This window comes from Crinia signifera, chromosome 3 (assembly GCF_055691185.1).
Source record: "Crinia signifera chromosome 3, ASM5569118v1, whole genome shotgun sequence".
In the NCBI taxonomy this organism is placed as follows: Eukaryota; Metazoa; Chordata; class Amphibia; order Anura; family Myobatrachidae; genus Crinia; species Crinia signifera.
Genome location: NC_139219.1, coordinates 236577948 through 236722126, shown reverse-complemented (window position 1 = coordinate 236722126; position 144179 = coordinate 236577948). Strand labels below are relative to the sequence as shown.

The following is a 144179-nucleotide window of genomic DNA, read 5'->3' as shown; positions in this document are numbered from 1 at the left end:
AAGCCATGATTTGGCTGAAATGGCTACTAAAGTATGGAATGGACTGACCATCGCTCAAAGTCTGTGATGTACTATTGAAATTATTTTTTCCTAATCACACTGGTGAGTGCCCTTACTGGGTCTATTGTGGATGCTATACACTACTCATAGATATATATCTGTGGATAGTTTTTTTCTGTTTTTTTTTGTAGTGGTGGTTAACCCTATTGCGGGTGAAGTAAGTATAGCAGCAGTGTCTTAGGAGCGCATGAGGATTTATTTTTTACTTATTTGTAGGGTACTTTTTACTTCAATCGCGGTCATTGAATGCACTAAAAAATCGGGTGCGACGCGACCGACGAGATGCCCGCGATTTCCCATAGGGAACAATGTTAAATGTCTCAATTGACCCGATTTTCCTGTTCAATGCCTCAATTGACCCGATTTTTCCATAGGAAACAATGTTAAATGTCCCACAGAGGCCAAATAGGCACCCTGAAGTGTGAAATGGCCCCCACAATTGTTAACGTATTTTAATTCCACCTTCACTTCCCTACATAGCACTTATGTGCCTCTTATTAACCCTTACTAATTTTCATTTGTGTGCTGCCCTGGAGTACTCAGCCTGTGTCGGCATGTTGGGGGCCCATACCCCAGACCCATACCCAGTATTAGGGACCCCCAGTGACAGAGAGGCCTTGACGTCCGGCCTGGGGGCTTAGCCCTATATCTGCAGATATATGCAACCAAGATCTCTGTATTATCTGACTAATATGTAGTTATTTTCTCATTCAGTGTGCAATTGGGATACAAAATGTTTTTTCCTAGACAGAATTACCCCTCCCTTTTGGCACCTGAATGACACACCTCTGATTGAGCAGCTTACCAACAAAAGTGTTGTGCCTGTAATATGTTTGAGTATAAAATAGAAACTAAGGGCCTGCCTGTACCATACATTTAACTGGAGAGTCTCTAAGTATTATGGGAACGGCAGCAAATTGTCCATTGATAGCATGCCATAGCTGGAGGTATCTATGAAAATAAGAGGTTGGTATAGTAGTCTTATGGAAGGTGCTGATAGGACTTAACCCCTTCCTGACACAGCATGTTTTTGCCTTCCTGACAGAGCCCTTTTTTTCAAATCTGACATGTATCACTTAAGTGGGGATAACTTTTTTTTGCTTTTACTTATCACAGTGATTTTGAGATTGTTTTTTTGTGACACATTGTACTTCAAGTTAGTGGTAAATTTTCGTCGATACAGTCTGTGTTTTTTTGTGAAAAATAACAAAATGTCGGGAAAAAATGGAAAATTTAGCAATTTGCAAAATGTTAAATTTTCTGCTTGTGAGACAAATAATCATACCACTCAAAATAGTTAATAACTAACATAGACCATATGTCTACTTTATGTTTCCATCATTATTTCAACTTCCTTTTAATTTTTTTGGACACTAGGAGGCTTACAATATGAATAGCAAATTTTCAAATTTTCAAGAAAATTTCAAACACTGATTTTTTTAGGGACCAGTTCAGTTCTGATGTGACTTTGAGGGACTTGTATGTGAGACACCCCCATAAATGATGCCATTTCAAAAACTGCACCCCTCACAGTATTCAAAACAGCATTTTGGAAGTTTGTTTACCCTTTAGGTGTTTCACAGGAATTAAAACAAAGTGTAGGTGAAATTTCAAAATTTCATTTTTTTTGCAGATTTGCAATTTTAATACATTTTTCTAAGGAACACAGTACATTTTACTAGAGAAATGTGACTAAAAATTGATTCCCCCAATTCTTTTGTTTTCATAAATATCCTATATGTGGCCCTAGTGTGCACGTTGACCAAACCACAGGCTTCATAATAGAAGGAGCACCTACTTGATTTTGGAGCCTCCTTTTTATGAGATTATTTTTTAGGCACCATGTAGGTTTCTAGGCACCATAAGATGCTAAAAGTTAGGAACCCCCCCACAAGTGACCCCATTTTGCAAACTACACCCCTCAGGGAATTCATCTAGGGGTATAGTGTACATTTCAAACCCCCAGGGGTTTCACCAATTGTGGTACAACTGGGCAGTGAAAATGAAAAATTAATTTTTTTACACAAAAATGCAGTTCTGACTCCAAATTTGTCATTTTCACAAGGAATGAAGGTGACAAAGCACCCCAAAATCTGTGCCCCAATTTCTCCCGAGTATGGCAATGCCTCACATGTGACCAAAAAATACCAGTTGGGTGCATGGCAGGACTCAGAAGGGAAGGAGTGATTTTTTGATTTTGCAGCTCAGATTCTGGTGGAATGTTGGTGGGTGCTATGTCGCATTAGCAAGACCCCCGAAGCACCAATACAGTGGAAGCACCAATACAGTGGAACCCCCCACAAGTGACCCCATTTTGCAAACTACACCCCTCAGGGAATTCATCTAGGGGTATAGTGTACATTTCAAACCCCCAGGGGTTTCACCAATTTTGATACAACTGGGCTGTGCAAATGAAAAATTACATTTTTTACACAAAAATGCAGTTCTGGCTCAAAATTTTTCATTTTCACAAGGAATGAAGGTGACAAAGCACCCCAAAATCTGTGCCCCAATTTCTCCCTAGTATGGCAATGCCTCACATGTGACCAAAAAATACCAGTTGGGTGCATGGCAGGACTCAGAAGGGAAGGAGTGATATTTGGATTTTGCAGCACAGATTCTGGTGGAATGTTGGTGGGTGCTATGTCGCATTAGCAAGACCCCCAAAGCACCAATACAGTGGAACCCCCCCACAAGTGACCCCATTTTGCAAACTACACCCCTCAGAGAATTCATCTAGGGGTATAGTGTACATTTCAAACCCCCAGGGGTTTCACCAATTTTGATACAACTGGGCAGTGAAAATGAAAAATTACATTTTTTTACACAAAAATGCAGTTCTGGCTCAAAATTTTTCATTTTCATAAGGTATGAAGGAGAAAAAGCACCCCAAAATCTGTGCCCCAATTTCTCCCTAGTATGGCAATGCCTCATATGTGACCAAAAAATACCAGTTGGGTGCATGGCAGGACTCAGAAGGGAAGGAGTGATTTTTGGTGGTGGAATGTTGGTGGGTGCTATGTCGCATTAGCAAGACCCCCAAAGCACCAATACAGTGGAACCCCCCCACAAGTGACCCCATTTTGCAAACTACACCCCTCAGGGAATTCATCTAGGGGTATAGTGTACATTTCAAACCCCCAGGGGTTTCACCAATTTTGATACAACTGGGCAGTGAAAATGAAAAATTACATTTTTTTACACAAAAATGCAGTTCTGGCTCAAAATTTTTCATTTTCATAAGGTATGAAGGAGAAAAAGCACCCCAAAATCTGTGCCCCAATTTCTCCCGAGTATGGCAATGCCTCATATGTGACCAAAAAATACCAGTTGGGTGCATGGCAGGACTCAGAAGGGAAGGAGTGATTTTTGGTGGTGGAATGTTGGTGGGTGCTATGTCGCATTAGCAAGACTCCCAAAGCACCAATACAGTGGAACCCCCCCACAAGTGACCCCATTTTGCAAACTACACCCCTCAGGGAATTCATCTAGGGGTATAGTGTACATTTCAAACCCCCAGGGGTTTCACCAATTTTGATACAACTGGGCAGTGAAAATGAAAAATTACATTTTTTTTACACAAAAATGCAGTTCTGGCTCAAAATTTGTCATTTTAACAAGGAATGAAGGAGAAAAAGCACCCCAAAATCTGTGCCCCAATTTCTCCCGAGTACGGCAATGCCTCACATGTGACCAAAAAATACCAGTTGGGTGCATGGCAGGACTCAGAAGGGAAGGAGTGATTTTTGGATTTTGCAGCTCAGATTCTGGTGGAATGTTGGTGGGTGCTATGTCGCATTAGCAAGACCCCCGAAGCACCAATACAGTGGAAGCCCCCCACAAGTGACCCCATTTTGCAAACTACACCCCTCTGGGAATTCATCTAGGGGTATAATGTACATTTCAAACCCCCAGGGGTTTCACCAATTGTGGTACAACTGGGCAGTGAAAATGAAAAATTAAATTTTTTACACAAAAATGCAGTTCTGGCTCAAAATTTTTCATTTTCAGAAGGTATGAAGGAGAAAAAGTACCCCAAAATCTGTGCCCCAATTTCTCCCGAGTACAGCAATGCTTCATGTGTGACCAAAAAATGGCAGGACTCAGAAGGGAAGGAGTGATATTTGGATTTTGCAGCTCAGATTCTGGTGGAATTTTGGTGGGTGCTATGTCGCATTAGCAAGACCCCCGAAGCACCAATACAGTGGAAGCCCCCCACAAGTGACCCCATTTTGCAAACTACACCCCTCTGGGAATTCATCTAGGGGTATAATGTACATTTCAAACCCCCAGGGGTTTCACCAATTGTGGTACAACTGGGCAGTGAAAATGAAAAATTAAATTTTTTACACAAAAATGCAGTTCTGGCTCAAAATTTTTCATTTTCAGAAGGTATGAAGGAGAAAAAGTACCCCAAAATCTGTGCCCCAATTTCTCCCGAGTACGGCAATGCTTCATGTGTGACCAAAAAATGGCAGGACTCAGAAGGGAAGGAGTGATATTTGGAATTTGCAGCTCAGATTCTGGTGGAATTTTGGTGGGTGCTATGTCGCATTAGCAAGACCCCCGAAGCACCAATACAGTGGAACCCCCCCACAAGTGACCCCATTTTGCAAACTACACCCCTCAGGGAATTCATCTAGGGGTATAGTGTACATTTCAAACCCCCAGGGGTTTCACCAATTTTGATACAACTGGGCAGTGAAAATGAAAAATTACATTTTTTTACACAAAAATGCAGTTCTGGCTCAAAAATTTTCATTTTCATAAGGTATGAAGGAAAAAAAGCCCCCCAAAATCTGTGCCCCAATTTCTCCCGAGTACGGCAATGCCTCACATGTGACCAAAAAATACCAGTTGGGTGCATGGCAGGACCCAGAAGGGAAGGAGTGATTTTTGGATTTTGCGGCTCAGATTCTGGTGGAATGAATGGTGGGTGCTATGTGGCATTAGCAAGACCCCCGAAGCATGGTGAAATGATGAACCTAAAAATCCATAGATGTGTGGTATATTTTAAAACACTCCTTTATACATAGGCCGGGTTTGTCGGGGCAAGTGTCACACTGGAAAATAGTTTGCTTTCTTATTCCCTTTTTATAGCAAACTTTGCACCTTTTTTGTGTCCTGCCCTTTTTTCCAGTGGAGGGGATTTCATCAGGAAAATGCTGCCCTGGTACAATACGGGGGCCAGTACTAGAAGTACTGGGGCCCTCTGCCTGCTGGTTCCCAAATATTAGGCCCTTTATGACTTCCTCTTGAAAGTGCATAAATGTCCCCCTCTGGCTGGTAGAACGGAATAGCACGTAAGCGTTATACAGTGCCATCTGGATGACATACACGGCCAGCTTCTTGTACCAGATTTTTGTTTTCCGCAGGGCACTGTACGGCTTCAGTACCTGATCTGAAAGATCCACTCCGCCCATGTACCTATTGTAATCCAGGATACAATTAGGTTTTGAGGTGTGGGTACTGGTACCTCGTACAGGGACGGAGGTGGTACTGTCTCCGTGAATTGTTGTCAGTATAAGGACATCCCTCTTGTCCTTATATTTGACCAACAACATATTTTCGGTGCATATTCCCCTGCTTTCACCCCTTCTCATTACTTGGGCAATGTGCGTTTTTGGGAGGCCTCTTTGGTTCTTGCGCACAGTACCGCAAGCTGCTGTACCTCTTGAACCAAGGGCCTTAAACAGGGGGATGCTGGTGTAAAAGTTATCCACATAGAGGAGATAACCTTTATCCAGGAAGGGGTGCACTAAATCCCAGACAATTTTTCCACTAACACCTACGAGGGAGGGGGGGCATTCTGGCGGTTCAATTCTTGAATCCTTCCCTTCATATACCCTAAACCTGTGGGTGTACCCTGAGGTGCTTTCACACAGCTTATACATTTTTATGCCATACCTTGCCCTCTTACTGGGAAGGTACTGGCGGATTTTAACCCTTCCTTTAACCCCTTCCTGAAACAGCATGTTTTTGCCTTCCTGACAGAGCCCTTTTTTTCAAATCTGACATGTATCACTTAAGTGGGGATAACTTTTTTTTGCTTTTACTTATCACAGTGATTTTGAGATTGTTTTTTCGTGACACATTGTACTTCAAGTTAGTGGTAAATTTTCGTCGATACAGTCTGTTTTTTTGTGAAAAATACCAAAATGTCGGAAAAAAATGGAAAATTTAGCAATTTGCAAAATGTTAAATTTTCTGCTTGTGAGACAAATAATCATACCACTCAAAATAGTTAATAACTAACATAGACCATATGTCTACTTTATGTTTCCATCATTATTTCAACTTCCTTTTAATTTTTTTGGACACTAGGAGGCTTACAATATGAATAGCAAATTTTCAAATTTTCAAGAAAATTTCAAACACTGATTTTTTTAGGGACCAGTTCAGTTCTGATGTGACTTTGAGGGACTTGTATGTGAGACACCCCCATAAATGATGCCATTTCAAAAACTGCACCCCTCACAATATTCAAAACAGCATTTTGGAAGTTTGTTAACCCTTTAGGTGTTTCACAGGAATTAAAACAAAGTGTAGGTGAAATTTCAAAATTTCATTTTTTTTGCAGATTTGCAATTTTAATACATTTTTCTAAGGAACACAGTACATTTTACTAGAGAAATGTGACTAAAAATTGATTCCCCCAATTCTTTTGTTTTCATAAATATCCTATATGTGGCCCTAGTGTGCACGTTGACCAAACCACAGGCTTCATAATAGAAGGAGCACCTACTTGATTTTGGAGCCTCCTTTTTATGAGATTATTTTTTAGGCACCATGTAGGTTTCTAGGCACCATAAGATGCTAAAAGTTAGGAACCCCCCCATAAGTGACCCTATTTTGCAAACTACACCCCTCAGGGAATTCATCTAGGGGTATAGTGTACATTTCAAACCCCCAGTGGTTTCACCAATTGTGGTACAACTGGGCAGTGAAAATGAAAAATTAATTTTTTTACACAAAAATGCAGTTCTGGCTCCAAATTTGTCATTTTCACAAGGAATGAAGGAGACAAAGCACCCCAAAATCTGTGCCCCAATTTCTCCCGAGTATGGCAATGCCTCACATGTGACCAAAAAATACCAGTTGGGTGCATGGCAGGACTCAGAAGGGAAGGAGTGATTTTTGGATTTTGCAGCTCAGATTCTGGTGGAATGTTGGTGGGTGCTATGTCGCATTAGCAAGACCCCCCAAGCACCAATACAGTGGAACCCCCCCACAAGTGACCCCATTTTGCAAACTACACCCCTCAGGGAATTCATCTAGGGGTATAGTGTACATTTCAAACCCCCAGGGGTTTCACCAATTTTGATACAACTGGGCTGTGCAACTGAAAAATTACATTTTTTACACAAAAATGCAGTTCTGGCTCAAAATTTTTCATTTTCACAAGGAATGAAGGAGACAAAGCACCCCAAAATCTGTGCCCCAATTTCTCCCGAGTATGGCAATGCCTCACATGTGACCAAAAAATACCAGTTGGGTGCATGGCAGGACTCAGAAGGGAAGGAGTGATTTTTGGATTTTGCAGCTCAGATTCTGGTGGAATGTTGGTGGGTGCTATGTCGCATTAGCAAGACCCCTGAAGCACCAATACAGTGGAACCCCCCCACAAGTGACCCCATTTTGCAAACTACACCCCTCAGGGAATTCATCTAGGGGTATAGTGTACATTTCAAACCCCCAGGGGTTTCACCAATTTTGATACAACTGGGCAGTGAAAATGAAAAATTACATTTTTTTACACAAAAATGCAGTTCTGGCTCCAAATTTTTCATTTTCCTAAGGTATGAAGGAGAAAAAGCACCCCAAAATCTGTGCCCCAATTTCTCCCGAGTATGGCAATGCCTCATATGTGACCAAAAAATACCAGTTGGGTGCATGGCAGGACTCAGAAGGGAAGGAGTGATTTTTGGTGGTGGAATGTTGGTGGGTGCTATGTCGCATTAGCAAGACCCCCAAAGCACCAATACAGTGGAACCCCCCCACAAGTGACCCCATTTTGCAAACTACACCCCTCAGGGAATTCATCTAGGGGTATAGTGTACATTTCAAACCCCCAGGGGTTTCACCAATTTTGATACAACTGGGCAGTGAAAATGAAAAATTACATTTTTTTACACAAAAATGCAGTTCTGGCTCAAAATTTGTCATTTTAACAAGGAATGAAGGAGAAAAAGCACCCCAAAATCTGTGCCCCAATTTCTCCCGAGTACGGCAATGCCTCACATGTGACCAAAAAATACCAGTTGGGTGCATGGCAGGACTCAGAAGGGAAGGAGTGATTTTTGGATTTTGCAGCTCAGATTCTGGTGGAATGTTGGTGGGTGCTATGTCGCATTAGCAAGACCCCCCAAGCACCAATACAGTGGAACCCCCCCCCCACAAGTGACCCCATTTTGCAAACTACACCCCTCAGGGAATTCATCTAGGGGTATAGTGTACATTTCAAACCCCCAGGGGTTTCACCAATTTTGATACAACTGGGCTGTGCAACTGAAAAATTACATTTTTTACACAAAAATGCAGTTCTGGCTCAAAATTTTTCATTTTCACAAGGAATGAAGGAGACAAAGCACCCCAAAATCTGTGCCCCAATTTCTCCCGAGTATGGCAATGCCTCACATGTGACCAAAAAATACCAGTTGGGTGCATGGCAGGACTCAGAAGGGAAGGAGTGATTTTTGGATTTTGCAGCTCAGATTCTGGTGGAATGTTGGTGGGTGCTATGTCGCATTAGCAAGACCCCCGAAGCACCAATACAGTGGAACCCCCCCACAAGTGACCCCATTTTGCAAACTACACCCCTCAGGGAATTCATCTAGGGGTATAGTGTACATTTCAAACCCCCAGGGGTTTCACCAATTTTGATACAACTGGGCTGTGCAACTGAAAAATTACATTTTTTACACAAAAATGCAGTTCTGGCTCCAAATTTTTCATTTTCATAAGGTATGAAGGAGAAAAAGCACCCCAAAATCTGTGCCCCAATTTCTCCCGAGTATGGCAATGCCTCATATGTGACCAAAAAATACCAGTTGGGTGCATGGCAGGACTCAGAAGGGAAGGAGTGATTTTTGGTGGTGGAATGTTGGTGGGTGCTATGTCGCATTAGCAAGACCCCCAAAGCACCAATACAGTGGAACCCCCCCACAAGTGACCCCATTTTGCAAACTACACCCCTCAGGGAATTCATCTAGGGGTATAGTGTACATTTCAAACCCCCAGGGGTTTCACCAATTTTGATACAACTGGGCAGTGAAAATGAAAAATTACATTTTTTTACACAAAAATGCAGTTCTGGCTCCAAATTTGTCATTTTAACAAGGAATGAAGGAGAAAAAGCACCCCAAAATCTGTGCCCCAATTTCTCCCGAGTACGGCAATGCCTCACATGTGACCAAAAAATACCAGTTGGGTGCATGGCAGGACTCAGAAGGGAAGGAGTGATTTTTGGATTTTGCAGCTCAGATTCTGGTGGAATGTTGGTGGGTGCTATGTCGCATTAGTAAGACCCCCCAAGCACCAATACAGTGGAACCCCCCCACAAGTGACCCCATTTTGCAAACTACACCCCTCAGAGAATTCATCTAGGGGTATAGTGTACATTTCAAACCCCCAGGGGTTTCACCAATTTTGATACAACTGGGCAGTGAAAATGAAAAATTACATTTTTTTACACAAAAATGCAGTTCTGGCTCAAAATTTTTCATTTTCATAAGGTATGAAGGAGAAAAAGCACCCCAAAATCTGTGCCCCAATTTCTCCCGAGTACGGCAATGCCTCACATGTGACCAAAAAATACCAGTTGGGTGCATGGCAGGACTCAGAAGGGAAGGAGTGATTTTTGGATTTTGCGGCTCAGATTCTGGTGGAATGAATGGTGGGTGCTATGTGGCATTAGCAAGACCCCCGAAGCACGGTGAAATGATGAACCTAATAATCCATAGTTGTGTGGTATATTTTAAAACACTCCTTTATACATAGGCCGGGTTTGTCGGGGCAAGTGTCACACTGGAAAATAGTTTGCTTTCTTATTCCCTTTTTATAGCAAACTTTGCACCTTTTTTGTGTCCTGCCCTTTTTTCCAGTGGAGGGGATTTCATCAGGAAAATGCTGCCCTGGTACAATACGGGGGCCAGTACTAGAAGTACTGGGGCCCTCTGCCTGCTGGTTCCCAAATATTAGCCCCTTTATGACTTCCTCTTGAAAGTGCATAAATGTCCCCCTCTGGCTGGTAGAACGGAATAGCACGTAAGCGTTATACAGTGCCATCTGGATGATATACACGGCCAGCTTCTTGTACCAGATTTTTGTTTTCCGCAGGGCACTGTACGGCTTCAGTACCTGATCTGAAAGATCCACTCCGCCCATGTACCTATTGTAATCCAGGATACAATTAGGTTTTGAGGTGTGGGTACTGGTACCTCGTACAGGGACGGAGGTGGTACTGTCTCCGTGAATTGTTGTCAGTATAAGGACATCCCTCTTGTCCTTATATTTGACCAACAACATATTTTCGGTGCATATTCCCCTGCTTTCACCCCTTCTCATTACTTGGGCAATGTGCGGTTTTGGGAGGCCTCTTTGGTTCTTGCGCACAGTACCGCAAGCTGCTGTACCTCTTGAACCAAGGGCCTTAAACAGGGGGATGCTGGTGTAAAAGTTATCCTCATAGAGGTGATAACCTTTATCCAGGAAGGGGTGCACTAAATCCCAGACAATTTTTTCACTAACACCTACGAGGGAGGGGGGGCATTCTGGCGGTTCAATTCTTGAATCCTTCCCTTCATATACCCTAAACCTGTGGGTGTACCCTGAGGTGCTTTCACACAGCTTATACATTTTTATGCCATACCTTGCCCTCTTACTGGGAAGGTACTGGCGGAATTTAACCCTTCCTTTAAAATGTATAAGGGACTCGTCTATGCAAATGAATTTATCTGGGATGTACATCTCTTCAAATTTGGCACTGAAGTGATCAATGACCGGCCTGACTTTGAATAGCCGGTCAAAGGTGGGATCATCTCTGGGTGGGCACTGTGCATTATCGTTGTAATGCAAAAATTTAAGGATTAACTCAAAACGATTCCGGGTCATGGCCATACGGTAAAGTGGGGTGCTGTACAGAACATCTGTACTCCAATATTGCCTAATTTCTGGCTTTTTTACTATGCCCATATGAAACACCAGACCCCAAAACGTCATCATCTCTACTGCATCTACAGGGGTCCACCTAGCAAATGATGACGTGGGGTTTTGAGCAATAAACTGCTGGGCATATAAATTAGTTTGGTCCACCATTAAATTTATAAAATCATCAGAGAAAAATAATTTGAAAAAGTCAATTTCTCTGAGACCTGTTGAATCAAATTGGATTCCTGGGATGGCCAAAAACTCAGGAACCTGGGGCTCAAAATTGTCTGGTGGTGGGGTCCATACGAGATCAATTATTGGGGGGGGGGTCTCAGCTGCTCTACGGGGGCGTCTTTGAGGGGGTCCCTCATCACTAGAGGAGGAAGAGGAGCTTAAGATGAATCCTTCAAATTCCCCGCTTGCCTCACTGGCTGTGTCAGAGTCAGAGGCAAGCATGGCATATGCCTCCTCCGCTGAATACATTCTTCTGGATGACATTTGGGATGACATTTGGGATGCCATTTTTATTTTTGTGTTTCTGGTAGTGAAATGTTTCAACACGTGTATAGTGTAGGGGGGGTACAAACTTTATTTCAATGTAGTATGTAGTGTGTAGTGTGTATGTAGTGCAGAAAAAAAAAAAAAAAAAAAAGGTCCTGCGCCAAAAATTGAGCACAGATGTTGGTCAGTAACGTCCGTCACTGAACAGCGCTCAAAGGCAACAGGAATTTGATCAAAAAAATTTGATAAAAAAAAATTAAAAAAAGACCCCACAGCACCCTCAAAAAAAAAAAAAAAAGGTGATCAGTGATGCGACACTGATTACCAGTGAGGGGCAGCAGGTGCACAACCTTTGGTGCAACTGACAGTGCAACTGGCAGGTATATATAAAAAAAAAAACCCTGCACCCCCAAAAAGTTGCTGATCAGCACAGATATACTGATCAGCACAAAAGGGGGGGGGGTAGCAGACACAAAATATAGCACTCTCTATCACTCTCTGTCACTATCTCTCTCTATCTATCTCTCTCTATCTATCTCTCTATCTCTCACTATCTATCACTCTATGACACAGCAGCACTGACAGTTATATATATATATAAAAAAAACCTGCAGCCCCAAAAAGGGGGGGTAGCAGACACAAAATATAGCACTCTCTATCACTATCTCTCTATCTCTCACTATCTATCACTATCTATCACTCTATGACACTGCAGCAGCAGCAGCACTGACAGTTATATATATATATAAAAAAAAAACCTGCACCCCCAAAAAGGGGGGGTAGCAGACACAAAATATAGCACTCTCTGTCACTATCTCTCTATCTCTCTCTATCTCTCTCTATCTCTCTATCACACTGCAGCAGCAGCAGGAAGTCACAAGAAGTCAGATCCAGGAAGCATCCAGCACGCTACAAGCAGTGATCAGGTGATCAGGTAAGGTATTTGCAAGGATCAGGTCAGTATCACGGCAGATAGGCACGGTGACCGCTCTGCACGCAATTCCAGACCGGAATGGCGTCTGCAGCGCAGTCACCGTTAGTTTAAATGTCGCGCCTTGGCTGTGATTGGTCCGTGGGTCCCACGGACCAATCACAGCCTTGGGGGCAGGTGGGGTGAGGTGTCGTCGTCACCGATGACCCCCTCATGTCCCCTGACGCCCGGCGGTGATTGACACCTGTGTTTCCGAGCGTCTGATTCGCTGGTAACACAGGAAAACGCTGTGAATGGCTGTTCACACTGAACAGCCAATCACAGCGATCGCCGACGGGGGGGCGGCATCGCAGCCCCCCCTGGGCATGCAGGGACATGTCTGCTGTCAGGGACAGCAGACATCGTCCCTCTGTCACTGCGTCTCTAGACGCAGTGACAGTTTAAAGTCATGACGTACATTTATGCCATGTGTCGGGAAGTACATCCCGACCATGACGTAAATGTACGTCAAATGTCGGGAAGGGGTTAAAATGTATAAGGGACTCGTCTATGCAAATGAATTTATCTGGGATGTACATCTCTTCAAATTTGGCACTGAAATGATCAATGACCGGCCTGACTTTGAATAGCCGGTCAAAGGTGGGATCATCTCTGGGTGGGCACTGTGCATTATCGTTGTAATGCAAAAATTTAAGGATCGTCTCAAATCGAGTCCGGGGCATGGCCATACGGTAAAGTGGGGTGCTGTACAGAACATCTGTACTCCAATATTGCCTAATTTCTGGCTTTTTTACTATGCCCATATGAAACACCAGACCCCAAAACGTCATCATCTCTACTGCATCTACAGGGGTCCACCTAGCAAATGATGACGTGGGGTTTTGAGCAATAAACTGCTGGGCATATAAATTAGTTTGGTCCACCATTAAATTTATAAAATCATCAGAGAAAAATAATTTGAAAAAGTCAATTTCTCTGAGACCTGTGGAATCAAATTGGATTCCTGGCATGGCCAAAAACTCAGGAACCTGGGGCTCAAAATTGTCTGGTGGTGGGGTCCATACGAGATCAATTATTGGGGGGGGGGGGGGGGTCTCAGCTGCTCTACGGGGGCGTCTTTGAGGGGGTCCCTCATCACCAGAGGAGGAAGAGGAGCTTAAGACGAATCCTTCAAATTCCCCGCTTGCATCACTGGCACCCACAAAAAAAAAAAAGGTGATCAGTGATGCGACACTGATTACCAGTGAGGGGCAGCAGGTGCACAACCTTTGGTGCAACTGACAGTGCAACTGGCAGCAACTGACAGGTATATATAAAAAAAAAAAACCTCTGCACCCCCAAAAAGTTGCTGATCACCTCAGATATAGTGATCAGCACAAAAGGCGGGGGCAGCAGACACAAAATTTAGCACTCTCTATCACTCTCTGTCACTATCTCTCTCTATCTCTCTATCTCTCACTATCTATCACTCTATGACACTGCAGCAGCAGCACTGACAGTTATATATATGAAAAATAACCCCTGCACCCCCAAAAAGTTGCTGGGGGTGCACAAAAGGGGGGCAGCAGACACAAAATATAGCAGTCTCTATCACTCTCTGTCACTATCTCTCTCTATCTCTCTATCTCTCACTATCTATCACTCTATGACACTGCAGCAGCAGCAGCACTGACAGGTATATATATATATAAAAAAAAACCTGCGCCCCCAAAAAGTTGCTGATCAGTTAATTTATACTGATCAGCACAAAAGGGGGGCAGCAGTCAGTTATATAAAAAATATATAGCACAATCTGTCACTATCTCTCTCTCTATCTCTCTATCTATAACTCTATTACACTGCAGCAGCACAAAATATAGCACTCTCTGTCACTAGGCCTCTCTATCTCTCTCTATCTCTCTATCTAATAACTCGCAGCAGCACAACACAGCACAGGATGTCACAAGAAGAAGCAAGATCCAGGCAGTGATCAGGTAAGTATTTAGCAAGGTTCTGGTCAGTATATGGCGGCAGCTGGGCACGGTGACCGCACTGCACGCAATTCCAGACCGGAATGGCGTCTGCAGTGCAGTCACCGTTAGTTTAAACCCCCCTCCATGGCTGTGATTGGTCCGTCGGTCCGACGAACCAATCACGGCCTTTGGGGGCGGGCGGGGTGAGGTGGAGTGACACCAGTGTCACCCTTACACCCCGCGGTGATTGGTGCTGTACTTTACAGCACCAATCACCTCCGATCCCGTGTCACCGGCGAACGTTATTCGCCGGTGACACAGAAAACGCTGTGAATGGCTGTTCACACTGAACAGCCAATCACAGCGATCGCCGACGGGGGGGCGGCATCGCAGCCCCCCCTGGGCATGCAGGGACATGTCTGCTGTCAGGGACAGTTTGAAGTCATGACGTACATTTACGCCATGTGTCGGGAAGTACTTCCCGACCATGACGTAAATGTACGTCAAATGTCGGGAAGGGGTTAAATACATCCAGAGATCTACAAATGTAGATCTCCCCCAGACCGTCCCTGCCCAGATCAAGGAGGACAAAGAGCTGACAATCTGTATAAGGTTTTAAATATAAAATATGTAATGTAAATGTTATGTATGTTTAAACTGTGTGATGTCTTACAAATGTATACTACATTTTTTAGAAAAAACCCTGATGAAGTATCCAAGAGAGACGAAAAGCGTTGGATACTTATCTAAAGCTTTTGAAAATAAAAAGAAAATCATTCTTCAAAAAATACAAGAAGCTACAAGTGTATTCATTTAATATTATATGTTTTATTTGTTTTATTGAATTGTTTTAGAAGACATCACATCACTAGGGCGCTGGAGACACTGTTGTGGGTATATATATATATTTTTTTTTTTTATTATTATTATTTTATATATTTTTTTAGTTTTATTTCTATTTTTATTTATTTATTTATTATTATTATTATTATTTTTCCATATTTTATTATTTTTTTTCTATTTATTTATTTATTTTTGTTTTCTTCCTTTTTTTCTTCTTTTCTTTCTTTTTATCTACTCTTCCATTTACTTACACTTCAGTTAGACGCACTTTTAGATGTTTGGGATTAGGAGAAAAGCGATAATTAAATATACCATGTAGTATCCAACTGAATAGAGGAGGAAGTGATGTCATCATTCACCTCCTATAAATAGAGATCCAGCCAGGTAGAAATTTCATTCTGCTGGTCTCTTCAGAAGGAAAAGGAAGCTCTCTGGAGGTGAGATTTAAAGACACAAGTCACTATGTGATTAGGCTTTTTTTTTTTTTTGTTTTTTTTTTTTGTATATTAGTGTATTCTATTTAAATGACTATTCTATTATCAGTATAGTAATGTATATATATGTATGTATATATGTATATATGTGTATATATATATATATTTTCCATTTTAGTGCATATTCTATTTCTATTCTTCTGGAAGATATTTTATCACAATCCGGTATGAATTAAACACATAATCTATTATCATCACAATGTAAACACCTATAAGGGTGTGTATTTGTAGGTGTGTGTGTATGTATGTAGGTACAGACACTTTTATATATATATATATAAAAAAAAAAAAAAAAAATGTATTCGTTTATTTATAGGTCACTATTTTCTGATCAACCTGGGAGGCCATCAGAATTTCCTTTTTTCAATGGACACTTAGGTATGTTGCACAGCCTTATACAGCCACTGTATAAGTATAGGTTCAATATGAACTCCTAAACCAACCAATAATATTCACTTTCAAATGTCACATGAGCCAATTGATTCCTTTATTGATTAAATTTTAAATATATAATATGTTTGATTCTCTATAGGCATTTCTAACTAAAAATTATCCGCAATATATATGGGAAATCCTTAAATTAAACAGGTATGTAGCTACAAATTAGATACCAGGCCTATTAAGACCCATGCAATACTAATTTACATTTTTTGATACCTAGGATCAAGGAGATTATCTCTTAAAACCATCGTTATCATATACTTTAATAGGAGTTACGCAGTTAAGCAGTAGAATTCACCTATAGAAGGTACTTCTTACAGTCCGTTCCTATTTTATACTTCTATTTTTATACCCACTCTTCTGTTCTCTTCCAGTCCACCACCTGGTTCTCTATTCCTTGTTTTCATTTCATTTATTTTCATCTTCCTTTTTTATAATAACTAAATGTGTATTTTATTTCAATAATTATTTTTTATTGAAACAAAGCTTTTTCATGTACATTTGTAGATTGATACAACATATACCCCTGATGAAGTCTCTGTGAGACGAAACGCGTTGGGATGTTATCTACTCGTTGTTTTATACTCTTATCCACTGAAGAATAATAAATGAATATTGGAAGAATTCCCTTCTTGCTTCTTTGGATCTGAAATTTGGATATTATATCAGGACTATCTTACATTTGTGTGAAAGGCGCCACTCCACTATTGTGTAGTATATATATATATATATATATATATATATATATATATATATATATATATATATATATATATATATATATATATATATATATGAAAGCACTTACCCCCTCTTACAGGAAAGGATTGGAACCAGCACACGGATATGAAGTGAAAGAAAAAACGTGTTTTATTGTACAAGCATTATTGCACAACAGACAGCTGTTCACCTGACAGCCGTTTCAACTGCATGGCAGCAGTTTTCATCAGAGGTGATTCATCGCGGTTGCCATGGTGCCTGGGGGTACACAAAGTTACACATTATAAACATTGTTAAAATACACATCTAAAATAACGTGATAATTAAGGGCTGATGCAGCCAAATGTTTATAATGTGTAACTTTGTGTACCCCCAGGCACCATGGCAACCGCGATCTCCCTGCACAATCCAGAGTGAGGCTTGGCTCTTGACCTGGACCGCAGCGTGAGGAGACGCCCGATGACGTCAGAGGGAGTGACTGAACACTGGGCAGAGTGACGGCCTCCCTAATGGCGCCGGGAACGGCAATACACGCTGTGTATAGGCAGAGCTGTAGACTGACAATGGAGGATGCAGGTATGAGGGGTGGGTGACCGCACAGCGTGGGGTGTGTGTTTTCTGCTTGGTTTTTGTATTTATATTGTGCACGTTTGTAATGTTGTTGATCCCTGAGGACGGGCTGACTTGGCCCGAAACATGTCGGATTAAACTCACTTTTTGCTTTCACCAAATCCGAGAGTGCCGCCTGCTTCCCACACCCTGCATTGGGGCCGCAAGGTCGGGATGCAGTTAAGATCCCGGCGGTCGGGATCCCGGCGTTCAGAATCCCGACGCCGGAATCCCGACCGCCGAAATGCCGACACTTTCTCCCTCCTGGGGTGTCCACGACACCCCTGGAGGGAGAATAAATTAGTGTGCCGAGCGTAGCGAGGCACCGGGCCCGCTGCGTGGCGAGCGCAGCGAGCCCGCAAGGGGGGGCGATCCACGTCCCCCCCTTGTCGGCATTTCGGCTGTCGGGATTCCGAACGCCGGGATCCCGACCGCCGGGATTCAATACTGAATCCCGCAAGGTCCACACTGGAAGGCACCGGGTCAGTAAACGACTGGACCTACTATTGGGAGTGCCGGCCACCACGCAAACTATATATATATATATATATATATATATATATATATATATATATATATATATATATATATATATATATATATATATAAATAATGTCCATAGACTGCACTCAAGGTTCCATACTGTGAAGGGGGGTGCTCCAGCAGATGAGCAAATATCAAGGCATAACATGGAAGGAAATGGGCTCTCACCAAGGTCTTATCAACATCGATTTATTATAGATCAATTGCCATATCCGACGTAACGTGACGTTTCGATCCAATGAAGATCGTCATCAGGAATACATGCAATAGGGTCAGCACAATCAAACAGGCAACCTGGTAGCCATCCTCCAAGCAGGATACAACTGTACTGCCTCACCGGGTCTGTTTAAATACCTAATCACAGGAAGTGATGTCATTGCCTCCTCTTCGCACAATTAACAATCAAATCACATACATCAGATAATGCAACTACATATACCTCACCTTATAACAGAAGTCAAGTGATGTATAAGGGTACTTGTTTCCTATCTGGGCGCCCATCGCGGGCATCGCGGGTACATCGCATGTCATTATAATGACTTGCGATGCGACCGACGCGATGCCCGCGATTTTCCCATAGAGAACAATGTTAAATGCCTCAATTTACCCGCGATGACCGCGATTTACCATAGGAAACAATGTTAAATGGATCAATTTCCCCAAATTATCATAGGGAACAATGGGAAATGTGGCAAAAACACCCCTGAACATAAAAATGTCCCCCCAAGAGTAGTTGACGCCACCCCGCCATCAACGTGAACCCGAAGCGTGGCGGTACGCGTCCTCCGACCTTTTCATGCCCTACTATCCACTAGGGCGTGGAGTGAGAATAGAATAGTGTGGCGAGCGCAGCGAGCCACCGAGCCCGAAGCGTGGCGAGGGGACGCGGATACCTTCACAGTTATACGCGTCCCCTCGCGGGCTTCCCAGGTGTCAAGCCCGCGAAGGGACGCGTTTACCTGTGAAGGTATCCGCGTCCGCTCGCCACGCTTCGGGCTCGGTGGCTCGCTGCGCTCGCCACACTATTCTATTCTCACTCCACGCCCTCGTGGATAGTAGGGCATGAAAAGGTCGGAGGACGCGTACCGCCGCCCCTCGCGGGCTCGCTGCGCTCGCCACGCTTCGGGTTCACGTTGATGGCGGGGTGGCGTCAACTACTTTTGGGGGGACATTTTTATGTTCAGGGGTGTTTTTGCCACATTTCCCATTGTTCCCTATGATAATTTGGGGAAATTGATCCATTTGACATTGTTTCCTATGGTAAATCGCGGTCATCGCGGGTAAATTGAGGCATTTAACATTGTTCTCTATGGGAAAATCGCGGGCATCGCGTCTGGCCCATCGCACCCGATTTTTTATCGGCCGCGATGCCCGCGATGGCCACGATTTTACCCCCGATGCCCGCGATTAAAATCGTGGGCGCCCAGATAGGAAACAAGTACCTGTATATGTCCAAATATCGAAATTCTCACTCACTAGGCTCCAAAACAACAGGAGCTCTTAGGAGAAACTTTAATTACTGACAGCGCCCCGCCGGACCGGAAGTGCATCATGCGGGTCACCGGTGGTGGCGGAAGTGGCATATGCGTTCCACTGTCTGCCCGCTTTCCAGCAGATGACTGCACTGTGTCTACAGTCTTCAGCAGTAGCTCTGATCATTTCAATGTAATGTCCTTCTCCACAGTATATAGTGGGTAGGGGGGGCACGAAGACATGTACTACTCGCAGACCGGAAGTGTACAAAACTCCACCCGGGAACAGTGGAGGGGATCTTCTGTTCCTCCTACCACTCATAACCCAGAGGATACATGTAAGCACTCCCTATCTCTGCAGAGACAGTCGTTTTTAACTCCGCCCACCTAGTTATACATCGTTTGTTAACAAGTGCAACTTAGACACAATTATTAAAGTCCAAAATCTAATAACCCATATATAACAGTAGACATATGGGCATAAATAGTACCGTGCATGTACATTAAACCATCCTGGGTGGCCTCACTAATATTGGCATAAATACAAAAAATTAAATATAAAAAATATATACAAAACAAAGGAGACTATACTATGTGCTACTAAACATAGAATTATTTTTTTTACACGATTTTTACTTTTTGTTATGTTTTTAAAAAAAATGCTTTTTTTAATTTGGCATTTGACAGTTCTAGAAAGTATTTAAACAGATGTAGTCTTCATTCTAGCACCCTGCCACTTGAAATATCCTTGCAGTTCCTCCTTCCTGCCTGGGGTGTCACTCTCTGCTGTGGTGTTTCTACAACAGCCTGGTTTCTATCTCAACATTGAGATAGAAACCAGACTGTTCTTGAAGTACCACAGCAGACAGCGACACCCCAGGCAGGAAGGAGGAACTGCAAGGATTTTACAAGGAGCAGGGTGCGAAAAGAAACACTACAGATGCTTAACATTCTTTTTTTTTTAGCTAAGCTTTTACAAACTGCTTCAGCAATTTTACTTTGATGTGATGAAGGGACAGGTGGTCTTTCAAAAGTTTAACCAAACTTTCCCTGATAACGTCTTTTAAGCAGTCTCTAAAACAGCCCTACATGGCCATTATGTTTTTGCCTTTCACTCACTCGTCCCATATGCACAAAATGCATGGGTACTTTGTATCCTCCTAGCTAGGGATGGCCATCGACCATCGATGATTCAAAATCATCAATGGTTAATGGCCGATGTTGAACACTTTTGCCATCGATGGGGGAGAACCAGATGGTTTCCCTCCATCGATGGAATAGCAAAACGATGTTTTGCTTTTTTCTTTTCTTCAAAGTGTCGGGACACGGAGCATATCTCCGCCCCCGACACCCACGAAGCCCCGCCCCCTGTGTTTTGATTGGCCTGCAGGCCAATCAATCAAATACAATGGATGACCATCGATATGTAAAAATATCGATGGTCATCCATTGCATAGTTAAGCACTATCGATGGCCAGTTGCAGAATTGCCATAGATGGCAACCATTGATGTCAATGGCAACGATGGCCATCCCTACTCCTAGCTGTCCAAGGATCATGGCTACTGTACAGTAAGATCATCACATATGTTCCATTCGTAGTCCATCTTTTTCCTGTGTTTTTCTGGAAGATTCTTTTTATGATGATTCAAGGCACAGGGGCCCAGGTCTTCTTTCTGTCCAAAAAATAATATGTTTACAGTAGATCCGTCACAATTTATACAAAAGTTTGTAAGCAAAAAGGCTAAAATTAAAATAATGGTTTCATACTGAAGAATAATACAATTTTAATAAAAAAAGCTAGTCCCTATTCAACTTCTGCACAGTTGGTGTAGTGGTTAGCATTACTGCTTCACAACACTGAGGTCATGAGTTCGGTTGAGAATCATAGCTGATCTGTATGGAGTTTGTAGATCCCGCCATACATTTTTAGGCTTCCTCCCACAGGGCGTGAAGTACTAACCTTGTAGTGTATATCCTACTACACATTACATCAATACTAATTGCATACTGTATGCACTAACATATGCAATTAGTATTGCAAAGGACAACTGTCCCAAAAGGAGCTGTCCTTTGCGATGCGCTACGGGCCCTGGATTTACAGTTTATGGCCTCGGAAGCCATCGGTGCATGCACAGAGGGACGTGGCCGCCATGGGGTTTGTTGGGAGGGATCCATTTGGGTTCTTCACACAAAGCATTGTGTAAAGAAGCACCCTCTCCCCAGTCATATTTCCTTCTTATAGTAATGCCCCTTACACATTATGCCACACACTGCAATGCCCATTACACATATTGCCGCACATCGTAATGCCCATTACACATTATGCCACACAACATAATGCCTCCTACACATGCCACATACACACTAGGGTTGCTTACACACGTAATTCCCACTGAAGTGCTGCTTAGCATAAAGAACAATAAAAAATATTTTGGGCACATTTCTGCCATAGTAAATCCTGCCCACATAAAAGGTCAACCCTGATGTGTGTGTGTTTGTGATAGTGAGTATAGATTGTAAACTCTCCAGAGCAGTGACTGACATAAATGGCTATATATTATCTGTAAAACTGGTCATACACTACTGCGAGACATTGCAGCAGTATACGGTCAGCCAATACCCCTTGAGCCTCCCAGAACCCTTCCATTACATGCGATATTGCTCCTGGGGGGGGGGGGGGGGGGCGCGGAGTCTGAGTTTGGATGTGCAGCAGCTCCGACCTCCGACTTAGACGCGAACGGGACCGTGCATCTGGTTAGATATCAAACACCTCATTTCAACACTTTTCACTGATTTCTCAGCCTGATCCCTCAGAATCGCATGAAAAGTGCCCATACTGCACTAGTGTAGGTCATATGTGCATGCTGTATAAATAACTTAACATTAGCATACCCTCCAACTGTACAGATTTAGCCGGTACAGTACCGTTTTTTAACAGTCTGTACCGGCTAAATCAGAGTGTACCGATTGTACCGGTTTTCTGATGGGTTCAGGCAGCTCCTCCTTCTCTCCTTGATCGGGCCTGGCAAGGAAGGAAAGAAGACTTATTCTGCCGATCCTGGCCCCCCTCCGGCAATCTCCGTTCCCAGTAGTGCATTGCGGCGGGTCCCGGCAGCATGCGCCATGATGTCACGCGTCCCGCGACCCCTCCCGCACTCAGGGGCTGGAGATGCTGCAGCTGAAGGCAGATGCAGCCTGAGATGAATATTTGTGACAAACTGTGCAGCAACCACGGCGAGAGGTGAGGGGAGCGTTAATTTGTATATATACAGTATGTAAGGGGAGTGTTCATTTCAAAATATATATATATATATATATACTCAGTAGAGTACACATTTGAAAATCGGGGCGTGAACACACCCCCTTAACCCATGGACATGCCCTGTTTACCATTGGACACACCCCTTTAAACCATGTGTACCGATTTCTAACTTTTATATGTTGGAGGGTATGCATTAGCTCCATATAATAGTTGAGTACCTAAATACTTAGGCCTGTGAGCAGCATGATTAAGATGGCGCCGCATATGGCTGCCTAGGAACTGTGCAACTCAGCCACATGTACCCCCGTGTCCCCCCCTGTCTCATACACTGCATAGCAACCTTACTGTACTGCCTCTGCTTAATTGTTACCTACCTGGCTGTTGCAGTGATGCCGCTGATGGCTGCCTAGGCACTGTGAAGCACGGTATGTGTTCCCTTGTGATAAGCTGTACTGTCTCTGCTTAATTGTTACCCACCTGGCTGCTGCAGTGACCAGTGGCGCCGCTGATGGCTGCATAGGCGCTGTGCAGCTCGGCGGGCATGTGTTCCCTGCATGTAATGTCTTAATGCTATGTATGTAATGCCCAAGGGCGTAACTACCATAGGTGCAGGGGGTGCAGCTGCTATGGGGCCCAGAGCTGAAAGGGGCCCACTTTGCCTGTCAAAGTATTATGTGCTCTTTACATTTTTCCGCATTAGGTGATAAATAGGGGCCCTTACAAACTTTTGCTATAAGGCCCACATGTATCTAGTTACGCCACTGGTAATGCCCCCTCTTCTTCCCCACTTGAGGCTGCACTGTAATCCACAAAAAATTCCTAGTGTGGGCAAGCATACATGGCCAATAAAGTTGATTCTATTCTACTTTAGAACACAGTTTAGGCAGCAACATAGCTTTGTACATATGGACAAATATACAGTCCTATTCAGTGCTATTTTTCAGCAGGAACTCAGTTCCTGAACCTCGAATTAAATATGACATCATCAGGAACTGAAAATCTACTTTTCATAAGATAAGTTTTATTTTAAAGTCAAATGTGAGTGCCTTTGTTTCTAAATACAATATATACATCTATCTCTCCCTCTATCTCTATTATTTATGTTTCTTTTTATTTAATTGATCCACCACCAGACCTGGAGTTTTTCCAGAAAAATAGTACTGGTCCTATTAAAAAAAACCTATAAGAGTTTGCCATCTATAAATAGGCATCCCTGGCAGCAGCTACCCCCTCCCTCTGCCTTTCAGCAGCAGGACCCAGCGAGCTGGTGTGATCTGCTATTGGATTAAAATAGCCTCATCTGTCCTGCCCTCCCATGCCTGGCCGCTGGCCGCAGAGTCCCAGCATTGTTTGGGAGCAGCAGGAATGTGAAGATGGCTGCAGACCTGGGAGAGCTGCTGGTCCCTTACATGCCCACCATCAGAGTGCCTAAGTCAGGGGACAGGGTCTACAAGACGGAGTGCGCCTTCTCCTATGATTCCCCTGTGAGTGACACCCCTATGGGTGATCTGTGCTCTCCGTTCCCCTCCTCCCCGCATGCGTTTGTTTTGCTTTTTCCACTGAAATCCCACGTGTAGGGCGATGTGCGGCTACTAATAGCAGGGTCCTCCCCTATCGCTGCTCTTACCTGCTGTGATCAGTGAATGACAGGCAGCACCGGCGGTGTGTATGTGCTGAGCTGTCTACACGTGGTAGCAGCACTGCAGTCACCTTCCCGCCGGTAATAACGCCCGACGTTACATATGGGCGATGTTGCCCCTTGTCACAGGTGTGTGCTGATCCGTTTGTTACTGCCCGGATCTCGTTAGGAGTCGGGTGGGAAAGCCTGGTCAATAGTGTGTATGCCCGAAAGAAAGTAATACTACTGTATGTTACATGCTGGTGGTGAAATGACATATGGCCAGAAAAAAGGCATGACTGCATTTAACATGATTATGTTTTAATGGACAACAGATATATTTTTGGTACTTCCTAATCTTTGTGGCCACCGCTTATGCTACAGAAGTTACATAGCACCATTGTCACCTCACGGGCTCGCCAAGCTTTGGGCTAGGTGGCTCGCTCCGCTCCACTTGCCCCAACTTTACTAAAGGTAATAGATGGTGGCATGGACACAGGAGGGTGGGGTACTTCCTTGCCGAAAATCCTTTGGTAGCGGCTAACGTAACTGCCGTAGCGGTGGTCGCAAAGATGAGAAAGTACCATTTTTTTTTTATTAACTTTTTTGTAATGGCACAATAAAAAAACCAAACTAACAAATGGGGTATCGAGGAGCATGACCAAAGGAGTGACTGCAAATCATTGTCAGCCACATCCAGCTCTGGCTTTGCAGGCTAACTTGTACTTTTTGGATGTGTTGATCATACACTTTCCTTTAGCAACAACACAAAAAGCGATTTGCTGTGGCCATTGTTAGCATTATGGAGTCTATTCATGAAGCAGTGGAGAAGCGTGCCAGTGAAGAAGTTGCCCAAGGCAACCAATTAGATGCTATGTATAATTTCAAAGAAATCACTTGATGAATGTTACCTCAAAAATGATTCTCCCCCGGCACACCTCCACTTGTTTCACTTCTTAAAGAATAGACCCAAATGTGTTCTCCAACGGTATTGCTTTATCAATCAGGAGCCCAACTTTATTGCCACTGAATTGTGCTAGATTTATGGCTGCGTAGGAACTGCAAAGGTGAGAGATATCGTTCAAAATATCAGCCAGTGTGTACACCAGGCATTCCCAACCACGGTCCTCAGGGCACACCAACAGTGCAGGTTTTGTAGATATCCAGGCTTGAGCACAGGTGACTTAATTAGTATATGAGGGATTCTGATTAAACCATCTGTGCTGAAGCCTGGATATCACTAAAACCTGCACTGTTGGTGTGCCTTGAGGACCGTGGTTGGGAATGCCTGGTGTACACAATGAACATTAAACAATGCTCACTCACGACGGTCGTTAACAAGGGTTTCTGTCATGTGTAGATTCGGCACATTTATGGCTGTGTTGTTCACAAAAAAGGTGCAAATTACTAGACTCTAGCTAGATCATTTGTCATTTGGCATATCGTTCAGTTTGTATGCAAAATGGGCCTAATGGACTGGATCGCAAAGGTAATTTTGTTTTCTCAAGTGGACAACACAATGTTGCACTGCAGGTGGGGCAAATGTAACGTGCAGAGAGCGTTACATTTCGCAAGTTGTTTGACAGCCAGGGGGTGTTTGTATTCGGCACCCGGCGTATTCTGGGAGTGCCACTTAATGTTTACAGTAATCTTTGGTCAATGGATATATTCCGACATCTGTTCCACAGCAAAACTTCACGAGTGTACACACGGTGAGATTTTGATTAGATGGCCAAAACCTCCTAGAAGGTTATCCAAAATCTCTCAGTTTTTCTCCTGCTTAGATACTGACGCTAAAGCCCCATACTCACTAAAACAAAGCCTGTTCTGAAAGATATCTTATATCTTTATCTTCTAGTGTGTACACTTGATGTAATTAATGATGCGTGCCCACCGCACGTGGTTACCGACACCCTCCCTCATCCAGCATGTCTAGATGAGGAGGGTCCTCGTTAATGACGGCCATTTGGCAGCATGACCATCATGCCACCCGGCCGCTCACCTCTGAGCCGGCATCGACAAGTGTTTATGTATTTGCCAATGCTGGCACCCCCACTGGGTCCCTGCCACCGATGATATTGGCATCGGCGTACCAGGCATCACCATGTGTACAAGGCCTTATTGGCTTTTTCAATTAAACCAAGAGCTCTGACCTAATCTATTTCAACCATAGCATGCGCCGAACCCCGTAGGATGCAAAAAATTTAGAATTTTTTTCCTCACAATCTCAGGAGCTGTGTGTAAAAATCTACATTAAATACACCTTAGGGTTACTGAATGGTGTAACCCATAGATTCTAGGCACGTTACCCAGAATCTGTGGGTTTACATGTGTTAGCCAAGTGTTTACCATGTGGGGGAATTGCCTGAATTGAATAGCTCAGGGCGTTAAACCCGAAATTTGAGTTTTGTGGTAAACACTGCGACTAAATTAATCTGGTCCTACTGGTATTGGAGACCAAAGCCATTTAAGACCATGATCTGTAGTGTTCCTATAATCTTCGCTGTATTCGTATACTTGTGTCCTTTCTAGTAGCGAATGCTAGGATCTAAATAAAACAGTTGTTCAAGTAACTATTTGGTCTTTTATAGGTCTGTGGTGTCCATCATAAATAGAAAATTTCTACTGAATTTAATTGCAGAAATATATTGAATTATTATGATATTTTAAAAAATGATGTGAGTTCTGTGTTAAACAACCCAAGTCCATTTTAAAAGTGACTCAGCTGCCTGGCGTTCATCACGATGCTGCAGAGGCTATTTATATCCATATTCTTCAGGTCTCAAGTGTCAGACAGCAGTTTACCCACCCAGTGAAATCCAGCAATGTGAAGAGGCCTGTAGGGTGAGCCAAATGAAAGGCCATTTATCTTAATTCAATATGAAGAAAAAGAGTGAATGATCTGACGGTGAACATGTTTGTGTACTATTTAAAGGGCACCTCTCGCCAACACACTAGTGAGGGCTTTTGGTGGCAGAACCATAATTACCTACTTTTGTTTTGTTTTTCATTTTAGAGGGATTGTCACAGTACAATAACATCTAGGGTGCATCTACTGTAAAGTCGTGTGCACACAGGGTGCAATGTACTAAGCAATGGCGGTACATCTGGCCGCTCATCGCATATGTACTATGTACTAAAGATAAGAGTTTCCCTTTGGCCAAATAGAGTGAACATGATAAAGCCATATTGCTGCAATGTTACCTTCATATGGCTTGAAGAAATATAAATAAAAATGAATGATGCAAACCTTTAGCTGCTGCTTGTAAGTGTGATCTATAGTATTGGCACCTACTGGCTAGGTCAGGACACCTACTGTATGCTGTGCTGGACTGGTACGGTCACATCACATATGTGCACTGGAAGCAATGTAGGGATCAGTGAGGTTCTCTCCAGGTAGTTAACTATGGGGCTGATTCACTCCCATTCGTTAGGGTCCAAATTCGTCCCCAATGTTCGGGGTTTGCTCATGCACTGGAAGGGAGGGCCCGGAGGTGGGCAGCAGGGGAAAGCCCAGCGTTTTATAGGCGTGCCCATAAAACGCTGGGTGTTCCCCTGAGAATACCGGCATGGTGATACCTGCTTGGGGCACATGACATCAGCGCCCATCCTGAATTTGGAGGATAGCGTCCGGAATAAAAGTCTGTCTAGATTCTCTTCCCTGCAGATGGCGATAGACTTTATTTAATAGTCACTCAGGGGTAGATTTATTAACTGACGATCAGGGGAATATGCGCTATCCCCGTGCCTTATGGCAGGGGATAGCGCTTCCCCTGATCTATGACACCCGCTGAGCGGGTGTCTAGCGTGCGGCAGTGTGGGGCGGGAGGCATAGCGCAGCTACGATATTTCGAGCTGCGTGCTCCTGACCGTTCCGCCGCCTGCAGCTATTGACTTTGACAGCTGCAGGCGGCTATGCCCTATGCCCACAGCAGGGACAGCGCTGTCCCTGCTGCTGGCTCTGAGCTGCGCTGGGAGTTATATCTTGTCGGTGTCCTCTCCTGCTTTGCCTCGCTGAGGAGGTGAAGCCGGAACTGTTATAGCGGCGGATTTAGCGCTGCTATAATAAATCTACACCTCATTTACTAAGATAGGGCCTGATTCAGACCTGTTCCCTAGCCTGTGTGTAATCGCAGCCTAGCGAATACGTAAACACCGCACAACGCCTGGCCGACCAACCCCCCGCGCTAGCATATGAGGGGATGTGTGCAAGAACACATCAACCTCACATACAGCCGAATGGGATAGCAATAATTTGATGGTCACTCATCAAATAATATTTCCCCCCTTCGGCAATAAAAGTCAGTCTATACAATATTCGTGTCCAGTATGTACGCTCAGTATCGTTAACGATGCTCTGTCAAACGGGTCGTTAATAATATCTACTGTCACCTGAACATGCAGCTTAATATTGACTATATTGCCAACGGCTGCATGTTCAGGGGGGTGTTGAATGACATCACTGAACGATATCATTAACAATATCGTTCAGTGTTTTAATGCTCAATCGCTGGTCTGGGAGTACCTCCAGTATCTTTAACAATATCGCCAGTGGCGTGAATTGTATTGTGTGTACCCAGATTAACAGCAGACACCTATTGTAGTGATTCGGTTGTTACCGGTCACATGCAAGTCATACTTAAAAGAGCTCTTTGGATTTTCCTCTAGATATGAGATCTTGTTATTCTTCCCTGAATCTAACCATCAAGGCTCAATCATCAGTCATGAAATGTGTGAGTCTCCCGGACAGTCATGGAGAGTGGGGGTCGTGCTCATCACACTGGGTTTTACCCAGTACCCGCGCCATACTGTATTCCTACAGTATTCCCACAGCTCAGCCCCCCAGCCACATTGTGGCAATGCATGCATATACCCCCATCTCATTACCCCTGAAAAAATATACGGAGGGAAGAAATTGTGTATGTGTCCCCTGATAAAAATCAAAACAAAATTTCTCTCCAAAACATATAGGTTCAATGGGCGGGATGTTGTAACATCCACGGCCCCCTTTGCTGGCTACCGCAATTTTAATAACGGCATATGCTGTAACATATGCCGTTATTAAAACAAGGGACAGCTCTTGTGATAAGAGCTGTCCCTTGCGATGCGGTGCCGGCACTGGACTTCCTGGTCTGTGACCCGGGAGTCCATCTGCGCATGCGCAGACCCCGGCGCCGGCCACAGGGCACGCTGGGAGGGATCCGTGACGGATCCCTCAAACAGCGCTGTGGTAAGAAGCCCATAGGCTTCTGCAGGGAATCGCCAGCTTTTGCTGGCGATTCCCTCCGCAGCGCTAACACTGCGGTGGGCTAATACAGCATACAGAAATGTGGTAAAAACCCAGATAACGGGGTTTTTACCGCATTTCTGTGTTACAGAATCGCCCCCAATGAAACCTGTGTGTTTTCATTTGGAGGCAGGTAGAACAAAATGCCTGATAAGCTGGCGCTAGTGCCAGGTTAATGGGGCAATTATCTGTGATTAGTGATTGCTGGTAATTGGATATTCTCCTCATGAGTAGTGGTTTGTCTAACCCTGCCACCACAAAAAATGTAATCACAGCAATGCTGTTACATGAAATTACATTTAAAATAAAAAAGTAATATAACTGAATTTGCTGCTGCCCCAAAATACATTTCTTTCTGTATTGTTTTTTATGTCCATTTAAATTAAGCTTGCCCAAGTCATCCCGATATTGACTTCAAAACACATTATTATTATTATTATTATTATTATTATTATTATTAGTGTTTAGCAGTGTAACATTTGTTAATACATATCTGTTGTAGATGCAGCTCTGACTTTATGATGGTCTATTGGTTAGGGGGCTTTGTGCAGGCCCTTTTTTCCAACCTAGCTGCCTGCCTAGAGCCTGCTGGGCCCCCACGAAATCTGGCCCTTCCATGATCCATAATAAAGGCTGGCTTCTCATTATATGGTTCACAGATACTCATTAACAGTACTTAGACCAGTATAAATATCACTGGCACCATTACTGGACCTCTGCAAAACGTTCCCAGAGGAGCACTGTGCGACCACGTGTGACATCATGACATCACGTTTATCTGTCCTGCACTCACAGAGGGCCAGATGCACTAAGCTTCAAAAAGTGATAAAATGGAGAGTGATAAACAGCCAGCCAATCAGCTCCTACCTGCCATGTAACAGACTGTGTTTGAAAAATGTCAGGCAGGAGCTGATTGTTTTGTTGTTTATCACTCTACATTTTATCACTTTTGAAGTTTAGTGCATCTGGCCCAGAGTCTCACTATCTGCAGTGTATTAAAGGGCCTCCTGGCAGCAGCCTCTTCTCAGTATCAGCTGCCACTGCCAGCATCATGGGCAGACTGGGCTGCAGGGAAAAGGGGACATTTCCTGGGGCCGGCATCCAAGCCCTGCCCACACCACGGTAAAATAATGCAGCTGGATGTTGTCAAGGTAATAAACTCTCCTCACAACTGCCATTTGGATCATTTCTGGGATATTTGTACCTTTTTATATATAGTCACCAACACACTTCTCCCGCTATGGCTGCAAGCTCTGGAACTTATTCTGATTGAATCGGAAGGCTGCGAATTTGGAATCCTTACGAGTCCATCAGACGCAACCTGCTGCCCACAGTGCCGGCCGCCCTAACTCGCACGCACGAAACCCCCCCCCCCCCCCCCCACACACACACGGCTGTGATTTACATAATCATCCATTCGCAGGCGGGGAGAAATCATTCGATGGTCGCAGTCCATCGAATTATTTCTCTATCGCTCGCAGTTCAGAGACATCTATATAGTGACTCTAAACAGCGGGCGCCCTGTGCGAGGACAGAGCGGGCAGCGACATCTGTCCATCAAATCCTCAATAGTCCTCATCATGTCCATCACGGCCTCATTAGCCTGAGAACGCCCAGCATTCTCATGGGAGCGCCCATGAAATGCTGAACATTCCCATATGAGGCTGCCCGGTGCTCCCCGCCCTTCTCCGCCCCCTGTCTGCTGTGTAGGGTGAGTGCACCCGGCAAACCGAATGTTTGCCATGGGTGCACGCACCCTGCATCTGCACATGCGCAAACGCGCAACATCAGTCCTCCATAAGAACGCACAGTGGATCAAATGGATCTGTATAAGGTCCTCAGTCTCTGGCTCCCCCGGAATGAGCATTAATAGCTTGTACACACTTCTCCCTTTGTGTCAGCTTTCCCACATTGGGCCTTATTCTAGTTCACTCTTTCTGACAAAATCCTTCTTAGATGGACAAAACCATGTGCACTGCAGGTGGGGCAGACGTAAAATGTGCAGAGAGAATTAGATTTGGGTGAGTTATTTTGTTTCTGTGCAGGGTAAATACTGACTGCTTTATTCTTACACTGCAATATAGATCTCACTTTGAAGTAAAACCCCACCCAAATTTAAATCTCTCTGCACAAGTAACATCTGCCCCGCTGCAGTGCTCATGGTTTTGTCCATCAAAGAAGGAATTTGCCAGAAGGAGTGAACTAGAATAAGGCCCACTATCCCAGGAGCTGCCACAATTAATTAATCACGTTATTTGGATCTGTAGTGAATACAAATCTACAGGCGGGATGTTCCAACTTTACAGGGTACATCCCTCCACACATTCTCCCGATACCAATCACATCTGTCCAAACATGTGCGAATAGCAGGGCAAATGGGCAGCTCTCTATAAGAGGTGCCCTTTACGATGACAGCCGGTCCATGGGTTTATGACCTGGAAGTCTGTATTTGTATAGACAGAAGGAAGCGGCAGCCATGGGGAGGTAGGGAGGAATCCGATTGGATCCCTCTGACAACACCCATACAGTAAGAAGCTAATAGGCTTCTAAAGGGTAATGTCTGGGTCTTCATTCAAACGGGAAATGTGATTACACCCTGAAAACAGGGTTTTTATCTGCATTTTCCCATTAATACATCCCGTCCCCTATATAATATAACATAAGTAGAATTATTTGATCTATTTTTATTAGAGGCAATGTTGATGTAAAGTAAAGGGCATCTTTGCTGCAAAATTTGCAAGTGACACCATTATTGGTATTTATAGGGTTGCACAGCCAATATAATGATGTGCACCCCTGGCAGGGTAATGTGTTAGGTTCCTTTACAGGTATTATATGTAGGTCATCACGGAAGCTGGAATAATATACAGTGTGCTTGTTTGATAGTTTTTTCCTGTTGGGCACCAAATATGGTGATTTTATTTATTAATGTGGGTTCATTGTACCTGTACCCAGTGTTTTTTTTTTTTTTTCCTTTGAGGGCTATTGGGTTTTATTTTTTCTTATTGAGGCCAATGTATTTTACTATAGAAAAGTAGGGATATGGTCATTAGGTCGAAATGCATTGGGTCGACCACTGAAGATCGATATGGCCACGGTTTACAGGGTCGGAATGTCGACAATGGGAATGTCAACAGTCAAAAGGTCGACATTAGTTTTTTCACTTTTTTTTTGAACCAACATTTGCCAACAGGCGGTATTTCTTGCCCTGCCATCCACTATGCCGTGGCGGGAGAATAAAATAGTGTGCCGAGCGCATTGTGCCACCATGCCCAAAGCATGGCAACCGCAGCGAGCCATGTGAGGGGGCGCTGTACACTTTGATGGTGTCCATGTTGACATTTGGGACAAAAATATCCTTCCTATTGTCAACATCCAACTCCGTCAACCTTAGCCATGTTGACCTATTACATGTGTCGACCTAAGCCACATTGACCTTCAGTGGTCGACCCAATGCATATCGACCTAATATGGGTTGACCCAATGATCCACACCCAAAAAGTATTTAGTAAGTCTCTGCGTTTCAAACGGGTGCAGCTGGGTAACTGCAGCGATCACCACCTTCCAATGGAAACAGTTAAAAAAGAAATGGCAGCCACACGCCCTAATAAAGTCAAGGGTGAAATGTAATAGGATGAGCGATTCAGAAAGTGAGAGATTTGGTAAGAAATCTCCCTTTTTTTCTCTTCTTCAATCATTTACACTGCAAAACCAGAGTGACGACGCCTTCCATCTAGATGCCCCTGTGGTTCTTCATGTAAGTGTAACTTCACTATAAAAGTATATAATAACATCTATAAAGCCACAATTTTAAATTGTATACCATCACATTGTATGCCATTGTATCGCATATACAATGGTATGCGATTTAAAATTAGGTACTTGTGTATTTTGGCGGCGCCCGATTTCAGCATCGTTCGATGAACCTATCGCATCGCATGCCATGTACCCGATGGCATGCGATGCGACGCGATTTTGACCCCGTATACGATGAAAAATTGTATAAGCACCCTAATGGGTGCTTACAATGTTAAATGCACCCCCACGCCACCCCCCACTATAAACGTGAACCTGAAGCGTGGTGAGTGCAGCGAGCCCGCGTGGGGCGGCGGTACGCGTCCTACGACCTTTTCATACCCCCACTATCCACGTTGGCGTGGAGTTGAGAATAGATTAGTATGGCGAGCGCAGCGAGCCACCGAGCCCGAAGCGTGGCGAGCGGACGCGGATACCTTCACAGGTAAACGCGTCCCTTTGCGGGCTTCACAGGTATCCGCGTCCCCTCGCGGGGCTCGCTACGCTCGCCACGCTTCGGGCTCGGTGGCTCGCTGCGCTCGCCACACTAATCTGTTCTCAACTCCACGCCGACGTGGATAGTGGGGGTATGAAAAGGTCGTAGGACGCGTACCGCCGCCCCTCGCGGGCTCGCTGCGCTCGCCACGCTTCGGGTTCACGTTTATAGTGGGGGGGTGGCGTGGGGGTGCATTTAACATTGTAAGCACCCATTAGGGTGCTTAACATTGTATAAGCACCCATTAGGGTGCTTATACAATGTTTAATCGCATTGCATCGCATCGTATGGCATTGTATGCCATGTACAATGGCATACAATTTGAAAATTGTATGCCATCGTACACTAACCAACGAAGTCGCATCGCATGCGTAATGGTATACGATGCGATGGGCGCCGCCAAAATACACAAGTACCTAAAATTATATAAGCACCCAAATGGGTTTTTAAATGTTAAATGTTAAATGTGCCCCCTATAAGATAATTAACCGTGATGGGTGCTTACTATGTTAAAAGCACCCCCAACTCCAGCCCCACTATCAACGCCAACCCGAAGCGTGGCAAGTGCAGCGAGCCCACGAGGGGCGGCGGTACGCATCCTCCGACATTTTCATACCCCCACTATCCACGTCGGCGTGGATGTGATTTTATATAGTGTGGCGAGTGCATCGAGGCGAGCGGACACGGAATACATGTAATACGCGTCCCCTCGCAGGGCTCGCTGCGCTTGCCAAACAATATAAAATCAGCTCCACTTCTACGTGGATAGTGGGGGTATGAAAAGGTCAGAGGACGCGTACCGCCGCCCCTCGTGGGCTCGCTGCGCTCGCCACGCTTCGGGTTGGCGTTCATAGTGGGGGTGGCGTGGAGGTGCATTTAACATTGTAAGCCCCCATTAGGGTGCTTATACAATTAAAAATCGTATAGGGGGCTTATACAATTTAAAATCGCATCGGGTGTATGGCATGCGATGGGATTATATGTCGTATGACTTAATATTGTGGGCGCCGTGCTAGGAAACAAGTACCCAATTGTTTTTATATTGTCAAGTGTATTAAAGGTGAGGGGATTGCCTAGGGCCCCATGAGGTCTAAATCCGTCTTTGTCTTTGTGCAGTGGCATAACTAAGTTTTGGGTGCCCCGCCCCGCCAAGCACCCCCAACCCCCCGCCGCCCATGCAAACCCCCCCCAATTACCTGCAGCCTTACCTATCGCGCTGGTCCCGGCGGCTCCGTTCTTCTTCTGCTGAGGACCACCACAAAATGGCCGCCCCCATACAGCAGACAGTTTCAGAGAACTGTGTGCTATATGGGGGTGGCCATTTTGTGGTGGTCCTCAGCAGAAGAACGGAGCCTCTGGGACCAGCCAGATAGGTAAGTCTGCCGGGGATTGGGGGGGGGGGGTGTGTAACTATAGCACCGCAGCCCCCGGCGCCCCCACATGCACAGCGCCCCCCCCCCGCGGTGGCGGGGGCTGCAGTGCTATAGTTAAGCCGCTGTCTTTGTGTGTGTTCCAAGTGTTTCTGCGAGCATAGTGGACATACATAGAAGGGTTCCTGTTTTCTATATACTATAGCAGTTACGCAACGAACTAGTCAACATTTTGATGTAGCAGTTACATAGTGAATTTATACATGGTGATTTACTCATATGCCTAGTGCACACCTGTCACGCTGCTTTCCATGTTGCCATGTTTAGTGGCTTATTATTAAGGAACAGACTGAGTCACACAAGTAAATATAACAAGATCTGTAAGAAATCACAGCTATAAACAGGATTCTCCAAACACCGATCTCCTGACAATAGGGCACGGGTGACTCGTCTCTAGCACACAGGAGTACCAAAAAAGGACATTGTAGTTAATGAGGGCCTAATTGGTGTTTTGAGTGATAACATTGATGAGTTGTGAAATACATTTACAAAAAGAAAAAATGAATATAGATAAATACAGGGTATTTGGCCAATTATGAAACGCACAATAAATATATGTATAACAAAATTGTGTTCCCTATTATCATTGATTTGTAATGTGTCACTGATCTGCCGCACTGGGTAGAGGAAAATAAAGCATGTTTAAAACAAGCGTGGATCGTTACAAGGATCAATCTTAAATCAACAGTCACTAGGTTGACCCCATATGATCAAAAGGTTGGATAGGTCAACAGTGAAAAGGTAGACTCCTGCAAAGGTCGACCAGTAGGAAAGGTGGACACAGTAAAAAAAAATCGGGTAAACAAATAATAGGATAACCAGCGCTAATTCCAGAACTTGCTTGTGAACTGGACACTCTAAGACAGGTGAAACTCTAAAAGATACCTTTTGGTGTACTCGAGAAGGGATTTTAAAGTAAGTGTCTGTCTTGGAAGGGGAGAATTATTTACCTGTTGAATTAAAGAAACTGCTATGTGAACTCGAGACAGGATTGAAAAGTAAGTGTGGTTCCACTGACCCACTAAGGAGTTTCACCTGTCTTAGAGTGTCCAGTTCACAAGCAAGTTCTGGAATTAGCGCTGGTTATCCTATTACTTGTTTAACCGATTGTCTGTCTATATTTTTGGAGAAGTGGATGGTCTCCAGAGGATTAACATAGCTGCTTCCCATTAGCGCCAGTTTTCTATCAAATATTGTTTTAGTACAGTAAAAAAAAATGCCAACATGGAAATTGACAACCTTTTAAGTGATTTTCGCCGTGTGTCACCGTGTAACAATCGCCATCTTTTTATAGTGAACTGGAATGTGAACTTTTAAAATAAAGTTTTTTTTTTTTTTTTTTTATTTGGTGTAAAAAAAAATCAGGAATTTTATTATGTGAAGGGGCATGCTATTTTTATTCATGTGCTTACAGCACATGAATATATACAGGTCGAGTATCCCGTATCCGAATATCCGTTATCCGAATTATTCCGAAAACCAGACATTCCAGAAAGTGAAAAAAAAAATTATTTTTGCTAAAAACTCACTGGGGACATTTGTAACAGCATCACTGGGGGCATGATATGTAACTGGCACTATATATGTGCAAGACAATGATTGCTTGGCATTCAAATTCACATTTTTTTTTTTGTTTCACGTTTTGAAACCTTGTTTTTTGAACAAATAAAATATATTTGTGTGTATTTTATGTGGTAATAAAATATATTTGTGTGTATATTATGTGTTTATACAGCATAAATGCAAGATACTTCAAAATACATCATTGAAATATTAAAATATTCCGAAATACGGAATAATCCGTTATCCAAACTTCTCCTGGTCCCGAGCATTTTGGATAAGGGATACTCAACCTGTATTTAATTTAAAACAAAATATATATATTTTTTACACATAACAACCAGCAGGGGGGCGAGAGCTGCAACAACCAGCAGGGGGCCGAGAGCCGCTCATTAGATATTCATATATTCATTGCTCCCGATCATTACATATGCACGATCAGGAGCACTGCAAGCGGCTCCCTACCCGGTCCCCTGCTAGCTCCCCCGGGGGGGGCAGCTTGTGCTGCCTGGGTCCCGGGGAGCCCCCCCACATACATTCTGGGGCAAGCAGGGAGACTTCTATCTACCTGCCTGCCGCCGTCCCCTCCGCAGGGGTTAAGAATCGCCTTTTTTGCTATAAGAATAAAAGCGCTTGAATTGTGTTATGTTATGTATAAAAATGTGCTTATCCGCTCAAAAGTAAAAAAAAATAAAAGGTAGAGAGTAAAGCAATGGAATTTACAATGTTTACAGCCCTCCGTGGGTATTTGGTGGGGTAATGCGGTCCGAGTGGTGGTTCCGATATGCGGCACTATGGTGGCGACCTTTGGCATCCCTATCTGTCCCTAAGCTTACCTAGGTCTTCTGGCCTTCTATCTTCTTCCACGCTGTTCTCGTTCCGGACCTCCGAGGGTGTGCCGTTCGTCACCGGAAGTTCGGATGTGGTGACTTCCGGTATCGGCAGTGTGCGGAGTTCTGTCTTCCCCAGGCTTCCAACGTGTTTCTATAGGTGAACTCTCTTTGTCAAAGAATCGCCGTCAGGGGCAGCGAGCCCCTGCGGCATTGAATACTGTGACAGCGAGGGCTGGCAGCGAAGGCTCCAGCCCTCCGAAACACGGCGACTGTTCAGCGAATCCTAAACAGGATTCGCTGCACATGCTGAGTACTGTCATTGAATACTGCCCCATGTCTTCTGTTACTGGAGACAATTAGCTGACAGTACATTGGAGTGTAGCAGAAGGTGCTGATTTTTTTAATTGAAGTAGGTGTCAGTGGGCAGAGAGACGGGCCTAGGATAGAAGGCTAGATGGCTATTACAGGTTTGATTGTGAAAGGACAGTTGGCAGATGAAAGCATACATTCTAGAGGAGTCTGTTTGCTTAGGAGCCAGCTTATAGTCAGTGGTGTAAAGTAGTTTAGCTGCAGCACTTTTGCTGTTGTAGAAACAGGTGCACTAGTTTGACACTGTGGGGCTTATGCAGTTCTAGCAGGAGCAAAGCAAACAACGTAACCATTTGCTATGCAAGGGGAGCACACTCCTTTTTTATTTTTGAATGCAGAGGCAATATGGGTGGCTTTTGCATGAAGCCCACAAATATTGGGTAACGTACACTGAAATATGAAAACCAAATTTGTCTGCATATGGCTAATACGGTACTGCATGGCTGATTACTTAATTTTGTTGTCCTGCTGTGGGGTAATGACAATAAAGTTGAATATAGTCTAATTAGACTGTGCAGGCAACTTCACCATGTTGCCTGTATAATGTATTTGGCCTAGGGCCAAATAGCAAGATAGTGTAAATCTTAAGTCCAGTTAGCCAAAATTTGCCATTAGCCTGAATTGCACAGTGTGTACACACCATTACTGTAGCAATAGGTAACCAGATCAGGACACGACAGTGCTAGGAAAGGATTGTTTTAGTGCACATGTATGGGTAAATAGCCTACCAACTACAAGCATTGACATATAAATGACTGCTAGTTTGAGACAATGGACAGACTCACCGGTAACCCACTGATGCTTGCAATTATTTAGAGGGATGGATACTACTAAAAGGTGGCAAACTTTTACAAAAATACTTTTACAAAAAAGCACTGATAAATTTATTCCTAGGGTAAACAAAAGAACAAATGTCAAAAAGAAACCTATGTGACTTAACAGCAAAGTCAAATTTGAAATGGCTAAAAAAAGGATGGCATTCAAAATATTTAACCCCTTCCTGACAGAGCTAGTTTTTGCGTTCCTGACAGAGCCATTTTTTTCAAATCTGACATGTCTCACTTAAGTGGGGATAACTTTTTTTTGCTTTTACTTATCCCAGTGATTTTGAGATTGTTTTTTCGTGACACATTGTACTTCAAGTTAGTGGTAAATTTTCGTCGATACGGTCTGTGTTTTTTTGTGAAAAATACCAAAATATCGTGAAAAAATGGAAAATTTAGCGATTTGCAAAATGTTAAATTTTCTGCTTGTGAGACAAATAATCTTACCACTCAAAATAGTGAATAACTAACATAGACCATATGTCTACTTTATGTTGACATCATTATTTCAACTTCCTTTTAATTTTTTTGGACACTAGGAGGCTTACAATATGAATAGCAAATTCTCAATTTTTCAAGAAAATTTCAAACACTGATTTTTTTAGGGACCAGTTCAGTTCTGATGTGACTTTGAGGGACTTGTATGTGAGACACCCCCATAAATGATGCCATTTCAAAAACTGCACCCCTCACAGTATTCAAAACAGCATTTTGGAAGTTTGTTAACCCTTTAGGTGTTTCACAGGAATTAAAACAAAGTGTAGGTGAAATTTCAAAATTTCTTTTTTTTTGCAGATTTGCAATTTTAATACATTTTTCTAAGGAACACAGTACATTTTACTAGAGAAATGTGACTAAAAATTGATTCCCCCAATTCTTTTGTTTTCATAAATATCCTATATGTGGCCCTAGTGTGCACGGTGACCAAACCACAGGCTTCATAATAGAAGGAGCACCTACTTGATTTTGGAGCCTCCTTTTTATGAGATTATTTTTTAGGCACCATGTAGGTTTCTAGGCACCATAACATGCTAAAAGTTAGGAACCCCCCCACAAGTGACCCCATTTTGCAAACTACACCCCTCAGGGAATTCATCTAGGGGTATAGTGTACATTTCAAACCCGCAGGGGTTTCACCAATTGTGGTACAACTGGGCAGTGAAAATGAAAAATTATTTTTTTTACACAAAAATGCAGTTCTGGCTCCAAATTTGTCATTTTCAGAAGGTATGAAGGAGACAAAGCACCCCAAAATCTGTGCCCCAATTTCTCCCGAGTACGGCAATGCCTCACATGTGACCAAAAAATACCAGTTGGGTGCATGGCAGGACTCAAAAGGGAAGGAGTGATTTTTGGATTTTGCAGCTCAGATTCTGGTGGAATTTTGGTGGGTGCTATGTCGCATTAGCAAGACCCCCCAAGCACCAATACAGTGGAACCCCCCCACAAGTCACCCCATTTTGAAAACTACACCCCTCAGGGAATTCATCTAGGGGTATAGTGTACATTTCAAACCCCCAGGGGTTTCACCAATTTTGATACAAGTGGGCAGTGAAAATGAAAAATTACATTTTTTTACACAAAAATGCAGTTCTGGCTCAAAATTTTTCATTTTCAGAAGGTATGAAGGAGAAAAAGCACCCCAAAATCTGTGCCCCAATTTCTCCCGAGTACGGCAATGCCTCACATGTGACCAAAAAATACCAGTTGGGTGCATGGCAGGACTCAGAAGGGAAGGAGTGATTTTTGGATTTTGCAGCACAGATTCTGGTGGAATGAATGGTGGGTGCTATGTTGCACCAATACAGTGGAACCCCCCCACAAGTCACCCCATTTTGCAAACTACACCCCTCAGGGAATTCATCTAGGGGTATAGTGTACATTTCAAACCCCCAGGGGTTTCACCAATTTTGATACAAGTGGGCAGTGAAAATGAAAAATTACATTTTTTTACACAAAAATGCAGTTCTGGCTCACAATTTTTCATTTTCAGAAGGTATGAAGGAGAAAAAGCACCCCAAAATATGTGCCCCAATTTCTTCCGAGTACGGCAATGCCTCACATGTGACCAAAAAATACCAGTTGGGTGCATGGCAGGACTCAGAACGGAAGGAGTGATTTTTGGATTTTGCGGCTCAGATTCTGGTGGAATTTTGGTGGGTGCTATGTCGCATTAGCAAGACCCCCCAAGCACCAATACAGTGGAACCCCCCCACAAGTCACCCCATTTTGCAAACTACACCCCTCAGGGAATTCATCTAGGGGTATAGTGTACATTTAAAACCCCCAGGGGTTTCACCAATTTTGATACAAGTGGGCAGTGAACATGAAAAATTACATTTTTTACACAAAAATGCAGTTCTGGCTCAAAATTTTTCATTTTCAGAAGATATGAAGGAGAAAAAGCACCCCAAAATCTGTGCCCCAATTTCTCCCGAGTACGGCAATGCCTCACATGTGACCAAAAAATACCAGTTGGGTGCATGGCAGGACTCAAAAGGGAAGGAGTGATTTTTGGATTTTGCAGCTCAGATTCTGGTGGAATTTTGGTGGGTGCTATGTCGCATTAGCAAGACCCCCCAAGCACCAATACAGTGGAACCCCCCCACAAGTCACCCCATTTTGCAAACTACACCCCTCAGGGAATTCATCTAGGGGTATAGTGTACATTTCAAACCCCCAGGGGTTTCACCAATTTTGATACAAGTGGGCAGTGAAAATGAAAAATTACATTTTTTTACACAAAAATGCAGTTCTGGCTCAAAATTTTTCATTTTCAGAAGGTATGAAGGAGAAAAAGCACCCCAAAATCTGTGCCCCAATTTCTCCCGAGTACGGCAATGCCTCACATGTGACCAAAAAATACCAGTTGGGTGCATGGCAGGACTCAGAACGGAAGGAGTGATTTTTGGATTTTGCGGCTCAGATTCTGGTGGAATTTTGGTGGGTGCTATGTCGCATTAGCAAGACCCCCCAAGCACCAATACAGTGGAACCCCCCCACAAGTCACCCCATTTTGCAAACTACACCCCTCAGGGAATTCATCTAGGGGTATAGTGTACATTTAAAACCCCCAGGGGTTTCACCAATTTTGATACAAGTGGGCAGTGAACATGAAAAATTACATTTTTTACACAAAAATGCAGTTCTGGCTCAAAATTTTTCATTTTCAGAAGATATGAAGGAGAAAAAGCACCCCAAAATCTGTGCCCCAATTTCTCCCGAGTACGGCAATGCCTCACATGTGACCAAAAAATACCAGTTGGGTGCATGGCAGGACTCAAAAGGGAAGGAGTGATTTTTGGATTTTGCAGCTCAGATTCTGGTGGAATTTTGGTGGGTGCTATGTCGCATTAGCAAGACCCCCCAAGCACCAATACAGTGGAACCCCCCCACAAGTCACCCCATTTTGCAAACTACACCCCTCAGGGAATTCATCTAGGGGTATAGTGTACATTTCAAACCCCCAGGGGTTTCACCAATTTTGATACAAGTGGGCAGTGAAAAAGAAAAATTACATTTTTTACACAAAAATGCAGTTCTGGCTCAAAATTTTTCATTTTCAGAAGGTATGAAGGAGAAAAAGCACCCCAAAATCTGTGCCCCAATTTCTCCCGAGTACGGCAATGCCTCACATGTGACCAAAAAATACCAGTTGGGTGCATGGCAGGACTCAGAAGGGAAGGAGTGATTTTTGGATTTTGCAGCACAGATTCTGGTGGAATGAATGGTGGGTGCTATGTTGCACCAATACAGTGGAACCCCCCCACAAGTCACCCCATTTTGCAAACTACACCCCTCAGGGAATTCATCTAGGGGTATAGTGTACATTTCAAACCCCCAGGGGTTTCACCAATTTTGATACAAGTGGGCAGTGAAAATGAAAAATTACATTTTTTTACACAAAAATGCAGTTCTGGCTCAAAATATTTCATTTTCAGAAGGTATGAAGGAGAAAAAGCACCCCAAAATCTGTGCCCCAATTTCTCCCGAGTACGGCAATGCCTCATGTGTGACCAAAAAGTGGCAGGACTCAGAAGGGAAGGAGTGATATTTGGAGTTTGCAGCACAAATTCTGGTGGAATGATGGTGGGTGCTATGTCGCATTAGCAAGACCCCCCAAGCACCAATACAGTGGACCCCCCCCACAAGTGACCCCATTTTGCAAACTACACCCCTCAGGGAATTCATCTAGGGGTATAGTGTACATTTCAAACCCCCAGGGGTTTCACCAATTTTGATAAAACTGGGCAGTGAACATGAAAAATTACATTTTTTTACACAAAAATGCAGTTCTGGCTCAAAATTTTTCATTTTCACAAGGAATGAAGGAGAAAAAGCACCCCAAAATCTGTGCCCCAATATCTCCCGAGTACGGCAATGCCTCACATGTGACCAAAAAATACCAGTTGGGTGCATGGCAGGACTCAGAAGGGAAGGAGTGATTTTTGGATTTTGCGGCTCAGATTCTGGTGGAATGAATGGTGGGTGCTATGTGGCATTAGCAAGACCCCCGAAGCACGGTGAAATGATGAACCTAATATTCCATAGATGTGTGGTATATTTTAAAACACTCCTTTATACATAGGCCGGGTTTGTCGGGGCAAGTGTCACACTGGAAAATAGTTTGCTTTCTTATTCCCTTTTTATAGCAAACTTTGCACCTTTTTTGTGTCCTGCCCTTTTTTCCAGTGGAGGGGATTTCATCAGGAAAATGCTGCCCTGGTACAATACGGGGGCCAGTACTAGAAGTACTGGGGCCCTCTGCCTGCTGGTTCCCAAATATTAGGCCCTTTATGACTTCCTCTTGAAAGTGCATAAATGTCCCCCTCTGGCCGGTAGAACGGAATAGCACGTAAGCGTTATACAGTGCCATCTGGATGATATACACGGCCACCTTCTTGTACCAGATTTTTGTTTTCCGCAGGGCACTGTACGGCTTCAGTACCTGATCTGAAAGATCCACTCCGCCCATGTACCTATTGTAATCCAGGATACAATTAGGTTTGGAGGTGTGGGTACTGGTACCTCGTACAGGGACGGAGGTGGTACTGTCTCCGTGAATTGTTGTCAGTATAAGGACATCCCTCTTGTCCTTATATTTGACCAACAACATATTTTCGGTGCATATTCCCCTGCTTTCACCCCTTCTCATTACTTGGGCAATGTGCGTTTTTGGGAGGCCTCTTTGGTTCTTGCGCACAGTACCGCAAGCTGCTGTACCTCTTGAACCAAGGGCCTTAAACAGGGGGATGCTGGTGTAAAAGTTATCCACATAGAGGTGATAACCTTTATCCAGGAAGGGGTGCACTAAATCCCAGACAATTTTCCCACTAACACCTACGAGGGAGGGGGGGCATTCTGGCGGTAGAATTCTTGAATCCTTCCCTTCATAAACCCTAAACCTGTGGGTGTACCCTGAGGTGCTTTCACACAGCTTATACATTTTTATGCCATACCTTGCCCTCTTACTGGGAAGGTACTGGCGGAATTTAACCCTTCCTTTAAAATGTATAAGGGACTCGTCGATACAAATAAATTTTTCAGGGATGTACACCTCTTCAAATTTGGCACTGAAATGATCAATGACCGGCCTGACTTTGAATAGCCGGTCAAAGGTGGGATCATCTCTGGGTGGGCACTGTGCATTATCGGTGTAATGTATAAATTTAAGAATTGTCTCAAATCGAGTCCGGGGCATGGCCATACGGTAAAATGGAGTACTGTACAGAACATCTGTACTCCAATATTGCCTAATTTCTGGCTTTTTTACTATGCCCATATGAAACACCAGACCCCAAAACGTCATCATCTCTACTGCATCTACAGGGGTCCACCTAGCAAATGATGACGTGGGGTTTTGAGCAATAAACTGCTGGGCATATAAATTAGTTTGGTCCACCATTAAATTTATAAAATCATCAGAGAAAAATAATTTGAAAAAGTCAATTTCTCTGAGACCTGTGGAATCAAATTGGATTCCTGGCATGGCCAAAAACTCAGGAACCTGGGGCTCAAAATTGTCTGGTGGTGGGGTCCATACTAGATCAATTATTGGGGGGGGAATCTCAGCTGATCTACGGGGGCGTCTTTGAGGGGGTCCCTCATCAGCAGAGGAGGAAGAGGAGCTTAAGGCAAATCCTTCAAATTCCCCGCTTGCATCACTGCCTGTGTCAGAGTCAGAAGCAAGCATGGCATATGCCTCCTCCACTGAATACATTCTCCTGGATGATTGGGAGGACATTTGGGAGGACATTTGGGAGGACATTTGGGATGCCATTTTTATTTTTGTGTTACCGGTAGTGAAATGTTTCAACACGTGTATAGTGTAGGGGGGGGCACAAACTTTATTTCAATCCGGGGGGTATGTAGTGTGTAGTGTGTATGTGGTGCAGAAAAAAAAAAAAATGCTTTATACCAATAAAAAAAAAAAAAATGAAGGGGTTAAAAAAAAAAAAAATTGAAGGGGTTAAAAAAAAAAAAAAGGAAGGGGTTAAAAAAAAAAAAGGTCCTGCGCCAAAAATTGAGCACAGATGTTGGTCAGTAACGTCTGTCACTGAACAGCGCTCAAAGGCAACAGGAATTTGATAAAAAAAAAAATAAAAATAGATCAACCCTGTGCCGAAAAAGATGATCAGTGATGTACGTCACTGATCAGCGCACAGCGGCCACAGGACACCCACAAAATCACAGTGTGTGTAAAAAAAAAAATTAAAAAAATACCCCACAGCACACACACAAAAAAAAAGGTGATCAGTGATGCGACACTGATTACCAGTGAGGTGCAGCAGGTGCACAACCTTTGGTGCAACTGACAGGTATATATAAAAAAAAAAAAACCTCTGTACCCCCAAAAAAGTTGCTGATCACCTCAGATATAGTGATCAGCACAAAAGGCGGGGACAGCAGACACAAAATTTAGCACTCTCTATCACTATCTCTCTCTATCTCTCACTATCTAACACTATCTAACACTCTATGACACTGCAGCAGCAGCACTCACAGGTATATCTATATATAAAAAAAAACCTGCGCCCCCAAAAAGTTACTGATCAGTTAATTTATACTGATCAGCACAAAAGGAGGGGGCAGCAGTCAGTTATATAAAAAATATATAGCACAATCTGTCACTATCTCTCTCTATCTCTCTCTCTCTATCTCTCTCTATCTCTCTATAACTATCACACTGCAGCAGCACAAAATATAGCACTCTGTCAGTAGGCCTCTCTCTCTATCTCTCTCTCTCTATCTCTCTCTCTCTATCTATAACTATATCACACTGCAGCAGCACAAAATATAGCACTCTCTGACACTATCTCTCTCTCTATCTCTCTCTATCTCTCTCTATCTCTCTCTATCTCTCTCTTTCTATCTCTCTCTATCTCTCTCTCTCTATCTATCTCTATCTATCTCTCTATCTATCTAGCTAATACTAATACAGTGCAGCAGCACAATATCACAGTATGGCACAATTAAAGCACAGGATCCAGGATCCAGGAAGCAATCAGCAATCAGCAGCGATCAGGTAAGTATTGCAGCAAGTATTTCTGGTCAGTATGGCGGCAGGGGGGTACGGTGACCGCACTGCACGCTTTCCAGACCGGAATGGCGTCTGCAGTGCAGTCACCGTTAGTTTAAATCTCCCTCCTTGGCTGTGATTGGTCCGTCGGTCCGACGGACCAATCACGGCCTTTGGGGGCGGGCGGGGTGAGGTGGGGTGACACCAGTGTCACCCTTACACCCCGCGGTGATTGGTGCTGTACTTTACAGCACCAATCACCTCTGATCCCGTGTCACCGGCGAACGTTATTCGCCGGTGACACAGGAAAACGCTGTGAATGGCTGTTCACACTGAACAGCCAATCACAGCGATCGCCGACGGGGGGGCGGCATCGCAGCCCCCCCGGGGCATGCACGGACATGTCTGCTGTCAGGGACAGCAGACATGTTGAAACTGTCACCGCGTCTATAGACGCGGTGACAGTTTAAATCCATGACGTACATTTACGCCATGTGTCGGGAAGTGCTTCCCGACCATGACGTAAATGTACGTCAAATGTCGGGAAGGGGTTAAACAAGATGGGACACCCAAATCATTTGCCGCATATAAAGAATGTAATAAGAAATTTAAAAATTCAAGCAAGATGGCTAAATTAGAGACTGAACGTAAAATAGCGGCAGATAGCAAATCTAATCCCCAAAAGTTCTACAGCTATATAAACGGGAAACGATTAAGGAAGGAAAATATTGGACCACTAAAAAATAAGCAGGGTACCCTGGTAATAGAAGGAAAAGAGAAAGCGGAATTATTCAATGACTTTTTTGCTTCTGTATTTACAAGGGAAGAATCTTTAGAAGATCTCCCACAGATTAAATGCTCGGCTTTTGATGGCTCCCAAACTGTATGTTTGAGTGAGGAAATGGTCAAAAATAGATTACGGAACCTAAATAGTAACAAATATCCGGGCCCAGATGAAATACACCATAGGACACTAAAATAATTGAGTTCTGATATATCTTATATCTGATATTCGAGGAATCAATAAACTCAGGGATGGTACCAACGGACTGGCGCATAGCTAACGTAGTACAGGTTGAGTATCCCGTATCCAAAATGCTCGGGACCAGGATAATTTTGGATAACGGATTATTCCGTATTTCGGAATATTTTAATATTTCAATTATGTATTTTGAAGTATCTTGCATGTATGCTGTATAAACACATAAAATACACACAAATATATTTTATTACCACATAAAATACACACAAATATATTTTATTTGTTCAAAAAACAAGGTTTCAAAACATGAAACAAAATGTGTGTACTATCTCAGATATTGAATTTGAATGCCAAGCAATCATTTTCTTGCACATATATAGTGCCAGTTACATATCATGTCACCAGTAGTGCTGTTACAAATGTCCCCAGTGAGTTTTTAGCAAACAAAATATTTTTTTTCACTTTCTGGAATGTATGGTTTTCGGAATAATTTGGATAACGGATACTCGGATACGGGATACTCAACCTGTACCAATTTGGAAGAAAGGTAGCAAAACTAACCCTGAAAATTATAGGCCGGTCAGCCTTACATCCATTGTGGGGAAAATATTATGTACAACAGAGAGAGCGCTTCTGGTATAAACAATGTACATGTATTTTATTAAATATAAAAAACAATTTACTAAAAAGCAGCTACTAAAGCTATCTATGGAATAAATAAAACACTAATGACCCGACCAATTTACTGTATCTGTATTGTTGGGACAAATCTGACAGGTTAGCTGTCAAACACCTGATAGTTTTTCCTTTAAGTCTTTGACATAAAATGTTTGTTAATTTGCAACGGAGACTTTATAATAAGGACTTGCATAAAGAAAGCCAGCAGTATGAAAAGTCTCTGTGTGCTCCACAAACCTGTGTGTTCTCGTACAAATGGGGACTGATATCTCACCCGTCACTTGCTCTGCTTAGGGGATCCTTTGTAGTCCGGCTGTGTCGTTTGCACAGCGTCACAGCAGCCGGCTACCGAGTTGATGTCACAGAAGGACCTTTTCCTGAGTCCAGCCAGGCTCTGGTGGGTTAATGAGCAAGCAGGCACAATAAGGGCGGGATATACTAAAGGGAAAATGCGGTAAAACCGGGGTTTTACCGCATTTTCCTATGTACTATTACCCGTCCGCCCCGTCTTCGCCTGGCAGGGTATCGGCTTCTATCGCCGCGCGCCCCCCCCCCCTACCGTCCTCCTTTGATCTCCTCCTCCCCCAGCAGGTGTCACAGCCGGAAGGACATCCGGCTGCAGGGGAGAGGAGGAGACGCAGGGGGACACTGCCAGCCGCCGGGATGTGACGGAGACCCCCGCAGACCACATCACAGGTATCGCGGGGGTCTCCGTCTCCGCAACCCGATGCTAGCCGCATATGTTAGTACATATGCGGCAGCATCGCGGCGGCTGTCAGGCGAAGGGCCGGAGATGTATATTAATACATCCCGCCCTAAGTGTTTAGCGTGAAGCTTGGGGAAGTCGACCCACATAAATATCCAGTGAGTGCCTGGAGCCGCGTCCCGATAAATCAGGGCTCTCTGTCACACTGTAGATTTTTAGTGCTGCGGCAGCGCATAGCCGCAGCACTAAAAATCTACAGTGCGAAATACATGAGAAATTGAGTAATAGTGCACACTGCTCAAGTGCAGCAGCAAAAGCAAACCGGACCCCTTGATCAGTCGTAATGCACCAGTGATTTATCGGAATTGGATGGAAAAGGAGTGCTTTTTGTGCATTCAATATATCGTACAGTATGTGATGTATCGCCAGAAGTTTGACTGACATTTCCAGTCCCTCTAGCCCCCTCACCCAGCCCATCAGATATATCTTCTGTTACAATTGTATACCATAAGATATATCTCATGCAATCTTATCTTGACCTGATCAATCGCATGAGATATATGTTATGCAAAAAAAAAAAAAAAGCTACAAAATGCTATCTGACTTTAGGGTCAGACATATCATTATAGTGTATGGGGCCCTTTAAAGTGATGACATCCTCTGGCAGATTGTGCACTTTCTGATTCTACCTGAAAACTTGCTAAGTTTTATTAACATACTTGACCATAGAACATTAACAAAGGTTTCCATTAATATCAAATGTAGTGGTAATGTCGGAGGGCGAGCTAGGAACTCATTTATGTTGGTATATAGTTATTGCTTGGGCTATTATTATTTGGTGTGTAGTACGGTTAAAGTTTGGGATGGGTTCATGGATGCCCTTTCTATTTACTATTGAGTGGTGTTAATGAATAATGTTCCCTTTAATCAATGTTCTGTGGCTGTAGCCAACACAAGTGCAGCTAAATGACTGATTGCTGTGTTACCAGCTGTTGTCAACATTTCCAAATGATCAGGCTTTACATAAATGCTTAGATGCTAACTGTCTTTGTCAGTGTCTGGTTTGTGTCTAATAGAGGTACACACGGTGAGATATGCACTATTTTTCTATTCGATTTTGCTTATAGAAGCAAAATCAAATAGACATCAAATGGTTTTAGCAGTATTCGATGCCGCTTCCATCCCAATGCGCGTTCACATATGGTGAAAATTGAAAAGAAAAATAGACTATATAGTAGAAATTGAATGGCATATCGAATCGAACCACATATCGATCCAAATGGTAGATCGGAAGGTGTGTACACGCGCATCGATTTTTGCTTTCGATTTCCCCTATTCCACCCCCTTTCGATTTGGCCTGGGCTTTTTCATTACATTTCACATTTGATCTGTACATTTGCTTTCTATTTCAATATATATCGAATTTGATTTGCATTGAAGGCACAGTGTACACATTCGATTTACTGGATCAAATTCGATATATCCCTGCCTGCACAGTCTATTTTTATTTTTGATATAGAGAAAATGGGAGCGCGCATCAAATCGAAAGCATCTTAAAACCTTTCGATTTTCTAAATTGAATTGAAAACCTGTCAAAATCGAAGTGTGTGAGTGTGTGTGTGTGTGTGTGTGTACACCCCTTATCCGTGTGTATGCACCTTGACAGTTGTGTTTTCTCTGTCTTTTTTTAACACTGATTCAGTGTATGGTACAGCTATATTTCTGTCCTGTATCCTGCTTGTTAGAATTATTGATGGGGCATATACAATTCCATTAGTATGTCTAGCTATGACAGTTAACTGTGATATTATGTGTAGGGTGTAGCTGTCAACTGTCTCAATGTACAGGGACATTTTTTTGAAGGCTTCAGTGGAACGTATATTTATGCTATTGTGATGTTAGGGAGCGCTCATACCCAAAGGCATTGTTTAAATAAGTGGTATGTTTGCTTACTCTAACAATGAGATGATAGCACACATTTGGCACTAGAAGGTGTTGCTGTGGTGATAGTATGCAGTACCATTTTCACAATGTCCAATTATGAAACCTCGCCAACCTCCTTCATGCAGTGATGTGTACGTATGGGCCTGTAGAGTTTGATGACGTGCACATTCATATGTACATCGCATCATAGTTGTAGCTATGCTTGCCGCACAAGCTATGCATAACGGCAAAGCTGAGAACAACTACACCTGTGCTATCAGTATTCTAAAACTACCCATTTTGTTTACTAAATAAATAGTCCTATGTATCTTATTTATTGTATTATTTATGAAAAGCAGTTACTGTATATTGTCATTTTTATATTTTTTTCAAATAATATTTTCATATAGCATAACAGCAGTGGGGAGGGGGATACAGAAAATAAAATAAGGCGCTATAGCTTGCAGTAATTAGGTGGACAAAACATATGAGGGTGTATTCAATGATTTTTGCGATCTGTGACAATGAGCAGTATTCAACTGACCCCCTGTACACGCCGTTTCCCTGTCGCTAGGTTTTTGCAGCGACCGGGAAGTAACGTGTGCAGCCGCTAAAACTGCGAGGCTCACGGCTAAATGCAGCAGGCTCCCTGCATTAGCCGCGAGATGTGCAATAAGGTAGGTTTAAACACAGTGCACCACAGGTGAAGTCAGCAAATACATAATATGGTGATTAAAGGGTATTCCCAAATTACCCAAGCAGAATGCAGATACAAAGGTAAGTAAAACACCATACGTTTTCTGCGCCTCCACCTTCACATACATATAATAAAGAAAATATACAACCCTTTTGAGTTGTCACTCAGGGTACACTTCGTGCAAATATTTATAGAAAATCTTTTCTCAATATGACGGCATATTCATATGAAACAGAAGAGAAAAGTAGATCATAGCATAACAATTTTTAATTAATACAGTAAATTCAATAAATGCATTAGCCGCGAGCCTCACTGTTGGGGGGAATCCTCGCTGTCCTCTGACAGTGAGGGTTCCCCCGGAACTTAGGATAAGGTGAGTGGCCGGCGCGGGGGATAAACGGTGAGTGGTGCTTTTTATTCGCCGATCCCCGCTGTTTAACCCCCCTCGCCAGCAGCATTGAATACGGGCCTGGGTCAGAGAACATAACAAGAATGAAGCACAACTGATACAAGTAAAGGCAAAGGACAGTAACAAGTTATAAATGTAGTGTAGCAACAGCAGCTTGGTTACAGGTGGCCTGAGCTCTGGCTGGAATCTCCCATATGGGGTATAAAGGCCTAATGAAAACGGTAGAGGGGCATCATAGTCATTCAGCCCTGGGAACCAAACTGAGGAAAATGTTACTGGGGTATTCACAATAATACTAAAGCTTTATTAGTAATGACACTTCACACAGGAGTTGTTACAGGTGTATGATGAATACACTGCAGCACAGTGTATTGAAATAAGCTGTGTGCAGACCATTCTTGTGTGTCCCATGGGGTCACCCTTCTTCCTCATTATGTGAACATAAGATGCACTCGCTCTACTTGCTCCCCAAAAATTGTTCTCCTGCTCCTTCAGTTGTTTGCAATCTGAAGAGATGATAAAGTACTAATACTCCTTTCACATCGCACCTCGGACCCAGTTATTACCTAGCTGGTGATGTATGGACCCTGAACAAGGTACAGTACGGTGTGTAAGCAGCACAGCTTTTAACCCGTGTCGACCAACTCAGCAATTTGATTTGGCTTTTAAGAAGGGATCTGAAAGCGTCAGGATGATCCCGGGTCCAACACGGCTGTGCGATGTGAAAGGGTAATTAGACTTCGCTTAAAAGGGTGAGTATAATGATTATGTGGATGATAATATTTTCGGGCTGCTGACTGACAGAATCTTGTTCTGCACCTTGATGAGCCTCAGATATAGGCCTCCATATAGGAGGTTGGATTAGCTTCTGTCACTGTTTAGTCCTATGAATAAACCCTGGCTTTGTTATAGATGTATACACACATTTTGTCTTTTTTTGTGCAGACCTGGTTGTTCACATTAATCCAGAACCTGGGACATCACTCCTATTTTGGCTTTCTTGGCATCCATAAATGCTGCCATTTTTATTTTATCTAAGAAGCCCTTTAGTCTTGGAATCATCCTTTGCAACTAGAGGCACTGAGCTTTGTCACACGTAGCCGCGACGGAGCGCGGCGGGTACAGTACTCACCCGTCCGCGCCCGCCGCCGGCTAGCGTGTGCAGGCTCCGGTCTGCGGTGTGCAGGTAGCGGCAGCTCTGGGTAGGGATGGCAGCAGTAGTGGTGCCGGGAGGCCGGCGTCGCCATCTTGGTTGAGGGCAGGAGACAGATTGGCCCAGAGTGGAGGTTCCCTCCTCATCCTGTGCTGACAGCCAATGGCAGCCATCCCCTGGGGATATAGGGGATCTGCCTAGGCTGTTCAGTGTCAGTGCAATGAGTCTTTGGAGTCATTCACAACTCCTAGCTGATTCCGGGATCCTGGCTCTTTCTCTCCTGACTCTGGTGCCTTGCTCCCTGCATCTTGCTACAAGGAAGTTTTCTCCTGACACCAATGCTGCAAGTCCTACCTAGTGCTTGTTCCTGCTTGTGTCCCAGAATCACCCTGCACAGCTTCCCGCTGCCCTCCTTCATACAACTCATTCATTCCATCATCTTTCAGTCATCCGGATCCATTTCTTCTGTCATCAAATCAACCTCCTTCCGGATCCTCATCTATGTACTCTGGCTCACCAAGTATACGTTTCCAGATTTCCCTGCCCGTTATTAGTATTGTGCTGGACTCTATTTAATTTATTCCAACTGTCGCTTAAAGAAGTATTTGAGTGAAGTTTATCATTTATGAAATCCGTTATTAAACCTGCACGTTTCAATCCTACTCCTCCTGGTCCGTCTCCGGTTCCTGTGCACCACACGACTCCATCCAGCCCTTTAGCCGTGACAGTTTGCACTGACCCGATGGAATCGGGTGAAGCACAGGCCTCCATGACGGATGTTCTTCAAGGCATCATGGCTCGATTGGAACAAGTAGAGACTACCCAGCGTCAAGTGGCTCAATTTCTCCAGACCTTGTCATCACCTCAGGCGGCTCCCTCAGTTTCAGCAGCACCAACCTCCGGAGCTTCGGCCCCTGCTGCTCCCCCTGGGCCAGCTGCTCCTCACCAGCTACACCTGTCAACCCCCAGTAAATATGACGGGTCCCCGAGGGGGTGTCGAGGATTCCTGAATCAATGTGACGTCCATTTTACCCTCCAGCCTTCCAATTTCCCCTCTCCCAAGACTCGGGTGGCTTACATCGTGTCCCTACTGGCGGGTCCAGCCCTGGAGTGGGTGTCCCCCCTTTGGGAGCGTGCGGATCCCATCCTCAATAACTATGAAGAATTTGTGGCCTCCTTCCGTCGCATCTTCGACGAGCCTGGCAGAGTGTCCTCCGCAGCCACGGAGATCCTAAGGATTCGTCAGGGCAGTCGCCCAGTGGGACAATATGTCGTACAATTTCAAACCCTGGCTTCCGAACTCAAATGGAACGAAGAGGCTCTCGTTTCTGCCTTCTGGAACGGCCTAGCCGGGCGCATCAAGGACGAGTTAGCAACTCGCGATTCTCCTTCCACCCTGGCTGAACTCATTTCATTATGTAACAAAGTCGATCTGCGACTCCAAGAACGCCAACTTGAGAGGAATCGCTCTGATCGCCTTCGCCCTCGATTTCCTTCCAATGTCGCACCAGCCTCCAAACCAACCCCGCCTCCTGCGGTGTCAACAGATGAGCCCATGCAAATCAACCGCTCCCGTCTCTCTCTCGAAGAGAAGTCCCGAAGACGGCGAGAGAATCTATGCATGTACTGTGGCTCCTCAGCTCACTTATTGGCTTCCTGCCCGCTGCGGCCGGGAAACGACCGCTCCTAATCTCCCCGAGGGAGGTCCGATTAGGAGTCTTGCTTCCATCTCCCTCTTCTTCTGATTCCACCATTCCGGTTACCCTTGTGTGTCCCCAAGGGAGAAAAAGAGTTCAGGCCCTATTGGACTCTGGAGCAGCGGGAAACTTCCTTTCTTCTTCTTTTGTTACCCAACATGCCCTGCCTGTGCAACCCCTGGATCACTCGCTGGTCCTCACTGCAGTGGATGGGAGTCGAATTCGTAGTGGACAAATCACCCATCAGACCACCCCGGTGACACTGCTCATAGGAGCTCTACATCAAGAGACCCTCGAATTCTTCATTCTTCCACAGTCCTCACACCAAATGGTCCTGGGCCTTCCCTGGCTCTCCAAACATAACCCACACATCGATTGGACCAATATGGAGGTCAAGGCCTGGGGAACAGATTGCCAGTCTACTTGCATTCCTCAGATCCTTCCGGTCTACCAGACCCATCCACAACGTGAGGGTAACTGTCCTTCATCCTCTTCAGCTCCACCCTTGTCGATACCCGCACCATATCGTTCATTTACAGATGTATTCAGTAAAGGTGGTGCCGACACCCTGCCTCCTCACCGTCCTTGGGACTGCCCGATAGAGCTGGTGGCCGGGAAATTCCCTCCTCGTGGCCGCATCTATCCCCTGTCGCTACCTGAGACTGAGGCCATGTCCTCGTACATTCAAGAGAACTTAAACAAAGGTTTCATTCGACCATCTACTTCTCCGGCCGGGGCCGGGTTTTTCTTTGTGAAAAAGAAAGATGGCGGTCTTCGGCCATGTATCGACTATAGGGGCCTGAACGACATCACCATTAAAAACCGCTATCCCTTACCCCTTATCGCAGAACTATTCGACAAGATCAGAGGGGCAGCAATCTTTACTAAATTGGACCTGCGAGGGGCCTACAATTTGATCCGGATCCGTCCAGGTGACGAGTGGAAGACGGCTTTTAACACGCGCGACGGCCACTATGAATACCTGGTGATGCCCTTCGGCCTTTGTAACGCCCCCGCTGTCTTCCAACAGTTTGTAAATGATATCTTTCGGGACTTGCTGTACCACTCCATCGTAGTCTATCTAGACGATATACTCATCTTCTCTCCAAATCTCCAACTTCACAGACAGACAGTGTCCGAAGTCCTACGACGTCTTCGCCAAAATCAACTGTTCTGCAAGTTGGAAAAGTGCGTTTTTGAGGTCACGTCCATTCCATTCTTGGGTCACATTCTCTCCGCCACTGGGATAGAAATGGACCCAGAGAAGGTGAGAGCCATCCAAGACTGGGCAGCCCCCACAACACTCAAAGGAATTCAGAGATTCCTAGGGTTCTCAAACTATTACCGGCGATTTATCCGGAACTTCTCTACTATCGCTGCTCCCCTCACTGCTCTCACTTGCAAGGGAGCTGATCCAAGCCGATGGTCGCCAGAAGCATCCTCTGCCTTCCAGCAGTTAAAGAGAGCATTCATGACGGCACCAATCCTCCTCCAACCAGACCTCGACAGGCCCTTCATTCTCGAGGTGGACGCATCCTCGGAAGGGATCGGGGCCATCTTGTCACAAAAAGGTGAGGATCAAGAATTACACCCTTGTGCCTTCCTCTCCAAAAAATTCCTCCCAGCAGAGAAGAATTACCCCATCGGGGAACAGGAGTTGCTTGCAGTCAAAACGGCGTTAGAGGAGTGGCGATACCTTCTGGAGGGGGCACGACATAAGATCACCGTGTATTCAGACCACAAAAATCTGTCCTTTCTTAAACAGGCTCAGTGCCTTACTGCCCGCCAAGCCCGTTGGGCCATGTTTTTTGAACGCTTTGATTTCCAAATTAAATTCCGACCTGGAACCACGAATACTAAGGCAGACGCTCTATCCCGCTCCTTTGAGACGACCTCTGACCTAGAGACACCTCCTCGTCCAATCCTCGATCCGCTGGTCTTCGCCCAAGTAACCGTACAGCCATCTCCTCCTCCAGGTAAAACGTTCGTTCCCCCCGAACTTCGCAAGAAAATATTGTCATGGGCACATTCTTCCCGCTTCGCAGGGCACGCAGGAGCACAAAAGACCTTGATGTTCCTGTCACGTTCTTATTGGTGGCCAACCATCCGCCACGACGTAACCAACTTCGTTGCCTCTTGTGTAAGATGTGCTCAGCATAAAGTGCCCAGAACAACTCCCGCTGGTCCTCTCCGCCCTCTAACCATTCCCACAGAACCATGGACCCATCTGTCAATGGACTTCATTTGCGAACTACCTCCCTCAAAAGGTCATACCGCAATCTGGGTAGTGGTCGACCGATTCTCGAAAATGGTCCATTTTTTCCCACTAAAAGGTCTCCCCTCTGCTCCAGTACTGGCTCAGCTATTCATCTCAACCATTTTTAAACTTCACGGACTGCCCAAAGAGATTGTATCCGACCGCGGAGTACAGTTCGTTGCAAAGTTCTGGAGAGCTCTCTGTGCCGCGGTACAGGTCAAACTCAAGTTTTCCACTGCCTTTCATCCCCAGACCAACGGCCAGACAGAACGGGTGAATCAAGACTTGGAGGCCTTTATCCGACTGTTTGTCTCGTCTTCCCAAGATGACTGGGTGGATCTTCTCCCGTGGGCAGAATATATGCATAACAACTCCTATCACTCTTCCTCCGGAACCACCCCCTTCTTTACAGTATTCGGCAAACATCCACGATCTCCGGATTTCTCAGAATTATCCTCTTCCGAAGTTCCTGCAGCAACCACTTCACTACAACGCTTTGCTAAAATCTGGTCGGATGTCCACACCGCTCTTCTTAAATCTTCCGCCCGATACAAGAGGATGGCAGACAGGAAAAGGAGGGCAGCGCCCAGATTGAAAGTCGGAGACCGGGTATGGCTGTCTACCCGCCATATACGCCTCCGTCTGCCCTCTATGAAGCTGGCTCCCCGGTTCATTGGGCCATACCCTATCATCCAAGTCATTAATCCTGTCGCTTATAGACTTCAACTTCCTCCTTCCCTAAGGATTTCGAATTCCTTCCATGTGTCCCTCCTCAAGCCTTTAAGGTTGAACTCTTATCAAAAGAAGATTCCCAAACCGCCCAAGATTAACTCCGAAAGTGGGGCTGAATTCGAGGTAAGACGCATTATAGACTCTCGTTGCCGCAATTCTCGTACCCAGTATCTGGTGGAATGGGTTGGGTTTGGTCCCGAAGAGAACTCTTGGGTGGATTCCATTGATTTGCACGCTCCAAAACTGGTAAAGCAATTTCTCCAGAGAAATCCACACAAGGCCCATAGGCGCCCTGGGGTCACCCTGAAAAGGGGGGGTACTGTCACACGTAGCCGCGACGGAGCGCGGCGGGTACAGTACTCACCCGTCCGCGCCCGCCGCCGGCTAGCGTGTGCAGGCTCCGGTCTGCGGTGTGCAGGTAGCGGCAGCTCTGGGTAGGGATGGCAGCAGTAGTGGTGCCGGGAGGCCGGCGTCGCCATCTTGGTTGAGGGCAGGAGACAGATTGGCCCAGAGTGGAGGTTCCCTCCTCATCCTGTGCTGACAGCCAATGGCAGCCATCCCCTGGGGATATAGGGGATCTGCCTAGGCTGTTCAGTGTCAGTGCAATGAGTCTTTGGAGTCATTCACAACTCCTAGCTGATTCCGGGATCCTGGCTCTTTCTCTCCTGACTCTGGTGCCTTGCTCCCTGCATCTTGCTACAAGGAAGTTTTCTCCTGACACCAATGCTGCAAGTCCTACCTAGTGCTTGTTCCTGCTTGTGTCCCAGAATCACCCTGCACAGCTTCCCGCTGCCCTCCTTCATACAACTCATTCATTCCATCATCTTTCAGTCATCCGGATCCATTTCTTCTGTCATCAAATCAACCTCCTTCCGGATCCTCATCTATGTACTCTGGCTCACCAAGTATACGTTTCCAGATTTCCCTGCCCGTTATTAGTATTGTGCTGGACTCTATTTAATTTATTCCAACTGTCGCTTAAAGAAGTATTTGAGTGAAGTTTATCATTTATGAAATCCGTTATTAAACCTGCACGTTTCAATCCTACTCCTCCTGGTCCGTCTCCGGTTCCTGTGCACCACACGACTCCATCCAGCCCTTTAGCCGTGACAAGCTTAGTATGATTAACATTTTTGTCCATTGGATTACATGACTCCATTGAGTTATCATGGCATTTTCAAAGGACAAGCAAACTGTATCTCCTTGTGGAATTTGCATTGTTATGGATGAGTCAGGCCCTGATATTCGCCTGGTAGAGTACTTTTCCTCTTACCTTTCGTGTACTGCTTTACTGAGGGGAAAAATCTGCGAGACCTTCTTTTATTTGGGGTGGATGGTTATTGCTATGTCTGGTGTGTGTGTATATATAGATAGACCATGCTCATTTAACCATGCTGGTAATTGTGGCATTGTGTAGTGGTGGGGGCACCTTGATGCCCAAGCTCCACCCACTTTGCCTTGCCATGCCTCCCAATTACCCAAACTGGCTGGCACTGATCAGTGTGGGAAGCCAGTAAGTCAGCAAGTATGCTCTCTCAGCCCTTGTTTTGGGACAACAGTAGGCTTTAAAAAATCTGCCTGACAAGTACACCCAAGTGGTAACATGACCATCAGCTCAAAGAGCTAGTGCTCACTCCCCCATCCACTGTAGGAACAATCTTTTCCCTTTTTCCAGAAATTATTAACTATTACTAGGTAGCAATCCTATTCTGTAGACTAAAGACCGTTTGGTAGTCCTAGATTCCGGCAAACTGCTGTTTCCTACCATTATTTACAATTCCTAGCCGTAAATCACCATGGGGCACAATCATCAATGACCCAGGAGGGGTAAAAAAAAATAATAATTGATGATCTAGGTCTGGTGTAGCCAACCCTAGTCCTCGAGAGCTACCAACAGTGCACGTTTTGCAGGTCTCCTCACAGAATCACAAGTGAGCTAATTAGCTCCATCTGTGTATCTTTTAAAATGTGTCAGTGATTAATGATTGCAGCTGTGCAGCAGCTAGGTTGGGTTGGCTACCACTGATCTAGGTACTGTAGATTAGAGGAATGGTCAAGAGCATGGCAACTACAGTTTAATGCAAAATCATGCACTTGGGTCTCAAAAATCCAAAGACTAAATCTAGTATAAATGGCCCTATAATGGAAACTACTGAGGAAGATAGGGATCTAGGTGTCACTATTTCAGGGGACTTAAAGGCAGGTAGGCAATGTAAAAAAGCAATGAAGAAGGCAAGTCAGATGCTTGGTTGCATAGGGAGAGGTATCAGCAGTAGAAAAAAAGAAGTACCGTAATAATGCCACTGTATAGGTCATTGGTAAGACCTCATCTAGAGTACTGTGTTCAGTTCTGGAGGCCATATCTCCAGAAGGATATAAATACATTAGAGACTGTACAAAGAAGATCAACTAAAATGATGCATGGCCTACATCACAAAATGTACCGGAAGGACTAAAAGATCTTAATATGTATACTTTAGAGCAGAGAAGGGAAAGGGGGGACATGATAGAAATTTTCAAATATATCAAGGGCTTTAACAAGGTACAGGTGGGAGACATTCTTCACAGGAAGAGGAGCAGCAGAACAAGAGGACATGCACTGAAACTAGAGGGAGGAAGATTCAGTGGAAATTTGAGGAAGAATTACTTCACAGAAAGAGTAGTAGATAAGTGGAATAACCTCCCATCAGAGGTGTTAGAGTCAAATACAGTAGTACAATTTAACATGCTTGGGATAAGCATATTGATATCCTTACAAAAAAATAAGGATCAAATATGGTTTGAGGTAATATGTTCAAAAAAGGGGCAGACTAGATGGGCCAAGTGGTTCTTATCTGCTGTCAAATTCTATGTATGTTTCTATGGGGCCGACTCAGACCTTGGGGACGATTCACCCGCTGTCTGATGTTATTAGTAATGCGTATGCGTATTGTCCACAATGCGCATGTGCAGGGCCCAGCTGTGAGTGCCTTTTGCTAATTTCTGTGTTTGCAAGGTGCTCGCAGTCTGAGTTACAGGGGGTGGGCATGCCGGGCTGGATCCCCGGCCTTTCATGGGCATGTCCGCAAAAACGGGGGGGGGGGGGGGTGCCCAATGAAATGCTGGCAGGGCACGTAAAAATGCAGGGGTGCTTTTGCCTTCTAGGGGTCAGCCCTGGAAGCCCCTGTTTTCCTCGCAGCCGCTGAGTGAGTCCTTGGCTAGAGAGGCAAGGTTGGAATTCCACACAAGGTTTTGCCCCCACGCCGGGTTCCGATACAGAGCAAACGGACCCTGTTGTGGAGGATGTGGCCTGGGTAGCCTTAAACCAACTTTAGTTTGTATTTCTATTTGGGGTCAAGTGACCTTTTGTTGGTGCTCCCCTGAGTCCAAAAATAGATAGATGATACAGGAGAAAAGAAGACTCTTGCTGGGGCACTCTTATACGGCCTACACACAAGCCGATATTAAGGCATTTTCTAAGTGATTTTGCTTAGTTTGGCAAAGTCGCTTAGCAAATGCCCTCACATCGGTGTATGTGTGGGGGCTATATCGGCAGCAGTGCGCGTCCCCGCGCGTCTTTATCGCTAGCCGAGATTGATGGACAGTGTCCATCAATCTCGGCATCGGCAGGGTTCTCCCACCGGAGAACACTGGCGCTGTCTGCTCGCTTGCACACAGAGCTGACAGCTCGCTCTGTGTGTGGGCTGTCAGCTCTGTGTGCTATGCGATAGCGGCGCAGCACAGCCCGACCTAGCATAGCTAGGTAGCCCTGCACACATCGCTATGTGTGTAGGGCCCATTAGAAATTGAAACTGTATAAATGCCTGGATTTGCTACTGTTAAATAATAACGTGTAACTCACATACTTCAGGTTATTGTGCCTGTTACGGTTTTGTAGCTCTCACTGTGAGAGCTACAAAACTGTGAGCCTAAACATATCATATGCATATGTAGAGAAAAATCTTCCTATAGATACCATTATTAACAGGCACAATAACCTGGAGTAAGTGATTTATTGCTATGCTGATGCTAGAGTACACGTTATTATTTAACAGTTACAGTTAATACAGTTTCAATGTTGTAGAACAAAAAAATCCCAAATACAAATCTGTTATTCGGTTCGCTGTATGAGTCTTCTGTGAACTAGAGAACTTTACCTCTTGAATTGTCAACTTCTAGCTTCAAGGGGAGAGTTTATTTATAAAAATCTCACCCCTAAATGAAAGCAGGAAATTACAACACATTGTATATATTTTTTCATCATAGTGTCTCTTCATCACCCCATGTTACCCATTTTTAATATGACACATTACAAGTTATATTTTAAATAACTAATCTTTTTCATACTTACCATATATACTCGAGTATAAGCCTACTTTTTCAGAACATTTTTTATGCTGAAAAAGCCCCCCTCGGCTTATACTCGAGTGATGGTCCCACTTGAGTCACTACGTTTTCCCATTTTTTTGTTGTAAAATTAGGTGCCTCGGCTTATATTCGGGTCGACTTATACTCGAGTATATACAGTATATCAAAAAAAATTCTAAGAGTGCCCCAGAAAAAGAGTCTTCTCTTCTACCGTATCTACTTTAGTCCTTGGCTACGCAGCTCCTGCAAGCGGTAGGGAGAGGAAAAATAATTTGATGGTAAATAAATATTGAATGATTTTCCCTCTTAACAGGCACATGTGAACGGATGTGTACTCGTACACATCCATTTGCAGCCCTGCAAATCTCCTCATAAGGTGAGATTTTGCAAGGCAAGGGGGGCAGCGACTACCTGCTCGCTGGTCTCCAAACACTCACAGCCCAGCGAGCAGGTTTGAATTGGGCACCATATCCCTACTTACAGAACCACAATTACTGTGTTTAATATCAAGTTAACTTTATGCTCACTTGCGACCTAGCACGTTGCAGTTTCTCAATTGTTTGTTCTTTTGTTGTACAACTAGATACATAACAAGGGGGGCATTGGGGTACATATAGAATTAATCCTAACTAGCTACAGTACCTAAGTATACATAGATAGGATATGTGTCTATTGCAGTGACTCAAAATATAAATAAATATTAAAAAGTGAGTCAATTTTAATAAGGATTAGTTAAGATTACGTGCACTAAAACAATATGTTTATTGTGCAAAAAGCAACATTTGGAATAGGTGTGCCTTATTATGGTATTAGGGATGCCAATCCTGGGGCATTTTTTCAATCCCGGAATTCGGGATTGGAAAAATGCCCAATCCCAGGATTCCCGGGATTGGCTTCCCTACTATAAAAACCCGCCTCGACCGCCCCGCATATTTACTTACAGATGCGTGGTGCAGCGGGGTGGGTGGGCGAGCCGGGGTGATGGAGCCCCGGCTGGTCCGCTGGTTGGTAAGCGGGCTGGTCCGCTGGTGGGCAGGTGCGGGCTGGTCCACTGCTTTGCGGGCGGGCTGGTTCGCTTCTGGGCGGGTGGGCGCCGGCGCTCTGGTCTGTTGCTGGGCGGGTGTTCGGGCAGGGGACAGGATGGAGGCAGCCTGTGCGGCCTGCACAGCGTGACCTCGGACGTCGTCACGCTGTGCAGAGCCGCGCTGCCCGGGACGGGAGAAGCCAGGGAGCTGCTGAGCACCCGCTCAGACGCTGCCCGGCATCAGACTGCGCATGCACATTCTAATCCCGAATCTCCGTGATTGGAATTCCGACATTTTGTGGACCAAATCCCGGGATCCCGCCGATCCTGATCCCGGGATTGGCCACCCTATATGGTATGTTAGCAGTTTTGCCTGCGTTCGCACGGGGACCGATGTCTTGTTAGTGCGCATTTCTGCACATGTGCATACGCAGGGTGCATACATTCTGTTCTCTGGGTGCACGCGCCCAACACATCGGGTGGAGAGGGGTGTAAGGCAGTCTCATTAGCATAAGGGAACGCCCAGCATTTCATGTTAATGCGGTATGACAGACATGACTGACGGTCGAGGACAGGCAGCTGACATCACCGGATATCGGCTGCCGCCCACTTCCCCCTGAACGTGCACGCATATGTAAGGTTGATCAGAGAAACCTTACATATGCGTGCACCATCCACATCTTTTGATGGTCGGCGACCATCGAAAGATGTGGGAGGTTTCCCCTGGCCTGTGAATGGATGTTACTGTGCAACATCCATTCACATGCCCTGCATGCAAATAAGTGGCGCCAGCCAACTATCCGCAAGGCAGGGTTTGGTCGACTCCCAAGTCACACCCAACAGTGTTATATCTTTATTATAAAATTTACCTAGAAGTTGTTCAGGTGTGCAATCCTTGGAAAAAAATACCTCTGCCAGCTGAACTACAACATTCAGGCATAGGTGGTCTCAGTGCAGCATTGCATTTGGAAATTCCTATGACCATTCTCTGCATTATGTATTGTGTGTGGAAAAGGGGACTATCACAATATGTAACACACACACACACACACACACACACACACACACACACACACACACACACACACACACACACACACACACACACACACACACACACACACACACAATCACATGGGGAGAAATGAAGAAGGGCTATTTCAAGGTTTATGGCTAAAACAGCACCTGTTACCCATGTATTCAGTGCCAGAATTCTCTGTTCCAATGTGTTGAAGAGCCTGCCAGCTACAAATTATGTTTCTCAAAAAAATATTTAGAGCTGAGTGGCCAAATACTACAGTATGTCGTCCATCTGGCACTTAATACAACGTATGCTCCAGTTTTATAAACATTCTGTTTAGTTCATGCATTTTGACATCCAGGATCTGTCTTTATAAACCTTCTCCCAGGACCAGGGGTGTAACCAGGGTTCTGATTCAGACCTGATTGCTAGGCTACAAATCTTTGGAGTGCAGCCTTCAGGTAAACGCCGCCCTGCCAGAGTCCCCTCCGCCCCTATGCACTGCTGCAAATATGTACATACACACAGGGGAAAACCATTCACAATCACACACCATCAAATGGTTTTCCGCAAATTCACAGTGCCAAGTAATTCTAGATTTACTCTGTGCTGCGTTGGCCATGGGGAGATAGAAGCAGCTGCTGATGTCAGTGGCCCTCCCTCCCCTAGTCTGCATTTTTAGGTGGCACTCACAGAAAACGCTGGGGTGCTGCCTACAAAGCTCCAGCTGTCAATCAATTTGCAAACAGCTAGCCATCACTGGCTGTGATCACACGGTGTGACGCGCACACGCAATGTGAACCGTGTGAAAGTGCGGTCCTCCGATAATCACTCTAACTGCAAATTTGCCTCCCAGCGGACAGGGCTGAATTAGCCCCCAATTGTTTGTAGGCCACATAGCACTGTCCGACTGCTATTTGAGAGACACATCTCTGCAGCAGTTATTCATTTTATACCACATAATAGTGCCCTAGTTTATTTTATAAACCATGATCGTTTCCTAGTTTACATGATGACACCTTGTAGGTCTGCCAGTACAGATTCAGCCACACAGTATCCCCAATTCACATCATGAGAGTCTCTCCAGTTCATATTATTCAACATTACAGTTCCCCCTGTTCATACTGTGCCACATTACAGTGCACCATTACCATTATAACATCCTCTACAAACTCCTCTTACTAAAAATGTCACACAATTCAGGCTTGGTAATTAATCAGACCCAATTGCTTAGCTGCAAAATCTGGGAATTTGCTAGGCAACTTTGCAACCTGGATCCAGACTCCTCCCACAGCAATGCCACACCTTGAACTCACTATAGTTATGCCAATGAGTAGGAATGATCTAATAGTGTCTTGGAAGGGTCAACCTCCCAATTTAATTGTATAGTTTGTAAACACTTCTACTGTGTCATCAGCAATAAGGTATATCACACTCAGATTCTCCTTTATAATTTTATGAATTGAATCTACTGTATGGGTACATCTGAAGTCAGCAGGGCACATACTCTGCATCCAGTGCTGTAACTGTAGATGCTTCTAAACTTCCCACTAGAAATGTTGTGTGGCATCTGAAGCTGGGAGAAGAAAAGAAGTCAGTCATCTAAACTGAGGTTTAGTGTAATATTAGCAGAGCTATGTAGGGTAAGTCAGATATAAACAAGGAAAACAACTACATATTTTCTATGTTTCAGTATAGAGTGGTTGATGAGGGGCTAACGTTCGGGGTTGCCAAAAAATAGCTTTAGTATGAACAGAACTAGATATGAGAAGTTCAGTCATTAGCAAGAGAATGGGGAAATCTGGAGCGCCTGGGTCAATAACATTCCAGCTGATAGAGCTCTATATTTGGGAAGGCCAACCCAACCTCCACTTATGTAATGTGTTATGTGTGTGTTTTTGTTTACTGATTTTGCAGTAGGTGTGTCATTTTTTGGGGGTTGGTGACCAGCCCAATTCCATTTACAACATTTATTATGATGAACTAATGTAATGGCCGGCTGAGTTTTCCCGTAGCTTTGGGGAGGTGTGAAAGACCATATTTTAAAGTTGATTTTGCAATAGAATCCATCAATTTAGTTTGGTTTACATTGTGGTCAGTCACTGAGTCTTTTTAAAGTCTACGTTTTTTTCTCTTTTAGTTATCCGAAGGAGGCCTGTACGTGTGCATGAGCACATTCCTGGGATTTGGGCGAGAACACGTAGAACGGCATTATAGGAAGACAGGACAATGTGTTTACATGCACTTAAAACGCCACATAAGACAGGTAAGTGTATTTTCAAGAAATAAAATGAGCCTGATTCAGTTGTATGCAGTGCCGATATTTATGTCATTGAGCGATTATCGTCTGACTTCATGGTTGCACTGCACATGCGCCAAGGTACCTTAGCATTGCCACTCTCTGACAGGGGTGTCTCAGCCATTTTCAGGTCAGTCTCTGTGTACAGCTGCAACCCCATATGTTAAAAATATGGTGCCAGCATCTCTCTACCCATGGGCATTCTGCGCGACCATAGTGCTACTCAGGGAGTCGATTATTGAAGGTTCTATGACTACATTTTTGTACACAGTTGTTGAAATCCATCCATGGGTGCCTCAAATTTAAATCAAGGTGTCTGTCATTTGCATGTTTCTGCATACAGGGTAGAAGATGCATTAGTGTATGTCTTTTGAATTAGGCCCATTCTGACTATGTATGAATATGACACTTGGACCGTGACGAGTGGGATGACGGAATATTTTTCTTTTGGTTTGTTAGAAATACCATCTCCTACCCCAAACCTGCTGATTGGATCAGGCAGACTTACATGCTGAATGTTTGACCTCTTAATAACAGTTGTATGTGCTGTGTGTGTGTGTATGTATATGTATATTTGTGTGTGTGTATCTATCTATATATTAGTTCTGTATGTATGTATGATGTATTATACATACATACATACATACATACATACATACATACATACATACAATGCCAACGTTTCGGAGTCCCTTTGTCCTTTTATCATGCACTTTTTTAAAAGTAAATGTTTATCTGACTTTTGTTACCAGCCTCCGAGAGTCTCTTCTTCCCTTTTCTACATTATATGTGTATGTATATGTGTGTGTGTATATATATATAACAGTAATAAGAGAGAGCGCTCCATAGTGCATGAAAACGTTTTAAAATTTTGAATAACAAACACACAGTAAAAAGTAACATTGCAGGCAAGAATCACAAAGCCGCCTGAGCGCGGCGAAACGCGTCTTTGTGAGGAGTCCATTAATGAGCATTGACAGTTGAGGACCTGCGGGGCACACTACGGCACTTGACCAACACTACCTGTCTGCCATCTGACTGATCCGTACGCCCGGCAGCCTGGTCCTCACTGTACACATGTGCAGCCGGCTGGGAACGAGATCCAGCAGCCGCTGCTCACAGAGGAGGTCTGCGCTGTATACGGCAGCCTACACAAGCACTGGTTTGCTCCTGACGTGTTGGAGCACCGTTCATCCTAGCCCAGAGTCGGGTTGTTGGCCAGCATAGCTCCTGGAGAAGCGCTCAACAGCACAAGGTATTTGGCTCAGCGCACACACCAGGCAATCTTGCGCATGTTCCAATGATTGAAGGAGACAGTGCAGAGTACTAATAAGGAACTGACACCTTTTGCCATACCTGTTACTGTGCACTTGTCCGGTAAACCCCGATTATATCTGGAAGGATTTACAAATTACTGTCCACATTATTACTGTGCGATACTGAAACATCTGTTCATACCCAGCGACTTACCTACCCAACCAGGAACTGGTAACTATTAGTTACACCATTATGCCAATGAAGTGAAATGGCTTTTTAATCTCTTTTTTATTGAGGTTTTGCATGCATGCAATTTATTGTTTTATGTTTTTTGTGTTATTTGTGTAATAAATTGTTTTAGTGTACAGAAGGCATCCACTGATTCTTTTCTCTCTGTATTCCTATATTTGAGGGAGGCATCCCTCTACCAGAGGGCAGCCATCTGTACGCAGCACAGCACACTTGTCCCTAGCGCTCAAACCCTCCTATAAGAATCACCGACCCCAGAAAGCGGTACTAGACACTGCAGCTTTTTCACAAGAAGTGTAACAAGCACAGATGTTGGAGCGGTTACACTCAAGGATGTCACTCGGCAGGGGAAGCCGTGAGACTCGGCAGCAGCGAGGTCATCACCAAGAAAGCTTCAGGTCAGAGATGACGCTAGGCCACGGCCCAAGGCATTTCGTCATCGACTTTGTCAGAGGGCTGGCCTAGCATCAGTCTCCTACCTTTAAATTGCGTACACGGAGAGAAGCAATCTTAGCCGCAGCTGGACTTTTAACTCTATATGATACTCTTTCATAAATAAGTGTAATCACTATAGCGTGGCCAAATTTGACCTGCCTAGACTATAAGTCTATAAAGTTTTTAAATAATTTTTATTTTATATAAAGCACCAGATTACCTCTTCTTCCGATTTTTTCAATGTCACGCACATGCAATAATCAAAACCAATGTTAATTCCACAATTGTGTGAACATTGTAAACATTATATAAAATTATAAACATTATTATACAGGATTGCACAGAACAATGATAAAAATTGAACAATAATGCCGGGTAATTAACATACTGACAGTGAATGTCAAAATTGTATATATTAATAGGCTAACTAGCATTTAAAGGTACATACAGTACTAGCATTTTAGAATATTTAAAACGTACATAAAAATACATCTACAAAAGAACAATACGGGATGGAATAAAGGCATATTATATACGCTGAAATAGATAAAATCATATACCATATGCATCAATCTAACAGAGATATATAACAGAAACAACATGGCAAAAAACATCAACAACAATATAATGTTCCATCAAAGATACAATAGAATGATATATTTATCCAATGAAGGGAGTAATCTCCATACCTTCATTTAATCCATCTGGGTACAGAGTACAGATGGTACATCCAAAAAGATTCCCTTTTTAAAAGCAAGTTATCCTTATTGCCACCTCTAATGTCTATATTAACAGATTCTATGCCAATAACAGATCTCCATTCTGACACACTGAAAAATGTCGCAGCACACTATGATTTGTTATCTGATTTTTTTATATTTCTATAGTGCTCTAAAATGCAGATTTTTTTAAGCTCTTTTTGTCTGTCCCACATATCTCATACCGCAGGCAGGGCAGCCGAGAGGAATGTCGGGCCCCGGTAAAATTTTTGGGGTGTGGCCTAAGTGTGTGTGTGTTGTGGGAACCTCCCACACTTAGGCCACGAAGCCAAAATGTTTAGAGGAGGGTGAAAGAAAAGTCTAAAAACTGTAATCTCAGAAGCAGCACACACCGACAGCATGTGCTGGGCTGACAGCAGGCTCAGCATGACCTCTCACGCTGTCAGTGAGACACTCATGCTGAGCCTGCTGTCAGCACAGCACATGCTGTAGAAGTGTGTGCTGCTGTTGCTACCCGGGAGGGATGGAGGGGGAAGGGAGGGGTCAGACCAGGGCCCCTGCGGGGCCCCTTCAGCAAGCGTGGGCCCGGGTAATTAGTACCCGCTCCCCCCCTCTCTCGGCTCCCCTGACCGCAGGCACAGATCAGAATATAGACCACATAGGTGATATTACAATTAATGAAACCTTTAATTTCTCTACCGTCCAATGGGATACTGGGCTTCACTACTATGGGGATTGAGACCTCCGCAGGAGAGACAGGCACATAAAAGAACTTTCAGTGTGGGTGCACTGGCTCCTCCCCTCAATCTCCCTCCACTCCCCCTTTCGTTCAATTTTTTTATGACCTTTAAGGCCATGTTGGCACGTCTTGCACTTTCCACAACTGTAAAAACCGGAAGGAGATGGTGTCTGCAAAAACATAGGTCGAATGGCTGTTCCTGATTCAGGGGGTAGAAGGCTATGTGCTAGTTTGGTATGTAAAGTCTTTGATCTTCTAAACACTAAATCTGTGTTGCCCGAAACATGTCGGATTAAACACGTTTTCTTCATCTTTAAAAAGTCCTTGAGTGCCGCTCGAAATCGTCTGTCTACAAAAGGACCGGTCTGGTCCTTACTGTATTATATAGAAAATATTAGTTGCTGTTGATGGTAAATATTGTGTAACACAGAAGAATTATTTAGTATATGTGCAAAACGGGATGCAGTTCAAATCCCGGCGTTCAAAATCCCGACGCCAGAATCCCAACCGCCAAAACACTTTCTCCCTCTGGGCCTGCTGCGTGGTGAGCGCAGCAAGTCCACAAGGGGGGCGATCCACGTCTCCCCCCCCCCCCCCCTTGTCGGGTTTTCGGCGGTCGGGATTCCGGCGCCGGGAATTTGAACGCCGGGATTTAGACCGCCGGGATTTCATATCAATCCCGTGCAAAACACAGTTTCCTGCCAACCACTTTACTGTACTGAGTACTGTATGTGAAACTAAGTGCAGACCTGAAAGTGTTAAGTTGCAGCTAGACAAACCTCTGTTTACATGATGCTACTGAAACATCGGAAATATAAGACCAATGGCAGCCACTCACGGATTTTCCACTTGCAGGCAGATTCTTGGCCGGAAGTATTACCACCTGTTACAGTTTCATATTATAAAAACAATTCCTAATCCTTCCTAAACTTCTCTTCACTGACTGTAAGAGAGAAAGCATCACAACAGAAAGGTGCTCTAATGTGTTTAGGCTGAATATAGCAACACATAAAAGAGGGGCAAACTGTTATTTGGCAAAGTAGGTGTTGTAAAGTTAAGCCCTGTACACACGGGGGGTTTCAATGCTATTTCTATGCGATCTGACTAGATCCTTTAGAAATTAAAGACACATCGCCCCCTGTGTATACCCATTAGCGATGGTGATGCACGGTCCCCCGCATCGCTGTCACCTGACTAGGGGAGAGATGCACTAAGATTCGTCGCCCCTCTCTGCCGCACATCGCCGGCTACCGCATAGATAATTATCGCATATGCATTAATCACTCAAAGATATAAAGATAAAGATATCAGCGACTAATTACTTTGCTAATAAAGCTAGTTTATAAATAAAAATATATTTATTTTGATGACAAAGGTATATAAGGACCCCCCGCGGTCACCCGGGGTCCCCGCCGCCTGCCCACACCCCCCCCTAACCCTGTCCGTCTCCCTGAAGCGGATACGGACAGGGTTCCCATCGCCCCACCGATGGAGACTAAGATGCGTGTGCGCGTGAGACGCACGCGCGTCTCAGTCAGATGGCGAGCCGGGCTGCTGGCGGGTTGCCAGCGGTGACGTTCTGGCGATTCGCCAGCAAAGAAGAGCCCGGCCCCATCTGTTTATTTATATATATATATATATATATATACACACACACACCACATGGAAAGTCTGTGTTTGTCTCTCTGTAGGTTACTCTGTAGGAAACAGGCTCAGCGCTGCCTTTGATTAAAAACCCTCTCATGGCGAGGCAGCTGCTGCTGCTGTCCTACATGGACCTGAGAAGCATGTGAGCTACACCAATCAGAGCTCAGCACAAGCCTCTCAGCCTATGACCTCTTATGTGACTTAGTCAACTCCCAGTAAAGCACTGCCTTGGCTCCCGATGCTCAGCACCATTAATCATTGTCACATTGGCAAATAGGTGCATCTGCTGCACTACCCCACTCCCATGCACAAAACCTCCCCCTTAATCCGGCCCTGGTGACATATAAACTATCTGTGATAATAAGTATATTAGAACCAGGTTTTCCATCATCCTGGGCAAAGACTCATCTCAGCACACCCCACCAAACCCACTCATCACTCCGTATGCTCACTAGGCCAGATTGTCATTATACATCGGTCACTGCTCCACATAAATGTGCTTGTGTGTAGAGTCGTATTGTGTTGCCCCTATGCTTATGGTCTGACAAATCCAGTGATTTCCTTTCTGGGTTCGGTGATCATCTGATGATGACTTCTGGTGAATCCAGTGAGGCTTGTGACGCTAAAGGTCCATACACACTGGGCAACTATGTCCAGCGTGTATGGACAGCGATAATGTCAATCATCGCTGTGGGGAAAGCCGCTCAGTGCATACACACTGAACGGCTTTCCCCCTGCCCGGCGCTGACGGAGGGGGGAGTACGGCTTTGCAGTACGGGAGCTATGCAAAGCCGTCCTCGCCACCACTCATCTGCTGGTATTACCAGCAGATGAGCGGCTTTCCCGGCAATGATGCGAGAGCGGGCAGCAGCGCTCACCGCTCATCGCCGGGACATACACACTGGGTGGCTTTGAGCTGAAAGACACTCAAACAGGCTGTTTTGAGCGTCTTTCAGCTCAAGGTCGCCCAGTGTGTATGGGCCTTAAGTGTTCCTAAAACCTAAACCTAACCCCTGGCCATAATCCTCCCTTTTGTGTCAAACCTAGAGAAACTATGTATACAAACTGCACCCCTGTTGGGATTCTCTACATCCATATACCGCTGTATGGGTTCTTGCCACTGGCATCCCGTCTGCCGCTTATGCGTATGTATTCCATTCACGACATATTCCAATATGGTCATTTTCATGTTATAGTTGTTTTTGCATAAGATGAGCCCTCCTAGAAGTGTTTGCTGAGATCGGTTAGCCATAGGCTTGTTTTTCACCATTTCTTCATTATGTTTCTGCTCTATTAGAAACGTTGGCATTACGTTTTATTGTTATATCATATGCTAATCAGGTGCTTTATGTAGTATATTCTAGTCCTGTGCATGGGACCTAGGGGTTCCTTAGATGCGTGTTTTGTGGGCAGTTCTCTAGTTCATTAAGTGTCCCTTTTTATGGCTTCCTACAGTACATCGGCCCCTGGGAGGGAAAGTTGTGCTTGTGGGTGTCACATGGGTGGCTACCTAGTGAATGTATGCAAGAGATCAGTTTCATTGGCATGTTGTGGGCGTGTAACCAGAGCTCCATGCAAATTCTGTGTTTAGGGATCTGTACACACAGGCTTGGAAGGTATGTCTTGTGAAAACAGGAACTTGCATGGCAGGGTGTAGGATCTATGCATGAATGTGTGTACTTGGTATATTGCAGTGGTTTCCAACCTTGGTCCAACAGTTCATGTTTTCCAGGTCTCCACACGGAATAGCAAGTGAAATAATTAGCTTCAATGTAACCGTGTAAGATGCCCATACACAAAGCGATCCAGCTTTGCAAGGCGATGCACAGTCCCGCGAATCACACATCGCGAAGCACAAAGAGTAATGTGCGGCATGTACCTTTTGAACTAGATTGCATCGCATCTACAGTAGTTCAAAATGCACATTGCACCCTCTGTGGGCACCTTTAGTAATAAGTGCACGTGCCGGGTGCCTTGGAAATTATGAACGGTTAGGGGTACTTGAGGACCAATGTTAGAAACCACTGGTATAATGTATGCACGGAATGAACCAAAGAACTGAAGTATCATCTTGGACAGGAATTGAACTAGAGTGGATTCAGTAACTGGAACTGGACTAGACTAGACTTTGACTGGACTGCAATCAGCTGAAGTGGATCTCTGGAATTAGGTACAGTAGCTCGCAGTGTTTACAGAATGCAGGTTTTGCTGGAATCGTTGCAGACTGCTGGATTAAATCACAGGGGATTTAGTCTGGAACCTGTGAGACTTGGGGCCTTATTTTGGTTCATTCTTTCTGACAAAATCCTTCTTAGATGGACAAAACCATGTGCACTGCAGGGGGGGGCAGATGTAACATGTGCAGAGAGAATTAGATTTGGGTGAGTAATTTTGTTTCTGTGCAGGGAAAATACTGACTGCTTTATTTTTACACTGCAATATAGATCTCACTTTGAAGTAAAACCCCACCCAAATCTAATTCTCTCTGCACAAGTAACACCTGCCCCACCTGCAGTGCACATGGTTTTGCCCATCTAAGAAGGATTTTGTCAGAAAGAATGAACCAAAATAAGGCCCTTGGATTGGTCAGCTTTAACCCCTTTCACATCTCAAGCACGGGTCAGACCTGGCTCCGTCCCATGTCCGGCATATTCACATTAAACCTGGGTTATTTTAGTGAAGTGAAAGGGGTATTTACTACTCAGACTGAATACCTGCAGCTGCTGAATGTTTACCGCCCAGCCTGCAGTAAGTGAGAATACTGACTAGCCCAGATAAAAGGAGGCAGCTTGAGAACCAAATCAATGGAGCGTGGATGATTTGTGGGTGCACTCTGTAGCCGGAAGCTGGAAGGAGTCACCTGGGGTAAAGAAATGCGGAAAGAAAAAACGTTGCAATAACACAGAGGCTCTAAACACTGGCTTTATAGGGTGAGACAGGATGCTGATTGGACACCAGTGTCATGAGACCGTACTGTCGCTGTATCTGTAAAAAAATGAAAAGTTTCCAGTAAAACATAGTAATATAGAATTTCTTATGCAGACACAGCCGCAGTCACACACTGAATATAGACATGCCACATATCATTTTAATCAGCAGATGGTGCTGCTGCACCATATTTGCTCTGTTTTTCAAATAAGTAGCTATTTAATGGAAAAAGACACCCAGCGCTACTGAGAAACACCATGGAATTTCTCGACTATAAGGGCTGTTTAATGCGAAAGGAGGCAAGATGTGACATACAAAGAGGAAAACATAGTTTTAAGAGTTATGAGAATATTTGTTTACAAAAATACCTAATACCTAGTTCACAGTTTGATTGCAGTACATGCAGTCAGACAGGAATCGTTGACTTGAGTGAAACATTTGCATTGCGTCCAAATATTTATTAGGCCCACAGGTTGGTACCACTGCTTTGTTGCCTTTAGTTCAGATTTAATGGCTTGCTGTACTTTGTTGCCCACTGACGCCAGTGGCCAGCGCATTGAGTCTTGTTATATGGCTAAATACTTACATTCATGCTAATCATTATACTTTTATTGATTTCTAGAAACCAACTGGAGCATCTGGTGGGGCCCTTCCAAGACGTATAAATGGCAAGATGTTTTTAGGTAAATCAAATTGTGGTTTAGAATTTACATTTGTTTATTAATTGTAATTTACCTGACCCATAATGCAGGAAATAATAAAATTGTATTTTTTAATAATATATGTATTTATCAGTACTAAAATCTTTTGATATGACAGTCTGTGTATGTTGTTCAGTGATGGATCTATTCGCTTATGGTATAATAATGGTATGTGTTTTATGTCCACTGTAGCAGTCAGGGTACTTCCCTATGTCATTGAGTGGGTTCTCCAGGAGATGGCTTTACAGTCTTGACCCTTTATCGAGTAACACTAAATAAGTACAGCAGTCATTAGGGAAACAGTGTCTTGTCGACCCCAAGCGGTCGAATCAGACAAAATATCAGCACAAGCAAATAGTCGAAACAAAATGGTCAACTTGCGGGGGGGGGGTTTGTGTAAATTTCTAGATTTTAGCACATGGAACCCAAATTAGTGTACCATTACAACTGAAGTCCACATAGATGGTATAAAAGTATGAAAAAGCTCATGTCAATCTTTTCATCTGTCAACAATGTCGACGAATACCCTTATTTAGTGTGCTTTGCTGTGGTCATTGTGATCTTTATTCACAATCATAACATTTTTACATTTTAAAAGAAATTTCCAATTGTGCAAATTAGGTTAAATGTGTGCTAATTGCTTTCCTATTTTGTGGACAGCTCTCCTCCTGCCTAAAGCTATTCGCACAGGGGAGCAATGTTTTGCGACTGCGCAAGCGCATATACTTTTATGCGCATGTGCAGCCGCTTGGTCCACGCGGGTGCAGCTAACTGCTTGTTCGCCATCTCGTTTGCACCTAGCATATGTGGGGTGGCGGAGACAGGCTGTGCCCGTGGGAACGCCCAGCGTTTCATAGGCTTTTCCATGAAAACCCTGGGCATTCCCATGGTATTTTTCCGATGGTGCGCTGGGCAGGTAGCTAACTTATATAGGAAGTGACTGTTCTTTTAGTATTAATGAATAAAATACAGCCAAGTCAATTAATTTAAGTTTAGTTAAACATTGCATCCTCATAAAGAACAATTGCTGTGAGTGGCGCCGGCATTTTTTAGAGGATATTTTGAGGCTCTCTCATGGCAATGTTGGCACACAAAGTGTTAACCATTGACAATATGTTGCATTTGAAGCACAATTGGGAGTATTTTGTGCAATCATGAATAACGTTTTTGTTGTTGAAATTGTAAGATCTCTACTGCTGTGCTGTGTTAAACACGGACATATTATTATATTAATATTATGGACAGGATGTACTAAAGCAAAATGGAATACGGTCACTGCATAGGCAAGCATTAGGTCAACACCGCTAGGTCAACATGCATGAAGGTCGACATGACTGAAGGTTGACAGGGTCATTAGGTCAACAGGGTCATTAGGCCAACATGGGGAACGTCGACAGTCAAAAGGTCAACATGGGGTTTTTCCACATTTTTTTTGAGCCGACAGGCAGCATTTCATGCCCTACCATCCACTAGGGTATGGAGGGAGAATAAAATAGCCTGAAGCATGGTGTCCATGTTGACAGTATTCACTTCCAGGACAACCCCCCCCCCCCCCCCCCCCCCTGAAAAACCCCATGTCGATCTTGATGCATGTTGACCTTGTGGTGTCCACTTTATGCTTGTTGATGTAATGCTTGTCTGTCCAATGATCCCATTCCAAGCAAAAATGGATTTCCAAATGTATTAAGCAATGGGCACCAGGGCTCCATTACAAAGAGTAAGGTCAGCTTATTGCATTTTACTGATCACATACATTAGTGCCGGGGTAGCCAACTCCAGTCCTCGAGAGCTACCAACAGTTAATGTTTTCAAGATCTCCGCACGGAATCACAAGTGAAGTATTTAGCTCCACCTGTGGATCTTTTAAAATGTGTCAGTCAGTAATGAGTGCACCTGTGTACCTGTGAGGTGAGCTGGAAAATGTGAACTGTTGGTAGCTCTCGAGGACTGTAGTTGGCTACCACTGCATTAGTACATATGCGTTTAGTACATATGTGTTTAGGGTACTTATGTATTATCTGGGCTCCCATGTTAAATGCACCCCATTTTTCATACCCCTACTATCCAACTACACATGGAGTTGATTCTATATAGTGTGGCGAGCGCAGCGAGCCACCGTGCCCGAAGCGTGGCGAGCGGAAGCGGTCTCATAAGAAAAACGGGAGCCCAGATATTACATAAGTACCGTGTTTAGTATAGATGTGATGTATGGTGGGATGTACCAAGCAAGGTTAATACACCCTACCCAATGTAACTTAAATGTTTCATTTATTTGGGATATTTGGAGAGTCATCAAAGAAGAAAACATGACAAATGAAGTTACACAAATAATTACTGAAAAGATATACTATTTTGCTAACTCCTCCTATGATTTTATATTGGTACTCCGATGAAAGCCATTTTATAGGCAAGGGGGCTTATTTCTAGTTTTTGTAGGTGAGCCATCATCGGTAGTTTACCCACGTGTCTAAGTCACACGACACTACACATGTGCCGCAATGATCATGCAATGCAGAAGATTTATTCAGAAAGCGATTGTCCGTCAGGGAATACGCAGTTATGATGAGACAGTTTCAGGCTGCCACTGTGATTGCTTGCTCACCTGCAATGGCTGCAGCATCCTATCTCTGGCAACCATCAAGCTACTCAGAATTATGATGGTATTACTTTTCTGCAACCGATGCTGGCTGCATCTTTGCATGCAGCCGCTGGGAATAGGAAAGCTGCGGTTCATCTCAATAAAAATCCAGGTGCCTGGGACATTTATAGTATTATATCTGTAGAGGAAGAGTCTAAATTCATGGTTCTAGCAGTTATTGGTGCAACACTTTGTTCGGGTTGGGATCATTGGGTCTACAGCAAGTTGGTCGACACCGTTAGGTCGACATGGTTTTAGGTGGACATGGGTCTAGGTCGATATGGGGTTAGGTCGATAGGTCAATAGGTCGACAGTGTCTAGTCAACAGTCAAAAGGTCAACATGGGGTTTTTCACCTTTTTTTTACCTGGTTGTTGACACAGTCGACATGGACACAGTTTCCAGTGCACCACATCCCCTCGCACCACTCGCTTCGCTCACTATGCTTCGGGCACGGTGCCTCTCTATGCTAAGCACACTATTTTATTCTCCCGCCACGCCCTAGTGGATGGTAGGGCATGAAATACCGCATGTTGGCACATGTCGGCTCAAAAAACAGTGAAATACAACATGTCGACCTTTTGACTGTCGACTTAATGCTTGTGTCGACCTAATGATGGTGTCTACCTAACGATTGTCCACCAACTTGCTTTAGACCCAATGACCGTATCCCCTTTGGTCTGTAAACCCTCAGCTGAGGGAACTGCTTAATTTGCTTATTAATTTTCATCATTATGTAATGAACGTTTTGCACAACTTGTACCATGTCCCCGGAGAAGTTTAGTACCAGTTTATTCTCAGGCCAACCGCTGAAACTATTGTGATATGAGAAGTCCAGTTTTAAGTAAAGAACAACAGGAACCCCTGTTATCTTGTGTCACTTTTACACATGTCCCACGAGAGAACTATAAATAGCAGCACTGATGGCCAGTTGTCAGCAGATCTAGTTCTGAATCCGGCATGTCCAGTCAGGAACCACTCCTTTCTTCTACCTCTGCGTGTTGTTTTTTTCCTCTGAGTTCCCGAATACCTAGAAGTCAGACAGCTGTTCTACTCTGTCAGCTGCAGTCTGTTTGTGTTTTTAGTGTTTGCCCAGATGACTTCTAAAATTATTTGACACTTCAAGTAACCAGTCTGATCCCTAGCAAGGGAGCACAGCTGAAACCATCGGTCCAAGTCGTAAAATTGCATTTTGTTGTAATCGCTTTGTGACCTCAGGATTTCTAAAGCTGAGGGTTTAAAAAAAAGTTGCTCAACTAAACCTCCATCTGACACATTCTACACATTGGAAGAGTAATGCACTCCCCCCCCCCCCCCCCCCAACCTCCATCTGACACATTCTACACATTGGAAGAGTAATGCACTCCCCCCCCCCCCCCATAAAATCTATACTGACTTTTCTATTTGCTAGTTGCCAAGTTACCAACTTATTATTTTCTATATAGAATGTGACCTAACACATCTTTCACAAATATGAGTGTCAAACGTATTCCTAAATAAAAGGTAATCTGCAAGCTGCGTTCTGGAAGTGCTCCCAGTACATAGGAAATTATTTTCCCCAGTGTGTGACCTAACATTACCAGAACCATTGTCATGTGACTAGGCGTGATAAAGTGATAAAGTGGAGAGTGATAAACCACCAACCAATCAGCTCTTACCTATCATTTTTCAAATGCAGCCTCTAACATGGCAGTTAGGAGCTGATTGGCTTGTAGTTTATCACTCTCCATTTGATCACTTTTGAAGCTTAGTACATCCAGCCCTAACACATGTTTTTCCTCTCAGACTAGTATTGTACTCAGTGCCTAAGGTTGGGTACACAGAGCCCGACCTATCTACAGACCACCGTATTGGCCAACCAAAAGGCTGATTTTGTTAAGCATACACACTTGTCACTTACATATTTGCTGCTCGATGTCACCAGTGGTACCTGCAGCAAGTGTACGGGTGCTTGTCAATTAGGCCAATATAGCTGACATCATTCACAGTCATATTATGTGTCCACACCCACCGATCCACAAATTATATATCGTCCCTTCCATAGAACAGACAGTATATACCAGGCCTGGCCAACCTGTGGCTCTCTAGATGTTGTCAAACTACAAATCCCATCATGCCTTGCCACAGTTTTGCTATAAGGGAATGTTAAAACTGTGGCAAGGCATGCTGGGATTTGTAGTTTCACAACATCTGGAGAGCCACAGGTTGGCCTGTTCTGGTATATACTGTTCAGTGTGTTCAAACATTAGGTGAACAATTACAGGGTTCCCTGTTTCAAACTATTCTTTACATTTAGTGTGACAAAATGGGAGGGAACATTTTTGGGTGGCAGCCTGCAGCTCCAGTTAGTTTCTTCTTTTTGTTATTTTATTTTTCTGTAGTGTAGCTGGGCTGTCAGTGATGAGCATTTAATGCTACTGCTTAAAGTCCAATCACCCTCCACTGGCTGCCTGTGCACTGGCTCATTGGGGGCATCGGCAGCTGGCTCATTGGGGGCACTGTCCACCTCCTCTGCATGGGGAGCTGCCTCGGCCGGCAGGGGGACTCGGCCACCCATGGGTATCTGGAACTGACAAATAATGTCGGCAGAGGGAAAACACCCGCTGATGGTCATGGCAGCAGAGTCTTTTTGCATACGATGTATCATATGTGACCCTAGCCAAGCCTGCCAGTGGCTTGGCGATGCGGTATAGCTATAGTGCAGCAGTGCAATCTTCAGGCTACAATGTGATGCTCACGAGACCGTGTATCACATTGGACCTGATGTCAAACATGCAATTTTGACACTTTTCATTTGATTTATCAATGGAAAATGATGAAAAGTGACCAAACCACTGTGAAATTGTTCCTAGTGTATGGGCACCATTAAGCTCATGCCTGTACAGAGAGCAACGCTGCTGCCTCCCTTCTACCTTTCTATTGTGGTCCATGTTTTTTACCTCCTTCCTCACCTGTTGTGTCAGTGGCTGGTGTTTTATTGTGCATATTTGCTGCTTCTGCTGAGCACTGCATTTTGTACTGATTATTGCTGCACTGTATATTTTTATATAGCCTATTGCATAATAAGTGTATCAGAGTTATATTTTGACTGTTTGCAGCTGCCTGCATAGCTATATTTGCAGTTTGCACTTTATTATCAGTGTACCTTCACCTTACTGTACATGGGGCTTACTTTTTCCAGTACCAGGTGCATTTATTAGTTTATTTGTGGTCCTTTTTCAATGCTCTTGCCACTAAACATCACCTGCCTGTTTCTGTGTGCCTGGCGCTCTTTTCAGGATCATCATATCATTTTAGGCATAGATGTCCAAGAAGGAAAAGGGGGTTTCGGTACTGCACACACAAACTTGCTAGTGCGAGCTGGCTTCACAACTGGCAGCTAGTCAGACTTCCCCTCTGCGGTTTCAGAGGACCCACAGCAGCCACACTCTGAGCATGCTTGTGTCCAAGGACTTTCCCATCAGTCATGGGGTTGGTCCAGGTGTCTAGCTCCCTGCAACATATGTTGGGCCCTTCTTCTAAGCCAGGGGTGGGCAATAACTGGCCCTCCAGCTGTTGTAGAACTACATATCCCAGCATGCCCTGTCATAGTTATGCTATTTAGCCATGCTAAAATGGTTGCAGGGTATGATGGGATTTGTAGTTCTACAACTGGAGGGTCACTTAATGCCCACCCCTGTTTCTAAGCTCAAGGTCCCGTGGCAGGTGAGTGTTGAGTTTCCGTAGTCTGAAGAGGATATCCATTCCCAGCTGTCTATTGTTGATACCTGCTCCAGACAGGATGATCATACTGTATGATGTGACGCTCCTGTGAAAGCGGTTCACAATTTCTTGCAGATTATGGATACTGAGGTGGTTCCTCCTGCAGAAGCCTTCCTTTCCTTTTCAAATGTAAGAAAAAGATCTGTCCTTTAGAGGGTTAGGGTTACAGGGTCACATCAGGTGTGGTATGATGCTCAGTCAGGATTCCGACAGTCATTGGTCCAACATCGGAATCCAAAGTTTTGGCTTCCTCCGTAGCTGCCAGACGTGTTCTTCGTACCTCAGAAGCTGATAGCAAGTCTAAAAATATCTGAAGGCCTTGCCTTTTTCCAAACATGTTTGTTTTGGCCAGGATCCTGATAAGATTGTTGCAACAGTGGCAGCTTCTTGATTTCTGGAGCACCCGTCAGCTTCTAAGCTAGCTTTCTTGTCTCCTGCAGTGTCTAAGCCCAAACTGTTTCATTTCATTTCTTGCGTCCACAAATAAAGCCAAGAGGTCAGCCTTCTTCCAGATTTCACACCTTTGGTAAATCCCAAGTCCAAAGGATGCCAGGCTTCGTCAGGTTGTCGCCAGGCTCCCAAGCTAGTGGACAACGCTGCAACATGCCTGGAAGGGCCACAACATGGGTTCTTTCAGTGTGGTTGGCCACCTCCTTCACTTTGCAGATGTTTATGGACACGATCTTTGTTTCCTGGATAGAGGAGAACGGTTCTCAAGGTTACGCCCTCACCTTTCTGGAACTGTCCCTAGCTCAGTTTTTCACCACAGGGCTGCCTATAGCTGTTGGCAAGGCTGCTGCCTTTCCTGTAGCAGAGCAGGATGGATAGTCCCAGACCCATCTTACCAAAACTGCACAAGATTTTACTAGAACCTGTTCCTTGTTTTAAAAGCCTGAAAGGTCTTTCCATCCCATCCACAAGGGCCAAATGTAATAGGGTGTGAGAATCAGAAAGTGAGAGATTCTTGGAGAATTTTCCCATTTCTTTAAAGCGGTAATCAATTACATGGCAAAAGCAACCTGGTTTTTCAATGTAAGTAATTGCCACTTTAAAAAAAAATGGGAAACCCTCCCAAGATCTCTCAATTTTTGATTCTTGCACCTTATTACATTTGGACCCCATGTCTCTAAATTGGTTACTGAGGGTCCCGAGATTCAGGATGGATTCCCTACAGTCCATCATGCAGGTCCTTAAGCTTGGAGACTTTATGGGCTCCATGGATTTCAGGATGCCTACTTGCTCATCCCAATTGACCAATCAGACTCTCAGTAAGCAGGACTCTTTTTGTTGAGTCCTGCTTGCTGAGGACTTGTCGCGCATCAAACCTGAATTGGAGGGGAAACGCATACAATTTGACACTTTTCACGCAATTTCTTGTCTGATCCATCTTCCATCCCCTATTTCTGGGGTCCTGTGATAATATTTATTGTCTGATGGGGTCCCAGGGCAAGATAGTCTGAGAATCCCTACCCTAGAGAACCAAACCCACTGCTGAGTAGGGTGGGATGTGAGAGTACAGTATGTGAGGCAGGACACTTTTTCTTTTCTGTATAATTATATTGGTATTTTTCTCCTTTATGACAGTGTAGGTAGCTCAGACGCATGCTATTTGTTGTTTGAGATATAGCATGCTTGTCAGTTACAGTGGGGCAGATGTATGAACTAGCGTTAATTGCATTTCTGCACTTAAAGCTAGTTAACTTTGGGGGGATTACAATTTTTAACATGTATTAAAAGCACACCTAACGTGCGCTAGGGACAGCCTGCCGAGTAATTCTCGCCGTGGCTGTCCCCTGCAATTCCTCCAGTAATTACATGTAATATGTGTATTAACACAGGGGTGTCCAAACTTTTTGCGACGAGGGCCAGTTTTGGTGAGGTGAAAATGTGGGGGGCCGACCATTCAGCCTGACATTCTGTGAATCATTAATCACATCAGAATGGTTCCCCACTCTTTCCCCATTCACTTTATGTCCCCCAGCCGGCCCCTTCACTGAATATTCCCTAGACTGCCCCCCCTTCTCTGTATTTCCTCCAGCCTGTCCCCATTCACTGTATGTCCCCCACTCTGCCGACTTCCCTGTACATTCCCCTGCCTGACCAACTTTCTCTGTATGTCCCCCAGCCTGCTCCTCCACTGTATGTCCACATGTTACTGTATGTTCCCCACTCTGCACCCATTCACTATGTCCCCCAGCCTATCCCCCCTTCTCTGAATGACCATCACTGCCTCCATTCACTGTATGTCCCAAAGCCTGACCCTCCATTCACTGTATGTCCCAAAGCCTGACCCTCCTTCACTGTATATCCCCCAATCTGCCCCCATTCTCTGTATGACTCCCATTCACTATGTCCCACAGCCTGCCTCCCTTTCTCTGAATGTCCATCACTGCCTCCATTCACTGTATGACTCCCATTCACTGTATGACTCCCATTCACTATGTCCCACAGCCTGCCCCCCCCCCCTTCTCTGAATGGCCATCACTGCATCCATTCACTGTATGTCCCCCAGCCTGACCCTCCTTCACTGTATGTCCCCCACTCTGCCCCCATTGACTGTATGTCCCCCTGCCCGCCTCCTCCCTTCTCTGTATGTTTCCCAGCCCCTTGTGTGAGCCAGGGGACAGAGAGGCAAAGCTGGAACTGCAAGGACAGGAGAAGCTTGGGCTCCCGCTGCCACCCTCCTTCACTCTGCATGTTACGGGAGCAAGCTTCCCCCTTGCTGCACCCCCTCCCCACACAATGCTGTCACTGTGATTGCGGAGGAGGGTATATACAATTGCATCTGGAGGGGTTGGATGCATACTTACCCAAAATACACCAAACAGATCTCACTGTGACGGCCGGCACCTCCTCACTGCTGCAGACAGCAAGGTAAAGGCATACTCGCCGGGGCGCCACCTTTAGTGCTGTGTGTCCCGCATCTGATGCTCCACCCGCTTCTGGCTGGAGGCTGCGGGCCGCTTGAAATGACAGCACGGGCCGCAATTGGCCCCGGGACGGACTTTGGACATGCCTGTATTAACACATAATATATATAGTGCCATAGAACTTCTAACTTTCCTGCTAGATCAGATGTAGCACCAGTTATACAGCTGAGTAATAACCACATACATATGTGGTCTATGTACTAACCCTTGAAGTGCGGTAAAGTGGACGGAGATAAAGTACCAGCCAATCAGCATTTAACTTTCTTTTTTCAAATACAGGGCTTGATTCAGTAACACTGGGTCTGCAGCGAATTTGCTGCGGGGACTGATGCTGCGGCTCTGCGCATGCATATCGGCGACTATATGTTCAGGGACGCTGTGCGAACGCCTTCAGCTACTATCACAGTCCCCGAGGCGTTTGCATAGAGGGTGTGCATGGTAAAACTCAGCATTTTCTGGGTGTGCCCACAAAAACAGTGGGTATGCCCAGAATAATGCTGACTAAGCCTGCAAAGGGTGAGAAGATGGCGACGTTGAATGATGTTGGCGACCATCGGATGATTTTTCCCCCATACACTCACGTGCGAATGGATGTGTAATTGTACACATCCATTTGCATGCTACCGAGAGGGAATTTGTGGGGCGGCCGGGTAGGGAATATAGATTGTAAGCTCCGCTGGGGCAGGGACTGATGTGAATGTCTGAAATATAATAATAATTGATCATAATCTGCTGTTGCCAGTGGTAACAATCGTGTTGTGTTCAGAAGCATGCGCACAAGTAAAACATCGCTAAGTTGCACCTGTTGTTTTACTTATACACCACCTCTGAATCGGGCGCTGTCCTGTTATGTAACACTAGTAATGGGATAACTAATCTCATTTGGTTTTTGCGTTTCAGATCTCGAAGTTGATGCAGATTTCAACAGTGATGATTATGAGTATGAAGATGAAGCCAAACTTGTTATATTTCCAGATCACTTTGAAATTGCCTTACCTAATATAGAGGAGCTTCCAGCGCTGGTCAGTCAGTGTTTAATGGATTCTGTATGAACTACTGGAAATCACAAACTGTATAAGATGTGTATGTGTGCAGCATATGGGTGATTACCTCTCTGCTAACCCTGGATCCATGAAAAGAATTATTGCGTGCAAGGATGAGTGGTTAGAGAAGGACAAGAAGGCGAAAGACGAGTGATACGATTGGTATATTTAAGACAGGCTTTCCAAAACCCTGTCCTCCGTGCATCCCAACAGTCCAGATTTTAGGAATATCCATGCTTGTGCTTAGATGATACAATAAATAAATACACTGAGGGACCAATGTTTCTGCATTTATATTCTTAAGACCTACTGTATGCTGTTAGGGAGCCTTGAGGACTGAGAGATGAAGGAGAGAGGAGCCCCAAAGATAAGGTGCGTAAACCAGTACAGATTTATCTGTCCGATCCAGCTGGTGGGAACAAAAACCTGGAAATGTATGGGAGCAAAAGACAATCAAAAAATTGTTCCCAAATGCTTGAAAACAGACAGTGATCAGTCAGACAAATTGTTTAAATCATTCTGATATAACAAATTTATCAAAGCATGTATTTTTTATGCTCCCATACATTTCCAGGTTTTTGTTCCCACCAGATAGATTGGACAGATAAATCTGTATGTGTGTACGCACCTTTAGGGCTGTTACCTATTTTGCAAACCCGCCAGAGATTGATAGCAATTGCTTGCTTCCACTGGCGATTTTTTTTTACATTTTCGAATCAGCATGGATGCAAAAATGGGAGAAAATGCCTGCTTATTTGCTAAAACACATGAATTTGCTGATCCACGTGGTTCTTGCCAGTGACAGATTTTTCGCCCAGGCAAAAAATCGTCATGGACAAATGAATAGGGTGAGTCTAATTTGCCTTGAAAACAGGTGAAAATTGCAGATTTTTCATCTGGCAAAAAATCTGGCATAGATTGAATACCCCCCATTTTTTTAAATCTGATTCCAATTTTATCATCTATATATATCTAGTGTACATTTCTGTGTCTCCCAAACACTGCCATCTGTTGGCAGCAAGTGAAACTGCATCTCTTTCTCTCTCGCACATGCACAAACACAGAGGCAATCACAAGGTAGCATTAGCTTTGAGCGTGCTTACTAGTTTAAACATATATATTGAACTGGATGTCTAGTCCACTGCAAAAACCTGGTCGTGCATACGCACAGCCTCCAGATTGGCAGGTGAAATGGTAAATTTAGCCAACTGAGCTGGGTGATACTTTGGAATTTGGTGATACCAATGGAATTTGACAAAATAGGTGTGAAAACTGGCAAGCAAACATTTGTATTCATCATAGTGACCTGTAATGTTTACCTTATATAGGAAATAATATCTTTTTTTACACATCATTTTTTATTTGGATTTATATAACAAATGTGAGCGATGCTGGTGTTTTTTGCAGATATTTTGCGCTTCTCTCACAGAGATGTTGGCACTCAAAGGGTTAACCCTTTACATTACAGGTCATTAAGATGAATAAAATTGGCAATTTTTACACCATATTTGACAAATTCACTTGGCACTCAAGGGTTCACAGTGCATGTTTGACAGCCATCGACAGGCTATAGTCTCCTCTCTATACCCGCAGTCAAGGATCCACCTACTGCTGGAAGGAACATTGACATCATTCCATAAAAATTGTGCTGCATATACAAACAATGCTTCTGCTTCAAACAAATGCATGCCTCTAATGCTACTATCACTGCCATTGCAGCCTCATATTGCAGTGCCCCTAAGCTGGGTACACACTGAGCGATATACCATGGCAGATGGGATCCACATACCGCCTACAGTGCTCAGTGCATATGCCCAATATGTGTGCTCCCGCAACCTCAGGTTTGATGTGCTGCACATCAAACATAGCGATATTGCTAGTGACCTAATGCATGCTAATGAAGGAGGGAACACTGATCGTTCCATCCCTCATCGTGCCGGTGTATACTGGCAATCCATTCTGATTCTGGAGCAAATCCCTATCGCTCAAGTGTGTTGCAGCTGGCTGTGTTGGAGATAACCGTTTCATTGTACATTTATATTATTATGAAGAATCAGAGATTTGTATATCGTCCCATTGGTACATTTTTGTAAACATTAATGGGAAATAAACTATTGATTACTTCCTTGGTAATACCCCTTTCACACCGCACTTGTTAAATGGTATATTGCCGTTTTTTTTCCATTTTCAAACTTTTAAGGCTGCAGTGGGAAAGCACCAGAGTTCATTTACTGGTTAAAAATAACCGGTATTCCAAAACGTTTAAAAAGCTACAGACTACAGACCTGTGATAGTCTGGCTGCCTTGAAACGTGTGCAGGGGATTAAACGGGTTGGCTGATGTGAATGGTATTTAAACGGTATTTAAAACGTTAATCTACTGCAATGTGAAGGCTCAGACCCATTTTAAATACCGTTTCAAAATACCGGTTTTTAAAACATTTAGGCAGTGTGAAAGTGGTAACAATGTGCAAAAAGTTGTAAATACTGAACTGGCATTTACTGTAGCTTTTGTTTATCTACAGGTTACAATAGCTTGTGATGCTGTTCTAAATGCAAAGTCCCCTTTCAGAAAATTGGATCAAGAGTCATGGGACGAAGAGTTACAAGTGTCAAAGTTTGCTAATAACCTTGTGCAGATAGACAATGGTGTAAAGATTCCACCAAGGTGCGTTCTGCAAATAGTAGTCAGAAAAACTCCAAGTTTTGTGTTTAGAAAATTCTTGTTTATTTCTATTGCCATTTTAAAGTGTCTTAGTAAATTGTTCACATCCGATCTAAGGAGCAAATTGTCATAACCAGGGGCACGTGTGCATGACCTGTAAATGTTGCTACATTGTTAATTTCCTGATTTTCTGGAATTCTGTTACCACGCTGACTTCTATGCCTCATATACTTACACTGCGTTAGCTGAGGCCATCTGCATGGAACTGGATCCCTGCACGGTGTTGGATCCCAGCTTGCATGTTGGGATTGTAGTTTGATGCAGAAGGCATCTCTTCTACTAAGACATCCCTCCTGTAATAAGAACTCAAACAACTCTGATGTACACTTGAGATGCCCTGAGTAAATGCAATTGGATGCCCAGTGGTTCAACCTATTTATTTATTATTATTTATTAACAGTTATTTATATAGCGAACACATATTCCGCAGCGCTTTACAGAGAATATTTGAACATTCACATCAGTCCCTGCCCCAGTGGAGCTTACAATCTAATTCCCTACCACATCTATGCACACACACATTCTAGGGTTAATTTTTTTTTTTTTGGGAGCCAATTAGCCTATCAGTATATTTTTGGGGATTGTGGGAGGAAACCGAAGTACCCAGAGGAAACCCACACAAGTACGGGGAGAATATACAAACTCCGCACAGTTGGGGCCATGGTGGAAATTGAACCCATGACCTCAGTACTGTGAGGCAGCAATGCTAACCATTACACCACCCTTTACTGCCCATCTTAAGCATCATATGTAGATAACATGGCATGTACTATCACTGGGTTACTCCAAATAAATCTGAGCAACCAAGTGCAGATTTGTCCAATCACATAACAGGAGAAAAGACTTACATTTCTCAATGAAATATACGTAATTGTAGCTTATAAAGGAAATACTGTCAAATGATCTGCAGAGATTATTTCTTGTATGCCCTTTCTCCTCTGGGGAAGTACAAGAGAGATTGTCCATAGTCATTAGTAGAGACAGGATTATATGCAACATAAAAAGCTCGAAATATGCATGAAAAATACTTAAAATATGCATGAAAAGCGTCAAAATATGCTAAATAAAAAATACAAAATAAAGTGAAATTTTATAGTTTTTTATTTAAATCAGCATACAATTAGTAAGTAGTAAATGACCCCCAGCAGTATACCCCACATAATGCCCCCAGCAGTATACCCCACATAATGCCCCCAGCAGTATACCCCACATAATGCCCCCAGCAGTATAACACACATAGGGGCAGATGTATTAAGCCTGGAGAAGAGATAAACTGGAGATAAAGTGGAAGGAGATAACGCACCAACCAATCAGCTGTGTTTGAAATATGACAGTTGGGAGCTGATTGGCTGGTGCATTATCTCCTTCCACTTTATCTCCAATTTATCTCTTCTCCAGGCTTAATACATCTGCCCCATTATGCCCCCAGCAGTATACCCCACATAATGCCCCCAGCAGTATAACACACATAATGCCCCCAGCAGTATAACACACATAATGCCCCCAGCAGTATAACACACATAATGCCCCCAGCAGTATACCCCACATAATGCCCCCAGCAGTATACCCCACATAATAACCTCAGCAGTATAACACACATAATGCCCCCAGCAGTATAACACACATAATGCCCCCAGCAGTATAACACACATAATGCCCCCAGCAGTATAACACACATAATGCCCCCAGCAGTATAACACACATAATGCCCCCAGCAGTATAACACACATAATGCCCCCAGCAGTATAACACAGATAATGCCCCCAGCAGTATAACACAGATAATGCCCCCAGCAGTATAACACAGATAATGCCCCCAGCAGTATAACACAGATAATGCCTCCAGCAGTATAACACAGATAATGCCCCCAGCAGTATAACACAGATAATGCCCCCAGCAGTATAACACAGATAATGCCCCCAGCAGTATAACACAGATAATGCCCCCAGCAGTATAACACAGATAATGCCCCCAGCAGTATAACACAGATAATGCCCCCAGCAGTATAACACAGGTAATGCCCCCAGCAGTATAACACAGATAATGCCCCCAGCAGAAGTGCACATAATGCCCCCAGCAGAAGTGCACATAATGCCCCCAGCAAAACCGCACATACTGTAATGCCCCAGCAGAAACTGTGCTGTAAGTTACACTCACCGTTGCCATCCGTTGGTTGAGGTCAGTGTTCTGTCCAGAAGCACCACTGTTCGGGGCCTCCAGCACCCGTGTGGCGCGCAGTGATTCCCCGCGTGTCAGCAGAGGTGGACAGCCTGTCAGCGCGGCGGGCAGCCTGTCAGCGTGGCGGGCAGCCTGTCAGCGTGGCGGGTGTGGGATGTAGCTGGAAGAGCCTACAGTACACACTGCGGCGTATCAGCTCTTCCACCCACATCCCACCCCCCGCCGCGCTGACAGGCCGCTCAATCCATTCCTCTGATGGGCGATTCTGTCAGCCTATCAGCGGCGTTTCCTCACATAAAGAAAAAAAAAGTCAGGAAGTGAGGGTGAACGCTCCGCGCCGACCGCGCTATGCCAAATATGCACCATCAGGACATTTAGGTCAGATATGCAATTTCTGCTGAAAATCGGGCAAATATGCAAATGCATATGCAAATATGCAAATGCATATAATCCGGTCTCTAGTCATTAGCAATGGCGGCTCCAGTGCTGGGGCTCCGCACAGTCCAAAATTGAAATAGAGGAGCCACATCAACTGCCACTGAGTCATTTTCGAATGGTGATTGGTGGCAGTTGCTGTGTCTCCCGTATTTGAATTTTTAACTGCACGGCAGCCCCACTCTGGAGCCTCCCCTGGTCATTGGTCATGTAGTCATGTGGTACTAACTGCACTAAATACTGATTTTCTGAATTCCCACAGTCTCAAGTGTGTAACAACTTGCCACACAGCTCCAGTATTATACCTGATTTTGGAGCAAGCCCTAGCCATTGATTTTATTGGGGGAAATAATCTGTAAGACGATTGCAAAGAAATCACAGATGAGATCTGTTGCATGTGAGACTCTTAGTACAACACAAATTTCTAGATCAGTCTTCTCTTCAGAGTGGACTGTGAATTCACTGCTTGTTATCTAATAGCACACATGTTTGTGGATTGTCTGCAGTGGCTGGAAGTGCGCTAAATGTGAACTCCGAGAGAACTTATGGCTAAACCTGACAGATGGCTCAGTGTTGTGTGGAAGATGGTTCTGCTCGGGCAATGGTGGGAACGGCCATGCACTGGAGCACCACAAGCAGATGGGCTATCCATTAGCTGTAAAACTTGGAACAATTACACCAGATGGAGCAGGTAAGTGCTGATAAATAGAACAACAATGAAATAAAATAATATAGGTATTTACTTACATGGTGACCGGAGCACTGGAACCATTTGAAGTTAGATTGTGGCATTTAAAGAAGATTTTGAAAAATTATTTATATAGCACGTGAATATTACACAGCGCTTTAAAGAGAATAATCTGTCCTTGACACCAGTCCCTACCCCGTGGAGCTTCCAGTCCTATGCGCCAGTTCTATGTTACGCCAATGTTTTATCATGCATATGATGGTTCTTTTCACGATGCGTATATGCTGTCAGCATGCACAGAGAAACGTGGTGCCTGCATCGCTACTGTCGCATCCAGCCTACGTAGGCAAAGACCTATATAAACAGTCAGTGTTCCTCGTGTTTGTATTAAGGTTACTTTTTTTTTCTGGGCGGCAGCTTCACTTGCTAACATTAGTAGTTCCGTAGCCTAGAAAATCACAATAGCTCTTAATCAGGCCCTATATTCCCTATTACAGTACATTGACACAAAAAACATGGATTAATTTAATTGTGGAGTTAGTTTATATACTATTATGTGTTTGGAGTGTGGAAGAAAACTGCATGAGCATGAGAAAAGTCAGGGAGGTGACACAGGCTCCACAAAGACCAGCCGTGACCAGAAATTCAGCTTATTGCAAAGGTGCTGTGATGCCAAAGGTGGGACTGCCATTGGTGCAGCAGGAGCACTGCACCAGGTCCCTGGGCACTAAGGGGCCCACTGCTGACAAGACCAGTAATGAAATTTCCTTTGGGCCACCACACAACCATTTTGAGTAAAGTGAGATCATTGACTCAGTGAAGGAAGCAGGGCGGGCCCAACTCCCTGAGGACTCTGGCCCTTACCTCCGGATATCGGGGCTGACCTTGTGTGTGCAATTTGTCATCCAAGCTGGACTTCTAGGGTCCTGCTCCCTGTCAGTGCTGATGATCGCAAATGCTTACTGCCTCTCGCTCACAGAGCTGTGAATTCTTCCTGAATCACAGCTGTCTGTGAATTAAAGGCAACTCATGGGTGGTGTAATTGGTGCTGTCAGAGCCTGCTTTACAGCGCCCAACTGAGGAAAACACATTGGGTGAGGTCCCCCCTCTCAGACAGGGCAGTGGCCACTGTGTTCCCACTGTCGGGAATCATGTGTGTACAGGTGTTGGTAGGCACACATCAGAGGATAACTTAAAGTAATAGCAGCCCAGTTATTTAACCAGTGGTGTTGGCTTACTGATAGATCAGCCATACCCACTGTTACATGTGCACTGGTGCTGGAGCAGATCAGGGTTTCATACCACTCACCGGAGTGTGAGTGTACAGTATAATGGATAGCTGTGCAGGGATGCTGGAACAGCTTTATATCATGTATTAACAGGTTTCTCATAGGAGGTAAGCAGGAGATATGTCTCCCACCATTTCACTGCACAGTATTATACAATAAAGAAATGGCCCAATAGGATTCTTGGTGGCCATCCTGAAATAGGACTTATGGCCTCTCTGAAGCACAGGAAGACTATAATCTGTGCAGTTGCACTTTCTTCTTTGAACACCCACCCTCACCAATGTACAACCTCCACTGTTCTCCACATAGCACAGGACTATATGATTATACTCCTGTTACCCACTCACAAGTTCTGCCACTGTGTGATGCAGTAATGTTAACCACTATGCCAACTGATCTGCCCATACTTTATAATCCTCAACAGACGAGTTTACATTAAAGCATACATATGTTTCTTTTATAATTTCAGATGTGTATTCATTTGATGAAGAGGACGCTGTTTTAGACCCTCATCTGGCCAAACATCTAGCACATTTTGGCATTGATATGTTACAGATGCAAGTGGTTGGTATTAAATTCTTCAGAAAGGCAACAGGTTTATCTATTGAGTGATTGCTTTTTGTCAGGGTTTGCAATCATGAAAGTAATTTTCCAATACATTTGGTTATTTAACACAATAGGCCAGATGTACCAAGCTTCAAAAAGTGATAAAGTGGAGAGTGATCAACAACTCACAAATCATGTTACAGTCTGTGTTTGAAAATTACAGTTGGTAGCCAATTGGCTTGATGTTGATCACTCACCAGTTTATCACTTTTTGAAGCTTAGTGAAGATGGCCCCACTGCTGTATACATGTTCTAGTTGCTGATTAAAGTCGATCTAGTTTGCCCGGTGGCTCGCTTACGATTTGGCACTTGATGTGCCATTTTTACATGCAATAAATTGCATGCGGGGAGCTGGTAGCGGCATGTGCCAGGTGGCGGGAAGGGGCTACTGAATTTAATTTTTTTTTAAAAGACTGGCTGACTGGTTATTGGCCTTCCATCTGATAGTTTTTATCAGATGGAAGGCCAATAACTGGGTTTATGTTTTTATGCAGCCCGTCCAAACTCCCGACTCCAAACCGATGCGCATGGGACCACGCATCGGTTTGGAGGGGATGTCAAACACATCCAATTTGGGCCAATTTCTCGACCTGATCTGCTGGGATTGGGTGAAATCGGCCCAAATCGGTTAAGTGTATGGGCACCTTTAGTTTGCCTAATACTGCAAACCACTCATGAGAATAAAGTCTGTGATCCATTGTATTAATTATTAGATGTTTGTGTTGTTGGTCTTCATATCATCAAAAAAATATTTTAGCTGTATATAACTTATAGCTAAGATTCAATATGTGACCAAGTCAGGGTTACAAATCATGCAAACATTAAAATATTGCATTAATTAGCCTTTATTATGTTGGTTTGGTGTAAAGCCCCATGACTCGAACGCAGTCTGATCAGGTTTTATCACTTGTCCTTTTAGACAGAGAATGGTGTATTGGATAATGAAGTTAAGCCAAGGGTTAATGAGTGGGAAGTCATCCAAGAAAAGGGATTGAAGTTGAAACTGGTTTTTGGCTCTGGCTACACTGGAATTAAGAACCAGGGGAACAGCTCCTACCTCAGCACCGTGATGCAGGTCATCTTCAGCATACCAGAGTTCCAGAGAGCGTATGTATCTCTTCTTTCTTCTTCCACTATTATCAGACCACTGCTGTGTTGACGGACATGAGCATACCACTTTACATGTGCTCCTAATTCAGACTCACACAATATGGCTGGGTTGGACACAGTTGAGTGACTTAGTTTTATTGCAGATGCACTGAGATTGTATCGTATAGCGTTGCAGTAGTGAATTAAGGCACGCGGATAGGTGTATTGTAAATGTTTTGGGTGCTCCTGGTTGGTGACAGGTGGGTGGCAGATATACAAGCAGTGACCATGTTATGGAAGTGTAATTGAAGTGTTTGCATACGTTGAAGACTTGGACAGAAACTCTGCACCTATCTTAGGGTTGATGCGAGTCTCATTGTTGCAACTGATGGTTTCTACTAAAAACACACCGGTGGTATAACAGCGTTTATACTGTAGATGCTGAAACTGGGCGTCTCATTCCTTGCATGCTCGTACACCAGGGGAAGAGATCTTAGTAGTATTAGCATATAGATGGAGACATGACTATGGCAAAAGGTGCATACAAATTATCATTGGGGACACACACCAGCTGCCACAGCAAACAGCTCTGGCCATGAATTTTGGACTGCGCTGTAGCCCCACCGCTGGAGCCACCACTGTTAAAAGCAGTCCTTCCTAGATGGATCACCGACGTTGCGGTAAGGGCAGCAGTGGGGAACCTCGGGCCCGGGGGCCGTATGCGGCCCCCGTAGCCAGTCTGAGTGGCCCTCCCACCCGCCTGGCAGCTTTGCCGGGATTCAAGTACAGGGGAATTCTCGCGAGAGGTCGGTAGTTCTCGTGAGGTTCCTCTTAATCAACAGCAGCCGGAGACTGGCAGTTCTAGTCAGCGGCAGCCGCCGGAGCGTGGGACGGCTGCAGCAGGACAATTTGTAAGATAAATTTTTACATATGGCTCCTGAAGGATTTTTTTTTCCCATACAAACAGCCCTTGGCACAAAAAAGGTTCCCCACACCTAAAATAGGGGATCCAGTAAGGGGACAATCTGTGGGTGCGCCTTCTCCAGCCGCGACTCTCTGACCATGATGACCGAACCTGCAATAACCAGCAGCATACACAATCCATAGCAGGGGTTTCAGGAAACCTTCTCCATCAGTCTTTCCTCCTGTTTGGCTGATATTGCCTGGGCAGATCTCTCACTGGAGATGACTCTGTGTCAGGCTGCCGGACAGGCTCACACAGGTGTCACTGATTCCCTGCCACACACTACCTTGGGAGAGTACAGCATACAAGGGCAAATCTTAAAGAAAAACTGCAGGCTGGTTTTGAGGGGATTTAAGAATTTACTAAAGTGGAAAGTACAGTGGGACCCCAATGTTATGGGATACCGCATCTGTATGCAGTCATCTGCTTGGCATTATAATCCCCTCCCTTCTTCCAAGTGAGGTGACCTCTCAGCCTTATTTCTATGTTCTAGATCACCCTGTACATTCTGTATTTTTAATGGCAGAACCAGATGATCCTTAATCTTTTATACAGAAGGCTAGATACATTGTTTGTTCTTAAATCGAATCTGTTTTGCTATAAATTTATCATTGCCCCTGTAACAACTGCATTGGTGCAGCAAGCTGCTTTTGCCATTTCAGCAGAAAACCCTGGTCAGATTGTTGACTGCTTGAATTCCTTCCCCCTGTATGACATGAGACTGACATAAAGACATAGTGGAATCAGGGGGTGGGTGATCTGCTATCATCGTTTAGTAATGAAATACGGAATACAGTTGCTGCAAACCTTCCCACACCCTCACACATCCAGAACGTTGTTTCCATTGCCATGGATGAGCAGATGGAACATTTAGATGCTTCATTCCTTCCTTATCGCTCTTTACTAACGTGATGTCATTGGTCCCCAGACTGTCCTTCTATTTTCCAATGTTGAGCAGATCACATCAGGCTTTTTTTCTTGTCATAGACATAGAAGCATAATCCAGTTCCTAAATGATTATCAAAACGGTAGTAAAATAAAAAGGACTGTGGCAGAATACTTTAACTAGTAATACAAATCCAGAGATACTGTAGAATTGTGCACTACGGACAGTCTTTTACATGATAACGCTAGAGTCTAGACTATACAATAGAACCATTATGTTTGATTCTACGCCCATCAAATTCACGCTAATGCCGCCTCAGATGCGAAAACACTGGGGGCGCCCAGAAAACAACTGGGCATCCCCATGTAAACATGGGCGGGCACCTGCCTTCCCGCCCAGTTCTCGGAACAGGACGCCACAAGTCTAAGTCACCAGAGACTGACTTACATTTGCGACCACTGTAGAGATTATTCGATGGTCGACGACCATTGAATGATTTTGGGCCTGCATGCTACCCTGTGATTGGATGCTTATACTGCGGCTTAGCAAACCAACCAGTATCAGGCACTTAAAGTAGAGGTTTTTTAAGGCTTCCAAGGAAGCAGCAGTGATAGCAACTCCGACCGCACCTGAATGACCCCAATGTCATTTGTGCAGCTTTCAGAGATAGTGATTTACAGAAGGGGTGGAATGTAGGTCCATGCTGCAGCCAGCCCCTGTCATCAGTGTGTGCTCCTATCATCTATAACTGGGCATAGTTTAGGTCACCGTTACTCAGTGCAAAAGCTGATGGTCCGTCAGTAAATCTATTTTATAAATAAAAAAAAGTCAAAGATGTCCCTATTTTGTTAGTTTTGTCGTACTCATCTTATAATGGTAACTGTCCACATTTATAGATATCAGATATATCAGATCTAGTGGTCAGTTTACTAAGCCTTGGAGAGTGATAAAGTACCAGCCAATCAGCTCCTGTCATATCTCAAAGCCAGCCTGTAACATGGCAGACAGGAGTTGATTGGTGGGTACTTTATCTCTTTCCATTTTATCCCTTGGGTTTTCTTAATAATATATGAAAAATCAGTAAAACACACAACTTGTGTCATATAGATTGCATATCTGTTTTGTTATTTTCCATCTTAATTGAAACCTGTAAGATTTCAGACGTGAGTAATGGAGCAGACCGGGTACTGCACCGGCACGTGCAGATAGGGTAGACTTTATTGCAACTACTGAGGCGCATCACATGATCGTTAATTCCCACTTACAGACTTCCATTTGTAGGAAGATACATTGGCACAATTTACAGCCATTGGTTTTTTCTTTTTTAATCAGTTTATCATGCACACATACTGCAACTTATGGAAACATAATGCTGCTGGTTTAGATATGGATCAGTGGCGCATATCCAGTATAGTGTGAGTAAAGTAGTTCCTATCACTTACTGTATGCTGCATCAGATATATTACTGTATGCTGCATCAGATATCTTACTGTATTCTGTATCCGATATAAGAACACAAACGCATAATGTGAATTTTGCCTTTTTCTCATGGTAGCAATGTTTTCTTTTCCAGATATGTAGGGAACCTCACACATATATTTGACTATGCTCCTCTGGACCCAACACAAGACTTCAGCACACAAATGTAAGTTGTTACAGACATACTGCATATTGTTCATGGAATTCAGAAGTCATTTGCATTAGGTGGGACTAATGAACAGCGATTACTACGCCAATTGGGGTAGCATATTTTGAATGCACTGCACATGCCCAAAATTGTGGGCAGAGAGCCATCATTGTGATGCCCCTCCCTCCCTCCTCTTTACACTTCTCACATGCCATCTACCCCTGGTCACTGCAGCACAACCACGGGCACATCATGCAGGGAGGGAGAGAGAGAGAGAGAGAGAGAGAGGATACTGCTGCAGCTCAGCGGAGGTATCGTCCAACCCCAGCCCAGAACAGACTGCTGTGTTCTGGGCTGCAGAGGGTGCAAGGAAGCTGCTGATAGGCTGCTGTCTCATCTCTCTCCCTCCATGATGTGCTGCTGCGGCTGTGCTGCTACACAGCGACCAGTGGTAGTCAGCAGGTGAGAAGTGACACTAATAGAATTATTATTGTGTTTATTCAACTGCGAACAACTGCAAACCAGGCATTGGTTACATTTATGACCTCGGAATGGCTACTAATAACAAGATGATGATGACAGTCGCAAGATCTAGTAACATTCTTATTGTCTATTTGCACAAACAATGTTATGCCTTTGCTACACACAAAACAGACACAAATAGGATGAAATTGCATATGCTGCTCTTATTGAGCTCTGTTTATGGTTGGAGATTATACTAATTTAGTGTGCAACTTTTTAATTGGAAATTGCACTAATGCTGTGGCCCACTAGGCCTCAGTCCCAATGTCTGCTGTTTGCCAGGAAGGCTTGGTTGGGTTTGTGATAAGACTACAATAAACCCCATAATGATTAGCATCACTAGCTCAGCACTAAGCTTATGGGTTCCATTCCCACCAGGGCCCTTACTGTATGAATTACACTTGCTTGCGTGGGTTTCTTCCCGGTACTCTGGTTTCCTCCCACAATCCAAAAACATACTGGAAGGTTAATTGGCTCCCAACTAAATTAACCCTAGCATGAATGAGTGCTTGTATATGTGGTAGGGAACATAAATTGCAAGGGGCAGAGACTGATGTGAATGTCCAAATTTTCTCTGTTAAACCCTGCAGAATATGTGCACCTTCTATCAGTAACTGGTAATAAATAATGTTGACTTTCCTGTAATATATTCCCACTGTGTTAAAGGTTACTGAAGACAAAAAGGTTCTATGTTGCCACCTGTTGGTGACAAATAATATTGCTTGGTACTTATTGTATGGCATGCGATGCGATGCGATTTTCCTATGTAATTTATTCACTGCTCTCTGTCAGGGAATACATTACAAAAATCGGGTCCGATATAAAATCGCATCCGATATCTGATCCGATTTTACCTGTTATAATGGCATTTAATGTACTATACAATTAAATGACATACAATGTCATTTATTTACGCAACCCCCCCCCCCCCCACTATCCACGTCATCCCGAAGTGTGGCGAGCGGCAGCAGAACGCGTCCACCTGACCTTTTCATACCCCCACTATCTGCTTCGGCGTGGAGTTGATTTTATATAGTGTGGCGAGCGTAGCGAGCCACCGCTTTGGGATGATGTGGTTAGTGGGGGGGAGGGGGGGCCCTAAATAAATGACATTATATGTCATTTAATTGTATAGTACATTAAATTCCATTATTAGAAGTAAAATCGGATCCGATATATGATTGCATCGCATGGCTTACAATAATGGCATGCGATACGATGTCACTACCCTGAATAGCCCACTACACAAATGCCGTAGTGGGCGCCGTGCTAGGAAACAAGTACCTATTGCTTTACCTGTGCTTTTTACCATTATTGGGAGTTATGTGGTGGTGTAATGCAGAACACCATGAATAATACTCATAAGTCTCCTGGACATAATATAGTCATAAGTGACTCACATGATTTCTGTGTATAAGCCTTGTTTGTGACTTTATTTTCTAATAATCATCTTGCTCTTCATATTTTATTTTGTTTCCAAAGTAAATATGTTAGTAGCATTAATAGGAAATGTAAATGTTTGGCAATATACTAATGTTCAAATGGAATGTTGGGTACTCCTAGTGGTTTGCAAACATTGGACCTGTGTTTGCACACCCTGAGTGGGTACAGTAGCTGTCCTGACTGCTGTCTGATCCTAATGGCTAAATTACTCTTCTTCCTCTCTGACCTCTAATAGGGCCAAGCTGGGACATGGCCTACTCTCCGGACAGTACTCCAAGCCTCCAGCGAAATGTGAGCTGATAGAACAGGTGATGAAAGAAGAGCACAAGGTATTTAATCTGAGAATTGCTGAAGGTAGAACCTGATTTTCCAATAATATGCAGCAGGTGAAAATATCAATCAAATAACGCTTGCATTGTATTCTTATTATTTATGGCTAGAGAGAGAAGCAAAGGTAAATAACATGCGGATCATAAGTGAAGACCATAATTCCAATGTCAAAACATACTAAATGATGTCTTTTAAAATAACACATTAGTTAAAGGCTCAATTTACTTTTGCAATGTGAAATTGTACATTTCCCACATCTTTGCAGGACCCTATTTTTTAGATTCAACTTTTATGGTCCCATCATAGGTGCTTAGCTATACATTGGCAAGGAATGGGCCACTATAATTGGCTCTTACTCCAGTTGTAGTTCTGTAGTCACGTTCTGTGTTTTTGTCATACACATCCATTTCTGCTGATACAGTAAGTCTGACTTACTCCTACTTCTGCTTGTACTCTGTTGCTTTTCTTTTTACAATTCTGTACACATTGTATTTATATCTGAATCTGGCAACTTTTATTTTGTAGGTATTATGTGGCTGCTAATTAAGAAACATTCTTTGAGTTTTAGTTTTAAGTGCCCAGAGTTATTCAGCTACGGCCCACGATGAGCCCTGATGCTGCACTTATCCTGAATTTCTTCTTGAACCTGTGTTAACTAGTGCTTCTAGGGACAGTTAGGGGCTTACTGTGGGCAGGATTTGCAGAGCTCTGGGCACTTAACACAAGAGCTATGGGTAACTGCATGTTATCCGTGGGCAACCATTGCATAGCCCTGGGCACTTAAGTCGGCAGCTAAATCCCGTGGTAAGTTCCGCAGCTAACTGATTTCCCTTAGGGGTCCAGTAATTGAACATCATCAGTTTCTTGTTTATATAAGGGGACAGTTCAAACTCCCTGTTCAGAAGAAAGCAGAATATCAGTTGTATTATCAGGCAGAATATGTTTCAGTAGCTTATTGTAACCAAGTGGTGCACTGAACGGAGAGAATATTGATATTATTGTAGGACACCACAAAAATAAATAAAAAAAACCCTTAAGGCTATATGGCTTTTTTTAATTACTGCTCTATTATTTGACTCTATAGAACTGCAGCTTTTCTCTTTTGTGGAAAACATGAGTGCACCTCTCAGCCTATTATATACATACAGTTGTATACATACAATACAGTATACAACAGACCAGCAAAATGCTCCAAAAGGGAACACGCTAGGGTGATCACTTTTTATATTTTTTCAAATCTCTGAGAAAATAATAAAATGTGATTGATTTAAAAAAAAAAAAATTCATATGCGTCCTTGTCCTTATAATTCTAAAATACATAAATATAGTGAAATGCTCATTTGTGCACCAGAATTAGAAATTGATTTATTGGTGCCATGAATTTTTGTTTTAAAGAAGAGTCAGGCTTTAATGGAGATAGGAGAGAATTGCAGGGAAGTGACTGGAGAGCAATAGAGTTAGGTGAGCGATACAGGGGCTAGCTTTTATAAAGCACTAGGCTGCGCCCGATACCCATCCCCTCCTGGGGAGTTATGTCTCCAGTGCAGCTGGCACCCGTTTACGGGGAAAACATCCCCAAATCATTCCTAACCTTTTCTGCACCCTGGGATGGGGAAACAGTTCCCCTATAAATAAAAACTTGTCAACCTAAAGGGGCATACACACGGGTAAAGTCATCCTCCACACTGATCGATGGGCTTAAGCAGGATAGCACCGCAAAACATCGCTGTACACCTTCAATGCTGTGTGCTGAGGGATCGTGCTGAGCGAGGCTTTCCCTGCAGGCGATAGTGATGCGCGGGACCATGCATAGCCATCGCTGTAGAGCATACACGTGGAGCGATTCATGCTCCATTTCTAAGCGATCTAGTCAGATCACTTAGAAATGGGTCTGAAATCTCCCTGTGTGTATGCCCCTTAATTCAGATCCCTTGGGAGTTATACATGTATGCCCCTTAATTCAGATCCCTTGGGAGGTATACATTTATGGCCCTTAATTCAGATCCCTTGGGAGGTATAGATTTATGGCCCTTAATTCAGATCCCTTGGGAGGTATACATTTATGGCCCTTAATTCAGATCCCTTGGGAGTTATACATGTATGCCCCTTAATTCAGATCCCTTGGGAGGTATACATTTATGGCCCTTAATTCAGATCCCTTGGGAGGTATACATGTATGCCCCTTAATTCAGATCCCTTGGGAGGTATACATTTATGGCCCTTAATTCTGATCCCTTGGGAGGTATACATTTATGGCCCTTAATTCAGATCCCTTGGGAGGTATACATTTATGGCCCTTAATTCAGATCCCTTGGGAGGTATACATTTATGCCCCTTAATTCAGATCCCTTGGGAGTTATACATGTATGCCCCTTAATTCAGATCCCTTGGGAGGTATACATTTATGGCCCTTAATTCAGATCCCTTGGGAGGTATACATTTATGGCCCTTAATTCAGATCCTTTGGGAGGTATACAGCTACAGAACTTGATTGAGTAATAGTTTTAAACGAAATCTGTATCTAGGTAAAATTAATAAATAAATAATATTTGGATTTATTATATTTTACTCTTTCATACAAATATATTCTTTAACCTAGACTGTCCTGGACAAGTTCTGAATGTGTACTGTACAGATTTATATTTGAGTGGGTCCTCCCCCCTCCCTTCCCAAAGTCCTGGTAACTGAGATTGTCATCCTACGAGAACGTGTTCAGGAATGATCTATCACAGAAGGGGGGTGGGTAAGATTTCCATTTGGCAATGAGAAGATAAACAAAAATAGCCCTCCCACTCTCTGGTTTCATCGCCAGTAACTTTGTTTTGTATGTGTCCTGCAGTCCTACATTCTGTTTCTTATATTGTAATCATTTATTCATTCACCCCTCTTATAAATTGTCGCATTAATATCTAATGTTTGATAAGGCCATGCTAGGACAGTGTTATCCGAGGCGGTGCACAGCTTCTCAGTTTTTCCTCCTCCTCCTCCATGTGCTATTAATGTCTGAGTATTGATAACATAACTGTGTCGCGTGGGCAGCAGGACAAGTTTACTTAACCTCTTAATTTCTAGATAGTTGAGTATGAATATTTTCTAAATGTACAGCTTGCTGTTCTGCATATAGACAAATGTGGGCAATTAAATTCATATTTGTTTGCAATATATCCAGAAATGTACATATGTTGCCATTTTCTGTATTATAGATTAATTTTGGACTATGACAGATATGGTATTTTCTGGGTGAATTTAAGAAGCTATAATGGTTGGGGGTTTGGGACCCTGCGGGTGATGTTTGTCCACGATGTGGGCAATGTACTGCACGTTATCTCTGTTTTTTTTTGTTGCTCACCCCTATGGGGGCGCGGGGCAAAATTGGTGATGTTGGTGATATATAAAACACACCCTGTGGCCTAAACACAGATTAAAATCACATCCTGTGGATTGAGAAATATAACTTGATTATTCATTCTTTTGGTGTGTTGGCAAATTGTGATAACTTTTGCTGAATAGTTGATCATTATCAATATCTGCCAAATGTTCTGAATTGTTAATCTAATAATACATTTAAGATATTACTGAAATACATAGGGTGGTATGCAATGTGCCGCCGCTATTTCCTACATGGGAAATAGCGGGGGCTCCCTATTCAATGCTGTCAATAGCGACAGCATTGATGCGGGATCAAGGCCGTGGATTGTCGTGATCCAGGCCGCAGATGGCAGATCGACGGCCATTTTCGCAGCCACGCCCCCTTTGCACCCATCGGAAGGTGGGACATTGAATCCCGCCTGTTGTTATGCGGTCGATCTGACCGAAAACGGGCCAGGATCACGGCTGTCAGCGGGGATCGACAGCCGCGATCCCAGATTGCATACCCCCCATAGTGGATGCAGTCAAAATCCCGACGGTTAAAATCCCGACGGTTAAAATCTCGACGGTCAAAATACCGTCAACCGTTGACCGACGGTCAAAATCCCGACAAGGTCAAAATACCGACATTTAAATTCCTGACAAGGTCAAAATACCGACCTATAGAATGAAGACAGGTTAAAAAGTCAACATGACTTTCGGTCGACAGGTCGCGAGGTCGACATGGGTTTTATCACTGTTTTCTGACCCGACATGTGCCGACAGGCGGTATTTCATGCCATACCATCCACTAGGGCCTGGTGGGAAAATAAAATAGTGTGCCGAGCACAGCGAGGCACCGTGCCCAAAGCATCTCGAGCGAAGCGAGCAATACGAGGGACTGCGGTTGACTTCCAACTGTTTCCATGTCAACTGTGTTGACATTCGGGTCAAAAAACTGTGAAAAAAACCATTTCGACCTCACGACCTGTCGACCGAAAGTTATGTTGACTTTTTCACCTGTCTACATTCTATAAGTCGGGATTTTGACCTAGTCGGGATTTTGACCTTGTCGGGATTTTCACCGTTGGCCAATGGTTGTCGGTATTTGGACCATCGGGATTTTGACTGTCGGTATTTCATACCGAATCCCCCCATAGTATCACTTCATATTTAAGTATTAAGTTAACAACAGAGTGTATTAGAGATGTGGCTATCTTTTTTGTTAGAGGTGGTAAAATAATTATATTTAAAATTAGGAAGTATGTCTAAAGGCCCATACACACTGGGCGACTTTGAGATGAAAGCCGATCAGAACACCAAGTTTGAGCGGCTTTCAGCTCAAAGCCAACCCAGTGTGTAAGGCCCAGCGGTGAGTGGTGATGCTTGCTCCCGCATCAGTGCCTTGAAAGCCGTTCATCTGCTTGTGGTTCCAGCAGATGAACGGCTTTGTGGACGGCTTTGCATAGCGATGTGCTATGCAAAGCGCCCCGCTGATAGCACCAGACAGGGGGAATGCTGGTCAGTGTGTATGCACTGAGCGGCTTACCCCCAGGGATGACATCGGTCATTGCTGTCCATACACGCTGGACAAAATCACCCAGTGTGTATGGACTTTAAGTAAAAGCAATTAAATGGGAATGTACTGGGAGAAGATTGTACTCAATACATTCACATGGCGATCATTGCACAGCTGTAGGCCTTAAGGGGCCAACATATGTAGCGATTAAGGGGTATTTTCTAAATGATCTAGATCACTTAGAAAATGCCTCTATATCGCTCCGTTTGTAGGGCCGATAGCGATGCAAAGCCCTGTGCTATTGTCCAGGGATTAATATCCCGCAGGGCCTGACAGATTGCTCAGCATTGATTTCTGGGGCAGCAAGCACCTTTTTCAGAATGTTGGCTGCTGTAAAGTGCGGACGCTGTCGCGATGATTCACACCAAAATCACAGGGGGCCATATGATCAACACCTATGATTTATGTTTCCCTGCTCAGGGTTCCAGAGTCATATCATCATGTATTGCAGTCTGACAGTTAAGTAGAACATCTGATTTAAGTCACGTGACCGATGCCCACTGCCACCCAGACCCTTCCTTTTGATAGTCTTTCTACTGCAGGTTTCCTCATTCCCAGCCAATCAGTAGATGCCTTCATTGCCAGATGCCAGCAAAGTTTGCAAAACGAAGGCGTTTGTGGTATGCTTTACAACAGTCTTACATTTACTTCATGGGCTATAGCAAAGGTTCCCAAATGCGGTCCTCAAGTATACATACTTGAACACGGGTGACTTAATTATCTCAGTCAATTACATTTAACCATCAGTGCTGAGCCATGGGTATGTTTAAATCCTGGACTGTTGGGGTGCCTTGAGGTTGAGGACTATGTTTGGGAACCTCTGGGCTATACAGTACAATATCACCAGTGTATATACTGCTTTTCTAAATTGTGCCACATTCTTATTCTAGGCTTAGAAAAACAAGATATGTGGCTTTTAATCTGATTGGATATCTATTTTTTCTGCTCAGCAGATTCAGGCATTTTGTGATCTTTTGATTATGTATAAATCCTTTGTTTCTTCTTCTGTCTTTTAAGCCTCAACCAAAAGGAATTACAACACGAATGATAAAAGCCCTAGTAAGTAAAGACCACCAAGAATTCTCCTCAAACAGACAGCAAGACGCACACGAGTTTTTCCTGCACCTTATTAATCTAGTAGAGGTATGGAAAGTGGATTTTTTTGTTAAAGTAATTGATGTGTCATAAACTGTGCCTGGATCCAAAAAGGGGATTTTTGTCCTTACCTGGAAAATCCTTATTTCTGAATCCTTTGGTGGACACTGGGACAGTGGGAAGGGGGCGGAGCCATGGCGACAGGCACCAAGTAGCTAACACTTTAATGGTGCAGCCCAGGCCCCTCCTTCCCCACACTCCATCCTAGGTCAGTTTAGACTACCACCGGACTTAGGAGCACAGGAAAGGAGAGAATGAAAGAAAGAAAAAGAGAGATCTTGTATTACCATGAACAAGAGCATTCCCTAAAACCAACCCATCCGCCGATCAGGGGCGTCTGGGCGGGCGCCCAGTGTCCACCAAAGGATTCAGAAATAAGGATTTTCCAGGTAAGGACAAAAATCCCCTTATTTCCTTCATGCCATTGGTGGCCACTGGGACAGTGGGACGTCCCACCGCTGTCCCCTCACGGAAGGGAACGCTCCTGAGCTGCAGAAAGAACGCCACGGCCGAACGCAGAGTCGACCTCGGTGAAAGTATCAAACCTGTAGTGGCGTATAAAAGTGTGCATGGAAGACCATGTGGCTGCGCGGCACAGCTGCTCTGCGGAGACTCCGGAAGCCGCAGCCCACGATGATCCTACCGAGCGAGTGGAATGGGCCGTGAGCCCTGCTGGCGCCGGCCTATTCGCCAGGAGGTATGCCTGCTGAACCGTAAGCCGCAACCACCTGGCAATGGACTGTTTAGATGCGGGCCAACCCCGCTTCTGATGATCATAAAGAACAAACAAAGCTTCTGTTCTTCTAATCTCCCTGGTCCTAGCCACATAGATGCGAAGGGCCCGAACCACATCAAGAGCCCCTCCACTTCTTGAATCCTGGAAAGCAGGAACCACGATTTCCTGGTTTACGTGAAACCTGGATACCACTTTTGGCAGGTAACCCAACCTGGTACGGAGGACTGCCCGATCTTGGTGGAAAACCAAAAACGGTGGCTTACAAGATAGAGCGGTCAAATCCGAGACCCGCCTAGCTGACGCAATTGCCAGAAGGAAACACACCTTCCATGAAAGCCAACGCAACTCCACTGACTCCAGAGGCTCAAACGGAGCCACCTGAAGAGCTCTCAGAACCAAAGGCAGATCCCACGGAACTACGGGACTCCGAAAGGGAGGAGTCACGTGCATGACCCCCTGGAGGAAAGTGCGAACCTCCGGTCTTGTCGCAATGCGCCTCTGAAACAGAACCGAGAGCGCCGAGACCTGAACCTTCAAAGTGGAATGTTGAAGGCCCAAATCCACTCCCGACTGCAAGAAGGCCAAAACCTTGGGCAACGAGAACCTCCTTGGATTCTTCTCGTGCTCTTCACACCAGCGAAAGAAAGAACTCCAGATCCTGTAGTAGACTCTTGCTGAAGACGGCTTCCTGGCCGCTATCATGGTTCTTATCACAGAATCTGAGAACCCCCTGTCTCTTAAGATCTCCCTCTCAAGAGCCAAGCTGTCAAACCGAGACGAGCTAGGTTGGGATGTTGACAGGGTCCCTGAGACAGAAGGTCTGGCCGGAGAGGTAACCGCCACTGAGGTTCCTCCGCCATGAGCCGGAGGTCGGCATACCAGGCCCTGCGTGGCCAGTTTGGAGCCACCAGGATTACCCTTACCCGTTCCCGCTTGAGTCTTCTTAGGAACCGAGGAAGAAGAGCCACCGGCGGGAAGGCGTACGCCAGATCGAACGGCCAAGGTGCCGACAGAGCGTCGACCAGAAATGCGCCTGGATCCCGAGTCCTGGACCCGTAGCAAGGCAACTTGTGATTCCACCGGGATGCCAGGAGGTCTATCTGAGGCCTTCCCCAGCGAAGGGTTAGAGAGTGAAACACCTCAGGATGAAGAGACCATTCTCCGGAGTGGATCTCTTGGCGGCTCAGAAAGTCTGCTTCCCAGTTTTCGACGCCGGGAATGTACACTGCCGACAATGCCAAGAGGTGACGTTCTGCCCAACGAAGAATTGGCTGTACCTCCAGAAAGGCTGCTCTGCTCCGAGTTCCCGCCGTGGCGTTGTCTGTCTGTACCTTGACTGCACGAGAGCAAATCAGGGGGGCCGCCTGGAGAAGGGCTAAGTAGATCGCCCTGAGCTCTAGAATATTGATCGGCAACCCCGACTCCTGGTGGGACCAAACTCCCTGGTAGGATCGGTCCTCCACCACCGCTCCCCAGCCCCTGAGGCTGGCATCTGTCGTCAAGAGTACCCAGTCGGAGACTAGGAAGGACCGTCCCATGGACAGGTGACGTGGCTTGAGCCACCAGAGCAACGATAGTCGAACCTCCTGAGAGAGTACTACCTCCTGCCTCTTCAGAGCCTGTGGTGAACGGTTCCAATACTTGAGGATCTGGTGTTGCAACGGTCGAGAGTGAAATTGGGCAAATTCCACCATCTCGAAGCACGAGACCATCTTGCCCAAAATCTTCATACATAGATGAAGAGAGACTCTCCTGTGCTTGAGAAACCCTCGTAAGAGGGCCTGCAAAGCCAGCCGCTTCTTGTCTGGAAGATAGACCCTCTGGGCCTTGGAATCCAGACGCGCTCCCAGATGTATCATCTCCTGGGAGGGTTCCAGGCTGGACTTGCGCCAGTTCACTAGCCAACCGTGAGCCTGGAGCAGGTCCAGCGTAATGCCTAGATGTTGCAGCAGTAGTTCTCTGGACTGTCCCAGAATCAGAAGGTCGTCCAGATAAGGCAGAATCCGCACTCCCTGGAGGTGAAGGAAGGCTGCCATAACTCCCATCACCTTCGTAAAGACTCTTGGTGCTGTAGAGATTCCGAAGGGTAGAGCCCGAAATTGGACATGAAGATCCTTGGTTGCAAACCGGAGGTACTTGCGGTGATCCGGATGTATCGGAACATGCAGGTATGCATCTCTGATGTCCAGAGATACCATGAAATCCCCCGGCTCCATTGCTTGTATAATGGACCGGAGGGACTCCATGCGAAACCGCGGAATGATCAAGTAACAATTGAGATCCTTGAGATTCAGGATTGGTCGGAATGAACCATCCGGCTTCCCGATCAGGAATAAATTGGAGTAATAGCCGTGGCCCCTCTGCTGAGGAGGAACCACTTCTATCACCTGAGACTGGAGAAGAGTCTGAACGGAGGCGTTGAGAGCCTCCGCCTTCAGAGGACAGGCCGGGCGCCCCGTGATAAAGAATCGGGTCGGCGGACGCCTGTTGAAGGAGAGATAGTATCCTTCCGACACTATACTCAAAATCCAATTGTTCGCTGTCGTCTCCCTCCACCTGTTGGCAAAATGGAGGATGCGAGCCCCTACCGGCAGGGAGTCGACCTGAGGGGTCCCCGAGTCATTGGGAGGCCTTCTCCGGGGCCTTAGGAGGCTGACGTTTGCCAGACTGGGACTGTCTGCTCTTACCAAACGACTCCCTCCTGGGAGGACGGCTTCTTGTTGAAGATTGTCCCCTCGGCTTTCCCTGCGGCCGAAAGGAACGAAAGGACTGCTTCGGCTTAGAGGGTGCCGACGGGAGGAAGGCTGTCTTGGAAGTGGCTACCGTAGTCACAATCTTGTCCAGCTCCGGACCGAAAAGCATATCGCCCACAAAAGGAAGGGCCTCCAGGGCCTTTTTGGACTCTGCATCCGCATTCCAAGTGCGGAGCCACAAGGCTCTTCTGGCTGCAACCGAAGATGCCGAGATCCTAGAGGCTAATGTAGCCGTGTCCAGGGCCGCCTCGCCCAAGTACATGGAGGCTTCTCTGATATGGTCCACCAGAGAAAGCAGCTCCGACCTGCGTATGCCTGACGTAATGTTCTCCGTCAACATATCTGCCCATTTGCCTACCGCCCTAGCCACCCAGGCCGAGGCCAAAGCTGGCCTATTAAGCGTACCCGCATGAGTAAAGATAGATTTAAAGACATGTTCCATCTTTCTATCCGTGGGGTCCTTTAGAGCCGCCACAGTGGGAATAGGCAAGGTAGTAGCCTTTACCAGCCGGGCTATGTGGGAATCCACCTGAGGCGGGCGTTCCCATTTCATGCGCCCGTCCGCCGGAAAGGGATAAGAAGAAACCATCCTTTTAGAAATTGTAAATTTCTTATTAGGAGCAGACCAGGCCTTTGCCAGGTCTCCCTCCAGCTGCGTTGAAGATGGGAAAACAGCCGGATCCTTCTTCTTGCGCTTAAAAGAGGGTGCCTCCTCCGCAGGGGGTTGGTCTGGCTCCTGTATGTTTAAGCAAGAGCGGACCGCCTTCACCAGCGCATCTACCCTGGACTGAGTCATAACCTCGTCCTGGGATGTAGCCTCCTCGTCAGGGTCGTCCGGGTCATCCGGGTCAACAGGGTCATCTGTGTCCGCCTGGTCGTCCCCTGAAGTATCCGTCCCCGTAGAGTCAGCTCTCTGGGTGCGGGCTCTGGGGTTCTTGCGCTTGCTAGCGGCACCCAGCAGGTTCTGTAGAGAGGAAGAAACCTGAACCAGTCCCTGCACTGAGGAAGAAAGGCCCTGTACCCAAACTGGCTCAGGCGCCAGCGTCAGCAACTGAGGCTGGGACTGCGTGAGCGGAGCCGGTTGAGCTGGTGGAAGAGTCGCCTGTGAAGGCTCACTCAACACTGGTGGGGGCTGAGGGTGTGAACGGGAAGCGGCTAGCTGTCCAGCAAGGTCCCTCATGGCTGCCGTCAGGGCCTGCGCCCAACCCGGTTCCCCGGAATGGGATGCCTGTGACGGGGCCGAATCCACAGAGTCCCCACCATTACAGCGTGTACACACACCCCCATGGTCTGTCGAGGTGGAAGAAAAATTCTCCTTGCACCTAACACACTTAAAGGCCCTCAGGGCAGGAGCGTCCCCTGACCGCGAGGGTCCTGCGGACTTTGAGCCTGACTTAGAAGTCATGGCTATGCTCTATCCCACTTCAATACAAGAGACAGAGTGAATAGAAAGATTTGCACAGAAAACCCCTATATAGAGAGGGGTGTGAAACACAGCACTGAACACCTCAAGGGTGCAGTGTCAATGCAGTACAACCTGACCCGTCTGAAGACCGGGGAAGGAAGGGTGCCACAGTGTCCACACACAAAAGCTGCTTCCTGCTGCTCCTCTGCACCGATGCGTGACAGAGTCAAGCCTCCATTAAGACAGGACGCTGGCAGTCCCCGGCGGGAACTCATATAGAGGCTCCCTGCCGGGGATTGGGCGGGGAGGAGCTGAGGGACCTCCCCCCCCTCCTGGAACCTTGCCAGGGCTGAGAAAAAAATATGGCGGCCCCCACCGCTACAACAATAGCCCTGGTGGTCTAGTGGCCTCACCGCCAGGAAACCGCCGGGAGCGCACCCACCCCCGGCGGCTACGTGCGCTGGGTTCCCTCCCTCCGGCATCTACTATCCAGACGCCGCTGCGAGACAGAGCGTCTCGCGGTCACCGTTGCGGGACAGAGTCAAGCTTCCATCGGGAAGCGTCTCTGTCTCGCGTCTCCCCCAGCCGCGATACCGCTGCGTGCTGTGGGGAGGGAGGGGGGGAAGTGCGGCTTACCTGCTCCGTGGCGCACGGTCCCTCTGTGCTGGGACCCAGCCTGCAGGTCCGTGGCAGTTCACGACGAGCTGGCTCCGGAGCAGGTGAGCAGCCTGGGTGGTCCACCCGGCTTGCTCACCGCAAGTGTAAAAAAAAAAAAATTCCTTTTTTAAAAAACGCTGCAGAAACCTGCAGCAGCTACTAAAAACGTGCCTGTGCTCCTAGGCACCAAGAAAAAAACTGACCTAGGATGGAGTGTGGGGAAGGAGGGGCCTGGGCTGCACCATTAAAGTGTTAGCTACTTGGTGCCTGTCGCCATGGCTCCGCCCCCTTCCCACTGTCCCAGTGGCCACCAATGGCATGAAGGAAATAATAGCTTTTTCTGGACTTTTTTCATAAGTTCCTTGTGTTCTCTCTCTCTGCCAGTTATTTGACCCACAAAATGTCTTGTATCTGTCTCTTGTATACATCTATGAGCGGAATAGAGGGGAAGCAGCATCACTGGTACTTCTTGTAGCACATGTTCCTTTTCAAGATCCTTAGCATCCCCATTGCAAAATGACAATTTACTTCTGATTTTTGAATTTACAGGACTACCACACGTATTGTACAATAAGTCGTACCATCATAGCAATATTGTTCATTGTATAAGAGGAAGTATTCTAAAGGCAGTTTTTAGTTATTTATATGTAAACTTATATTTCATGCCTATTTCTTTTTACTTTAATTTAAAAAAGACCTATAATGATCTTCTGAGGTCATATGCTCCCACGGTTAGTGCCCACTACACTGCCAGCATCAGCAGTTTGGACCTGCAGTAAAAAAAATTAGTTTGGCTCCAATCTAATGATGATCGGTTTGGAATATGTCAGGGGAGGCTGCCCATTGCCCGGCACCTGTATAATCCTGCACATGTCAGAATTTTTTGTTTCTGAGGGATCTAGTGTTCTAAATAGATTGGCGTGACTGTTTTTGTACACACAGGGGGAATTTGTATCAAGCTTTCTAAAGAGTGGCAACATTGCTTATAGCAGTAATAAAACAAGGGTTTTGTTAAAGGAATGCTAGCGTGACTATACACACATTTTTAATGCAACTGTATAGTACTGCCCCACAGTTTTCTGTACATTGATATGGTCACTTTCCCCTACCTTACGCTGTGTGCAAGTGTTCCAACTAATCTAGGTGTCATTCCATATACACACGACTCTGGCTACACATCCAACACATTCCCTCATTTCCCCTTTTTGATATCTGAAACACTAATTTCACTCAAGTAGAGATACAGCTGACATACACCTGATCAGAATAGCCCAGAGGTACACAAAGGTTTATATGCGCTGTTTAGTACCATACACCATACCAAGCTGCTTGCAGTTAGGCGAATAAGTGCTAAAACAAACAGTTCATAAAAGTGGACATAATGGGTGAAATGTAATAGGATGAGAGATTCAGAAAGTGAGAGATTTGGTAAGAAATCTCCAGTTTTTTTAAAGTGGCAATCATTTACACAGCAAAACCAGTGTGATTTTGCTGTGTCAATGATTGCCACTTTAAAAAAACTGGAGATTTCTTACCAAATCTCTCACTTTCTGAATCTCTCATCCTATTACATTTCACCCATGGTCTGATTTAGAGTTGATCGAAAAAAAATCTTTGTCAAATGGGCAAGACCATGCTGCACTGTGCAGAGAGAGTTAGATTTGGGTGGGGTGTGTTCAAATTGAAATCTAAATTGCAGTGTTAAAATAAAGTAGAAAGTATTTACCCTGCACAGAAACAGAATAACTCACCCAAATCTGAGGTATGCGCAGGCTGTGATTTTCTATTTAAACACAGAAACTACATTGATGGACCATAATTTATTTGGGTCAAGAACAGCAGGCTAAGGGGGCAGAATTCTCCATCATGAGCATTAGGACAAGACCATAACACTTTCTGCTGAAGTCCCAACATGGCCTGATCCTTTCTAGGTCATCATTATGATATTTCTGGATCAGCACTTGTAATGGTCTCCAAATGTTTTTATAACGCAATGTTCTAATTTAAAACCAACTAGTGCAGGGAGACTGTAATGTCCAAAAACAGAGGCACAAATACAAGAATGAATACAACTGAGAAAACTGAGAACCCTGTTTCATTTTCTGAATTGTGGAGCCTGTTCTTTTGATTCATAGAGAAACAGCATAGGCACGGAGAACCCCAATGATGTCTTCAGATTCTTGGTGGAGGAGCGGACGCAGTGTTGCCAATCCAGGAAAGTTCGCTACTCTGAGAGAGTTGACTATATCATGCAGTTACCTGTGGCCATGGAAGCTGCAACTAATAAAGGTAAAAACAAAAAAATACAATGTTCATGTTCTTTCTGGATATTTAAATTGGAGCCATGGTGCATGTAACAGGGAATGAATCTGGCAGCACGAAACCTGGCAAATATTAATAACTTGTTTCATTTGACAGATGAACTGATTACCTATGAATTGAAAAGAAGAGAAGCAGAAACTGCGAAGAGACCGCCTCCTGAGATTGTGCGAGCTCAAATCCCATTCAGGGCCTGTCTGCAGGCCTTCTCCGAGCCAGAGAATGTGGATGACTTCTGGAGCAGTTCCCTTCAGGCCAAGTCTGCAGGTGTCAAGTGAGTCCTCTACATACAGTACAGTACTAAGCAAACCCCAGCCATTCCACAATATTATTATGCTTTACCTAGCACAGATTGAAAGGATGTTAGTTATAGCATTTAAGCATTGCTTAATGTTCTATCATCACAATTACTAGCATGTACAGTATGTAGCTGATCTAATGAAAGCTTGGTTATCTGGCTAAATATAGTTGTGTTGGAGCAGGTATGATTTTAGCTGTGACTCTCCAACTACTTTTTTTATGTTCTACTTATTGCATTTCATTGCACTACCATGCAGCTGTACAATACCATACATATTGGAATCAGACCTTATGATTGGGGCAGTAACTATGTAATTGCAAAGCATTACTAATCAAAAAAAATGCTAATCAAAAAAACCTATTAGTTCTAACTATTCTTTACCTTTAGATACAGTGGCCACCAATGTAGTAGTACTGAGAAATTGTGGCCCTACAACCATGAGCTATAGCTATAACGTAACTATACATGATACGGCAGCTGTATGGGGATACGGTCGTATTGTCGACACCACTTAGGTCGACAGTCACTAGGTCAACACAGTTGGGTCGACAGGTGGGAAGGTCGACATAGGTGAATGTCGACATGGGTTTAGGTCGACATAGCGTTAGGTCGTCAGGTCGGAAGGTCGTCATGTTTTTTTTTACTGTTTTTTGAGCCGACAGGCGGTATTTCATGCCCTACCATTCACTAGGGCGTGGTGGGAGAATAAAATAGTGTACCCGAAGCATCGCGAGCGAAGTGAGCGATGCGAGGGGCTGCAGTTGACTTCCAATTGTGTCCATGTCGACTGTGTCGACATTCGGGTTGATAAAACGATCCACACCCACTGTATGCTATAAGGCGTATAAAGGCACACAGTCATTTATTGTGATTTGCTTCTGTTTCTTTTCAAACGATCATAACATGAAAAGCTGCACATACAGTACCACTGGTATTCTACATATTTAGGAATGTTCAGTAATTATTCTAAGCCACATTTAGCAAACGGTCTCTTTAATTTATTTGTTGGCTCCATTGAGGAGTAAGCATACCGTTAGTTACTGCTAAAGCCATCCCTAGTAGATGTATTGTCTTTATCTGTTGTACCTCTGTTAACTCTAAATAGACTCAGGGCTTATCTAAGCTGCTACCACTTCTCTGCAAAGCAATATAAGTATCTGCCTCTGCCAAGTGTCCCACGGTCCTGGTACTGTAACTGTAGGAATGTTTCCTGTCTACTGTCACATTTCCTTTCAGTGGCACTTACTCTGGTACTTAGCAGGTACTCTGGATTTTACTCTGAACTCTATACAAAGTCTTTTTTTTTAATCATTTATAATCGTAAATAAAAAATTTTAGACTGATGGAAACAAATATTGCTTTTTGTTTCTTTTAGTCTTATTTATACATCGCCACCATTCGCCGCAATGCCAGAGCATATGTACTAACATATGCAGCTGGCATTGTGGTGCGGTGACGAAGGCCCCTCGCGATACCTGTACTGTACCTCCCAGCCACCTACTGCTCCCCTCACACCGGGGACAGCTAAGCAGGCTGTCCCCGGCGCCTCCACCTGCAGCCGGAAGGATGTCTGGCTGCTTTACTAGAAGAAGGTAAGCTGGAGTGAGGGGGAGACGGGGTCGGCGGGGTTGCGGCGGGCGATGAAAAGAAGCCCATAGGCTTCTATAGGGTATCGCCACCCAAAGGGTGCGATACCCTACTATGCGGTATTGGTGCGGCCAGGTTTTAATACAGAGGAAAATGCGGTAAAACGGGTTTTACCGCATTTTCTGCTTAATACATCCTGCCCCAAAACTGTTATATGAACCTTTAATATGTTCTAGTAGGAAACAAATAAATAACAAATATACTTGTATGTGAGCATAAACACACATTGTGTATTTTGTGTGTCTTTGGATTCATCACCTTTTTATTTGTAATGTTACTGTAATGTACAGTATTTCCATGATATCTTTGTCGTTGTTTGATTGATAAATACACATATTGCTTGTTTTCTAGGACATCTCGTTTTGCCTCATTCCCTGAACACTTGGTAGTCCAGATAAAAAAGTTTACATTTGGCCTTGACTGGGTGCCTAAGAAACTTGGTAGGGTCCTTATGTGATTTATTCCAGAAGCAAATCTTGTGTGTACCTTAGTAAATGTGTACTTTTGTTATTAGTAAACAAAGTCACAAATAATTTGTGGAATAGTCATGATTTGCATTCCTAACTTTGCTTTTAGATCTAACTGTGGATATGCCAGATTACCTAGACATCAGTCATCTCAGGGCAAAAGGTCTGCAGCCGGGGGAAGAAGAGCTGCCAGATATAGCACCCCCTATTGTTATTCCTGATGACCCAAAAGGTATGTGAGAATAATCTTGTGTTCTGCCATACTGTACTAATGACCAGAGCCACAGGTAGACGTCTTTGCATCCTGGCTGGGTGAGAGCTGTAGCGTGGAAAAAACACCACTTGCCTCCTGGCCTGGGACAAGGAGAATAGCTTAAGTATGAATAATTAGAACATATCTAAATTGATCACCAATGCCGGTTCCAGTCCAAAATTCAAATAGTGGAGCCACACCATTGGATATTAATCATACCTAGTATATATCCGTTTTTCATTGGCACGCTTTATGTATATGCTCGTAAAATTCTAAAGACAACGCAGGAAGGGTGACATGCCTGGGGAATATACCTTCTCCCAAAAATTGCAGCTCCCGTCCTTATAAACTCCTGAAACATTTGCATATATATTTGTACATTTTCAAATTTCCATTTGTATATATATGATTTAACTATCTTTTAATATGTCTGCTCTTGTCTGTTCTGCTGCTCATTGATTTTTTTTTATGCTTTCCGTTTTTATTTTCAGGTCACTTTAGGAACCATTTCATGGAGTGTACGTATTCAGACTATTTATTTTTGTGTGTGTGTCGTATAATATTGTATGGGTATGCGTGTGTTTATGTATGTATGTATGTAAGTGTGTGTGTGTATATATGTATGTGATTATGTATATAGATATAGTAGGAGAGCTTGAGCGCGCTAAATGTCAGTACAAAGGGCATGGAGGCAAAATCCCTTCAGTGAGGATCCGGACAGTCAGAAGACTGACAGCTGGATCCTGATGGTCACAATCCTGACACATACTGGTGGTAAGTACTGGGGTTAGGCACTAGGGGAAGGTTTAGGCTACAGGTGTGGGAAAGTGTTATGGTGGGTACACACTACACGATTTTTGTAAACTATATTCATGATAATGATATTGTTAACTATTATTGTGCATATAGTTCAGTGTGTACACACTATACCACTATGTTAATGATGCGCACTCCTGTGTATCGTTGACGATAACCCCAATCATCTGAACATGCAGTAAAATCTGACAATATAGTCAGTGACTACATGCTCTGCGGGGGTCCCGGGGACATCACTGAACAATATCTTTAATGATATCATTTAATATTTCACCCTCTGATCGTTAGTTTCACAGCACTACAGATATTGTTAGTGATATCAGCGGTGCCACATATTGTATAGTGTGCTCCACGCACACTATACAATAACTCTGTAGGAGAGGGAGGTTAGGATTAGGCTGCGGAAAGGTGGCTTAGAGGTAGGGTTAATATACTTCTGCTATCAGCCTTCGGTCTGCCAGGATTTCATACCCGCCCTAGTGCAGGTGCTTCTGTACGTTACCTGTATGGTTTTTATCCCTGCATCAGGTCTTATTAAAATAAGACCTATTACTTTAAGGGACTAGGTACAATGTTATAATACTAATATTATATATTGAAGCATTTCCACTACTGTTCCCATCATTGTAACCACCAGATATCACCATTTATTTATTTACAGTTTCTCATATAGCGCAGCATAGTCCGTTGCGCTGTATAATTGTCCCTTTGCTTTCTACTTAATAATAGCCGGCCTGTGTTCTCTTCCTTTATCTGTCTTATGTCACGTTTGTCTTTATTCTACATTGCAACTTATCTTTATTCTGTCCACAACGCATTTTCACTTAAGTGATGTTTCCAATACAATCTGTCACAGAGCTCTCAGCTGTGAAACGGTTGTCGGCACAGCGATACAGCACATTTGTAAGGCTTAACAGAAACATAAAATCTTGATGTGTGAGGAGGTGTTTAGGTTTTGGAAAGCAACACAATACACATATGGTGACTGTATTTACATTTTACTGTATATGATCTCTGGTCACGTGAATGTATAGAGATGTCATTTGAAGCACTCGGACAAGCCTGTTCTATTTTTAACCGCCCCGGCCACAATTCTTTCATCACAGTCCTCCAATAGGGCCTGATTCAGATGTGGTTGGAATGAGCTCAATATAGAAAACGGGCACTAGACTGCACACCCCGGGGGTAAATTTACTAAGATGGTAGTTCTATTGAGGATGGGTTGTTGCCCATCTCCAATAGAACTTCCAGCTTTGTAAACCAATCAGATACTATCTATCAATTGTCTTCTAGAAGGTGCTAATTGAAAAAGGAGTATAATCTGATTGGTCGCTATTCCATCTTTAATAGAACTCCCATCTTAGCAAATTTACCCCTCTGACTGCTTGGTTCTGCCTAGCCGAGATTCTTAGTTACATGTGAAACAGGGGGGAGCGTGGCAGATGCACTGTACAATCATTACTGCTAACATACAGATGTGTGTGTGTGTATATATATATATATATATATATATATATATATATATATATATGTCCTTTAACCGGCACTCCTCGCAGACTGAGCACAACTTTCACCCGGTGCATACCTTCCTGGCAATGGCTGGAAACATATTCAACATCTCCGGTTGCACGCTTGGGTTTTGGCTGTAAAAATAACTGTCAGTTATTTTTACAGCCAAAACCCAAGCGTGCAAACGGATATATATATATATATATATATATATATAAAACCTTTTTATATTTCATTCGAAGACTTATCTTATATTTGAACCTAGCCATATGAACCTACCTACCAACGTTGAGGTCACTTCTGTTGAGCAGGTCCCTAACACACTTGGGTTTAGGTCAGTCTCTAGGGCATCACATAAACAATATAGCCGTGAAGTGTTACAGAGTCTAAGGTGTCCTGATATATAAGGTATGTGGAAACAACTGCTAGTGTTAAGGGAATGTTTCAAAAGTAAAAAATATATGCGAAAAATACATAGATTAAAAACATACAAATACAAAAAAATGTTTATATGTGTAGAGTAGCGATGCCCTAAAGAGGTGAAGCCGGACTGGCTGAGGGGACCCGCACCCAAACAATCACACTTAAGGTGGCCATACATCAGAAAGACTGGTCTTATCATGATTGTGTCCAATTTCCATTCAATTCGCCGACAGTCCTTGGTGGTTTTTGGACACACAATGTACTCACAATTTGTCATACAATCCGTCATGCAATCCAGCTGCTGTATGATTGAAGCTTCATTTAAATAGGGGGGGATATTAGGATCCAAGGATAGGAGTACCAAAAATCCATTTTTCTTTTTTTAATTTACAGATTGCCAGCAACTACCAATCTGCTAACATCTGCTGTGGTATGTCATTATTAAATAGCCCTAATGCAGCAATCCTATGAAAACAGTTTTCAGAGTAGTGACAGAATTGTGCAAAAGGACGACCACCGCTCTCTGCAGCCGCCCGCCCATCTGCTGCTTGGAAACTTCAGCGTTTCCCAGCGTCTTCAATGCCATGGGCTGCCTGGAAGCTGCACCTCTCTTCTCTGCTAGACAGGGAGGGAGTGTCACATGACTCTGGTTGTATGAGCCATCTCATGACAGATTACTTGTGCTTAAAAACACATGCAATCTGCTACCAATCCCAACTGATCTGACGTGCAGCACATCAGATCAGAGGACCAATCCTCCAATCCCCAGTGGCTGTCATTGTATGATTGTGTGCGCACGATGTGCATGCAATCTGCAAACAATCCATTTTACAATCCATTGAGATTGTATGATTGGGTGCAATGTCTTTCTGATGTATGGCCACCTTTAGACAACTGTCACTGACTTTATATTAGGACTTTCTTTGAATTATGTCTGATTCAGTACTGGGCAGTCACTGCTAGGTCCCTACTTAAAAACAGTTTGAGGGTGGTGGGGGAGGGGTGCTCGTTTAGAATGAAGCAATCTCACACTTCAATTGACAATTCATGAGAAGAGATACCTTGCCGAGATTTATAGTTTTTGGCTGGACTGATTTGGGGGTGCCCTGTGGCCTAGATTGATAGGGACTTGCTTGAAACAAGTGACCTTTATGTTGGTGGACAGGTTCATATCTTTGGCCAACTATATTGCCTCTGAACTAATAAAATAAAAAGGTAATTAAAATATATATATATATATTTATGATTTTACAGTGCACCTGCACTCAACCCCTATTTAGCATGGAGTGAGCTCTAGCAGCAATGCAGCAGGAAATATCTGGTGTAAGGAGACGCCTCCAGCATGCATTAGTGATCTGCCCTGCATCCTTGGGTACAGCATCGGATAACCTGTGATGCCATCGGCTGATTGCATGACACATGGGGTTCACTCAAGCCTGCCGCTTGAGTGAACCCCCATCTTCTACCAGAGGTCCTGGCCTCTGCACTCCCCAAAACAGCCCTCTCTCCACCACCAAACAGTTGCAGACTATCAGTCTACTGACAGTTGCAGCCACAGTACAGGTAGGGCACATGCACACAGCACTGGACATTAGTACATTGGGACATGAGCCTCACCCAAATTAAATTAGGTTCATAGTGTAGAATTAAATTCCCTTATACTTATCTAATGCAAGTTCATTTAAGTACTCTAGCGCAAATGTAGTAGCCTGTGATGTAGTTGCTAAATTTATATTGCCAATTTGTTTTGAGGCAAAATCAGCCAGGTTGTAAATTAAAACACATTGGGGCAGATGTATTAAGCCTGGTAAAGTTATAAAAAACGGTGATGAAGTGATAATAAAGTGGATGGTGATAATGCACCAGCCAATCAACTGTGTATCAAAAGAGTTGATTGGCTGGTGCTTTATTACCTTTCACTTTACCAGGTTTAACCCCTTCAGTGGCAATCCCGAGAATTTTCCAGGCTATACCGCAGTGCCCAGTCTGGCAAGCCCGGAAAATTCTCGGGATTGGCACTGTTTAGTGCTCCCCCCCTCCGCCTTCTCCTCCCCCCTCCCCTCCAGCTTTTCTATTGCAGTCTCCAGCGCCGGCTTATGATAAGCCGGGGGCAGGGACGGGGCGCAGGGTCGGGCGGCGGCTGATTGACAGTTCAGCGGTGCTGCCCGTACCCGGGGAGACAGTGGTGGGTTTTTTTAGGGAGCGCTCCCCATAGAAAACTCGCCCAGTGGGGAGCACTCCCTTAAAAAAACAAACACCACTGAAGGGGTTAATACGTCTGCCTCCTTGGGCCAGATGCACTAAAAGCTTCAAAAAGTGTTGAAGTGGAAGGTGATAATGCAGCAGCCACTCAGTACCTAACTGTAATTTTTCAAACACAGCCTGTAACATGGAAGGTAGGAGCTGATTGACTGGCACTTTATCTCTCTTCACTTGATCACTTTTTGAAGCTTGGTGCATCTGGCCCATTGCCTCTAAATGTTGTGATTACATCACCCAGTGGCCTGTGACCGCAACTTGCCGGTTATTCCATTTTGGTTTAAACCTTCAAATCTTAATTATAAAACTGTTTTGTTTAGTGAAAAAAGGAGGATGAGTTGGTACTTAATGAATGTAACATGTGTAGGCACACTTTGGGCCCAATTCAACTGATTGGAATGGGGCATATTGCTTTCATAGGTCAGTCACAAGCTGTTGCCACGGGTGCCTGCAGGTACATGTACTGCTCCGTTGTTAGATTGGACTTTGTGTTACTACTATACACACCTGAATGGAATATGGCCAGTCTGTGACAATGTTTTCTTCCTTGGTGCTAAATCCAGTTAGGCACAGTTAATTACCACTGACTAATTGATTTGCCTGGGGCATTTAGCTAGAGCACGCGATAATTCCCACAGGCGGCAGTTAGCGTGGATTTCTGTTCAAACCTGAGGAGGCAAGGTAAATGACCGCATCTAATTGAATCCGGCCCTTAGAATCACTCTTTAAAAACGTAAATCTAATAAATTTATTTAAGTGAAATGTCCATAGTAATTGAAAAAAAGGCTTTATTGACATTTTATTTGCTATTGCTAAACTTGTTATCTGGCCCCATTTTATTACTAATTAATGAGCATTTAATGCAGCTACTGCAATTATGAATGTCCTCTCATATGCGTTATTCCAGCTCCTGACATAGATGAGTCTTCAGTCATGCAACTGGCAGAGATGGGGTTCCCGCTGGAGGCTTGCCGGAAGGCTGTGTACTATACTGGAAGCATGGGGGCAGAATTAGCTTTCAACTGGATAATTGCACACATGGAAGACCCTGGTCAGTGACTCACACGTCATAATGAGAGAGGAAACATCATTGCATGGCTATTCTGTAACTGCTGTACATTGCCAGTTCCACTCAGGATAGAGGTTATAGACAGGAACAGCATGGGTAACATGTCTATGTTGTTGTAGTTCTGGTGTAATGTATGGGTGCTGCTTATTATGTATTATTTGACTCTATATTAAGCTTTGTGTACACTAGTTCTACACTGTGGACATTTCCCAATATAAATATATATATATATATATATATCACACACCAAAATAATCCCAAGGGCATTTGTGTGTTCGTCATGTTTTGAAGCTGAATTTGTTAGTGTGCGCTGTGACCAACACTGCTGCCACAATGTCAGGAGGTGTTGTGTTGTCTGTGGGGAATGCTGGCTTTTCTGTCTGTGGTCAGTGATGCTGTGTGCGGCCTGCTGTGTGCTCAGCTTCCTGCATATTTGTGGCATTGCCCATTTTGTCCTTAAAAGCTTTTTCTATTTTCCACTAGATTTTGCAGAACCATTAACCATCCCTGGCTGTGCTGCTGCATCCTCACTGCCTCTGTATGGACAGATTGCACAGATAGACCAACCACCAGAAGAAATTGTAGCCTTGATCTCCTCTATGGGGTTCCAAAGAAACCAAGCTATTCAGGCACTGCGGGCAACAGTAAGTTGATACATAAATATAAGTCATATTTTATTTGTATGAAGAGAAATAAGGAATCTGCCCATTGTGTCAAAGTGAGTAACTTTACCAAATGCATCTAGCAGGCTTCAGATTTTGACTGCTTACAGACAGACAAAGCAATGCACCTGTCCTGGACAGCTTTATCTAGGAGAGGTGGGTGCAGTGAAATATCTACAGATAGGGAGGGGCCTTAGTCTGGGCTGTGTCTGCACCTATTGACGGGAGACAGGTGGGCTAGGGCTGGCATGTCCAAACTATGGCCCTCAAGCTGTCCCATCATACCTTGCCATAGTTTTAGCATTCCATAATTGTAAAATGTCTCAAGGCATGATGGGACTTGTAGTTTCACAACAGCTAGAGGGCCATAATTTGGACATGCCTGGGCTAGGGTTTATGACCAGCAGCTCACAGAGCTCAGCTGAGGGGCGTGACCCATGGTCATGGCATTTTCGCAAGGCTATTCTTCCTTTTGAAGAGGCCATAACCCCTATTTGCTAGAGAGCGGGAGCCCCCTTCATAAGAATGTTGGGAGGTTTGCCTTCATTCCCCAGTCTGATACTGGGTACCTATGAGTTTCGGCCATGCTATACAAGTCGCGATATACATAACCCAAGTAGCACCAGGCATCTTCTTTGCGACTTTTCCTGTTAAGCAGCGTCTTATTTGCAAAGTGGAGCTTCTGTTCATAATAATGAGATGCGGCGTGTCTATATTCTGTGTGTTCCTGCCACTGTATCTGTATGGAACGTTACAATGTTTTCCAGTGCAACACTGGATAGCATTACACATCCAAATAAGACTCTATGTTACGGAAAAAGTCAAAGAGAAGGCAACCTAGTCGCACCACAGGCTATTTAACCTGAAACGATGCTAGATGTACGTGGACACTTCTGTACTAAGGTTACCTACAAATAGCTGAGAGTCGGTACTTTTGTTTTCTGCAATAGTACAATGAATACATTTCCTAAATCTTGGGAAGTTTTATTCTTCCATAAACTTGATTTCCTTTTTCTCTCATCCAATATAGTCATATAGTCATCATCCGCTGAACTATTATCACATAGATATAACATATTGAACTTTTGAACATTTATGAGGATTACATATTTAACATCATAGACGGTAAAATCACCTATGTGTATATATATGAGGACATGCAACTTTTTGTATGATTTAACTACTCTTATTTCTCTTTTATGTAATCCCAGAATAACAATCTGGAGCGAGCTTTGGACTGGATATTCTCTAACCCAGAGAGCGAGGAGGAGTCTGCAAATGCTTCACCGTCTGTGGACGCTGAAAACAATCAAAATGGAATTCTCACCAACAATGAACAAGAAGGACCTCAAATTAAAGATGGGAGTGGAAGTAAGAGGGGGAAAACATAGCAAGATTTGATAATAAATACACAGATTAAATTATTCCTCATCATCCTGGTGAGATACATTTTAGTATTAATAGTGTTAGTGTCCTATAGTATAGTCAGGCCCTTAGGCCTTTCCACGAGTTAACGGTTCAAACTTCAGTTTTGAAAGAGGGACACCCAAGTAAGCATTAATCAAATAAGGGGGGATAGTAGCAGTTCTGCAAAAGGAGAGTAAAGGTGCCAATACACCGGTCCGATTTGGCCTGTTTTTATCTGATTCCTACGGATCAGGATGATATATTGGATGGAAACTTGCCGAATTGGAGGTGTTTGACATCAGATTGGATCCAGTGTGTGTTCCTGTGTGCATGGGATTGGATCCTGAGATCCTACGTGCATCGCATAATATAAATTGGAATCGGACCATCAGCGGCACAAAGCACCTGCGATGTATCGCATCTGACTTCCCTTGAACTCCCCCGGCAGCTCCCCGGGGGTCCTATTTACCCATAGGCTTCTATAGGGTATTGCCACCCAAAGGTGGCGATACCCTGCCCGCTGAAGACGGTGCGGCCCGGTTTTAGTAAATTTGAAAATGCGGTCATAGTACATCCCACCAAAAGGACTGAATAACTGAATGGCTTCTGTAATAATTATTTGCATTATCGGTTGTAGGTCACTAGTGATAGAGATTACACAGTGACAATCTATGCTTCTTTTTGTAGGATATGAACTTTTTGCCTTTATCAGTCACATGGGAACATCGACCATGTCTGGTCATTATGTCTGTCATATCAAAAAAGAAGGAAGGTAAGTAATGTATACTGTACAATATATATATATATATATATATATATATATATATATTCTAAAAAAATACTTAGAGAGTCGATATTGCATATTCAGTAGGACAATTGCATAGCTGATGATTGCAGTCCTTTTAAATAAAACACACCGACAGAGTCCTCTTTCTTAGCACCAGATCTTAGTTAGTGAGGGACTGCTGCTTCCAATTGATAGGGGAATCCCAGGATCCAAATCGGATTATAGTACATCTAGAGAATGAAACAAAAGGAGCACTTCATGGTGCAATATCATTTTTAATAAAAAGAGATAATCTCAATAAAAGTATCCACAATGATTGAATACGTCTCGTACCCCACTGTTCCTCAGTGTGGGCTAAAATACCACATGATTTAAAATACAATAGGTCACCGGCAATCAGCTAGCGTTTATCCACGGGGTCCTGCTGCGACGTCTGTGTTCAACCGAACACTCCCGGCACCAGCAAGCAGCTCTACTCTCCTACTAGTCCTAGCAGCTCTACTCTCCTCTGGCTAGTCAATGCGTCTGGTGGGTGTCGCCCAAACACGTGTTGTCAGAGACTTCATCAGTGGGGTACAAGACGTATTCAATCATTGTGGATACTTTTATTGAGATTATCTTTTTATTAAAAACAATATTGCACCATGAAGCGCTCCTTTTTGTTTCCTTCTCTAGATACAGTACATATATATAGTTATATACATTTAATACTGTATATAACTAATGTTAATATATCCAAACATTAACATTGGATGAAATTAGTCTTTAAAAAACACCCCAAGATTATTCAAAGTGTCTGCATGAATGATTATTAGACAACAATACAAGAAAAGGAAAGGAAAGGGGTAACAGCGCTAAACACCGGATTTAAAATGTTATTACGTTTTAATATTAATAATGCAATTGATAATATGAATAATTTCAAATATAATAAAAATATTTATAGTTAATAAAAATAGCAAATAGCAAATGTCACGTTTTGTTGAGGTTATATTCACCCACTGGTTCCACTTAATGACTGCAGGTTGGTTCTTATGCAAATGTCCGTTTCTATTGGGCCCAATAAATAGTCCTGTACAGTCCGTATCCAGGTACCTCTGTTCCTAGTGTCGCCTCTGGGGGATAGCCCACCCCTTTGTTCCTTCTAAGCCACAGGGAGACAGTCTCAACCCCTATCTCTGGAGATGTCTGTAGGGAGGATTTCTGGCTTGTGGAAGCGACTGGTTCAAAGGATGAAAACCCGGGAGGGTGTATAACAGTCCCTCGCTTTGTAGATGACTGGCAGGGCTAGTGCGGTTCAAAACACTGGCAGTGAGATTAGGCAGTGGTAGTGGGTCCCAGGGGTGTAGGCCTTGACGCGTTTCGCTGCTTGGCTGCAGCTTTTTCAAAAGTGCCTTCTTTGTATCTTGAGATATATATATCCTATTGGACAACAATGCCTGATTAAAAGATGTAAGGCAGGTATGTCCAAACTATGGCCCCCTAGCTGTTGTGAAACTACAAGTCCCATCATACCTTGCCACAGTTTTGCTATTAGGGAATGCTAAAACTATGGCAACAGCTAGAGGGCCAAAGTTTGGACATGCCTGATGTAAAGTAATTGCACAGCTACAAGGAAGAAGCTGTGACATACTGTACAATGAATATGATCCTGCCGCAGGAAAGGGACGTCTCCTGTATGCATCATAGATCCGAGTGCTGCATCCAAAAACGCAGCATTGGATCTCCATCTCAGGCCACTGTTATTTACTGTAAGGGAGCATTTTTAGAACCATAGGTTGTGAGACATCCAACATATTTTATATATGTATTGGCGTAAGACTTGAAAAATATAATACTTTTTTTTTTCAGATGGGTGATTTATAACGATCATAAAGTTTCCACATCTGAGCGACCTCCTAAAGACTTGGGCTATCTTTACTTCTATCGCAGGATACCATAAGTGATATCCTGGGCCGAGAAAGCCATCTACAGTTTATACCAGCTAAAGAAAAATATGCAGGAGCAAACGAATGTATGACTACTGGAACACCAAGAGAAATCTAAAATATTTAAGTTTATTTAAGGAAAACATAATATTTAAAGCTTTATTAAGCCTTAAACTGGAAATTGCCACAACTGAGAATCTATGTTGTTTTGTGTAATTTTATATGTAAAATGGATGAATGTGTGTTACCTTTACTACAAACAGTAGGAGTGTTTGCTTTCTCTTGGAAGTGCTGAGGGTTGGGAATATTACCTTTTCTTCAATACGGACAATGATCCACAATGTACAGCATATATCACTATTGATCAGCAGGTGGCGCTGTTCCTATAAGTTTGGACATAAAATGACAGCACATATGTGATAAGGGGATACACAATGACTGAAAAGCCTTAGAACTTTTCACCAGTATTAAATAAAGTTCACCCCAAGCAGCCATATAATACATGATGTGAAATGGTTCCCATTGAACAATTAGACAGTAATACAGCTAGATAGGAATATATCTAGAGCGGAATGTATTCAATTCTCCATCTCTTATTCTTTTGTTAGTAATCTCCCTTAAGCCTCTGCTAAGTCCTTCTGTGCAATCTGTGTACTTTGCTGGCAAAGTTATAGTTGTAGTTCAATGTTAGAATCTTTTGAGAATATGTAGTCACAATTTCATGGGATTCTCTTCTGCTTTCCCTGGCAGTAAGTAGGATTACGTACCAGCTAAACAAGGCATACTGAATTCCTGGGAGGCTCAGTATACAGTCCCCTGGCTCAGCAATATAGCACACAGCTTGCTGTTGTTGTATTGTGTACTGCTTTATTGCTGCCACATATATCTGTTCTAATAACAGAGAGAAGTGTGGAATTATAAACCTGCTGTGCCAGATCTGATGTATTTTGGAGAGACATTTTTTCTTCTTCTATAGTTAGGTAGTCAAAATATGTTTTGTACATAAACAGCAATTACAGTAATATCACTTCCAGCAACATACACATAAAGCAACATACAACACAGATTGCCTCTGTGTTTGTGCATGTGTGAGAGATGTAGTTTCACTCGCTGCCAACAGATGGCAGTGTTTCTTAGACACACAATCAGACACTAGACCTATATATAGGTTATATGGTGATTGGAATGGCTGAGATCTATAATGATAATAACCACAACACAAATAGAGCACAATTGTGTGATATTAGTGACTTTCTGACCATATATATAATATACTAAGGTTCCAAAGCTTTGTACCTAGTACATAAAGCTCCCATATATACTGCTGCTACCTGGATCCTCTGTTACATATTTCGCATATCCAGACTGGGAATACTCTCTTACTCTATGTCTGTGGTCAGGTCTGTACACCAATCTAATTTAAGAAGATAAACTAGTATGCAGATTACATGGGTCTGAACTTCAGAATAGACTGTCAGAAATGAGAGCATTCTAGAGATGTTCTTGTAGAATGTGATCCAGATCAGTTTTGGAATAAAAATCCCCCTAGCTTGCAATAAGGTCACTACATCACTCTTCGTTGCAAAATAGGAGGATAATGGTACAATGATCCAGGGATGATACTTTCAAAGCTAAGAAAGTTTTAGAAAAAGTATATATTTTCTTTAGTCATATAAACATTTACATACATGTTCTATAAACGCAAGAACATCTGCTGATCTCTGCCCCAGATTAAGGTAGTATGTAGTAGAAGATGGTGTTAGAAGTGGGAAGACAACCCCCTATTTTCTAGTGTGGATTAGCTACAACTCACATGTAGGCTGCAGATTCTGCTTCCTAGATCAGGGTTTTTCTAAACTTGTTTCTCAGTGCGTTGTATAGTATACTGTATATTAGTATATTAGAATTTATTTGTAAAAAATCGGACTGTATTATTGTTATTAATAATAATAATAATAATAATAATAATAATAATAATTTTAAATAAGTATTTTTGACCTAACTTTCTAAAATTTAGTTCATATATTCAAATATTAATTTGAAACTTACCATCATTTAATTCTATAAAAGGACATAATTGCTGATCTTTTATATGCAATAACCACATTACACTAAATTGTTAATGACAAGAAATACAATATTGGCCCAGGCTGATTAGTGATTCCAACCCTGAACCATGGAAGATTATGCTTTGATATGCTATCCCTTTCCATTGGTTCTAGCAAACGGTTATGCTAGGATAGTACACTAACTACACATTGGGAAAAAATGATGTACTGTATATATATAAAATAGTGAGCATAAATGTAATAAGGCCTACTGCAGTATAGTGTCAATCCATTTAATAGTTTGGGATTTTGTTAAATTAACTATTTGATCACCTTTAGAGCCGTATTGTTCTAGAAAACTCCTGTGTGTATATAAAGATGGAGTAATTGATGAGGAAATCAGATTCTCCCCGAAACACAGTATAACTGACAACGTTTACTTTACATCCATGTAAACATCATCTTGTTGTATGTGGCGTTATTGTAAATCCCGACTTCAGTAGTAGATTTATTCCCATAATGTCCATGAGAGCCATAGTCATTTGCCTTCATCTGCAGAGTTACGTCCAAAGTGATCGACCATATTGGGGATTAGGAGCATATTTATGGGTTGTGAGCAGCCTGCCAAAACTCTAGACAAAGACCCAGTGATAGATATCACATGATAGTGCACCAATTACTAACATGTCATCTCCACCTTATCACTTCTGCTTTGAGGTAACGGTACAGAGCTTTGTGTTTTATCAATTCTCTTTTCTGTTCTGGACTTTAGTACAGTTATATGTAACAGTGAGATATTCTGGATTTCTGCAAATAGACTCAAATTACAAATTGTCTTCATTTTATTATTAATAAGATACCAATTGTGTTTGTTATGTCCAAGTTTGGGCAGTTCCTGTAGTGGTTGTTATTAAACAATAGCTGACTTTGGTTAACAGTTAGCATTGTGGGAACTGTAATTAATCGGCTGGAGACCTACATCCACTTGCCTATCATTATTGATTGGCATATCCTATATTGAGACGTAGTGTTACATGGCCTGCGTACAAGCCTGCTTACATGGATCATTCGTTTATTTGGTACTTACACCACCCACAGCCAGGTCCAATCAGGGGGAGTTGGTTAGTACGAGTATGCCAGGATGCTTCTCCTCATCACAGAACTCTAACAACTCAGTTGATCTTTGGCACAGTTTATTATATTGTACCTGGCTGAAAGTGCTTTGAGCATAGCCAAGAGGTTTACACTATACTGTTGTAGCATTTGAAGTATACAGTATTGTGTGCAGAAGTTGAAGTGTGCAAGATATTGTTACAAATGGTAGAAATGTGTATGTATGACATATTTCTGATTTGTGTATACATTGTAAAGTATTGTAATGGATTTCTCTGGCAGTCACATAAAGCATGATCCAATCATTGTTCTCACAGAGAGAATGGCTCTGACATCTGAAGGTCTCCAGAGCTGAGAACTGCAATGATTCATCTATTGGGGCACTCTGGTTCCCAGTACATAATCCCGATACTCTGTCTGCTCTAACCTCCGTTTCACACACCGATAAAGTGTTGCCTTACCAGAATACATCTTGCACATAAGTGGGATGGTTGATAACAATGAAAAAGCACAAGGGCTGAGTGCATATATTCCATCCTGACTAGACAGGTCTTTCCATATTCTGATGACCTGTAAATGTAATGTTGTCATACCTTAGATGTAAGCTGTGGAATACTAAATACTGGTTGCACTCACACCTGTGTGCTCTTGCCTTACTTCATAAGCAGTTGCCAGTTGTTGAGATGGTTCTATAACACACTGTAATACAGACCTCTGTGTCAGAAACAGCAGCAATATTAAGATGTAAGTGATGTCACTAAATTATATACAATGGTACTTTACAACACAATACAAAGGAAAAGCTGCCCGTAACATTCTGATTAGTATATAAATGGATACCTTTTTCAGAATGCCTACATGATGCTGTTACCTCAGCTCAAAATGCAGCGTCTTAGCTGAGGTTATTCCTCAGGCAGACATGTACATGTTTTCTGCATTTCATAGGAATTCCTTTTCTCCTGGCTAGGTTTATGGGGCTTCCCTGTTTAGTGAAGCCAGCCCATTGTTGAGGCAGCCCAAACATTTTGTTTATCAACCCTTAGGTGACCAGAGGGCAGACAATACTCGCATCTTAATATGCCTGTTCTGCTAGCAATGATGTACTATGCAATAACTGATTCTATGGCAATCGGCCACAGCATTGTCTAGCACAGTTGTGTTGCTGTATTCAATAATCTTTGCATCTGTATACTTGGAACGTGGTACTCTGGAAGAGATCTGCAAACTGTTTTAAATTAAAATATTTTCACACATCTATCTTTTGTATTTGTTGTTTGTTTATATGATAACTAATTAAACTTGATCTTATTATTAAAATGAACATGTAAAGGTGCCCATACATGGTGCGTTTTGCGGTTGCTGTGTATAAAGCGTGACCCAGGTTCAGTGTAAAAAGGTCTGACAAGGGTTGGACCCCAGTTGAAAATCTCGGATCCGACCCGGGGTTGCCATCCGAAAGCAGTATAAGAGGGATATTCGGTTAGGCCCAAAAGTCTTTTTTGTGTGACCATTTTTCCCCTGGCTATTCAATTAGCCCCTGTTTTTTGTCCCTGAAAAAATATAAAAATTTCCAAAGAAAACCCATAGAATAAGTGATGGACCTACTGTATGTATTCTCCCGGCCAGGTAATACATAAAAAATGCACCCAGCAGTACAAACCAATCAGTGTTGGCTGTGGAGCTAATAGGATATTCCTGGGTGTTTTAATGAGCCGCGGTACATTGCTGCGGCTTTTTAAATATTCCCTAAAATTCCCAAACTCTTGAAATGCAATATATTTAAGGTCCTTTTGCTTATAAATTAACAATGATATGGAATGTACCGCTGCAGACCTAATGACATTTGGGATGAACTGCGTCGTTTTATATTTTATTTACATGTTCTTTTTTTTTTCAGAATATTCTCCTTTCTAGTTCTGAGCTAGACATTGCTTTCAAATATCACCACACGTAATGAAAAATAGAAGAGTTTTATTCATTAAATTTTGAAGAACACTATGATTGACGGCAAGAAAATTAACATGATGTGGGCCTGTGTATGAATAGAATTAATGGGATCTGAGAACGGAAAACTCAGTGTTAGGATTAGTGGAGAGGGTTCCAGGTAAATACAGTAGTCAATCAATGCAGTTTGTGTTCTTAAATTATCTCTTGTATCCCTATAACAAGCTTCTTTAAAATGAGGGTAGTCTGACATCCTTTCAAAAACATAAAAGTTTTTATTCCTAGTTTATTGTTGAGTTAATCACGAGTTCCTTATTTAATGTCACATTGACCATCTCCTTTCTAAAGGAAATGGTTGTTAGGTCGACACCAGTGGCAAACGCAGGATTTTCAGAAGGGGGTTTCCAGAGGGGCGGAGCAAAGCACGGAGATGGACACTTAGGTGACGCAGTATATGCCGGGTCAGTTAGAGTATTATAGATGGACCAAATATATATTAATAATAATAAATATATATATATATATATATATATACACAGGGGCGTCAACAGCAGAGTAGACCCCTGGGCATAGCAATGTATTGGGGCACCTACCCAATGTCAGGTGGTAGGGGGTATTATATCAACCGCTCAGCATGTAGGGCTTGGATCAGTGATTTCCACTAATTACACCTTTACTGCACAGATGGGGGGTGATGGGGTGGGAGAAGGGGACATTGGGATGAATGAAGGGGCCAGGGTGGTAGAGGATGTTTAATATGCAGAGGAGGGGTGTATAATGTAGTGGGCTTATTATTCATAATTTTCTGGTGGGAGGACAGCTTGCTTGACTGCAGATATCTCCAGTTCTCGGAAATAGATTTCTTAGATTTTAATGGAATTAAAAACTAGAGAATCCCACCTACATGGTACTGGGGACTAGGGGATCAGATTTCAGGAGGCAGAGCAATCTGCCAACGAGTATATAAAACTACATACCAGGTGTGTGGAGCTGGAGCAGTAACCAGCTGCTGGAAGGCTGATATCTCTGGTTCTGGGAAAAGTAGAGACAAGCTACTAGTGTCCATCAAAGAGGGAGAGTCCCAGCTTTTGGAATATACCCTCAGCAAAACTCTAAATCAGACATAACCTGAAATATCTGACTGGGAATGCAATTAACAGGCTTGGATGGGGACCACTGATTTGAAGTCAGATATCTCCGGTTTCCAAGGGCCGATTTTTAAAATTCTTATACCCATGGAAAGAGGAGACCCTCAGCTTTCAGCCAAGGTCCCTTGGACTCCTGGGGGGGTTTCTGGGTACTCAGAAACCCCCCTGCGTGCGCTACTGGACACTATTGATGTTAAATGGTTGTTAGGTCGACACTATTGATTTTATGCCCTACCATCCACTAGGGCGTAGAGGGAGAATATAATAGTGTGACCGAAGCATAGCGAGCCATTCGAGGGGACGCAGTGCACCGATACGGTGTCCATGTCGACATTCAGAACAAAAAACGTGAAATACCCATGTCGACCCTTTGACTGTCGACTTTCCCAATGTCGACCTAACACTTTTACCCTGTTGACCTTAGGCATGTCAACCTTTAGTCTGTGTAGACCTGTTGAACTTCAGTGGTCGACCTAATGTATATTCGGCCTTAATTTGGTAGACGTAATGATCCATACCCCTTTCTAAACTATGGCCGAATATCTCTCCATTGCACAGATCTGCCTGTCTATGGAATCACCCTGTGATATTTATTGGAAAAGGGTGCATGAGATCAGACTGGAAAACAGGTACCGGAGTAGCTGTTGGGGCGCCTGTGTGAGTTAAGCCAGCAGCAATCAAAAAAGGGATTGTCAGTCCCTATATGCAAACTCAAAAGATACAAGGTGTAGATTGCCCTGAATTGATGACGGAAGAAGGTTAATAGTGAATGGTAAACATTTTAATTATACATATAAAACAATACAATGCAAGAAATTGGAAAAGCTGCTTCCAGTTATTATAACTTCACCTTGGTGAGAGTCCACAGTTCAGTTGGGGGGCAGGAGGGTGGAAATGACCTCCAGACAATACACAGTGTGGTATCATTTACAGTGCTTCCTCCAAGTTGGTAATGGGGGTGGCGTTCCTCCCAATTTCTGGAATATCTGAAGCTGTAGATGGTGCACTTGGTTGCCAGGGCAGGTGCTTTAGAGAGGTGGCTTTCCTTCAGTTGGTAGTACCATGCCCAAGAGGGTATTGGATGGCCAAGTGTAGTCTGGGTCGGGGAAACGGGGACTCAGACTACACTTGGGCATCCAGTACCCTTTTTGATCAGAGATCAGAGTCAAGTAAAAATAGGGACATTTTTCAGTAAACTGTAAAATCGAAGCTGAAAGGACAAAGATGAGATGATTCACAACCTCGGTACAAATTTGCACTATGTATATAGTATTCTGCAGCCAACAAAATAACTATTAATGTGATAAATCTAGTGCACAATGGACTATACCAGCCAGCATGGATGACTATTTAAAAACGAAGAAGGTAAAACCGGATGGATGCTGGAACGAATGCAGATGGTATAGTGAAAGCTGTCTCTCCTTTGTAATTACCATAGAGATTTTAATCCCTTTCTGTTTCATCTGTACTCTGGGTCAGATTCTGATTATTAAGGTATTGCACATCCGCAGAGAAGTTGCTGTGCAATTCTATATAAAATGCAATGCAGCAGGAAGCATCAGTAGGAGATAGATGCATCCTTCATACATCTGCCTGATCCAAGTGCTGCATCTGAGGCCATGTGCAGGACCAGGCTTGTGCCTAACAAAAAAGGCAGATTTGTTTATAAACCATCAGGCTTACATACTAATCTCAATCAGACTCTCTGTGCCAATCACAGATTATAAAGCGATGTCAACCAAAGCTAAATGGTAACATGCTAGATGCCAGTGTACATGCTATACTTTAAATAAAGGCCCTTATTCAGATCTGATCGCAGTACAAATGCGTTCTCAAAATGGGCAAAACCATGTGCACTGCAGGTGGGGCAGACAGGGCAGCCAAGAGGGGGGGGGGGGGAGCGGTTACTAATTACCCCGACCCAGGCTTGCTGGAGGGGGGCCCTGGTCCGACCCCTCCCTTCCCCCCCTCCCTTCCAACAGCATCACACACTTTTACAGCATGTGCTGTGCTGACAGCAGGCTCAGCATGAGTGTCTCACTGACAGCATGTGCTGAGCCTGCTGTCAGCACAGCACATGCTGCAGGTGTATGCTGCTGGTGTGTTTAGAGTTTTCTTTCACCCTCCTCTAAACATTTTGGGGGTGTGACCTAAGTGCTGGAGGTGGCCACCCCTCCCACACTTAGGTCATGCTCCTAACATTTTACCGGGGCCCGGAATTCCTCTCGGCTGCCCTGGAGGAAGATGTAACCTGTATTGAGAGAGTTAGATTTGTGTGAGTTATTTTGTTTCTGTGCAGGGTAAATACCGTCTGCATTATTTTAACACTGAAATTTAGATTTAAGTTTCAACACACTGCACCCAATTTTAACTCTCTCTGAACATGTTACATCTGCCCCACCTGCAGTGCACATGGTTTTGCCCATTTTGAGAACAAATTTGTCCTGCGATCAGATCTGAATAAGGGCCAAAGTTTCTGGTTTACCAGATTAAAATATATATATATATATATATATATATATATATATATATATATCAATTATCAAGCCTATATAAGTTATATGTAGTTTGTCTTGTTGTGTCAGTTTGTCTTTAAAATGAAGTGCTCTTCAAAAAAATTTAAATTTATGATGTTTTCATGAAATTTCTTTTTACTAAATTTTATATGATTAGAATGAATTGTTTCTTTATTAAACTGAGCACCGCTGCGCCACTTGGGAGTACATATTAGCGCAAGCTATATGCTCTCTGCTTTCTTCTGTTCTTGTCCAATTTGAGGTACACACCCACATACAAGGGGCAGCATTAGTGAACAGCACTGTGGGATTCTTTCAAATACATAAGACCAGCACTCCTAATAACCTTGGGTTACAATTTCTTGGGTTTCTTGGTATATAGATGTGTACACACGGTGCGATTTGGTCGCTGAGCGATTTTGGCTTTAAATCGCTCAGCAATACATTGCTTAGTGTACTTGCAATGTATTGCTCAGTGTACCAATTTCATCAGCGACCAGCGATTTTGGCTGAAAATTGCAAGCTATTCTGTCGCATTTATGTCTCTACCTCATTCTGATTACAAATCGCTGGTCGCTGGTGCACAGTGCATTGTGCACCAGCGACCAGCAATTTTTAGCCATAATCGGAAGAGCATGCTCCTGCGACCAGAAACCATAAAGGGCTGGCAGCGGGAGTGCGCTCCTGGAGATTTATCTCCCCAGCACATGAAATGACTGGCACTATGGTTGCTCAGCGTGTATGTATGTTTGTATGTACGTACGTATGTATGTATGAATAAAGAGCGTAAGTGCATGTATGTATGTTTACATATATGACTGAGAGCATCAGTGTATGTATGTATGTATGTATGTATGAATAAAGAGCGTTCCTGAATGTTTGTATGTTTATATGTATGAATGAGTGCACCAATGCATGTATGTATGTATGTATAAATCGGAATAAAGAGCGTTAGTGTATGTACAGATGATCCATCCATCTCCCTGGCTCTAAAGGGCCGGGACCTGGACCAACCTGTGGCCAGGCACTTCAAAGAAGCTGGTCACTCCCTGGAGTCAGTGAGATATTTCATAATTGATCATGTCCCACTGTCCCTTAGAGGGGGTGACCGAGCCAAGGCCCTTCTCCTGAAAGAGTCACAATGGATTGTACGCCTGGGCACCACTAGTCCAGGCGGCCTTAATGAAAAAATAAATTGGAACAGTTTACTTTGAGGAACATGGTCCCAGATTAGAACTGACCACTTTTTGGCACATGGAAGTCTTCTATATTACTAGTGTCGACTGCTCATTTACTTGTCTGTGTAACCGAGTCTTTATCCTTATCTTCCATTTTTTATTTATAATTTTTCCTATTTTTTCTATTCTCATTTTTCCTGTTTTTCATTTTTATTGCTTTAGTTTGATTATGCTTGTTTCATGTTTTGTATGATTAATTTTGTTTCAAAATATTACACACTATGCTGGTGTAGCTACATGCATGTGATGTGTTTTTTTTACATGTATTTTTCTCCTCTTCTTGATAGATCTCCGCCAGACCATTAGGTGTCGCTAGCCCGTGCTGCAAGCCAGCGAGAGCAGCAGTCCTGGTGAACCGCAGGTAAGCTCCGTCTGGAACGCACACAGTGCATTTCCGGGTGTGAGGTCCGCGATACCCGGAAGTGCGCGCTCAGGACTTCCGGCTATGGAGATGGCGGCGCCCGGCGGCGTGAGACGTCTGAAGACGGCAGAGGGGTATATAGAGGGGTGAGTATGTATTGTATGTGCTTCTCTCCCGTGTATCTATGCCCTGAGGACGGGGATACTCCCCGAAAGCGCTTGGCGCGAATACACTTTGCTTTATGACTTCGTGATTGTTTTGTCTACGTTATTTTGAGTGCCGCCCCCCAGCTGGAATTTATATATATATATATATATATATATATATATATATAGGAATAAAGAGCGTTAGTGCATGTATGTATGTTTATATGTATGAATGAGAGCATCAGTGCATGTATGTATTATCAGTGCATGTATTTATGTCTCACGATCACCTTATCTCGCCTGTCACCCTTTGCTTCTCCAATCCATTTTTTAGTACACTTTTGCCCATGCTATTTCACTTTTTTTCTTGTTCAGGAGAATCGGCATGGGTGAAAACGTCCACAAATTCGCCAAAACCATGTGAATTTGCAGCAATTTCCCTGATTTACGCGGTTTATGATTTATGCTGTCAATAGGGCGAGTTGAATTCACCCAAAAAAGTGCAGATTTTTCACCTGGTGAAAAAATGAATCTGGGATTGAATACTCCCCTTTATATGTTAGATTGTAGTGATACATTCAATTTGTTCTTTAATCTTTAAAGTTCTTGTAGTTTAAATGGTTAAATATCTAATCTAAATATGGAATAGAATCATAAAACATTCAAAATCTGGAGATAGCATTGGATCATTCTTGTCTTGTGATGAATGAGATCTTGTCTGTTGGATGAACTCATGTTGTAAATGACCATTTATAATGACTCCTGCAGCTATTGCACATCTTGTTCTGGTTACAAGCTGAGACATAGACAAGTCTGTGAAATTACATTAAAGCTGGGGCCATCCTTCTTAGTCAAGGTCAAATCCTACTTTCCTAATGAAAATTTTCCTTATCTTTCATCTGTCTTGTAGTTTTACAGGGATGTTATGCACAGTACAAAGATGAAACTGTTCTCAGCAGTAATGTCCGTTAATACGACAAAACAAACTCAAACATTCTGTAAGGACAGAATTTGAGACTAAACACACTCTTAGTTTGGATTATTCATATTTCCAGTCGGTATTGGCAATTTTGTGATAATTGTGTTAGCAATCCAAAATAATCCCAATCCCAAGGGATGTATTGGTTAGGCAACTGGATTTTTTAAAAGTTAAATATGTCAATGTTGTATGGGACAACGCTGCCATCCTGATTAGACAGACTGGACAGATAATCTCTCTCTCTCTCTCCCTCTCAATATATATGCCGCGTCTATCCCCAAAGAAGTCTACATTTACAACAACAAGGGCACCCGACTAAGCAACCAAGGTCGGAGGTTGTGCCCGGCCCTGCAACAAGTATGTATGTGTGTATATATATATATATATATATATATATATATATATCCACAAGTGCTTAATAAAAAGCCAGGGCACTCACCATTGCAGTCACAGTCAGCTCTTGTTTAATTATACATAAGTATTGTCGACGTTTCGACCCTCTAGGGGCCTTTGTCAAGACAGCTCATATGCATCAACAGGCAAAATACAGGAAGGCAGAGTAATACTGACACATGTATGCTGCAGCCCTTAAATACCTCCCTGATCACCTCACCTTCATACACCTGTAAAGGAATGGCCGCCATTGGCCACAATCAATCTATCACAGGAAAATGCTGTTAGATACAGTCATATCTCTTTTTATCACTTCTATATTAAATACTAAACGTGCGCTTACCTTAAGGAACATAGCGGCTTTTAGGTGCTAAAAGCACCGTCCTATCTGCCGGGGCAGTGCGCACTTGGAACGCATACTTCCGGGTATGCGTTCCACACGTTGGCCCGGATGCAGGGTGCGCGCTCAGCTTGCGCGTCACACCAGTAGTTTTACAGAGCCTATCATAGACGGCTTTTACCCATCTATGTCATCCGGCTTCCTGGAAAAGATGGCTGTGCGTTCCAGCCTTCCACGTTATTGGAACGCATAACAGCGTTATGTCTGGATGTTAGAAATAAGACAGGTGTTAGGTGATTGATCTGGGGGCATTCACTGACCGCTATTTTGTTAAAAAACATAAAGACAAAAACAACCTTTTTTATACAAGACAGACCTGCATAAAAATGTGTGAATTAGAGGAAACTTACACCAATAAGAAAAAAAAGAAAAAAGGAAACATAAATAACAAAAATAATTCATAATTCATTAATCAATGATTTATAAATGACCAGTGGCTATTGTTAGATGACATACGATGGCATTGCCCATACTGTTCTTCATCTTTGAAGAAATATATTCAAAGGATTGTGTTCATTCAATCCTTTCGGGTCGATAGTGTTTAATCGAGCAATCCATCTTGCCTCAAGTTTCTTAAGCTGTAGTTCCCGGTTCCCACCTCTGGGATTTCTTGGTACATGGTCTATTAACATGCAGCGTAGGGTAGATACCTGATGTCCATGTTGCAAAAAGTGTCTGGCAACCGGTTTGTCCGTGCTGCCCGTAGTCAGTGCAGCCTTGATAGATGTCCTATGGTTTGCCATACGTTCACGGAAGCACCTCGTCCTGAGCCCAGTGTAATAAAGTCCACAGGGGCAAATTAAGATATAAATAACAAAATCCATGGTGCAAACCAACTTTTTCGTAATCCGAATTTTTTGGCCTCCATGTGGATGTGGAAATGTGGCCCCAGTATTCATTGATCTGCAGGTGATACAGGTTGGGCACTTGAAGCATCCAAGTTTTCCACTGGTTAGCCAGGTGTTGGTTTTTAAGGATGGATTCATAGTTGGCCTCATCAGCATCTGACGAATATTTGGGCCTCGTTTATATGCATTCATTGGCGGTAGCCTTGGGTCCAATGATAGTGCTGGGTCAGTACCTATTATTGGCCACAGTTTTTTGTATGTGGCCTTAGTAGATCCAGATGTATGGTCATACGTAGTGACATGGACCATTCTGTTTTGTTTTGTCCTTACTGACTGTGACTGTGTGGTGCCTTCGAATTTTTTAATTGCCTTTTTTAGACAGCGATCAACATTATGTGGTGAGTGTCCTCTCTCCAGAAATCGTATGCGCATTTCTTCAAGTTGTGCTGTTGCTTTCTCCCTTGACGAATTAATTCGTAACACCCGCAGGAACTGGGATATCGGCAAGTTCTCTTTTAAGGGTGCTGGATGTTGGCTGTGCGCATGTAAAAAAGTGTTACGATCAGTCTCCTTTTTAAAGAGAGTGGAGCCCAGTTTGTGTCCATCCTTGTAGAGTTTAACATCAAGGAACTCTATTGTATCTTTATTAATGTTATGGGTGACGTTCACCGGCTCATCAAGATCATTAAGTTGTAAAACCATTTGGAGAAATAAAGCCTCAGTGCCGGACCATAAAATAAAGATATCATCAATATATCTGTAGTAACGGAGCAGGTACTGGCCATATCTGGGATAGATGTATGTATGCTCAAACGCAGCCATATATAGATTAGCGTAAGATGGCGCTATATTCGAGCCCATGGCGGTCCCATTTTTTTGTTCATAGAACTCCGCCCCGTACATAAAGAAATTTTTTGTTAATATCAGTTGCACCAGATTCACCAGGAATTCAACTGGTGGATCTACATGTCTTGCCTGGACTAGGCTCGCACGTAGTGTATCCATTCCCTGTTGATGGGGAATTATCGTGTACAAGGACTGAACGTCCATTGTGCACAACCAAATATCATTCGGGAGTTCACCACTATCCATGACTTTATCAAGAAAATCACTGGTGTCCCTCAAATAACTGGGGATCTCCTTAACAAGGGGTTGGAGAAACTGATCAACATATACCGCAAGCGGCTGGAGGAGTGAACCCGTGGCGGATATGATGGGCCGCTCGGGTGGGTCCTCCAACCGCTTGTGGATCTTTGGAAGCATGTAAATTATGGGCACAATCGGATAATCCACAGTTAAATATAGAAATGTCTTTTTGTCTATCCACCCCGCATTCAAACCTATAGTCAAGAGGTTATCCACAAGATTTTTAGTCACCTTTGTAGGGTTCTGTCTAAGATGCGTGTATGTTTGGGTATCACCCAACTGCCTCTGGACTTCGGCATCATATTGGGCCCAATCTTGCAGGACTATCGCCCCGCCTTTATCAGCGGGACGTATTACGATATTATTGTTGTCCTTAAGGGCCTTCAGTGCATGCCTCTCTGCCAAGGTTAGATTGTAATATCGGGGCTTGACCTTATCAATTTTAGAACCCTCGGTGAGGGCCATTCTGGAGAATGTGCTTATACTGGCATTTCTGGAAACTGGATCATATGTGCTGGGTCTACTGCAGGGTTTAGGTATCAATGTAGTCTCATTTGTGTCAGAGTAGTGCTCTCTGAGCCTTAATTTTCGGCAAAACTTATAATGATCCACTGTCCATAAAAAATGATCATGTGGGGTTGTGGGTATAAAGGACAGACCGAGTGAGAGAACCTTGTGTTCATCATCACTCAATCTATATGATGATAGATTAAAGATCATGTCTGTTTTTTGTCCCGAGGGTATCTTGTTCTTCCAACCGCCCCTCCTTTGGTGTTTCCTTGTACGTTTTCTTGGCGGTAGGGGGGGTTGCTGGATGGACCCTGACCTAAAAAAGGTCGTCTCCGAGTGGTAAAGCTATCTGATGAATCACCCTCAGATGAGGTTGTACGTTCATTAAACGGTTGCCTATAACGACGTGGTCTCGGTGGGCGCCGTCCACGGTTATCTGAGGAATCACCTATAAGCCACCGGTACACCTGATGGTTTTTATAGTCGTTATTTACGGTGTCGAGTTTTTTACGTTTAAATTGGACTAGTTCTTGGTGATAAGTCTCAATTTGAGCTTTTAGTTTCTCTAGCCACGGCTCACTCTTATCGGCCGATAGTTTTTTAAGGTATGATGTTTTAAAGCTCTCCAACTCTGAGCGAACCTTCTTCAGGTCACTTCCCACCTCTTCAATTACTAGTAGTATCAAGTCTGCGGAGCATTTATTCAATACTCCGCACCACTTTGAGCAAAAAGATGGATTATTGCGTCCTAGGGTTGGCACGTTTTGTACCCTAAAACCTCTAGGTATCTTTTTGTTCCTGTGGTATTCGCTAAGGGACTGACCGTGTAATAGTAGGTCAGTTTCTCGCTTGCGTAGGCGTAGTAGTTTATGGTACAGATCACTAGAAGTTTCAGCTGGTAGGTCTTTAAATTCAATCTGATCAAAATAAATTTTGTCCGCATCATCGTCTGTGAGCGAAATAAAAGTATTTTGTGCTGCCGTCAACAAAGCATCATCTATGATGTTGACCCCAAATTGTGTCATATTTAGATGTGTATAAATTGTACATGCACCTATACACACACAAATCACGGCTACCAGGTCCCAGTGACCTTGAGCAGTCCACACCACTGTTTTCCAGTAGTAATTATATAAGTAAGTTATAGCACAAAATAATAGGTACTAGTGTGCCCTATTTAACTAGATCTCCCATAGGGTACAGACAGATGTATCAATGGCTAATCTGTATAGACAGCGATATTAAGGCAGATTTTAACAACCAACGTTAAATAGAGTCTGACAATCCTGTTTATACAATCTCTCAAACAAGGCAAATCATTATGACAACTACCACTTAACCCTAAGGAATCTACAGTCCGGCACTGGGCATAGAAGGTAATAATCACTCGTTAGGGATATACAAAGTAGAAAGAAACCTATAGCCACTGGTCAATTAATAATAAACCA

The 144179-nt window shown here is 43.9% G+C and overlaps 1 protein-coding gene across 2 annotated transcripts; it reads left to right on the top strand.

Annotated features, from left to right (window-relative positions):
• Nucleotides 1–24296: 24296 nt before the first annotated feature.
• USP13 (ubiquitin specific peptidase 13) lies at nucleotides 24297–132343 on the top strand. Of its 2 annotated transcripts, XM_083177701.1 has the most exons (21): nucleotides 24297–24461; nucleotides 66475–66600; nucleotides 75230–75290; nucleotides 85538–85659; nucleotides 88205–88347; nucleotides 91524–91708; nucleotides 93464–93558; nucleotides 94520–94707; nucleotides 98113–98184; nucleotides 100367–100460; nucleotides 106406–106531; nucleotides 114230–114383; nucleotides 114513–114687; nucleotides 116713–116801; nucleotides 116938–117060; nucleotides 117573–117599; nucleotides 122996–123139; nucleotides 123641–123801; nucleotides 125031–125190; nucleotides 125914–125998; nucleotides 127865–132343. In XM_083177701.1, exons 1-21 carry the CDS (start codon nucleotides 24351–24353, stop codon nucleotides 127953–127955), a joined length of 2532 nt encoding a protein of 843 aa, XP_083033827.1. In that variant the 5' UTR covers nucleotides 24297–24350; the 3' UTR covers nucleotides 127956–132343. The 2 variants fall into 2 exon arrangements, with proteins under 2 accessions (XP_083033827.1, XP_083033828.1); XM_083177702.1 differs by lacking the exon at nucleotides 122996–123139.
• The last annotated feature ends 11836 nt before the right edge of the window (nucleotides 132344–144179 follow it).

Coding starts and splice junctions, on each gene's coding strand:
- USP13 (XM_083177701.1), top strand. CDS start 24,351: ATGGCTGCAGACCTGGGAGAGCTGCTGGTCCCTTACATGCCCACCATC. Junction 91,709..93,463: donor AATTACACCAGATGGAGCAG/GTAAGTGCTGAT, acceptor TTATAATTTCAG/ATGTGTATTCATTTGATGAA. Junction 114,688..116,712: donor GCCAAGTCTGCAGGTGTCAA/GTGAGTCCTCTA, acceptor CTTGTTTTCTAG/GACATCTCGTTTTGCCTCAT.